A 132,722-nucleotide genomic window follows, 5' to 3' on the forward strand; every position below is an offset into this window, starting at 1 on the left:
TAAAGCTACTTGGTAAGTTCATAATTTTCCCATGGTGATGAGATAACAAAAAGGGTGCATTTTTCAAAAATGAGGAATTATCTTGTATTGGGTTTTACGTATGTTTTTAAATTGAAATGCATTTATGAACTTTCATATGTATTGTGAACAAAACCAAAATTTAAGTAGAAATATCTTTCATTGGCAACGCATTTTATAATTTAAGCTTTTCAGTGGTCAGTAATTAAGTAAGAAACAGTTTTTATATTTTCTGCATTGGACAAAGTATGCTAAATGATAAGAGTAAATCTACTGTGTCTGGTCAAGCAATATATTCCAGGAGAAAAAAAGATACTTTTTAAAACCATTTTGACCAATGAAATTAGATGTAGTAGTCAGGCTCTTTTCTCCTAAGCAATGTTCACCGAGTTCCAGTCAAACCTGCCTACATTCAGCTCCTCAAGTACACACCCCAGGTCTTTTATTTTCTTGCAGACTGTGCACATACTGTTCTGTCTCTTCTGGAACATTCTTTTTCTTGCTTTTGTAGCAAACTCCCCTGAATTTTTTATGTCCTAGCTTATATGCATCCCCTCAGAGACGCCTTCCTTGACCACACTATCTAAATAATTCATTTGTAACTATTGAACCTAATTGTTTATTGGGATTTCTTTGTATTATTTTCTTTCCTCTCCTCTCTCTCCCCATCCAACTGAAAGGAAGAACAGATGTTATTTCCCATGAAAAGGAGCATATTTCAAGCTTTATGGTAATTTAGAGGGGAAAGATAATACTTCTTTTGGGATGGCCAGGTAGGTTTTGCAGGACACATGCTGTTTCCTTCCACCACAATGGAATAAATAACATTCCTTCTCATGGACGCTAGCTCATACAACTAGTGGGACCACTGAGGGAAAAGGGAATAGTTACCCATTGATTCCAGCTTCCTTTCCTCTATCAGCTGTGTGCAATTGCTGCCCATTTGTCAAAATTTCCTGCTTTCACTATGTTCATGTTTTCCTCTCCTTTGCTCATAAACTTGTGAACTCCCTAAAAGTTGTGATTAATCACATTTACCTTAGCTACTCTGAGTATTTGTAGAATACTCCCTTTGAGTATTTGTAGAATGGTGGAGAGTCTCATGGTAGGAGGCAGTCCAAGCACAGTGATGTGGTAGCATTTCACTGGCTACATAAACAAAATCAGAAGAAAGACAGAAATTTGAGCTTTGGAGACCCCACAGCAACCCACCTCCCTGCGGGCCCAGGCCCATGATGGCCATTCACTCTCATTACTTTCACTTGCAACCTGTGTGTTTATTTCTAGTTCTATAAATGTTGCTCTATAATTGTCTTTAATAAATGCTCTGTCACACTTGAGCAGGTGAGGGCATTAAACTAGCCAAAGGCCAGAGTTGTCTCCAAATTCAGGGGAGAAGGGGCTAGTGTCAAAACACAGCCTGTGTTTGGAATAAATTGTCATAGGTAAATCAGTGGGTTTGCTATGAAGACGTAAAAGGAAAATGTGAGGCTGTTTCATGCTTCTTAGCTCAAAATCACAGGGATATACTTCTTATCTTTTCCAAGAAGAATCACATGACCAGCCTCACATTGGCATGCAAACTCATTTCCAGCCACATGAATCAAGTGAGATGGGAACACCAACGCATTTGAGTCAACAAACGTTAACTTTGTTCTGGAGGGAAAAAGTGTTATAAATTCCCAGAAAATGTGTACATGATTATTTACCATTTCCTAAACCTGAATACATTTATAAATAGTGCCATTTAGCTATTTTCAATTAAGTCTTTTGTTTCCAGAATTCTTATAGGGGAAATCCTGCATGGACCTTACCAGCTACCAAAGTCATTATAGCAGAACTTACAGCCTGCTACAAAATTGGTGTCCCAACAATGACAAAATGGATGTCCCCTCAAAAATGCAGCTGGCAGCCTTTTTTGCTGGGTTGATATTTGTTAATGTAAAGATTGGCACCACTATCCACTGGAAGGAAGCAAGGGATAGACATAGAGACAGAGACAAACAAGGAAACAAAGTTTCTATCAATTGTTTTCTATCTAAACTATTTTTAAAAGCTGCATTTGCACTTCTCGTGGAAAAGATGATGTAGCATAATTAGGACATGTGCTTATTTCCCTAAACAGCTCAAAATTTTCCATCTGCAGAAAAATGTCATTTGACTTCAGTAAGCTGAAAACACTCAGGAAACAAAGGGAACATAAGCTGAATGTTGACCACAGTTTTAGGTTTGATATATCCCAATATATTGCCCATCTAAATGCAGTAACTTTATTTTGTTGCAGATTCCCAAGTCCCAGTTACTCTGCATTCTCTGCTATTATAACACACAGTAGCGTTTCTCATCATGTATGTGCAGATTGTGCCCAATTAAAAGAGTTTTATTTTTAAATGTTTTTCTATTGCTGCCAATTTGTCAAATTTCCTAGCTATAACTGGTTTTCTATTCTTTGCTTGTAAGATGGAACACCTGATAAACTAACATGATTTCCTACATTTAATGTCATATATAACTTTATGCATTTATCTAAAATGTATTTCCTATGCTTTGAATTTAGCACAAACTCTAGAATCTCAGGTATTGTTTCTGAGAGATAACATTCAACTTTCAGTGAGGCCTTCCTAAGTTCCAGGCACTTGGAACTAAGTAATCTTTGTATGTGTGAGCTCATTTAATCTTTACAACAACATTCTAGAGGAGGTGCTATTTCTGCCGTTATGTACAGAAAGGCCCAGAGAGGTTACAGAGGCCCAGAAAAAGTAAATAGCTTGCTCGAGGTGCCTCAGTTAGGAAGTGACCAATGCAACATTCGAACTAAATTTTTTTTTTTTTTTAGACGGAGTCTTGCTCTGTTGCCCAGGCTGGAGTGCAGTGGTGTGATCTCGGCTCGCTGCAAGCTCCGCCTCCCGGGTTCACGCCATTCTCCTGCCTCAGCCTCCCCAGCAGCTGGGACTACAGGCAAACGCCGCCAAAGCTGGCTAATTTTTTATATTTTTAGTAGAGACGGGGTTTCACCATGTTAGCCAGGATGGTCTCGATCTCCTGACCTTGTGATCCGCCTGCCTCGGCCTCCCAAAGTGCTGGGATTACAGGCGTGAACCACCGCACCTGGCCAAAAAAAATTTTTTTGGGGACAGAGTCTCGCTCACTCACCACGGCTAGAGTGCAGTAGTACAATCATAGCTCGCTGCGGCCTTAAATTCCTGGGCTTAGGCAATCCTCCCGCCTGGAACTACAGATGCACACCACTGTGCTTGGCTAATTTTTTGTAGAGATGGGGTCTTACTATGTTACTAGGGCTGGTCTTGAGCTCCTCAGCCTCCATAACTGTAAGAAATAAATTCCTTTTCTTTATAAATTTCCCAGTTTCAGGTATTTTGTTATAAGCAACAGAAATGGACTAAGACATCAATACACTCCCATTTTCTCTTCCACTTTTCTGTGGCTACACATAGTCATCCTTTCCCATCAGAGAGCTATTACTCAATCAAAAAAGTAGAAATTTTAGAACTCATGTAGTAGCTGGTCAGTCATCCAATGATATTACATCATGGGAATAAGCTTCAAGGAATAGTGTGTTTAAAATTGCAAAAGAAAATATATTAATGTGCAAAGGACCTTGACACAAATGCTCCATGCTTTGGGACACTTATTGAAATTTAGTTGCAGACTATTTCCTTATTGAGTTTTGCTTTTCTGCTTTCCTGGAATATAGTCATAAAGCCAAATTTGACAAACTTATACTGGTAAATCACATTCTGCCAAATTACATTATTTCTTTGTACTCCCACAGAGATGTTTAATAACCATTTAGAAGAATAGAAAAGATGATAAAGACTCAAAAAAAGTAATGTTTAACTTTTATAAAGTATTTTAAAATAATTTCTCAGTTCCAAAAATATTCTTACCTTAAGCACTCATTATATCTTATTTAAAAAAAAATTCTAGGATGTGTTAAAAACCACCCCCGAAACAGTAAAGTTTATAAGCTAATAGACATTCACAGCAACTTGCTCTGTTCTTATCCAATTGATACTTTCTTATCTTTAGTCACAACAATGAACATTTATAACAACTTGGTCTGTTTTTACTAAATTTGGCACTTTCTTACCTTTAGTCATTCCCTCAAAAACTCCTACAACAGGCTTCTCTGTCTATGGAGTAGCCATTCTTTTATTCCTTTACTTCCTTAATAAACTCGCTTTCACTCTAAGGACTTGCTCTGAATTATTTCTTGCATGACATACAAGAACCCTCTCTTGGGGTCTGGATCCAGATCTCTTTCTGGTAACATCTTTCTGGTGACCACGGAAGGTACTATAGTGAGGAAACCCCCAACTCAAAGGCTACCTTTGGGTAAGTGATGGGGTCCGGTAACATCTTCCTGGCAAACCCTGAAGGGACAATATTGAAGATACCCCTGACCCAAGGGAAAATCATCTGTGTGCACCAGTTGGCTGACTTTGGGTAAGTAGGGTGCATATACCTGGGTAAAGGATGGAATTGGGTTAGAGGCCCAATTTAGGGGAGTTACAGTCTCTCCTAAAACAGGGTGGGTAAAAGGCCCTTCTTAAGAAAATGCAAGGATGCTTGACCAAACTCGGGTCTGAGGCCCAACTTAGGAAGGTTGGAGTCCTTCCTAAGATTTAGGGAGTTAGAATCCCCTCTCAGTAAAGTCCCTTTGGCTAAGAATGGGTTTGGCACTATGGGATGTTAACTATTATCCTCTTTGGATTAATCTGCCTTGCACTCTTTGCTGATCGCTATGGATAACAGAATTAGGCATGTACAGGACCATGGGACACCAGGAGCTTTTTCCTCCCCAAAAGGGGAAACTTGAGAGCTGATGGGTCTGCTGGAAAAGATCCCTTCGCTACCGACAAGTGGAAAATGCCATATTTTCCTTTTCTAAATCTGGCATCCCTATTGTCTAAGTCCATTTGTGCTGCTATAACAAAATTCCTAAAATTGGATAATTTATAAAGAACAGACATTTATTTATCACAGTTCTGGAGGCTGGGAAGTCCAAGATGAAGGCACTGGCAGGTTTGGTTTTCTGGTGAGGGCTTCTCTCTGTTTCCAAGATGGTGCCTTGTTGCTGTATCTTCCAGAGGACAGAAATGCTGTGTTCTCACTTGGTATAAGGGAGAAGGGCACAAGAGGGGCAAACTTCTTCTGTCAAACCCTTTGATAAGGACACTTAATCCCACTTATATGAGGGTGGACTCCTCATGACTCAATCACCAAAGGCCACAGCTCCCAATACTGTTGAATTGGGGATAAATTTCAGCATGAGTATTGTAGGAGACAAGCACATTCAAACCATAGTACTTACCACAGGGTTAAATATAAATTTCTGTTTTATCATGGGTTAAAAAATGTCTTGATAATCAGACATATTGAATGGTGATGGCCACCCAATAAGATGTGCTAGGTATCAGGGGAGAAACGAATATTGATCATTCTCATAAATAATCTTTTAAACTTTTTAATAAATTATTTGAATAAAATAATTTAGTTTAAAAATAAATAACTTGGATAGAAAAATCTTGGCTGTTCAGGCAAACCATCTTCTGAGACCTGTTCCTACAATTAAGTAAGTATATGCCATTGAAAAACCATTTATCCTCTACAACTTTCTACTAATAAAATGACCATAATTCCTTTCTTACCGTGTTGAGAAGAAAAGAGGTAGATTCAATTGTGAAAGTTTCTTTATACCCATTCATCTCTCCCTCTGCTCCATAGACATAATCATTGCTAACCATTGGATGGGTAGCATTCTCACCATTTTGTCTACATTTTTATATGTGTGTGTATGTGCACGTTCTTTTTTATTTACAAAAGTTGAGCCATATTTTACATATTGTACTGAGACTTGCATTTTCATTTAAAAGTCTTGGATATCTAAAAGCACTTTTATTTATTTAATTTTACTAAATAGGTAATACATATTCTTTGTGCTGGGCTGAGTCTAAAATAGCCCACCATGATCCCCAATTTGTGGTATTCATGCCCCTGTGTAATTCCCTCCCCTTGAGTGTGGGATGGCCTAACAACTTGACCTAAGGAATCAAATATGGCAAAAATAATGGGATGACATTTTCATGATTAGGTAACACAAAATTTTGACTTCTGTTTTGCAAGCAGACTCCCCAATTGCCTTCTTGGCTTGCGTGCTTTGATAAAGCAAGCTGTCATGTCGGAGAACTAGGGATGCCTCCAGAAAACAGATAAGTGGGAACTGAGGCCCTCAGTCCAATAGTCCTCAAGGAACTGAATCCTGCCAACAACTGTGTAAGCTTGGAAGCAGATCCTTCCACAACCAAGCCTTTGAATGAGACTCAACCCTGACCAACACTTTAAAACCAGCTTCGTGAGACACTCTGATACAGAGAACCTAGTTGAGCTGTGCCTGCATTCCTGACCCACAGAAACTCTGAGATAATATATGTGTTGCTTTAATCTGTTAAACTGATGGTAATTTGCTGCTCAGCAATAGGTAGCTAATGCACACATTATACACAATTTAAAAGCTATAAAAATTATTTCTCTGAAAATTTGTTTCCCTCCCATTCTTTCCTCTAGCCAATCAGATCCCTTTCCCAGAAGCGAACAAACACTGTTACAAGCATCAATTTAGATAGTCAATCTGAAAGCACTTCAAATTTTTAAAGGACCATGCATATTAAAGGTACTGATATTATTCTTATTACAATTCAAAGATTTACAAATGATTCTAAGATCTTTGATTAGTGAAAGTGAGAACATGAGACCAGCTTGGGCAACGTAGTCAGACCTCATCTCTACCAAAAAAAAAAAATTAGCTGAGCAAGGTGGCACATGGCCTGTAGTCCCAGCTACTCAGGAAGCTGAGGTGGGAGAATCTCTTGAGCCTAGGAGGTCAAGGCAGCAGTGAGTCATGATTGGGCCACTGCACTCCAGCCTGGATGACTGAGCAAGACCCTGTCTCAAAAAAAAAATTTTTTTTTAAAGAAAGTGAGGACAACAGGGATAACTACAGAGCTATCTCACAAGGGACTGTAAAGAAAAGGCAAAAAAAATTAACAGGTAAGTAACAAACAAGTGTCAGATAAGTTACATGTCAAATGCAAGTAGGATTATTTACACCTGGTATAAATTCAAAGTACAAGATTTTGTAAGATTTTACAAGATTTTGTAAAAGGAACTGTTACTTATTACCAGAAAGGGATCAAAAGATCATTAAATACTTATCCCTAATATCATTGATTCAGTGACCCATGCTGACCATAATGCAAGGCATTATCAGGATGCATGAAAACAAAAGAGAAAGCATTGTATTGAATGGTTCAGAGCTATGCTCATGCATCTGACACACTATATGGAATACAGTCCATTGCACCTCAAAACTGACTTGATGTAACTAGAAATGACAGGGTGGGGATGAGGGTGAAGGATTGACTCATATACTTGAGCTAAATAATAGACTAAAATTAAAAAGATATTTCATCTGGAATAGAGGTGAGCAAACTTTTTCTGTCAGAGAGCAAATATTTTAGGCTTTGCAGGCCATATGGTCTCTATCACAACTATGCAACTTTACTGTTATAGCACTAAAGCTACAACATAAACGATGAGTAAATGAATGGGTATGGCCATGTTCCAATAAAACTTCATTTACAAAAATAATCTATGAGTGGATTTGGGCAAAAGGCTTTTGAACTCCTGATCTAGAAAGATAAAGACAAATGATGCAAGCAGCTGAAGTCTTTTAGTTTCATCTGATTAAAAGCTTGAAGATGTCAGAAAAGACCCAGATGCCAAGAAGAAACCCACCTCCCCACCTCATAATGTCAATTCCAGTACTGCTTTCTGAGTACATGGAATTGACTATCATTGAGGGCATCTTTTTTTATTTGAACTAAATCTGCTCTAATCTTCATTCCTTGTGATTTTCTGCCCTTTTAGAATTTAAGTTGTCTTAGAGCTGAAATGAAGCCACAAGTCAAGAACCATCCCCTTTTTTCTCAATGCCCTGCCTTCCTACCGTCTCTCTTCCAGCTGGGAGAGTCTAGGACTGGAATCATAGTGCTAGATAGGAAATACTATTTTTAATAGAGGTCTCATTTTTATCTTTTAGGGTTCCTATCACGCTTTTTTTTCAAAAATGCATTTTGGTTAACTGCATGGATACATACAACGCATATTTTTAAATCATAACAACTGAAACTGATATTTTTATTTTGTTGTTTCAAAGCAACTAAAATTAATATTTACATGTCACTGTATAGAACTAAATGTTTTATATTTTGTGCAATATTTACTCTGACACTTTGCTTTCTTTTAGAATTCTTTCTGAATTCTTAGCTTTCTTTTAGTAAATTCCTCAACTGTTTGCTATATACTTTTATGTTTCACAAATTTTTGTTAAAAAAAAACACTCAAATCCTGTGTATGAAAGAAAGACCTACGCACAACCATGTATGCACTCGAATCTGGTACAGTAGGATAAAAGTTTAATTGGTCTTATTTCCTAGTCTTAATCTGTGTGTCCACCTGGTTAACACTCAGGCTAGAAGATAGGACCACAAAAAATAAGTCAGCTGCCAATTTTATAAAACTGCTGTGGAAGTAAAACATGTTTTAGAAAAATAGATTTACTGTATGTAGGATTTCCATCCTTCTTAAAAAGTAAAATCTCTATACTCATTTATATTCTAGTCAGGGATTACAAAATGTTTGTAATCTTTGTAATCATCATCTTTGTAATCTTTGTAACGAAACTCTGTCACCCTTTTCCTTCTAAATTCAGAATAACATCATCTCTACGATAAACCGGATTCCTAAGAGACCAAGCTTGATGAAACAACATGTATGTTTTAAATCTTACTAGAGGTTAAGACACCACAATTTCACTTGTGTCTGAACCAACTCCTCGTAAACCAAAATAAAGCTGAAACCCCAGTCTGAGATGCTTTGGCACTGTCTAAAAACAGAAAAAGGCCACTTTACTGATCCCAGCCTCCACTTCCTCCCCAACCCAGAGAAATGGGTGTACCCACTCTGCTGATATGCCACACATAACCTCTTTTGCTACTTCACTGAGAACTCTGGCTAACCCCTTAGCCCAGCTATGACCCACAGACCAAAAGACCACCAAAGGTTTAGGAATATCAGTGAAATAAATATACAGGAAAGGGTCAAAGCTTCAGCTCCCAACAATAAACAGTTTCTGACATAACCTACTGTTTCCTCTAATTATGGTCATCTCCATATGAGGATGGTAGAGTGCTTTAAAATTCTTCAAGTTTCCTAGAATTTACCTCCCACACAATATTTGATCTGGTGAAAGGCAACTAAGACTAAAATTAATCTGTGAACACATCCTTACTAGTAAACGGAAGTCATTCAAAACCTTCAGAGAACATGACTTTAAGTTCTCATATATAACTAGATGGGTTGATTTTAACTTGATCTCTTACTTATTTATTGATTGATTTATTTTTATAGAGACAGGGTTTTTGCCATGTTGACCAGGCTGGTCTTGAATTCCTAAGTACAAGCAATCAAAGTGCTGGGATTACAGACTTGAGGACCGAGCCTGGACAATTTAACTTGATCTCTAACTGCCACTGTCTACTTGTTAGCAGGTCAAAAAGCAAAAGGTATCCAAAAAAACAGGTAGCCTAACTAAGAAGTAAAAGCAAATGATGCTGTGCGAACAATTCAGAAGTTGCGAGATGAATTTATCATTTAGTGGAAGGCAGCTGTAGCCTCTTTCGTCTCAGAAACAAGCCAACTTAACAATATTTAATTATGTGGTATAGGCCAGATAAAATTCAGGTTCCCAGATTCTCAACATGGGACACTATCCACTAAAACTTATACCACAGCTGATTCTCTTCTTGCAAAAGTGGGAAAAACAAAAACAGAGGATCAAGAGAAACCCACTATCCTAATCACTTATCTACCGATATTGCATACCATCTCCTTGTGGAAAAAATTAGTTACATACTTATTGTATAAAATAATCAACTTCAATTTTAACCTATTAGTAACCTCGCATGAACTTATTCTGGCTTTTAGAAATGGGGGAGCAAAAATTAACGGAAAATAGATACATATAAACTTATAGCACCATAACTTAAATTCCGTTTCATGAGTCGAGTGACCTGGAACACAGATGATAAAATCCAAAAGCTATGAACTGAGCAATATTATGCATATGACATTGTGTTAATTAAGGTAACATCTGCTATTGTAACAGATGTCAGGCACTAAAGGCAATAGAAACTTATTTCTCATTCATACTGATGGCAACGGTGTGCCATCCGGAGCTGTTGCTGTCATCTTGCCAGCTGCAGCTGGGAGGCGCCAGCGGTGGTGGCAGGAGCGGCTGTGGGAGCAGTAGTGGCGGGTTGCGGGGGAGGAGGTACCCCTGTGCCATATGTCCAATGTCCGGGAGGCAGCCGACTGCGCCACCTGGACCCTAGCACTGCCGGGCAGGACCCACCCCCAGGCCCAGAGCCTCCGTAGCTCCGACCCTGGCCCTGCGTTGCTGCTCTCACCCTCTGCTGCTGCAGGAAGGACGTGTGGAAGAGGCAGACAGTCCTCGAAGCCCACAGCCCTGGGGGCCACCACGATAGGGCCAGGCCAAGTCGCCCACGGGCAGGGGAGCAGCTGTCAGGCAGAGAGGGTCCCCAAGGCAGAGCTGGGTCCCGTGCAGTGTGACGCTTGCACACATAGCGTGGTGGCCGGGCCAAGGCGCTGACCTGGGGCGCGCTTCAGAGCCCCATGGCTGGAAATGGGAGCAGTGCCCGCTTCAGGGCCCAGCCAATTTTTGCAGTGACAGCACCCACCCCACCAAGCCAAGTTCCTGCACCTTGGGAGAAGGCTCTGCACAGGGCTGACTGGGGCTGTGTCCAGGGGTTCCGTCCCGCATTGAGGTGATCACCGGGCCTGACACTCTCGACTGCCAGGCTGGGCCCCGATCCACTCCCAAAGGGTCCCCCTCAGACAAGGCTGCGAGCTGGGTGGGCAAGAGCCCTGCCCTCCCAGGAGCAGGACCTGGGAGTCTCTGCAGTCTGCACCCTAGGGGGCCTGTCTGCTCCTGCTGCCTGGTCTCTCCCTACTCCTGGCACCCACTCCAATCTTGGAGTGGGGTCGAGGCCAAGCCGGAGAGCTGTCATAGCCCAGCCGGGTGTGCACATGCTCCGGACAGCACTGACACACCAGCCCCCTGCCACCTCGGCCTCCTCCAGACTTTGGGCACTGATGAGTGTTGCGGGGAGGGAAGTGGAGGTGAGGATGAGGGCAGCTCAGTGCTGGCTTGCAAGTGCCCCTTTGTGCAAGCAGCCTGGGTGCCATGGACAGCCACAGGAGGCAGACCGGCTCCTGGGCAGAAGGGGGCAGGTCCAGGTGAGGCCCCACCTTCAGGCCAGGGAGAGCCTGAAGTCTGGGGGCCAGGCTGCCAGTCCCACAGACGAGCGGAGACTTGTGGTGGCTTTTCCAGGCCTGTCCGTGGTTGCCCATGGACCAACTGGTGTGCACTTCTTCACCTCTGAGGTCCGTAAATGCCCTGGGCTCAGCAACACCAGGGCAGAGGATGGAGAGATGAAGGGACAGCCAGCAGCAGAGAGGAGCTACCCACTCTGCTGAGAACTGAACACTTTTCGGGATGACCTGCCTATATCTCTGATAGGAGCTGAACACTCGTCAGGACACCCTAGCTATGGAGAGGAGCTGCCCACTGTGGGTCTTCTCTGAGGTGTTCTGTTGCTCAATAAAACTCCTCTTCGTCTTGCTCACCCTCCACCTGTCTGTGTACCTCATTCTTCCTGGTCCCAGGACAAGAACTCAGGACTTGTGGAATGGTGATGCTAAAAGAGCTGTAACTCAAACAGAGCTGAAATATGCCCCTTGCTCGCCACTTTGTGGGCAAAGAGGAGAGAAGAGCTGCAGCCCTTCAGGGAGCCCAGACGTGGGATCACCCTGAGCTAGGACTGTGACTCCCTTTTTGAGGCCCTGTGGTTCCCAGTGTCTCTAAGCCTCTGGGCACCACCACATTCCCTAGTATGAGCCAGGACAGTTGCTTGTGGTGTGCCTGGTCCAGCCGCAGCCTTGAAGAGAGCTGGCACCCATGTTGGCACCTGGAGCTTCCTGCCCTGCAGCAGCAGCTGGCATGTCTGACTGCACAGTGGCCAGACCCTATGCTCACTCACACCCCATTGCCACTCCATGCCTGACTCACGGCCTCCCTTGGAGGCATGGGATCCAGGCCAGTAGCATGAGCTGAACGCAGCCTGCCAGGCTGAATGGGCAGAATGAGTCCAGTGGGCCAGAGCAAAACTCAGGCAAAGGCACCCGCCGGCTGTATGTTTCTGGCCAAAAAAGCAACACTCCAAAGATCCTGTAACAATACGATATCTAATGCTAGGGTTCCAGATCAGCAGATAGCTCAAGTCATGTTCTCCCTGGGCTCTGCTATCCAAAATACTTCAGTCCTCTTCATCTGGTGAAAGGGTAAGGAAGAAGACTATGGGGGAGGCACGCTTTTTGAACTTTTTAGGCACTTCCGCCTGGAAGTGAAACACATCACTTTGGTTTACATTCCCTTAGCAAGAACTAGACATATGGCCACATCTAAATGCAAGGGAGGCTGAGAAATGTAGTTTCAGCCGGGCAGCTGCTTCCCAGCAACTACTCTGAAGGCAACACATCTTTGGTGTACAGCCAACAGTACCTGCACAATTATTATGGTAGGTGCTACAAAGAATTCAAATGTAGTAAGGCATAAGACTAACTATGAAACGTGTCTTTCTGTAGAAATATGATACTTGTTAAAATACAATAAGCAATTTGTTCAAAGTTTAGAGAGTCAAGAAAACTAATACTTAAGATCATTATATCTATTAAGTATGAAGCTAATGATATTAACCCACAATCAGTAGGTGTGTGTTTTGAACTGGTGATTCACAGCAATTTGAGATTAGCAGAGACATACTGACACTCTCCCACACTGTATGGCTCATGACCATAGCATGACATTAGCTGGGTGGCATATGTGAAAAAATTAAGCTTTTGTTCTTATTAGATTTGAACTTGTTAGAGGCAAGATTTTTGAAAATCCTTACAAAATTTCTCTCATCAGTATCATTGGAACTTACAGCTTTTGTGGTATGGTTATTTGGGTTTTGGTTTTTGTTTCTTTTCATTTTAACCATGTTTGGTCAAATTTGGATGCTTATAATTTTGATTCACATCTTAGAAGTTAGTCTCTGGGGCCAGGCATGGTGGCGCACGCTTTCAACCCCAAGACCACTTTGGGAGGCATTTTGGGAGCTGAGGCAGGAGGATCTTTGAGTCTAGGAGTTTGAGACCAGCCTGGCCAACATAGGGAGACCTCGTCTCTACAAAAATTTAAAAATTAGCCAGGTCTGGTGGTGCACACCTACAGTCTCAGCTACTGAGAAGGCTAAGGCAGGAAGAGCACCTGAGCCTGGGAGGTCGAGGCTACAGTGAGCTGTGATCACACCACTGCACTCCGGCATGGGTGACTGAGCAAGATCTTGTCTCAAATAAATAAATAAATAAGTTTGTCTCTAAATATTAGCTCCTCAATTGAGCTGCATCTTAGCATCCTCTTGAAAGCTTTTTTTAACACTGATGTGTAGAACTAAACACTTCCTTCCCTGGAACCCTACTGGCCCTGTAAATATACACCTAATATTTGTGCAAAGAGTAAATGCAATCAGGTAAACAGAAGTGACTGGCACATTAAATAGCTTCTATTATACTTATCTGAAAAAATTGAGGTCATAATACCAAACTTATGTCATCATTATGAATATTAGACAAAATGCATATTTTTAAATCTAGTACTTTACAGGTGTCCCATAAATATATATACAATTACCATTATTGTTGTTATTATTATTGTTATTATTTTGAATATCTCTCCTTTTAAAAGGCAAAGACAAGTTTTGGGTTCACTCTTTGTTACTGTAGAAAAAGTAAATGTTAAGGGCATAATAATTACTAGAAAATTTCCTTGTTTCTTAGGGAAAACACAAGCAGCAGAAATTGCATTTAGCATGAAATGGCTGAAAAGAGGACAAACTGATTCTGGATGACTTGTGAACAATATCATTAGATACAAAGTGAAATTAATAGGTTGTCTAGACTAGTAAAATCCACAGATGCTTGGAAATGAAGGAGGTGTGAATGCGGGAAAGAAAAATCTAAAAACGTCTCCAGATTATGGCAAAGCCCTATATGCCTGACCTGTTTAGCAATAAAATTACCCCCAAAAACCACAAGAGTCATTTTCCAGGAAAGAGGCAAGCCAATCCCTTCAGTCAGTTTCTCCTCAATCCCCTTCTCTGGGTAATGAAATCTGAAAGAAATTTATGTGACCCACACTGGGAAAATGCCTCTAGAAAACCCATATTGTGGGAAGTAAGAATAAAAAATTCTCAGAACATGAAAGATTGATTTATTAAAATTGTATGCTGGGATTGATTTACCTCCTTTTTAAAAAAAAAAGTTTTATTTTTACTAGTATTGTTATAACAATGCTCATTGATTTTTATCTGTAGTTTAAAATATAGCAAAACACATGATATTTTACTTAAAAACATCATAACTCTTCGACTTCACCTGTCCCCTGGTCTATTAAGACTCTTTGTGTTAAAATCTTTCTTCAATGTGAACTTCTCTCAAGAGCATCTCTACTTCTACCATCTGTTTACTCCTCTTGTTGTAACGTCAATATTTTATTCCTCATGAACTTGAAAAGGAAACATAAATCACAGAATTTTAGAGCTGAAATCGACCTCTAAAATAATCCAGATTAACTCTATCAAGGAACTTGAGACCCAGACAAGAGAAAGGATATGCCAGAACCCCATAGAAAAGAATTTGAGATGGGAGACAAGAAAACCTAGACTCTTCAAATTCTGCAATGGCATTTTAAAAATGTATATATAAATTATTTTAAGAACCCAGTAGGAGCTCCAGCCTCTTGGAGTTTATGCTAAACGCACATGCTACCTGTGGCTACCATAGGATTAAACATTATTAAAATAATGCTCCCTCATTCACTTGTTCCTCTAAACATTTACAGAGCGCCTAACAGGAAACTGTGGATGCAAATATGAATAAATCCCAGTCCCTGACTGCTGGGAGTTTACTTTTTAGCGTGAGGAGGACAAACATTTAAGGCAAGAAAGCTTCATCGGTGCTATGCTAGATCAAGTGCAGGCTGTCGAAGGAGTTAAAAAGTGGGAGTTGGTTGTTACTATTTAGACCAGAAAAGGTTTTATAGGGGATGCTTTGATGCATGATGTGCAAATATTTCGGAGACAGGTGCGGATGAGACTGGAGGGATATTCTAGATATAAGGACCATGCAATGTGAATAAAGGCATGGAGACCTGAAATAGAATGACACACTGGGGAACCCACGTGGCTCTGCATGATTGTTTTAGGGAGTACAAGGAGAGAAGTTGGGCAGAAATAAGGCTGGAGAGACAGAAGAATGCCAGACTCCAGAGGACCGCATGTTATGTAAGAAATAGCAATCACCTGGGCAGTCCTTTTTAGGCACAGGAAGCATGCCTGAAGTTCTCAGGTGTAATTCACTCAAGCTGAACACTATCTATATTGGAATCTAAAGACGTTTAATTTAGGAGGACGGGGGTGGTGGTTGATGCCTGTAATCCCAGCACTTTGGGAGGCTGAGGTGGGCCAATCACTTGAGGCCAGGAGTTTGAGACCACCCTGGCCAACATGATACAATTTCATCTCTACTAAAAAAAAAAAAAAAATTAGCTGGGCATGGTGGGGTGGTGCATGCCTGTAATCCCAGCTACTTGGGAGGCTGAGGCACAAGAATCACTTGAACCCAGAAGGCAGAGGTTGCAGTGAGCTGAGATTGTGCCACTGCACTCAAGCCTGGGTGACAGAGTGAGACACAGTCTCAAAAAATAAATAAATATGTTTAATTTGGGGCTTTATGAAAGCAACAGAAAATAATCAGCAAGAATAACTGAATTTATGTAAGAACTATATACATGTCATAATTGAGCTAAATTTCTTCACTGAATAAATATTTTTGGCACATAATCTGCAGAGGGATTAGCATATCATGGAACCTACACTCTATGAGGAATTCAAACATTAAAGAAGAAATCAAATTTTAATATAGAATATTTTAAATTACAGGTTTAAGAAACATAAATGTTATGCCATGGGATAGGGGCATTAATGTAAATTATGCCTTGACAAGAATTGTCGAAACAAAAAACCTTAGCCAAGTGTAAACAGAAAAATATCTGACTGAGCTGCTTTTGTTGTCTAGTTTTGTTCCCCTTTCTTCTGATTTTGTTTTCTCTTTTGCACTGAAATTGTCACCTTTTCATATCAACCTTATGATAGATTCTCTACCAAAAATTACTCAAACGTCAGATTTTAAGTAAGAATTCTCACAAACCAGTTTCGGAGAATGATTTTCTCCCCTCAAATATATTCTGCAAAATGACTGTCACTGACCGCTTATTGCCACAAAATGTCTTTTTCTGAACAAACAAGGTCCTCCTGCAGCTGCTAGACTTTCTATTTGTGCTTTTCCACCTTGTTCTATCTCCCTCTTTGGATCCTCTCTGATTACAGCCTCCTCTATTGTTCCCCAGGTTGTTATAGGTCTCGAGTTTATGCTGCTGTGGTTGATGTTGAGTGGGAAGGGGGACTTTCTGTTTGGATCCAATACCAGAATACCCATCCCTTCAACTCCAACGTGGACGCAGGGTCTCTACCATATACCTTCTCTACCCGGGGTGCTGCCAAGTTTACTGTTTAGCCACACCCCCTTAATCTCATTGGTTACTCAAGTTTCAAATTTCCTAGTTGATTTTCATGAATAAATGGGCTCCATGAGGGTAAGAATGGTGTCATTTAAGAAAAAAAAGGTTAGTAATTTAAGTCTACTTTAAAGAGTCTATCATTTAAAGAGCGTTAGAATGCCCTCAGAGTTACTAATACTACTTTAATGAAGAAATGCTAGATTCTTGAGTACTGGCAGATATTAGATATCAATATATGAGATATACTCTGAATTCAAGCATAGTGCCTATGCATTGTATTCATAAGCAAAAACTATAAAGTCAGAATTCGTTGTCATAGATGCAGGGCTGAGTGGGCAATCACCAACGATTTATTGAGCACTTACTCCGTAACAGTTCTATGTGTCTAAAGGAAAACTTTTTTCATTTGTTTTAAATTGAAACTAGTGTTTACCAAGAGTAAGACCACTTTGTCAGGAGCTGACTTTTGTTGTCTTAAGTTATTGAGCAATGGAATAAAAGGTTTTATGGTGGGTTTTTTTTTTGTATTTCTGAAATGCTCGAATTTCATGTCTGAACTTGAAAATAGCACCCTCTTATCATCCACATTTGCTTGCTACCCTGTGATAAATAATGCCGCTTTTCCCAGTCTATATATGATGAATGGTGCTAGGCTTCTGATTAGCTTTAATTCCCAACTTCTTCATGACAGATTAGTGGTGTTACCAAAATATCAGAGTCATATCTGAACCTTGACTCAAGGGAAAAAATAATTACATATAGAGCTGAAAACGCTGAAATAGTTGGTTACACTTTACTAAGTAAAATATAATTAGAAATGTTCAAATAAACTCGAAGTGAGTTTAATAAAGTTGTCCACCAAAGTAGTGACATTGAACACTTACTTTTTATTATATGGGAATTTTCATGTAATTCAGGAAAAAGACCATAAGGCTCTTTATTTGTTTCCGTGTGTCCTCTTAGTGTCTATAATTTAAGATCACAAATTACTCTTTGCATTCTAGTTTGACAACTAAACTTTTTTTACTTTCCACGTACAAGATTTATAGGGAATTTGTGCATTTTGACCTTTTGATTCTAACAACCAATCATTAGACAATCAAGAATGGAAACTTTGGAAATATTACAGATAGAGCCACTGTGATTTAAATTATTTAACATGTTAATTCTGACAGAAAATCCTACTCAGAAAAAACAACCAGAAGCAGCATGTTTGAGTGCAAACAGCAAGAAACATCAAGAAACACGACCTCCCCCATAGTCAGAATGGCGCAGCATCCATTTCCCACTTTACGGAATTGCCTCCCATTATAAATCACTTTACCTTCTCAACTCTGAAGCATCCCAGACACATTCTTTACCTGTGAATTCACAAGTCTTTTCTCTGAGAGGGGCCTTGGGACTAGGAACTTTTTGAATGAGTATAGAAGTCGGGAAGGAGACAATAGTGTCAACTTGGGATTGCCTAAGGCAACAACAGAGCGAAACAAGGCCGCTTTGGTTCTCTGGGTCTCTGTCCCTGACTGCATAGCGGGTCATTGTTGGGAAATATTTCCTCACCTGGCATTCCAAGAAATGGAGAGCTCCACAGCTGTATATAATCCTGTCATTAAATACACGAGTGTTCTATTCCGCTGCAATTAAGAAAATTGATAGAACCAGATTGTGGTCTGAAATCTTTTTTCAGAACTGCTGCCATCGTGTGGCACTGTGGAGCTATGACCAGAAGAGTCCTGTAAAGGGTCATATGGTTCATCTCAAGATGGCTGGGCTCCAGCATAATCTAGTCCTATAATTAATTCTAGCTTCATATTGAATCATTCCCGTGGGCACAGAGTAAACTACAGTAAATCCTGTGGACATTTTGTTGTTTTTAGAATTTTCGGACTTCCCTCCACTAAACTGACAACATGACAAGCTTATGTGGGTAATATGTTTAAAGGAAAAAAAAAAGTTTTTAAAAGCAGAAAAAAGAAGTCTATTTTGTAACTCTATAATCGGTGTGCTTTCTATTTTATAGAGATAGTCATCATCTTACTTATTAAAACAGGGGCTTATTACCTACAAACCAATCATATCAATTCATCTGGAATACATCCAATTTAAGGGAGATATATTTCCCCCTACCAAATGTTCATGAAACCTATGAATTAGCTATATACTAACACTTCAAGATATTATTTAATCTATATTTATATTAAAAGCAATATTTGGCAAAAAGAAGCTGACACTTTAAAACTAATAAAAACCACAATTACTTTTGCAGCAACCTAATAATGAATAGGACCATTTATTTTTCATCTCAATTACACACAAGTCTTACAATAAAGGTGTAAGGTAAATAAATAGTGCAATCTGCATTTCACAACTAAGAAAGCAGATGAAGATAAGTAATCTCAAGACAATATTAAATATTTTAAAAGGACCCAGAGCTCTGCTATCCCTGAATTCTGCTCTAATATTCAGACTTCCCCTGTAATTTTCTTTTATTCAAACACCTTTTAAATACCTAGTAAAACGTTTTTTAATACAGAATTTTTAAAAAATGTTTTTCTTTTTAAGTAGCCTACTTTACATACCCTAGGAGAAAAACTAGAAAAAAAGATGATTCCAAAATCGAATCTGTTCCTTTAGAAATGTGCAAAATTTCCTTATTGATGCATACCATTTAAAGATCTTACATCTACTCTCATTTTAATAATCTATTCTTTTTAAAGACATTACAATTTGTGACTACCTGCCCCTCTTAAAAATTTCCTAATAGTTAACACACATATAGTCTTTAAGATACACAGAGCATTTGCATCTAATATGTGCTAAGCATTGCTAGTTTAACATATTAATTCATTTAAACTTCTCAAAAACCCCATGACCTAGGTAATAGTATCTGCATTTTTATGGATGAGGAAACAAGGATAGGTAGGCTGGGCGATTTGCCCAAGGTTGCACAGGTCAGCAGTGACACAGCGGAATTCAGAGCCACAGTCTGGCTCCTGAAGCAGCCCTCTCAAGCAGTCATCCTGCTCTCATTCAGAAACTGCTTTACTTCTGCAACATCTAGAATAAATTACCATTCTTCTATTTTATATAGAATTTTATATTTTAATGTCACTAGTGCCATTTGTCTAAGTAACAAGCTACTGCATATTTGAAATCACAAAGCTAGGCTTGAGTAGTAAGGGACAGAGGCAAGTTTTCTGAACTCCTTGCAGGCTTGAACAATAGCCTTCTGGCTCTTCAGTAAGTATAATCATACAGGCAAGAGTGGTTGCAGATATTACCTTTATGTTACTTAAACCGAAAGAAACAAAAATCCATTCTATTTAATTTTACATTAATGTTTTTCCCTACTTTCTCCCTTTTTCATGGGATCTCTAAGTGCTCTTCCTGGATGCTGAGTGCCCATCCTGTAAATGAAAAAGCTAGTTAATGATATTGTACATAAGTAACGTTTTAACTGTAGATGTGTGTGTGTGCGTTTTTGTTTTTTTGTTTGTTTGTTTTAACCACAAAACCAGAGGGGGAAGTGTGGGAGCAGGTGGGCCGGGCAGTGGCAGAAAACCTCATGACACAATCTCTCCGCCTCCCTGTGTTGGTGGAGGATGTCTGCAGCAGCATTTAAATTCTGGGAGGGCTTGGTTGTCAGCAGCAGGAGGAGGAAGCAGAGAGCACAGCATCGTCTGGGACCAGACTCGTCTCAGGCCAGTTGCAGCTTTCTCAGCCAAACGCCGACCAAGGTATGGCTTCAGTTTGCTACTGGGTTGTGCATTCAGCTGAATTTCTTGGGAAGTCCAAATTCTAAGGAAAAATATTTTTAATTGTAATGCTGTTAAACAGATTTAAATTTTCTAGCCTTTTTAATAAGCAGATTAGATACATTGCAGGTCTCCTGGAACAAAGGCATCTAGATATTTTGAATGCCAATCAAATTTAAAACTTAAAAATACTTCCACTGGGTCCTCAAAAGAACAGAAACCACCGCTGCTAATCAGAAAATAGTAAAATTAAATTCCCCTTTGGAATAATTATACCTATATAATTTTCAATGGGTGACTGTGCAGGAATTTAAAAGAAAAGTGATCTTTTACGCTAATTAAACCAATTACAATGCTATTTTTTAAATGAAGTATCTCACTTTTAAGGGGAAGAAAACCCTTTCTGAATATGCCACTGCTAAATTTAGCTGTTAAAATATTCACCAAGATACCTGTATGACACTATGTAGGCTTATTATTACAAATAGAAAAGCTGTTGGCTATTGTTAATGTTTTCCTTTGAATTTCAAATTTTTAGAACATCTTACCTAAATAACAAATTTCAGAGATAGTTTGATTTCACCTAAGTAGCACCTACTTAATAATTAAGCTAAAAGTCACATTTAAAGTACATGTTGGAAAAATGGATAAAGCAAATTTTTTTCATTTTTTTCTGTGTTTTTTCTTCTCTAAAACGTATTCCCATACTAGCTTATTAATATAACTAAGTTACTGTTGATCTGTTTGTACGTTTAGAGAGCTAGATATATAAACTCTAGATATATAAACTGGAACTCTAAATTTAAAAGTTGAATAAATACAGACTTGCAAAATTTCCCTTTCCCTTGCCTAATAGTGAAAGATGGAGAATAGGTGGCAATATAAATATTAACTTGAAAGACCATAATACTAAAAAGGCATCTCTAAGAAGTAGAAAACATTCTATAGAAAATATATTTTATTTGTTATCATTTTGTAATGTGGTAGTATAAACAGTTATCACTGTTGTAACCTATGAAGATGTCAGCTATTCCTTATGAAATATTTTGCAGGAAAACTCACTACCATGAGAATTGCAGTGATTTGCTTTTGCCTCTTAGGCATCACCTATGCCCTACCAGTGAGTACAGCTGCATCTTAAAGAAAATTCCTGAAAATAACTCAATTGTGTGCTTCCATGTGCTAGGAGGACATTCTTGTAAACTTTCTTCATCTTTTCTGTTTCTAAGGTTAAACAGGCTGGTTCTGGAAGTTCTGAGGAAAAGCAGGTAAGCATCTTTTAGGATTTTATGTAGTTAAATCATTTACTCAATTATGGCAAGAGGCACAAGAAACATATTTGCTGCGATAATACTTATCTTCTCAGTCAAATCCATTGGTTTACAAGTATTTATTGACTGCCTGCTATGAATCTAGGCCAGTACCAAGCACAGTATAGTTTTTAATAAATATAAGTTTGTAAAACCAACCCAGATGTTTTAAATATAATAATGTCTAGGCATGTAAGATGAGTTATATGTAAGATGAGTTATCGCATGTAAGATGAGTTATATGAAGTTGGGTGACTTTTTTTCCCATTAGTCCACATACTGATCTAAAAGCAGAAAATTCCAGATTTGCTTTATTTAGTGGATTGCTAAGTTTAAAATTCACATTGGATATTAGTCAGAACTGTTTGTATGACCATAATATTCACAATATTGTCTGAGATATTAGCTGAGAAGCCCATTGTGAAAAGAAAGTCTATGCGTGCTGTTTGTATCTATTGTGATTGTCAGCTGATGTTAGATCACATTTTCTAACCAAACATAAGACCAACCAAACGCTTTATTATAATTATTTGACCAGCACTAAAGACGTACCTACCCCTCCACAACAGATGAAACTGTGCCAGCCAAACAACAAATGAGCATTGTCCCCAGAAGCTTGGACAAAAAGGCACACAGAGTTCAATTCCAGTTGAACAGAATAAAGGCCAAAATAGAGTTGCCTTGGGGGTCACTGCAATTAAATTGCTTAATGAAGACATTAAAAGAAGTATTTTGTGTTCGTTTGTGTGTGGAGGGGTGTGTGTGTCTGTTTTTCAACTGATTTGAAAACACAGGTGTTGAATCCTAATAATAAACCAGAAAAATTAACATCTCCAGAGAAGATAGAGGTCATACTATTTGAGGCAAGAATTAGTGCCTTTTTAATAAATGAAAATATGGCAAAGGTGCATTTTAGAAGACACGTGGAGCTATAACAATTTAAGAAATCAGTGAAGAGCTCAAGGCTCAGCCTTCTAGAATCCCAGAAACTTAAAGCTAGTAAAAAACTGGGGAAGTCTCTAAGGATATATGCCTGAAAATACACACTGGTTATCTGTGAGTGTTAGGATTACTGGGTGGTTTTTAGTCTATTCATTTTGCTTGCCTTTATTTTCTTCATATTAGTTTTTAAAAATTATAAATGTAACTTATACATCCATTCTCTCTGAGCCTGTATTACATGTGTCATGAGAACAGATAGATAGATATGAAAAAGTGAAGAGAAAAACTCTGAACTCACCTGGTCCCGTTGTTTTTGCATCTTCTTATTTTTATTTATTTATTTATTTATTTATTTTTTATTTTTATTTTATTTTATTTTTTTTGAGACGGAGTCTCGCTCTGTCGCCCAGGCTGGAGTGCAGTGGTGTGATCTCGGCTCACTGCAAGCTCCGCCTCCCGTGTTCACGCCATTCTCCTGAGTAGCTGGGACTACAGGCGCCCGCCACCACGCCCAGATAATTTTTTGTATTTTTAGTAGAGACGGGGTTTCACCATGTTAGCCAGGATGGTCTCCATCTCCTGACCTCGTGATCCGCCCTCCTTGGCCTCCCAAAGTGCTGGGATTACAGGCGTGAGCCACTGCGCCCGGCTGTTCTTTCATCTTCTTAAAGCAAGGAACCCCTTCTTTCAGCAAAACCTTTCAGAGAAACCCAATACGAAGCTCCTCTGGTTAGAGCCAGCCATGAGAGAAACTCCAAGTACTTCTGACTGGTTCTGTCTCTACTCATCCACCCCTTAGGTGGCTGCAGAAGAGACTCTGTGCAACCCCCAGAGTTCTCATTCTCAATGACAGGGAAATGTAATGATTGGCCCTGGATGATTCAGCAAATCAGATGACACTTACTCAGAGCAATTTCCACTCCTCTGCAGTAGCATATTATCAGTATCTTCCAGATAAATAACTTGGCTAAAGAAAAATCCATTTCATTTACATCTTTGGCACCTTACAGCAATAGAACTTTTGTGCAATGATTTTAATATTATATTTCTACGTTGTCTGTTAAGATACATATGGCTATTGAGCACTCAAAATGTGGGCTAGTGCAACTGAGGAACTGAATTTTTATCTTTTTTTCTTTTCTTTTTTGAGATGGAGTCTTGCTCTGTCACCCAGGCTGGAGTGCAGTGGCGTGATCTTGGCTCACTACAAGCTCCGCCTCCTGGGGTCACGCCATTCTCCTGCCTCAGCCTCCCGAGTAGCTGGGGGTACAGGTGCCTGCCACCACGCCCGGCTATTTTTTTATTTTTATTTTTTTTTAGTAGAAACGGGGTTTCACTGTGTTAGCCAGGATGTTCTCGATCTCCTGACCTCGTGATCCGCCTGCCTCGGCCTCCCAAAGTGCTGGGATTACAGGGGTGAGCCACTGTGCCTAGCCGTTTCATTTTAATTAACTTAAATTTAAATAGCCCCGTGTGGTTAGAGGACACTGTATTAGACATCACAGCCTTAAAGAGTTCCTTCTTGTTCCATGGACTGGACACAATGAAGATCAACAGTAATTAAGGTCACCTCTGGTTTAGATGTGCTTTATCTGAGAGGAAAATTCAGCCAGCAAACATACAAAAAGAAAGCACGGTGTGAAGTTCAGTGTTAAGAGCTAGTTTGCCTGCGTTTGAACCCTGCCTGGCTCTGTCATTTCCTACCACTTAACTGCACTGTGGCTGAGTTTTCTGATCTGTAAGGTGGGAATAATAATGAGACCTATCTTATAGGGGAATGAGAGGATCAAATGAGTTCATATTTGTAAAGCAATTTGAAAGAGTGCCTAGCCCACAGTAAGTGCTACATAAGAGTTTGTTAAATGAATCTGCAAGAAAAAAAAAAATTACAAAAAGGTACCTAAGGGTCCCAGTGACTATATGCTCACATCAAGACTGGTGAAGAATGGTTGTTTTTTCCATTCATCCCTACGTTTCTTTATTTAATAATGATAAACATGCAACTTTTTTGTAGCTTTACAACAAATACCCAGATGCTGTGGCCACATGGCTAAAGCCTGACCCATCTCAGAAGCAGAATCTCCTAGCCCCACAGGTATTTTTAAACTTCTCATAATTAAACTACAGTGATGAAAGATAGCCACAATCAGGCCATTTGGGCTGCTCAGATGAATCCTGCCTGCCTGCTGGCAAACATGTCCTTAGGACATTGACTGATCTGCCATGGTGGCTTCTCCCTGTGTTAAGCCATCCACAGATGAGGCTGAAAAATAAAAACTGCTTTGAATTAAAAAGGTTAACTTTTGAATAAAAAAGCTAACATGTGTGATGCACACTAACACGTGCCATTCCTTCTTCAGAATGCTGTGTCCTCTGAAGAAACCAATGACTTTAAACAAGAGGTAAGTTCTCATTTTCAATCAGGGGCCCATCATGCCTTGAAGAAATGAAAGAAGCCATTGCCTGGATTCTCTTCTGATGAAATTTCATCAGCAAGTTTCCCAGCTAATTGGCAGTCTAAAACTTGCTCATAAAGAAAACACGTATTTACTAAATATCAGAAATACTAGGTTTCCTCGGATAAGTTTAGCACTACAGAAGATGTTTATTAATGCCTTTCATTTGAAACATTAAGCTGCTTGCAATTTATTTAAGGTATTTTATAGATATCTAATATCTAATAAGCATCTAATTAATGCCTATCAAAGCTAAGATTTTGCCTTTAGGAAAGTTTTCTTTCCTAATAAAATAGTTTATTTGACAACTATTCTTTTTATTAGGATCATTCATATATTTGCTAAGCAAAGAGTAAATTTATTTTCCTTAAGATTCAATTTGAATATACTAAGAATATTAAAGCGAGTTAGATAAATTACCTAATATATTTGTCAATTTGAAATGTAATAGACTTTGTTTAATTCAATGGACAGTTTCGAGCTGCAGTTTATACACACATGCATAACAGAGTCACCTTTCAATTATCCATGCTAATAGGAAAGTGGTTATAAATTTTGGTACACACATTAAAATATGGATACTCTTCTCTTTTGATAAATCTCATTTCAAATAAAAAAACCAGTCTCATAATTATGTATCTGTGTCTACTACATTATCAAATTTAGTAAATAATGTTTAATATGTATAAGGAAAAACAATATTGATATGAAGATTATACTCACATATTTGGCTTGAAAATATCTATAAAAATAATTTTTGTTGGAAAGTAAGAAATGTTCCTCCGAATGTTATTAATCCCTGTGTTAAAAGAGAAATTAGAAGATGCTCACTTTAGCTCCTAAAAGCCATGGTGTGTACTGTGAATGCAAAGATTCTGAAACTAAATAAAAAGAAAGATAGTAAAAGACTAATGTGCTATAAAGGCTAAGGGAAAATAAAAACCCATACATTAATCTTCCTGGCCATCTTAATTTTCAGACCCTTCCAAGTAAGTCCAACGAAAGCCATGACCACATGGACGATGTGGATGATGAAGATGATGATGACCATGTGGACAGCCAGGACTCCATTGACTCGAACGACTCTGATGATGTAGATGACACTGATGATTCTCACCAGTCTGATGAGTCTCACCATTCTGATGAATCCGATGAACTGGTCACTGATTTTCCCACAGACCTGCCAGCAACTGAAGTTTTCACTCCAGTTGTCCCCACAGTAGACACATATGATGGCCGCGGTGATAGTGTGGTTTATGGACTGAGGTCAAAATCTAAGAAGTTTCGCAGACCTGACATCCAGGTAAATCCTTTAACAGACACACCTGATGGTTCTGACTAGAGCTCAAGTCTAGGAAACCACAGTTTGCCTATCCATTCATTCATTCATCCATTCATCCATTCATTCATCCATTCAGCAAGAATTCATTCATATTCTACTTTATGATCACTGAGTACAAATCTTTTTCTGCTTGGTGGTTTTTGTGAATCTTCATAATTTCTCTCTAGATTTGATACTCAAACACAATTCTACTTTTTGAAATCCTGGATCACTTATTTTCAGATTAAAATAAATGGAAAACACCAATTATTTTAAAAATATAATGGTCATGTTTTGAAGTTAAATACCTAAGAGGAATTGTAGTTGCAAGTTACACTGAATCCTTAGCCACAGAACCTGGATTTGACATAGCCTTGCCGTTTACTATTCTCTTTACTTTTTAACTAATAATTCACTTCCTCTTTATGTAGGTTTCAATATAATGAAAACTACCTCATAGGTTTCATTACATATGTAAGTGATGTACTTATTAAACTGAAGGAGATGACATATATGAAAGGGCTTGGTAAAGTACTATACAAAGTAACATGCTAGGATTATTTCAGCCAGATTTAGACAATTTTTAGTATAAGATGGCCTAAAAGCTAGAGAGCGGAAAAGGATTACCATATTCCCATCCCTAGCTGTTCATATAATTCTTCTTCATTTGTGCCGTGATTCAGTACCCTGATGCTACAGACGAGGACATCACCTCACACATGGAAAGCGAGGAGCTGAATGGTGCATACAAGGCCATCCCCGTTGCCCAGGACCTGAATGCGCCTTCTGATTGGGACAGCCGTGGGAAGGACAATCATGAAACGAGTCAGCTGGATGACCAAAGTGCTGAAACCCACAGCCACAAGCAGTCCAGATTATATAAGCGGAAAGCCAGTGATGAGAGCAATGAGCATTCCGATGTGATTGATAGTCAGGAACTTTCCAAAGTCAGCCATGAATTCCACAGCCATGAATTTCACAGCCATGAAGATACGCTGGTTGTAGACCCTAAAAGTAAGGAAGAAGATAAACACCTGAAATTTCGCATTTCTCATGAATTAGATAGTGCATCTTCTGAGGTCAATTAAAAAGAGAAAAAAATATAATTTTTTTTTTTTGACTTTGCTTTTAGTCAAAAGAAAAAATGCTTTATAGCAAAATGAAAGAGAACATGAAATGCTTCTTTCTCAGTTTATTTGTTGAATGTGTATCTATGTGAGTCTGGAAATAACTGATGTATTTGATAATTAGCTAAGTTTGTGGCTTCATGGAAACTCCCCGTAAACTAAAAGCTTCAAGGTTATGTCTATGTTCATTCTATAGAAGAAATGCAAACTATCACTGTATTTTAATATTTGTTATTCTCTCATGAATAGAAATTTATGTAGAAGCAAACAAAATACTTTTACCCTTTTAAAAGGAATATAACATTTTATGTCACTATAATCTTTTGTTTTTTAAGTTAGTGTATATTTTGTTGTGATTATCTTTCTTTTGTGGTGTGAATAAATCTTTTATCTTGAATGTAATAAGAATTTGGTGGTGTCAATTGCTTATTTGTTTTCCCACAGTTGTCCAGCAGTTAATAAAACATAACCTTTTTTACTGCCTATATAATGTTTTTAAAGGTTTATTTTGGTTTCAATTGACACAAAATAATAGTAAATATGTATAGGGTACTGTGTGATGTTTTGTTACATATATACACTGTATAATTTTCCAAGGGTAATTATCATATCCATCACCTCAAACACTTGTCATTTATTTGTGGTGAGAACATTCAATCTTCTTTTCTAGCTATTTTGAAGTATACGATACATTATTATTGACTATAGTCAAGCTACTTTGCAATAGAATACTAGAATTTATTCCTCCTAGCTAACTGTAACTTTGTACCCATTGACTAACCTCCCCTCATCCACCTTCCCACTCTCCCAGCTGCTGGTAATCACTATTCTACTCTCTATTTCTATGAGGCCAACTTTTCTAGATTCCACATATGAGTGAGATCATGCAGTACTCCTCCTTCTGTGCTTGGCTTATTTAACTTAACATCCTCTAGGGTTCACCTATGTTGTCAAAAATACCAAGAGAAAACATGCACAAACTATACATCTAAGAAGGAATTACAATCCAGAATACATAAGGAACTCAAACAACTTAGTATCAAAAAAAAGAAAAAAAAAAGACAACCCAAATAATCCAATTTAAAATGGGCACAAATCTGAATAGACATGCAAATGGCCAACAGGTATACAGAAAAATGCTCAGCATCACTAATCACCAGGCAAATGCAAATCACAACCACAATGAGATATCATCCCACCCAAGTTAAAATGGCTTTTATCAAAGAGACAAAAAATAACAGACACAGGCCAGGATTCGGGGAAAGAAGGACACTCGTACACTGGTGAGAACTGTAAATTAGCACAGCCACTATGAAAAACTGTATGGAGACTTCTCAAAAAAACAAAAATAGAACTACCGTATTATTTAGCAATCCCACTGCTGAGTATATAACCAAAAGAAAGCAAATCCATATGTGGAAGAGATATCTAAACTCTCACGTTTATTGCAGCACTATTCACAATAGCCAAGATGTGCAATAAATGTAAATGTCCCTCATGATAAATAGATAAAGAAAATGTGGTATATACACACAATGGAATACTATTTGGCCATAAAAAGAAATTAAATCCTGTCATTTGCAGCAACATGGATGGGACTGGAGGTCATTATACTAAGTGAAATAAGACAGGCACAAAAAGACAAATATCTCATGTTTTCACCCATATGTGGGAGCTAGAAAAGTGGATCACATAGAGATAGACTGTAAATGAGTGGTTCTACAAGAGGCTGGGGAGGGTGAGGGTAAGGGGCAGATGAAGAAAAGTTGATTGATGGGTACAAATATACAGTTAGAAGAAATAAGATCTAGCATTTGACAGTACAGTACGGTAACTATCAATAATTTACTGTATATACATTTGTTAAAAACTCTAAAAGACAAGAATTCAAGTGTTCCCGACATAAAGAAAAGATAAATGTTTGAGGAAATGGATATCTCAGTTATGCGCATTGAATCATTACACACTACATGCACGTACCAAAACATCACATGTGCCCCCAAAATACGGACAACTATTACGTGTCAATTTTTAAAACAATCAATAAATTTAAAAGGAAACTATAAAGATATTAGATAAATACATGAGTGAGTAACTTCACAGTCTGGATGTGGAGAAACCTTTTCTAATGGTGAGAAGACAATGCCATGCCATTGTCCTTGTAGATATCATTAGTCAGGTGTAGCAGCCCCTTAGGCTCCCAACATACTTGCTTCAGTGGGTACTTCCTCACACTCACCTGCAGGTGATGGCTGGATTGATGGTGTTGTTCCTGCATGCTTGGCAAGGGGCTTGGCACTGTGCTCAAATCCAAGGGCATGACTACGTTACTCCTGGAATCGCTTATTTGAATAGTGGTACTATTTAACAACTATTCCCTGCACCACTTCTCTATTAGTCAGGGTTCATTCAGAAGACAGAAAAGAAACCAGTCACTTGAACAGGGAAAATTTAATTTAAAGAATTATTAACTAGAAAGAGGAGATTAACCAGAGAGAATAAGAGAACATTAACAATACCATGGGGCTGAAAGTGCCCATATAAGGAACAACTTGCAAAAGGAGGGGCCTTCTCCCCAAGCTGAGATTCAGACTTCACTGGAAAGGGTACAGTCACAGCCCAAGGGATGGCAGAGAAGTCTGCTGTGTTATCCTGAGTCAGAGCTGGTCCACAGTGGTCCAACTGGTGGGCTCAAGTTGGAAAACAAGAGACTTCCCACAGGGGTTCCAGCAGACTGAGGCCAGCAAAGAAGGAAAACCATGGGGCAGGCCAGCTGAGCAGGAGGCTAGCTGGAGGGTGAGTGCCACAAGGTGCTCTGTGTGCACAGCAGTGTCCCTCTAGTGCCCTCTACTGACAAAGCTTGCCACTGTGCCAGCTGGCAAAGGAAGCATGTTCACAGGGGCCAACTCCGGCAGTATCACAGAGCAGGGCAGAGACAATGGATTTGGAGCAGGGAGGCACAAAACTGACAGCTGGCACAGGTCATTGGGGAAAAGGCCGATTCCTCCTAGACAACAAGGGTACAAAAATAAGCCTGGGACATTTTTTCATGATAGGATGAAAGCAAGCACGCAAGGACAAAATGGGGTTCTATCCAAGGGACCAAAGGGCAGACTTGCAAGGGGCTTCCATCGGCCAAAACTGGGGTAATTTGAGCAATAACAGAATAGCGACAGTAACGAATTATAACAAATTGAATTTTTAAAATTCCATTAGTATATAGTGATACTACAAGAGAGCATTAAAGAAGGAAAATTCTTCTTTACAGATGAATGTCAGCTAGTAATAAAAGTAGAAGGAATACTAACATTAAAAAATTATTTCATAACCCACAAGGAAATAATTCGGGAAGTGATCACTAACGAATGTTAAAATGATTGTGCAGAAGATGATTGAGAACATCTCACCTGGTCTCAGAATATTCACCTGGTCTCAGAATATTACCCCACAATTATTTAATAATTCCAAAAGAAAGAAAGTGCTTTTAACCAGAGAGACTTGTAGTTGCCATCTTTAGCCAGTAATCAAACTTAATTTCACAAATGACACTTGTAGATATGTACCACCCAGTGTGATGCAATAAGAAATATGCAACATCATCTGGAAATTTTTGTAAAAAATGTTTACAAAATCAAATCACTAGAAAACAAGCAAATCCAGAATTTGAGCTACTCTAGAATAGAACTGGTCTGAGCTTTTTTTTTTTTCTTTTGAGACGGATTTTCGCTCTTTCACCCAGGCTGGTGTGAAGTGGCGAGATCTCAGCTCATTGCAACCTCCCCACCGCCCCGGGTTCAAGTGATTCTCCTGCCTCAGCCTCCCCAGTAGCTGAGATTACAGGCATGAGCCACCGCGCCCGGCAGTCTGAACTTTTTAAAGAGCAGAGTTGTTAGATAAAATACAGGATACTGAGTTAAATTTGATTTTCAGATAAATAACAAATTAGCTTTTAGTATGAGCACAGGACATTTTATGCTAAAAGATGATTCATTGTTTATTTGACATTCAGGTTAACTGAGCATCCTTTTCTAAATTTTCTAAATCTGCCAATCCTACAAAAAAAGACAATTTGATAAGAGAAAAAGGGCAAGAGAGGAGATAGTATTCTAGATTAAAAATATACCAGGTATAAAAGGTAAAACATGGGCCGAGCGTGGTGGCTCATGCCTGTAATCCCAACCCTTTGGGAGGCTGAGCCGGACAGATCACCTGAGGTTGGGAGTACCCGATCAGCCTGACCAACGTGGAGAAACCCCTTCTCTACTAAAAATACAAAATAAGCCGGGTGTGGTGGCACATGCCTGTAATCCCAGCTACTCGGGAGGCTGAAGCAGGAGAATCGCTTGAACCCAGGAGGCGGAGGTTGCGGTGAGCCGAGATTGCACCATTGCACTCCAGCCTGGGCAACAAGAGTGAAACTCCGTCTCAAAGAAAAAAAAAAAAAAAAAAGGTAAAACATGAACCTTGATTGGCTCCTGGATTGAAAAAGACACACAGCCATAAAAAACCTTTTGGGGACAATTGTGGCAATCCGAATATACACAGTATATTAAATGATATTGTGGAATTATTAATAATTTTCTTAGATGTGATCATTGCATTGTACATGAAAGTTAATGTTCTTACTCTTGAGAGAAGTATTATGAAATATTTAGAGATGAAGTGCCATGGTTTTTGTAATTTACTTTCCAATGGTTCAGGAAATAATGGCTGGGAGAGTAAATGTGAAGGCGTAGGTTAGAGGTTACAAAGTAGCAGACATGGGGAATAAGCAAGTCTAGAGATCCAGTGTACAACATGAGGACTACTATTAATAAAATTGTACAGTATTTGGGATTTCTGCTAAATGAGTAGATTTTAGCTGCTCTTGCCACACACATAAAAAAGGCTACCTATATGAGATGATGGGGGTATGTTGATTTGCTTCACTACAGAAGCCATTTTACTGTCTATATGTATCCCATAACATCATGTTGTATACCTTAAATATACACAATAAAATTTCTTTTTAGCATTTTGGAAAGTGGTGACTGAATCTGTGGATGCTGCCCCAGGAGTGGGAGCTATCATATCCCTTTCTCTTCCAATCCATGTTGCCACCAATAAAGGCTGTTTCTACAGTGTTAAAAAAAAAATCAATGGTAGGCTGTCATCAGGGGAAAAAAATTAGTAAGAAGTCAGAAAAAAGGTATACAGAAAGAGAAGAAACTATGGGCAAAGCATATTATTCTTTTAACTTTTCTCAAGGTTTAAAAATGTTCCAAAAACTGGGAGTAGGAGGATAGAGCAGGGAGAACAGAAAAATGTACAATGAATAATGTCCATCAGATAGTGTCTCAGACATATATATAAAAGTCTCAGAACTATTCCCTCATTATTCACCTCACAAGATCATAAAAAAGGCATTCACAAATTTTTATAAATAAAAAAATGTCAAGACCAATTTCCCATCACCTATGCATTCTTCAATAACCCTGTAGACACTCCCTTTGATGCAGGTCTTCTTTAGTCAGAGAATCTTTTCATCCCTTGCCCATGGCAATGATATGGCCTAACTGTGAATCAAAGTATTTGTCCTGGTTCCTGGCATAGCCTTTTCTCCTCTGCCACCCCCAGTTTTTCAAGTTTCTGGTAACAATGGCTCCAAATCCTGTTTGATTGCAATTATAGCATAATGGCCAAGTTTCCACGGGATTCAGCTTTGTCAGTGGAGCAAGGCAGAGGCAAAGAACTATAATGAGCAATTCTGATATTGACCTGCACTGAGCATGCAAAAAGAACCTTAAAAACTTATTTGTAGAGATTAAAGAGAAGATTATTTTCTACTTCACAATTTTATAAGGTGGTTTTTTATACTTCTTCAGTTTAGTAGCTCACTTACTGAAGCATAATTATATTCTCCACTCAAAACATCCAGAAAGCATGCATTCTCTAAAACATTGCAAGTTGAACTTCAACATTATTTCAATGCAGTCTCTTTGAATTATCTATTTTATTCTAAATACCATAGTGACTCATGTTTGACTAATCCAATGTGATTATTTTAATCCAGAGTGTAGACAGATATTGCATATTAGATCCAAATTTCTGATAATATTCCCCCAAAGATGCAAACACGTAAGTCCCAAAGACCTATGTAGCTGAATCTGCTCTTCTAGTCACATGGAAAGAGCATAGATCAGCAACCAGAAAGAGAAAAGAACGGTGGCCTCTGAGGCTCCACCAAAAAAATGTGGCGCAGACCTAAGGGGAAATCTAAAAGTAGGGTGCCAAAGGTGTCCTTAGTATTACCGACATCATTTATAATGTATTGAGGTTTCATTTTGAAGTTATTATTGAGTAAAGGAACAAAATTCTTGTAAGGAAATGATACATCTAACTTTTTGAAGGTTGGGAGCAAGAGGGAGGGGAGGGCTTACTCTAGGTACAGCTCAAATACTTGAATTTCCCATACATCATCTTCTTTATCATTCCAGATACAGGCGGTGGAGAGGAAGCAAAGCAGGTGCTGACAACCATGCAGAATGCAGCCAGGCTGGACTTCGCAGTGCCTCCTGAGACCCCTCGGGTGGTGGTGGGGGTCCAATAAATGATCCAAGTTCCAATCTCAGGAAACTAGAAGAAAAGCCAAACAAACCATCATAGGCAGAAGAAGGGAAATAGTAAAGATATAAGTGAAAACCAATGAAATTGAAAACAGGAAAGCAACAGAGAAAATTAAACAAAACGCTGGTTTTTGTAAAAAAAATTAATAAAATTGAAAATCTTCTAGTGAGATGGACACAGATAAAAAGAGAGAAGACACAAATCTCCAATATCAGGAATTAAACAGGGGAGATCCCGCAGCCATTAAAGGGCTAACAGAGGAAGACTACTGTTATGAGGTGAATGTATTCCCCCCACCCAAAAAGAAATGTTAAAGTCCTAACCCCCAGTGTCTCAGAATGTGACCTTATTTGGAAACAGGGTCATTGCAGATGGAATTAGTTAGGATGAGGTCATCAAGGAGCAGGGTGGGCTCCTAATCCAGTATGATGATGTCCTTATAGAAAGAGGCCATGTGAGGACAGAGACACACAGGGAGAATGCCATGTGACAACAAAGGCAGAGGTTGGAGTTACGCAGCTACAAGCCAAGAAGTACTGCAGATTGCCAGCAGCCACCAGAGCTAGAAAGAGACAAGCAAGGATTCTCCCCAGGGGTCTCAAGGGAGCATGGCCCTGCTGACTCCTTGACTTCAGGCCCTGGCCTCTAGAACTGTGAGACAATATATTTCTGTTGTTTTAAACCACCCTGTTTGTGGTACTCATTACAGCAGCCCTGGAAATCCAATACACTATGAAAAACTTTATACTCATAAATTCAACGACTTAGAAGAAATCAACCAACCCCTTAAAAACCATAAACTATCACAACTCAGTCAAGAGGAAGCTGATAACCTGGATAGCCTTATAAGTAGTAAAGAAATTCAATTCGTAATTTAAAAGTTCCTAAAAAAGAAATCTCCAGGCCCAGATGGTTTCACTGGAGAATTTTACCAAACATTCACAGAAGAATTAACACTAATTTTACACACTGTCTGTCTTCCAGAAAATAGAAGAGAACACTCTCCAATACACTTTATGAGACCAGAATTACTCCGATATCGAAACCAGACAAAGATAGCATCAAAAGAAAAAGAAAGAATAGCATAGATCAATATCTCTCACAAGTGTAGACACAAAAATGTTAGCAAATCAAATTCAACAATAGAAAGAATAATGCACCTTGATCAAGGGGGATTTACTCAGGTACACAAGGGTTGTTCAGTATTTAAAAATCTAACAATATATTTTATTATATCAAGAAGCTAAAGAACAAAAACCATGATAATATCAATAATGTGGCTAACGTATTTCACAAAATTCAACATCCATTCAAAATTTACCAAAATACAAAAACGAAAACGCCCAGAAACTCTCAGGAACAGAGGGGAAGTTCTTCAGCCTTATAAAGAGCATTTGGGAAAATCTACAGCTAACATCATTCTTAAGGATGAATACTTAAGGCTGAATGCTTTTCCTCTAAGATTGGGAAAAAAGCAAGAATGTCACCTCTTGGCCAGGCGCAGTGACTCATGCCTGTAATCCCAGCACTTTGGGTGGCTGAGGCGGGTGGATCACGAGGTCAGGAGATCAAGACCATCCTGGCTAACACGGTGAAACCCCGTCTCTATTGAAAATACAAAAAATTAGCTGGGCGTGGTGGTGGGCACCTGTAGTCTCGGCCACTTGGGAGGCTGAGGCAGGAGAATGGTGTGAACCCTGGAGGCCGGGAGGCAGAACTTGCAGTGAGCCGAGATTGTGCCACTGCACTCCAGCCTGGGTGACAGAGCAGAGGGAGAGTCCATCTCAAAAAAAAAAAAAAAAAAAAAAAAAGAATGTCACCTCTCATCATTCTTATTCAACATAGCACTAGAAGTTGTATGAACTGTAATAAGGCAAGAAGAAGAATTAAAAGGCACACCGATTGGAGAAAAGAAAATGAAACTGTCTCTATTTTCAGATAACATGATTATCTATGTAGAAAACTCTAAGAAATCTACAAAAACACTCCTAGAACTAAGAGTTTGGTAAGATTGCAAAATACAGATCAGCTCACAAACATCAACTGAATTCCTATATTGTAACAATGAACAAATGGAAACCAAAACCAAAAACACAATACCATTTACAATTGCTTCAAAGAAAATGAAATATGTAAGTGTCAATCTAATAAAGCAGTGACCTTTTTTGGCACCAGGGACCAATTTCATAGAAGACAATTTTTCCATGGACTGGCAGCAGGTGGACTGGGGAGGATGGTTTGGGGATGAAACTGTTCCACCTCAGATCATCAGGCATTAGTTAGATTCTCATAAGGAACATGCAACCTAGACCCCTCACAGGAGCAGTTCACAATAGGGTTTGTGTTCCTATGAGAATCTAATGCCACTGATCTGACAGGAGGTGGAGCTCAGGTGGTAATGCCTGCTGGCCCACCACTCCCCTCTCGCTGTGTGGCCTGGTTCCCGGGAGTCCACAGACCAGTATTGGTTTGTGGCCTGGGGGTTGGAGACCCCTGTAATAAAGCATGTACAGAATCTGTGTAAAGAAAGCTACAAAATGCTGATTATAAAAAGAAAAACACCTAAATACTTGGGAAGACACAACATGTTCACAGATTGGAAGGCTCAACATAGTAAACAGGTCAGTTCTTCCTAAATTGATCTGCAGGTTTAACACAATTCTTATCCAAAAATCATCATCATTTTTTGTAGACATAGAGAAATTTATTCTAAAATTTATATGGGAAGGTAAAGTCTTTAAGAATAACCAAAACAACTTTGAAAAAGAACAATAAATCACTCTTTATGATTTTAAGGCCTATTATGTAGCTACAGTAATCAAGAAACGGTGGTACTGGCAGGAGAATGGAAACATTGATCAATAGAACAGACTGGAGAAGCCAGAAATATATCTACATAAACATATGTGCCCAATTGTTTTTGACAAAAGAAGGAAAACAATCTAATAAGGAAGAGGAGATGATCTTTGCAATAAATAGTGTTGGAGCAATTGAATATCCATAGGCAAAAACAAAAACAAAACCCTTAAGCTCACACTTTATACAAATATTAACTCAAACTGGATCAGAGACTTAAATGTAAAATATAAAACTATAAAGCTTCTAGAAAAAAAAATAGAAGAAAATCTTCAGACCTAGGACTAGGCAAATAGTTCTTAGACTTCACACCAAAGGAATAATCAATCCATAAAAAGAAATAATTATGAATTAGACTTCATAAAAATTTAAACCTTTGCTCTGTGAAACTTCCTGCTAAAAGGATGAATAGATAAATTAGAGACCGGAGAAAACACTTGCAAACCACACATCCTGCAAAGAACTTTTATCTAGAATATAAAGGTCTACACACTAGCTACTCATAGCGCAGAATCCACAAGTTAAATGGCTTAGTCTCACAAGACTGTCCTCACTTCAGACACCAGTCCTCACCAGTCCTGGGTCTCCAGGGTACCCATAAATGATGTCCAACTTGGCTACAAATTCAGGGGTTTCCATGACCTCCTTTCAGGTTTAATAGTCTGCTGAAAACAACTCAAAAAAACTCAGAAAAACATTTACTCATGTTTACCCGTGATATAGCTTGGCTGTGTCCCCACCCAAATCTCATCTTGAGTTGTAGTTCCCATAATCCCCATGTGTCGTGGGTGGGAGGAACCCAGTGGGAGGTAATTGAATCATGGGGGTAATTACCCCCATGCTGTTCTCATGATAATGAGTGGGGTCTCCAGAGATCCGATGGTGTTTTTTTTAGACCGAGTTTCACTCTTCACTCTTGTTGCCTAGGCTGGAGTGCAGTGGCATGATCCCGACTCACTGAAACCTCCGCCTCCCAGGTTCAAGTGATTCTCCCACCTCAGCCTCCCAAGTAGCTGGGACCACAGGTGCGCACCCCCACATCCGGCTAAGTTTTGTATTCTTTTAGTAGAGATGGGGTTTTGTCATGTTGGTCAGGCTGGTTTCAAAATCCTGACCTCAAGTGATCCACCCACCTTGGCCTCCCAAAATTCTGGGATTATAGGCATGAGCCACCGCTCCTGGCCTATGCACACATTTTATGTTGACAAATTCTTTATTTACTGGGACATTAGAAAATTACATGTCAAGGAATGCTTAAAGATATCCATTAATAGAATTTAACAGAGGCTATATAGCTTGCAAAATATGAAGGACAAAATAAAGAAAATGGTACATAAAGCGAAAACTAAATCATTGAATAACAAGAACATATTTTTAAAGAGAAAACACTGAAATAACAGAATGATGAAAGAAATCAATTGTAACAACAAATATAAATAGATGAAGCCTCTCTGTTACGACAAAGATTCACATGATGGAAAATAATAATAATAGATCCTACATCATTTTTTGTTTCACTTTTCTTTAGATGTTTTCCTTACAAATAAAGTAAAACATTTTTAAAGATTTGTAACATTACTGTTAAATAAGAAGTAAAATTTAAAAACAAATAACATGAAATGAAACAAAGAACTTATTCTATCTACATTGTTAAAGATCCAATAAAGATATGACTTCATAAACCACTATGCAGCAAATAACAGACCAACAAAATATTATAAACCAAAAACTATTACAACCACAATGAATAATTAATAAAAACATACAAATAGTGAAAATTTCAACTTATTACTTGGAATCACTTAGATTAGCTTAGAAAATTGGTGACATACTCAGCAGAATCGTCTCACAAGGAGTCATACAAGACAGACCAGCCTTTACTCCAGGCTAGTTTGGCCCTACTACGGAGGCATTGTCCTTCTGAGTATTCTCTTCAGCACCTCATACCGTATAAGATTTCTCCACTTCAGATGACAAAAACTTGAGAAATTTCCCCGTCTATGTGAACATCAGGAATTTTTCCACCTGCTTCTTCCTGGTAGTTCTTTCCCTTGCCTCAGATGGGTTCCCCAAACGCATGCTCTGAAAACTCAAGAGAAACTCTCTGGAGGTAGCTGGAGCTCTTTCTCTGCACAATACTCTTTTTTTTAGTTCTTTGTGAATTCTGTCCACTTTGACTTTCCCCAAATTCTCAGTGAACTCTGTCTTCTCAATTGAGTGAGACTGATAGCTTGGAATCTCTCTCTAGGGAATCGGTGGAGAAACCATAGGGTTTACTCCCTTTGTTTATCTTCTTTGAAAAATTACTGTTTATACTGCCTGTTGTCCTATGTTTGAGAACCATCCTTTATAAATTTTGTCTATATTTTTTTTTAAGTAAGAGGGTAAATCTGTCCCTGTTGCTCCATCAGAGCCAGGAATAGAAATCCATTAAAAATAATTTTAACTTTAAAAATGAATGAAAAATATAAAATAAAATACATGACTATGGAAAAATGAAAAGTGAGCTGGCAGAATTCACAGGAGGAATTAAAGATTTTAAACAAATAATTAGGAAAAGAAAAGCCACATTTAAAACCACAAAATCATGAATGGTACAATAATATGCAGGTCAAGATTTATAAAAATCCCATTAAAAATAGAAAATGACAGAGAAATCAGAAAGGAGATAATACAGAAACATGACACAGTAGCTCAACATATGCATAATAGGTATTGCTAAATTTACAGAATTAATGAAACAGCAGATTATTTGAAATTATAAAAGAAGAAAACCTTGTTAAAATAAGTGAAAATTTGAATTTGCTGATTAAACATGCACAGTATCTCCTAGGTAAATAATTATGCTGAATAATCAACAGAAAGATGTATCTGAGAGCAGGATAACAATAACAATAGTAATAATAATAATAATTTCACTAAACAGACATAACTTTTGGGCCAAATAATAATAATAATAAAATAAAGTCATCTACTCAGCCTGAGAGAAAAACAACGGGTTTAATTTGACCTCCTACTTTTCCCATAACAACATTTAATGGCAGAGGAAAGTGGAGGAATATTTAGAAAATCCTAAAGAGGAGGAGAGAAGAATAAGCCAAAAATATAATGCCCAATCCATTCATTTTATGTCTATGGTAACAGAAAGGCCTTCTTAATTTTAAACAGATTTGGGGAATAATGAAACATTAATGGGTTGTTCTTTGAAAACAAATAAAAAAAAAACACCTAATAAAAAATCTACTCCAGAAGGATTAAATCAAGAGAAAAAAATTCAAGGAAGAAAAATTCATGTTTGTAAAGTACTGGTAGTAACTAACTATTGGGTACTGTGCTCAGTACCTGGATGACAGGATCTTTCATACCCCAAATCTCAGCATCACACAATATACCCAGGTGACACACCTGCACATGTACCTCTGAGTCTAAAATAAAAGTTGAAAAAAAAAGAGAAAACTAGCTTTATTTTTAATGGTTTTCTTTAATGTAACAGCAGTGTGTAACTCAGTACAAACATTGAAGGTGATCAGAAAACTCATGAATTTTGATTATAGGAACTGTGGAATATTCTATATATATCTGAAACTTATAGTTACTTGTTTTAGGATATCCATAATAAAACTCTTTCATGTGGTTTTCTGGGTCATTGTTTTCAGGAATAAGCTTGGTGTATAATATGGAATGCTCTTAGAAGTTGGATCTGCATATTTTCTCTTTTATCTCTGTAAATTAAACAGTACTAGGAACTGTCTTCTATAAAATAGAAATTAAACAATATGTTAATGACTATAAAGATAATATGCTTTTAAAAAAGTGCTGGTAGTGAACAATGAAAAATTTAAATATATAAAATAAGTTATATTTACTGTTGTACAACAAAATGAAAGTTTATAGACTTTGGCAATGTAAAAGATATTTATTTTAAAAGGTGTTTGTTGGTAAAAAGTTTACAATTGCTAATATCCTTATCTTTAAGAAGAAAGGTCAAAGGCTACTCTATTAGTCCATTCTCACACTGCTATAAAGATACTATCCAAGACTGGGTAATTTATAAAGGAAAGAGGTTTAATTGACTCACAGTTCCACATGGCTGGGGAGGCCTCAGGAAACTTACAATCATGGCGGAAGGTGAAGGGGAAGCAAGGAACTTCACCTGGTGGCAGGAGAGAGAAGTGAGGATGCAGGAAAAACTGCCATTTATAAAACCATCAGATCTCATGAGAATTCACTCACTGTCACGAGAACAGCATGGGGGAAACTGCCTTTATAATTCAATCACCTCCCTCCCTTGACATGTCGGGATTACAACTGGAGATTAAGATTTGAGGGGAGACACAGAGCCAAACTATATCAGCTACTGAAAAAAGTTGATAAATTAAAAAAAAAATTGAAGATAAGCCACAGACTGAGAGGAAATATTTGCAAAAGACCTATCTGATAAAGGATTGTGATTCAAAATATACAAAGAACCCTTAAAGTTCAATAAGAAAATAAGCCACCGATTGAAAAATAGGCCCAAAAGATTACCAGGCAGGGTAGATACCATGACCACAAGGGTAGTTTTTCCTAGGGCAAGGCTTCTCTATTCCACTGAAGACTTGCTGATCCCTGTGATTTCTCCAAATGTGGGAGACTCAACTGCATAATTTGTGGCAGTAGCATACTGAATTCATGCTTTTCCCTGGTAAATAAAAGGAAAAAAATGAGCCAACAACCTGAACAGACACCTTACCAAAGAAGATGTACAGATGGCAACTGAGCATATGAAAAGATGCTCCACATATATGTCATTAAGGAATTGCAAATTAAAACAATGAGATCCAATTGCCCCCCCATTTGAATGGCCCAAATCCAAAACACTGATAATGCTACTGCTGTTGAGGATGTGGAAAAAGAACTCTTATTTATTGCTGATGGGAATGCCGTAAATAATATTACAAAGACGTGTACCTGTATGTTCATTGCAGCACTATTCATAATAGCAAAGACATAGAGTCAATCTAGGTGCCCACCAATGATGGATTGGATTTTTTAAAACATGGTACGTATACACTATGGAATACTATGCAGCTATGAAAAAGAACAAACTCATGTCCTTTGCAGCAACATGGATGCAGCTGGAGGCCATTATCCTAAACAAATTAACATAGTAACTGAAAGCCAAATACCACATGTTCTCACTTATAAGTGGGAGCTAACCATTGGGTGCCCATGGATAAATATGGCAACAATAAACAGTGGGGAATACAAGAGGAGGGAGGGAGGGAAAGGGGCAAGGGCAAAGTTGAAATTATTTTTTTAATTTTTTAAAAGGATATTTTTTGGCTCATGGAGTCCAGGGGTGGATCTAGCTTCAATTAGTTCTAACTCAGGGGTTCAAATGATGCCCTGAGAACCTGGTCTTTCTCTGTCTCTTTGCTCTGGTCTCTTAAAATACAGATTCCTAGGACCTAGCTGAGACATAATGAATCAGAATCCCTAGAAGTTAGACTCCAGAATCTTTATTTAAAATAAAACGAAATTTAAAAACCTTCCCAGAAGAATGTCTTAAAGCTCTTAGTGGTTAAATGTTTTATCCATGTATAGGAAGCTAGTTACAAGCTTCTTGCAGGCATAAACAACTTCTTTAGCATCCTAATCATATCTAAGATTGTACGAAGTGGACATAAAACAGGTACTCTGCAAAGTCTGGTAGATCAGGGAATGCTGGAAGCCTCATTCATGTTGGCATCAAAAGGTATTTGAAAAAAATTCTGATAAGCTTTGGAAAAATCTAGGCTATGAAAATTGGATTTAAAGTTTTTTTAAAAAACAACTATACCTAAAGAGTATTAATGAATAAACTAGAGTTGATGAACAGAAGAGCCTCACACAGTATTTCAGAGAACTCTTGTTCTTGGCCCCAATTTGTTCAAAATTCTTTTGAACTTGGATAAAAAATACAGATAATAAATATCATATCTGCTATCTGACAAAACCAGGAGATGGCACATAATAAAAATGTATTTCATAATGTTCTTGAATAGCATGGCCACCCAAACATTAGTTCAATTTTAGTATTCTTCCAGTATCCACATTATAAATATTTTTTGTATCTCTATTGTTGGCGCCATTTTTCCCCTAAGCATTAACATTTTGACTGCCAGCTTGTCTGGACTTACATCTTTAAAACTCTAAATCTGGTGGGAAGAAAAGCTTTTCTTTTCCAACAACTGGAAAAAAAATTTCTGGCCTAATTTTTTTTTTAACAGAACGGGATAACATACTCGTGAAATACCATTCACAGGGGCCAAGGGGACGTGATGCTGATTGGCCAAGCCTGAGCTCCACAATCACCACTTGGGAGCTAGCAGTGGTGTCAGCCACACCTGAGACACATATAGGAAGAATGGCAGCAGGGGTGGGTAGGTGGGGGTGTCCCCAAGAAAATTTGCACTAGAAAACGGACTGGCTGCTGAGCTGCTAATAAGCCAGGGTCCCTGCTCTCCAGAAGCTTATGTGCCACTCAGGAAGACATCTATGTGAACAGATATTTTCAGTATAAGGTGGAAAATGTTGGAATAAAGGTTTACAGGATAGAGAGGCATGTAAATTCAGGCTGGGGGCCAAGATTGTGTCTATGGAAGGTTCCAGGGAGAGATGAAGTCTGAGTCTAGAAAGATTGCTAAGTTTTTATAGGTAGAGAAGTTGAGAATGATCTATGGATGTTTCCAGGCAGTTTAACTATAAGATTTGATCTCATTGAAGGAAGGAATCATGTCTTATCTTTGTCACTCTGGAATGCAACACATTGCCTGGCATGTAGCGGACACTCAATACATATTTTATAAACGTATTAATATTCCTTCATTAGTCCTCAACAAAAATTCCATGGGGGATTTATAAGATGGGTATTTAACCACATTATCCAGAGAAGGAAATTGAGATAGAGAGATTAGGTCATCAAGATCACGGTGCCAGCCAATTATGGTGCCAAGATAACCCCACAGAGACAGGGATGTATGCAGGCCAATCCAAACCAAAATCTAGTCATGAAGAAGGCCACAAATCCTAGCTTTATGTTATTAAAGCAGCAAAATGAGAAACAAAGTAAAGTCAAAGTCTTACTGTGGTTAGTAGTTCTTCTCATAGAGCCCAAAACACCAGATTTTCTTCTAATGATTTCAGATGTCAAGTGGTAAAAATTGATTTTACAATGTTCTTGAGTAAATAAGTACTAGGGAAAAAAATGAGGAGGAAACATGTTTGTTTGGGTAAATTGCTAAGCAACACCACACACGCCAGAAACTCCTTTTGGATTTCCTCTTGAAGTGGAGACCGCGAAACCAACGGGTACTTCAGTTTGTGTCTGTGTCATCAGTTCACACTGGAAAATAAAAGCCAAACAGGCAATTCTAATAATACAAGAGTCAGAGGTGTGGAGGTCACTAATATTAAATTAGACTGAACTGTTTAAGGTTGCCTTTTAAAATGGCTCCTTCCAGCGTCCACAGTGGCACTAAGACTGAGGTGAGATTTGTGCAGCATGTCCAGGAGGATCCAGCACACCGATGAAAAAAAAAAAACAAACAGCAGCCAGGCCATGTTATCTATCCCACTCAATATTTCCAGACCCTACAGATGATGGAAATTTGTAATGTGACAACAGGATTGTGGAAATGAGATGAAAAAAACTTTGTGCATGTCACTTATTTAATAATGGAAAACGTCTTATTAGAAGTAAGGTCTTCAGACGGGTATTAAAGGAAGGAATTCTGTGGGTAGGGAGAGAAATTTACAGCCTCAGGGCCTGCTTGAGCAAAAGCTGGGCACTCTAAAGGGGAGAAACAAATTAACATAAAAGCACAAAAGGGAACCTTAGTAAGCCAGAAGGAATGAATAAGTATTTGAACAGGAAATATATTAAATGGCTGGTGTTGGGTTTATGAAAATTAAGATTGAAATTAATATTGAAACTCCAAAACGTAAGATTTAGGGTGCAATGGACCAAATGCTATTTAGGTGGTATTACACGAAAATTGCTGTGAATTTTTAATGATTACATTTCTTGCAATAATTTGTAAAGAAAATTTTGGGTAAGCACACATATAACTCTGAATTATGTATGTGCAGACACATTTCCAATCAATTTGAATTCTTTTAAGGGTGAGGATATAGTTTCAGGAAGAAGATTTCAGATTTTATTTTAAATAGGAACTGACACTCTAGAAAGAAAAAAAAGGCCTATTTACGTTATCATTAGCTGTAGAGAGTCTGTACTCCTTAACATGCATCTGAGGCTTCCCATGATCTGGCCCTACCTACCTTCCCTACCCATGCCAGCGTGGGCAATCTCTTTTCTGAATCCCCCAAACCCTGTAAAATATTAGCTCACCTCTATGAGAGCTGGGCTTTTCTCCTATTTAATGAATTGCCATCTCTCCTAGTATTGTGCCTGGCATATAGTAGGTGTTTACTATTTGTTATGGAAACCTCTAGGATTGGCATGGAGGCCTCCAGAAACTCACAGCCTAGCTGGAACAAAGACATCCACAAAAGCAATTATAATAGATGAAAATAATTATCATAATTAAGATATAAGAGATAAGACCACTTCTAACACTAACAAAGACATCCACAAAAGCAATTATAATAGATGAAAACAGTTATCATAATTAAGCTATAAGAGCTAAGACTACTTCTAACACTATTAGCACGTACATGTCAGACGGTGTTCCACTTGCTATGGTCTGGGTGTTTGTGTTCCCCCGCATAATTCATACACTGAAATCCTAACCTTCAAAGTGATGGTATAAGGAGGTGGGGCCTCTGAGAGGTGATTACATCATGGGGGTGGAGCCCTCACACATGGGATGAGTGCCCTTAGAGAAGCAGCTCAAGGGAGCTCTTTTGCCCCTTCTACCATAAGACACAGCTAGGAGGTGCAGTCTATGAACCAGAAAGTGGACCCTCACCAGACAACAAATCTGCTGGCAGCATGATCTTGGACCGTCCAGCTTCCAGAACTGTCAGAAATAAAGGTTCATTGTTTATAAGCCACCCAGTACGTTTTATATATATATATTTATATATATATATATGGCTTTTTTTTTTTTTTTTTGAGACGGAGTCTCACTCTGTCACCCAGGCTGGAGTGCAGTGGCACGATCTCGGCTCACTGCAAGCTCCACCTCCCGGGTTCACACCATTCTCCTGCCTCAGCCTCCCAAGTAGCTGGGACTGTAGGCGACTGCCATCACGCCCGGCTAATTTTTTGTATTTTTAGGAGAGACGGGGTTTCACCGTGTTAGCCAGGATGGTCTTGATCTCCTGACCTCATGATCCACCCACCTCGGCCTCCCAAAGTGCTGGGATTACAGGCGTGAGCCACCACACCCGGCCATGATATTTTTTATAGCAGCCCGAATAAACTAAAACACATGTATTAATTCACCTAATCCTCACAACAACCCTATGAGGTAGGCATTATCATTATCCTCATTTTTGGCAGTACAAGGAGATAAAGTGACTTTCCTAAGGTCACACAGCTAGGAAGTAGGGAGCAAAATCGGAATCCAGGCAGTCTGGCTCCAGGGTCCTTACAATGAATTAGTGACTGCAGGCACAAGCATAGAGTAACTTGACTCAAAGACCACTGAATTTTCTTCTAAGTCTGGGATTCCAGATGATTGCTTCACTAGTGCTAACAGTGAAGTATAGAAATGTGGGGGAAATATTTATGAAACCTCTTCCATTTGGAACACATTGGTGCTTCTCAAACTTTGGATGCCTGAGAATCCCCTGTGAAGATTCAGAATTTCAGGACTGGAATCCGGAAGATTTTGAGTCGATAAGGTTGGAATGGGGACCCAGTATCTATATTTTTAGCAAGTGCTCCAAGTGATGCTGGAGATCTTCAGATCACAATTTGAAAACATTGTACTAGGCCTATTCTCCAGAGGACCCTTTGGCTCAGATTCTGCATTCTCTTTCCAGGCCTGGCTCTCCTCTGTTGGAATGTGTCTGTAAAAATCCGTTGACTCTGCATTGCTGGTGGTGCTATTCAGGACATCTTCAGCTTCAGAAGGTCCTTGGATGACAGGCACCATAACCCTTAACCCACTTGCTAATCTCTGATTTTTGGTCTGTCTCCTCTTGAGGGCCAAGGCTGTATCATACTCCACTCTACATGCCCAGATCTTAATTCAGGGCACAGGAAATGTCTTCAGAATGAACTGATGAATAGCATGAGCTAGGGCTGTGCCCCAGACCCACTAGTCTTGCCTTTGAGAAGCTCACAGTTAAGAGAAGAACATGAATATCTAAATTAGTAAACGACGGGATCAGGTAATAGGTAGCCACAACTACCTAAATATTAGCAGCATGTTATATGTGCCTAGGGAACAAATGAATAATTCGTTAAGGTGGATGGATGGCATGGGAGGCCATGCTAGAGGAGTAGATTAAGAGCTGTTATAGCTAAATTGTGTCCTCCCCAAAATTTCTGTGTTGAAGTCCTAACCCCCATTACCTCAGAACATGACCATACTTGGAGACAGGGTCTTTACAGAAGTCATGAAGTGAAAACAAGGTCATGAGGGTAGGCCCTAATCCAATATGATGTATAAGAATAGACAATTAGGACACAGACGCATACAGAGGGAAGAGGGAAGACGGCGTGAGGACACAAAAGCGGGGCCATCTGCAAGCCAAGGAGATAGGCCTCAGAAGAAACCAACTCTGCCAATACCTCGTGAGAAAATACATTTTTTTCTTTTCTTTTTCCTTCCTTCCTTCTTTCTTTCTTCTCTCTCTTTCTTTATGAGACAGAGTCTCACTCTGTCACTTGGAGTGCAGTGGCCCGATCTCAGCTCACTACATCCTCTGCCTCCCGGGCTCAAGCGATCCTCCCACCTCAGCATCCCGAGTAGCTGCGACCAAAGGCACACGCCACAAAGCCTGGCTAATTTTTGTATTTTTTGTAGAGATGAGGTGAGCAAATAAATTTCTGTTAAGCCACCCAGTCTCTGGTACTTTGTTATGGCAGCCCTGACAAACAAATATAGGAGCAGATTATGAGAATTTGGTAAACCAAACCACAGAAATTAAATTTTATCCTTTCAGCTGCCAGAAGCCCACAGAGGTGTCTAAGCATCAACGTGACAAATAAGCAGCTTTGGTTCTGCAATATAACCTGGAAATAGTGAGGACACCGACGTGGAGAATAGAGATGGAGTTGACAGGGATCAATTGTTCTAATGCGGAACAATGTAAGACATAAGATCAAGCCAGCAGGAGTGAGAAACAGAGATCATATCAGGGAGATATTTGTGGGGCAAAAGTAACAAGAATATGTGCTGTAGGCGGTGGAGGGTAAACCGCGAGCCTTCCATGAAGAAGAGTGGCCTGGGAAGTGAGGAGGACAGCGAAGACCCAAACCTCACCTTGGGATACGGGAAGTGAAGCAGGTTCCAGAGAAGGGGACAAGATAATGGCTTAGGGTAGGATAAATTTCAGACAATTGCCGAGCATCACGTTAGATGTGTTCAGAAGAGTGGAAATAAAGTTCTATGCCTAGGCCCTCATGCAGGATTCTGTTGCTAGAAGTCAGTGCTGGGAGACCGGAGGGAGACCGGAGATCACGGTGGAGGCACCAGCGATCCGAGAGTCCTATGACGAATCCCTGGGATCCCCACAATGTGTGGAGACAGAAGCCAACCAAAGATCGAGAAAGCATCTCCAAACCAGGAAAATCAAGGGCAGGAGGCCCGCCAAATGCACAACAAGTCAGCCTTGGTAGTTTGCAAATGGAAAGATTTCTTTGCCCCGCTGGAGACTTCAGCTCAGGCTGGATGTCGCCAATTCACACCATCTCACCAAAAGGTTCTTTCCCTGCACTTTGGTGAATCGAGGCAGAAGTGGCTGGTGGTTAACGGGGACCCAAGAGTTATCTCAGCGTCGGGCAGGCATCGACAGCTCCAGGAGCCCTTTCCCTGCAGGCGGGCTGGCGGGTGAGCGATTCCCTCCCTTCCCAGGCCTTCCCGGGAATGGAACTTGGGCGCCCGCGCCCGGGCTCCGGTTCCACTTGGAACGCTGACCCGGGAGCCGCTGGGCAAGCGCGCAGACCGCGGGGGCGGCTCCCTCGCGCCTCCCCGCTCAACGCGCCGCGGCGGATGGGCGAGGCGAGGCGGGGCGAGGCCAGAGGGAGGCGGGCCAAGGGGGCGGGAGAGGGGACGCGGGACCGCCGGGAGGTCGGGGGCGGGGAGCAGGAGGCGGCGGGCGCTGGGAAGAAAGGAACATGGCTCCTGAGGCGCACAGCGCCGAGCGCGGCGCCGCGCAACCGCGCGCCGGACGCCAGTGACCGCGATGGTGAACTCCAGTCGCGTGCAGCCTCAGCAGCCCGGGGACGCCCAGCGGCCGCCCGCGCCCCGCGCGCCGGACCCGAGCCGGCTGATGGCGGGCGGCGCGGCCGTGGGCGCCAGCCTCGCCGCCCCGGGCGGCCTCCGCGAGCAGCGGGGCCTGGAGATCGAGATGCAGCGCATCCGGCAGGCGGCCGCGCGGGACCCCCTGGCCGGAACCTCGGCCTCCCCTTCTCCTCCGCTCTCGTCGTGCTCCCGGCAGGCGTGGAGCCGCGATAACCCCGGCTTCGAGGCCGAGGAGGAGGAGGAGGAGGTGGAAGGAGAAGAAGGCGGAATGGTGGTGGAGATGGACGTAGAGTGGCGCCCGGGCAGCCGGAGGTCGGCCGCCTCCTCGGCCGTGAGGTCCGCGGGCGCGCGGGGCCGGGGGCTTGGGGGCTACCACGGCGCGGGCCACCCGAGCGGGAGGCGGCGCCGGCGAGAGGACCAGGGCCCGCCGTGCCCCAGCCCGGCCGGCGGCGGGGACCCGCTGCATCGCCACCTCCCCCTGGACGGGCAGCAGCCCCGAGTGGCCTGGGCGGAGAGGCTGGTTCGCGGGCTGCGAGGTAAGAGCGCGCGACCCGCAGCGGCAGATGCACAAACCAGAACGGCCATCGCCCGCTGCGGCAGCTCCCCGGGCTCCACCTCGCATCCCCTCTGCGTTCCGCCTCCCTTGGAAGCGCATTCCCCACCTCCGCTAATCCTGCCCTATTTCCGGTACCCAGCGCGGAATTCCACTGCTCTTTTGTTGGGGCACATTTATTGGATACCTTCTTCTTCAGGATATGTCACCATCGTCTTTTTTACTGAAAATTAGTGAAAGGCTAGTTAGAGTGAAAGAGTACATCTGGGGTTTTTGTTTTTTTTTCTTGTAGAGGAAAAAATGAACATTACTTGTAGTGTAACTGATGGTAGTTGCAACTGCATATTTGCCAGTGTCACAAAATCTAAAGGAAAATGTTATAGTCACCCATGGTTTCCTTCTTGCCTGGATGCTCCATTGTCCCGGGCTGAAAAGGGTAGCAGTACAGTACATATAATATCAAGTTGTGGGAGGAGTGTGGCAGATTGTCATTGATGCATTTTTTTGGTGATGTATGTGGTTGTTTTGGGGAGTGGGAGCTGTTGAGAACACCACAAATAGAATAAAATAATATCCGTGAAGTTATTTGGCCGTTTCTAATTCTAGACATTTTTCTAAAAACAGTTGCAAAGGAAAGATTACATTGTTTTAAAAAATTTTGAAGTATGATTTTAAATAACTAAATTAATGTTCTTTGAAATTCCACCAAAATGATGAAGTCACCAGATAGCAGCTGATAAATGTGTCCGAGTCCAGTGCGCCCAGCTCTACAAAAGGCAGAAGAGGAATTTTCAAATTTGCCAGTGCCCAGTAAGAGGACGTGAATTTTCCAATACCAGAAGAAATTATCTTTTTACAAATTTTGTCAGAGATATCCTTGGAAAAGTATTTCATTTGCTTTTACCCTCCAAATTATTTTAATCTATATTTTTAAGAGTTTCCATTCTCAGTTGAGTTTTTCTTGTTCTTCCCCTTCTGTCAGTTTTGAAAGTCTTGCACAAAAACAATCCAGGTGTTGTTACAGCAGTGTGATTAAAACCAGGTCAGGCCTACACTCAAATCCCAGTTCCACCACTCATTAGCTGTATGACCTTGAGCAAGTTACTTAACCTCTCTGATCCCCAATTTTTGGATTTTTTTTTTTTTTTAAAGAGATGATCATAACGCTTAGGCCTTGACTCGTTGGGAGAATTAAATGAGTTAAGACATAAAATGTGCAGCATGTATTTGTCATGTTGTTAGCGCTTCAGAAATATAAATGTAAACATTTTGGTACTTCTTTTATGGAGGTACTTATACTAGTTAGTTTTATTCAAAGCATGGTGGGGAACAAAAGATCCTTTTCAGATAACCTGTGTGAGTAAATTAATAAAACACTAACACTTTTTAAGGTTCAAAACTGGATTAATTATATGTTATTTTACACCATTTAAAATGTGCATTTAAAAAATATTTACTGAAGTGAGAGAGATGTTCCTTTTAAGTTAATAAATAATGGTAAGTTGCATGATCCTTTTAACTCAGTTTAAGCATTTGATAACACACCTAACCTTGTTTGATAAACTCAATAACAGAATATAGAGAAATATATATTTCATATGACTATGTATGTAAATTTATTTCTTTTAAAGAAAAATTTCAGGAAACAAAATGAATAAGCTCATAGTCATAAAACCTCTAGCCAAAGTGTGTCAATGGTCTGATTTGTAGGAGAGCAGACTCAGGGCTCGGGAATATATTTATATATATTTTTTTTAAGAGGCAGGGTTTCACTCTGTCACTGAGGCTGGAGTGCGGGGAAGCGAACGTAGCTCACTGCAGCCTCAAACTCCTGGGCTCAAGCTGCCCTCCCACCTCAGCTTCCCAGGTAGTTGGGATTACAGGTGCAAGCTGCTGCTCCTAGCTGAAAAGTTTTAATTATATAAAATGTTTAAATAAATTGTTATTCCTTTCTTTTATGAAGAAATATAATTGATATTCTTGTCACTTATTAAATAAGCAACATTTGTTAAATATTTAGCACCTACTGTGAAGATAGCACTGTGCTAGCTGCTATGAATAAACTAGAATAGCATATCACTGTTTTCCTATGGACAAAAACCCAGAAATGTAAAATAAATAGCCATGAATGGGTTGAGATTCCCCCTGCCTCCTTTGGATACTAATGACAGAAATCTTATATGCACTATGTAAGCAGTGCCCTAGGATCAGAACAGAAAGTAATTTGCAGTTTTTAAAGGTAGGAGAAATGACTGAAGTTTGGAGTGGTCAGGAGTTTCCCTGGAAGTCTCTTGCCTTTGTGACTTTGTATAACTCCCTCAAACTACCTGAGCTTGAGCTCATTTATAAAATGGAGGAGTTGAACCTAGCTTCCAAGGTCCTTTCTAGCTTCACCATGCTCTGGTCTGTTGTTTAATGACATGAATCCAAGATGGACAACAAATGGTCGATTTTGCTCCTTCTACAGTAAACAGATCTATCTTCTTAGCAGAAGTAAAATAGTAAAGAAAGAAGACATGTTTGAGGCCTGTTGAGGCCTGTTTGCAGGATGCATTGTATCTAATTAAGGAATTGAGAATGTAGCCCTAAATATTAGGAAGGAGTTGAAAGTTTCTGAGCAGGAACAGTACATGCTGAAAGGAAATTGAGTCAGCAGCATGGTGTACAGGAGAGCTTGGCAGAGAGAAAGGAGGCAAGAAGACCTGTGGGAGGCAGCCAGTAAGGAGGTGAAGAGGACCTGGACCAAAGGAAGCCAAGGATGACTGAAAGATTTAAAGATGAAGCCCAGATTTAAAAGCATCCTCAAGTATTTGTTTATTCTTTTCTTAGCAAATTCTTTTTAGTACAAAGATAAAATATGGCACTCTGAGTCACAAAATTTTCTGAATTTCAGAAGTTGAATGTTTTTCTGAATGTATCAACCTGTTAAAGTCAGTTCCTGTTTGTTATTTTAGGCATATATTCTTGGGCTTTTTTTTTTTCCTAGAGAAACTATGAAGTACCAGCTGTACAAGTCAGGGTGGGCTAAGCTGCTAAAACAGATACCTCCCTCCCCTTCAATACCCTGAAGAACAAGAAGTTAATTTTTTGCTCATGTAACATTTCAGAGAAGGTATTCCAGCAGCTTTCCCCCATGCGGTTAGTAAGGGATCCAGGCTTCTTCCCTGCTGGCTCTCCCAGGGCCCTGTCATTGCCTCTGTGGTATAGGTTCTGGTGGAGAGTGTGAAGAAGGCTTGTCACTGCTGTTTCCTTAACGGCCTTATCCTAGAAATGGCCCACATCACTTTCACTCATGACCCATTGGCAAAGTTCTTAATCATTTAGCCAAGGATCCCTACAAGGGAGGCTGGAAAATGTAATGTAGCCATGTGCCCAGGAGGGAAAAAAATGAATTTCAGCAGATGGCTAGTGATGGCCTCGTTAGTGTTCAGGCTCGAATGAAATAGTAAGTCGACTCTTATTTCTCCTAAAATAATTGGATCTTGACATTGAAATTGGTGTGCTGATTGTATTTAGTAAGTGACCTCCCAATGCAATTATTTTATTTTGCCATACTTTATGTAATTTTTATTTTTTCTGCCTTCCCTTTTGATGTCTAAAGGGAAGCATAATTAGTTATTGGAAAGGTTATTGAGACTTAAAAAAAGATTTGAACTTGGCTTTGGTTGATGCTACCACACAGAAACTGCAAACATCCAACTCACCGCTCTTAGTTGCTGCTCATGATAGTCTATGCACAGTGAGTGATGAATTTAGCCTGTCTTGAGGCTTCAGAACTTAGTCTTATGTCATCACCAGCAGAGCATTATCCTTAATTACAGGTTTTCGATGGGGGAGAGGGGCAGTTTTGCCCCTCAGGGGACATTTGGCAATCTCTGGAGACATTTTTGATTGTCATACCCGGGGGGGATGCCCCTGGCATCTCCTGGGTTGAGGTTAAGGATGCTGCTTACTAATCTACACTGCACAGTACAGCCCCCCACACACACACTACAAAGCATTCTCCCACCCAAATTGCCAGGAGTGAGGACTTTGAGAAACCCTGCCCTAGACTGTTAAATTCAAAAAGAAATAATGGTTTATTGCTCACTGTGTGCCAGGCACTGTGTTAAACTCCTTATATTCATAGTTCCATTTTTATCCTCACAACAACCTGTGAAGAAAGAACTCTCATCCATCATCACTTTACTGTTGAGGGCACTAAGTCTTCTAAAGGTTAAATGACTAGCCCAGGGCCACAACTATTAGATGTTGCAGTCAGGATTTAATTCCAGGCACTTTGTGTTGAAAGTGTTTCTCATCCACTATGCTATATGCCGGTAGTGCCCAAACCTAACTTTAGCCAGCAATTGTCTGCATCTCTTTAGTTTATGAACATTTATTTATTAGGACATGCAGGATAAATCGTACCAACACAGTCCGTGTATCCAGAATTCTAATTGATCTAGGGAGTGGAAGAGCCTGCCTCTCTTATTTATTTTTTTTAATTGGTGTGAAATATACATAACATAAAATTAGCCATTTTAACCATTTTAAGTATATAATTGAGTGACATTAAGTAGATTTATTATATTATGTAAATGGACTTAACACGATTTATTTCCAGAACTTTTTTATCATCCCAAACAGAAACTCTGTACTCATTAAACAATAACTCCCTGTTTCCGCGTTCCCCCTTGCCCCAGACCCTAGTAACCTCCGTTGTACTTTTCCTCTCTGTGAGTCTCCCTGTTCTAGCTACCTGATGTAAGTGAAATCAGACCATGTTTGATCTTTTGTGTCTGGCTTATTCACTTAGCATAGTATTTTCAAGGTTTATCCATGCGTGCAAATTTCCTTCCTTTTTATGACTAAATAGTATTTCATTGTGTGTGTACATGTGCACACACAATGAAATACTATTTAGTCATAAAAAGGAAGTTTGTACACATATATACACACACACCAAATTTTGTTTATCCATTCATGAGTTCATGGGCATTTGCGGTTTTTTTCCACCTTTTGACTGTTGTGACTTTCCCTTTATTTTTAATCTGAACTTTACTCCATCACTTCCTCCCTTTCCTTTTTTATTCGCACCATAATTTTGAACAAGCAGACTTTGTATTTTCATTACTCTGGGGATTTTTTTGAGGGAGGCTTGCTACCCTTTGGGGTTGTGATAAGGTTGTGTCAGTAACAGAATTCATGCAGTCAAAAACATTCATGGGACTTTCTTTTGTGATAGGTACTGGGGATGCAGAGATGAATAATACAAGGTCTCGACCTTCAAGGAACTCAGGGTTTAGTAGGGAAAACAGAGGTATAAGTAAGTCATTGCAATGCCAGGTCCCAGGTATGGGAGGATTCCAACAAAGAGAGGATAAGGCCAGGCACAGCAGCTCATGCCTATAGTCCCAACACTTTGGGAAGCTGAAATGGGAGGATCACTTAAGCCCAGCAATTCAAGGCTACTCTGGGCAACATAGTGAGTGGCAAAAAATACAAAAATTAGCCAGGCAGGGTGGCACGTGCCTGTAGTCCCAGTTATTTGGGAGTTTGAGGTGGGAGAATCAACTGAGCCTGGGAGATTGAGGCCACAGTGAGCTGTGATCACGCCACTGCACTCCAGCCTGGGTGACAGAGTGAGAGTCTGTATCTAAAAAAAAAAAAAAAAAAAGAGAGGATCAGATTTACCTGGAGAGGTCAGAGAAGGTTTCCAGAGGGAGTAAAACTTGAGCTTCATTTTGAAGAATGATGGGGGAATACAAGGAGGAAAAAACAACAGGAACAAGACCTGTTCCTGTTACAGCAAACCTGTAACTCCCACCATGGAATGGGCACATTTTCCTGTAGACAGTTGGAGCCAGTGTGGGCTTCAAGCTTAGGGGGCTGATATGATTGCTTGTCAATCTGAAGATGACTCTTGCAACAATGTAGAGGATAGGGTGAGGTGGGTAGGCTGGTGGGTAACAGACTAGGTCAGGAGAGGGCAGAACAGAAAGAGTAGATTTCCAGAGAAAGAAAAACAAATTTTGGGGGAGGTGAGTGTGAGCTGTCTAGAGAATATGCAGGTAGAACTACATGTTAACTGTAACATATACTTGTCTGCCCCTCAGGAGATGGCTGATTAAGAATTCAGGATTCAGGCCAGGCACGGTGGCACACGCCTTTAATCCCAGCTGCTTAAGAGACTGAGGCGGGAGGATTGCTTCAGCCTGGGAATCCGAGACCAGCCTGGGCAACATAGCAAGACACTGTCTCAAAAAAAAAAAAAAAATCAAGATTCAGGAGTCAATATTACTTAAGGTAGCAACTGTCTATTCTATAGAAAATGGACAAAGAGATAAAAAGCCACTTCCCTTTCTGAAAGTGTCCCTGCAATTCAAATGAATACTAGGAAGGATTGTATTCGTTCTTCTAAACGAGACTCACATGTGTCTTAGCACAAAAAGAGGATTCTTTTATGATATAAATGCACTGAGAATTTGGTCAGGCTATCACAATGAACTGATAGTTCATATGGATTTGAATCTTTATACCACTCTGAAATCTGGACCAACTGGGCCTCCGAAAGGCCATTTTGCAGATCTGGGCTTGTTTCTGATGCTACATACAGGCCTCTTCCAAGCACTCTAAGTGTTCCACAAATAATATTTCTAATTCCTGGGACAACCCCACAGAAAGGTACTCTTACTCCATTTTTAGATGAAGAAGTGGAGGCTCATGATGTCAGGTAAGCTTTCTCAGCTCTGAAGCGGTTAAGCCCTCAGTTTAATATCATTTGACTCCAAAGCCCTATGTTGCACCATGCCTTGATAATAGGCCATATGGGTTTCTTGTATTTCAGATGGGGCAGGTTAGTGTGAGGTGGAAGATCCACAATTAACCTTTTAACCATGGAACTGAAATATTTATAGATGAAGTGATACAATAGCTGGAATTAATTCCAAAATAATTGGGGTGGTACTGGTCCATGGCCTGTTAGGAACCAGGCCGCAGAGCAGGAGGTGAGCAGCAGGCCAGTGAGCATTACTACCTCCTATCATGTCAGCAGTGGCATCAGATGGGTGACGATATAAATGAACTAGGATTGGCATTGAGTTGATATTGTTGGATCTAGGTGATAGATTTGTCATTATATCATTCTCTCTTTGTGATATTTCTGATATTTTCTAAAATAAAAAGTTGTAGTTATTTATTTATTTAGATGAAGTTTCACTCTTTTGCCGAGGCTGGAGTGCAGTGGTGTGATCTCGGCTCACTGCAGCCTCCACCTCCCAGGTTCACGTGATTCTCCTGCCTTAGCCTCCCGAGTAGCTGGGATTACAGCCTCCCAAATAGTTCACCACCACACCCAGCTAACTTTTGTATTTTTAGTAGAGACGAGGTTTCACCATGTTGGATGGGCTGGTCTCAAACTCCTGACCTCAGTTGATCCAACCACCTCAGCCTCCCAGAGTGCTGGGATTACAGGCGTGAGCCAGTGTGCCCAGCCAATAAAATGTTTTTGAAAGGATTTAGATAAAATAGTTGGGGAAATGGCACTTTTGTTCAAAGCCAACTTTTGTTTGTAATATCTTTTGTGCTTGGAGTTCTCCATTACAGAGTTCCCCAGTGTTCATATTAATAAGTAACATTGTGCAGAGGAATGCACTGTTTAGATCAGCAGTCTCCAACCTTTTTGGCACCAGGGACCAGTTTCATGGAAGACAATTTTTCCACAGACCTGGGGTGGGAAGTGTTTGGGGATGAAACTGTTCCACCTCAGATCATCAGGCATTAATGAGATTCTCATAAGGAGCGGGCAATCTAGATTCCTCACATGCCCAGTTCACAATAGGGTTCTCACTCCTATGAGAATCTAATGCCACCGCTGATCTGACAGGAGGCGGAGCTCGGGCGGTAATGCTCGCTTGCCTGTGGCTCACGTCCTGCTGTGGGGCCCGGTTCCTAACAGGCCATGGACCAGTACCCACCTGCAGCTTGGGGACTGGGGACCCTGCTTTAGATGATGTACTCTGGCTTTGCATTCTGGCATTAGCTAAGCCCCCTCTTAAGGGAAATTGGGTCTATACTCTCATTCCGTTGTTCTCCCTAACACCTGGAAACACTGAATACCTGCAATGCTGGGAAGTTACTCCCACCACAACTAGAACAGCTATGGGAAAGACAACAGTTGATTTTGAAGAGTGTCACCAATTTGCACATGATTCCATCCTTAACCATTCTTATCCTATCAGCTCTGCCAAACATGGAGAATAGTTGGCTGCAGGACAGCTATTTTTCCTACTTGTAGATACAACTGTTTCTCACCCATCAGGATGTAAAAGGTCCCTGTACCCTAAGACTGGTCCTACATACACACCCAGTGGGAAAATGGGATGAAAAATTTAAAGCAGTAAATATTTGAGGAAGTAGATAGAGTAATTTAGAAAAAGAAAATACACAGGGCCAAGCACAGTGGCTCACATCTGTAATCCCAGCAATTTGAGAGGCCAAGGCGAGAGGATTGCTTGAGCATAGGAGTTTGAGGCCACCCTAGGCAATGTAGTGAGACCCCACCTCTACAAAAAATTAAAAAGTTAGTTGGGCTTGGTAGTATGTACCTGTAGTTTAAGCTACTTGGGAGGCTAAGCTGAGGCGGGAGGACTGTTTGAGCCCGGGTGGTCAAGGCTGCAGTGGGTCATGATTGCGCCAGAGTACTCCAGCCTGGGTGGTAGAGTGAGACTCTGTCTCAAAAAAAAAAAAAAAAAAAAAGACAAAAAAAGAAAATATATGGACGTATATCATATAAAAATATAAATAAGGGAGGCCGAGTGCAGTGGCATGCCTGTAATCCCAGCACTTTGGGAGGCTGAAGCAGGAGGATCACTTGAGGCCGAAAATTCAAGACCAGCCTGGGCAACATATTGAGACCTCATCTCTGCAAAAAATCGAAAAATGAGGCGGAAGGATGGCTTGAGCCCAGGAGATCAAGGCTTCAGTGAGCTGTGATCACACCACTACACTCCAGGCTGGGTAACAGAGAGAGACCCTGCCTCAAGATAAATAAATTCATACATACATACATACATAAGAGGACTTGTTTCTTTCCATTTGTAATGTTTCATTCAAAGGCTAGAATTAAATTGCCGTAGGCCATCACAAGTTTAGCTTGAATAAAGTATTATTTTTTTGAGATGGAGTCTCACTCTGTCACCCAGGCTGGAGTGCAGTGGTGTGATTTTGGCTCACTGCAACCTCTGTCTCCCGGGTTCAAGCGATTCTTCTGCCTCAGCCTCCCATGTAGCTGGGATTACAGGCGCCTGCCACCACACCTGGCTAAGTTTTGTACTTTTAGTAGAGATGGGGTTTCACCATGTTGGCCAGACTGGTCTTGAACTCCTGACCTCAAGTGATCTATCCCCCTCAGCCTCCCAAAGTACTGGGATTATAGGCATGAGCCACTGCACCCAGCCTAGCTTGAAGAAAATTTGATAGGAGTTTGTTTTTTCTATTTATAGGCCAAGCAATACCATGTATAAATATTAAGAATCATGGCTGTTCCTTAGTGCCTAGTCGTTTATAAACCATGGGAAAGAATGAAATCATTGACCAAATGAGACAGGGTAACCATCTTCCCTGGGAGTAAAGAGACTAGCAGTCTCTATTGACATATATTTTAGGCCTGGCCTCCAAAAGAAATTTACACAAAGAAGTGATGTATTTGTGTCCAGGGCTACCGAGCCTAATCTTTGGCTGCCTCTGTGTTATTCTAAGTTGTAATTTTCCGTGTCATCTAAATTTGTAATAATTCTTTAATATGATAGTGTTTCAGTGAACAAACATTCTGCTTGCTGCATTTCTTCTGAGTGAGTAATTCCCTGACAACTACCAGATCTTGGCAGAAGCAAAGTTGGTCATAAGTTATGCTCCACTCTCAGTGTTGGTGAAATGTAAGATGCGTAACACAGTGTTTTTGAATTCAGTGCTGATTTTCCTAAAGGACATTTGGAAGGAAAAAAGAAAATGAAAGGAAATACCCAAATTCAGGAATAGAACTTACATATTATTATAAGACTTAAAAAATACATGAACACTAATGATGAACTCATTTCTTCGAAGTAAAAGGCCTTATGCTATTTTGTCCCATTTCCCTGTGTGGCTTGATTGTGGCGAAAGTGGCTGTGTGAGTTTCCATTATTGAAGGAGTTAAGGTCTGTGGAATCAAAGCATGAGACAACATGCAGGGACCAGGTTGGTTTCCATTTAACAGCCAACCTAATCTAACTGAAAGGATTGAGAGGTTTGTCTTTTTTGGAAAGTGTTAAGGTTCTTCCAAGTAACCAGCAATGTGACTTTACCACACTGTTCATTAATGGGGGTTTGGATGGCCACCATGTCTGCTGCTGGCTGAGTCCAAAACTGCGGTCACTCTCTCCAGCAAGCTCGTGGAGGGTTACGTCATCTTCACTCAGCCAGCCCAACGCTTTTTCCATCTGCTAAAATGTAGAACATGGTTGCTGATTCTACTCTTTCTACAAAGAAAGAGAGGGAACATGGATGAATTGCTGCTTTTAAAGATTATATGTTAATTGGCGTTTTAAAAATCTGCTAAGCTAAGCACGCTTAGTGTAATCAGTCACCATGGAGTTTTTTAATAGGACAGCTTCTGCTTTTATGGAGCAGAGTTATTATGCCAGTGGGTTAGAAGCATAACATGTTTCTATAATGAACTGATTCTCCAACGAGGACTTCTTTTCATCAGGGGTGACCTAAAAGGTTATTACTTGAAATATAATTACATCATATTCTTAACTGGGTTTAGTAGTAGGATAATTACAAAGTTGTATCCACCTCAAATAGGAAGAACTGATAAGTTTTGCAAATTATTTAACTCCTCTGTTAGGCCTTCCTTATTTCCTGTTCTCTTTTTAAAATTTGACTAAGATATTGCTAATGGGCTTGGGAGCCTATAAAATGATCAGGATTGTTGCCTTATGTTTTGCATGTTTGGGGTAACAGTGGAGTCAGATGTACTCTTAAATAAAAGGTAGGCCTACAAAACCAGTTTCTCGGTTGCATTCAAAATTTGATTAAAAAAAAAAAAGGGAGAATCTCCCTTACAGGTGATACTATTTAATTTGTGCTTTATTTTCCCTTTTGCCATTCATGAGATTTCTTAAATAAAATGATATCGTTTCTTTTTTTCATTATTATTTTAAAGGTCTCTGGGGAACAAGACTCATGGAGGAAAGCAGCACTAACCGAGAGAAATACCTTAAAAGTGTTTTACGGGAACTGGTCACATACCTCCTTTTTCTCATAGTCTTGTGCATCTGTAAGTAGAATATTTCCTTCCACTAATGGGAAAGTTTTGAAAAGATTTGACCTATCCAAATCATAATTAAAAGGAAGTGTATATGCACCAGAGGGGCAACTCGGAAGTTACCTTCTTACCTTTGTTTTTAATCCTAATATTTTTATTTGGGCATTTGTTTATTGACTGTCTTCCTATGGTAGAATGCAAGCTTTATAAGAGAAGGGCCATGATTTGTTCTCTGCTGTACCCCCGTTTCCCAAAACTGCGGATGGCAACAGAAGCTCTGAAAAATGTACAAGAAAGAAATTTTGTAATTGTGACTAAATTGTGACCAAGTGCTAAGTGACTATGGACTTGCGTTTAACGCCGGAAGGGAGAGGCAAAGAGTTCAATTCCAGTTTAGAATTTGGTCAAGTTCTCTTCTGCACTCTGGTAAACATTAATTAAAAATCAGCATTATCTGACCAGCCAGTTCATCGTCAGTGGTGACGATTTTCACTATGAGATACGCATGGCAACTTGCCAGACACCAAGAAACCAAGTTAGAGGATTTTTGTATTAGATTTCTTAACAATGAGTACAGTATCACTATTATTACACTATCATCATTATTGTCATACTATTATTACATCGGTTAACATAAAGTCTGCATAAGAATTGTTTCCAGAAAAATGACTTTCTAAATTTAACTTTCAGGAAATACAAATAATGCTACTAATATTGCTTTTATTGGCATATACATGTAAAAGTCCCCTTCTTTTGGATTTGGATATGTTGTGTCATTGCCTCATTTTAATTCATTATTTCTTCTCAATCTTTAAATAATTGCTGGGCTTTTACTCCGCAAGAAACTTGCTATAGGCCCGTCTCTTTCCTCTTCTTTCCTTCTTTCAGTTTGTCTTCCCATCCTCTGGTAGGGGGAGGGGAGGGACGCCTGAGCTAGACTAGCTGTAGGAACCATTTGTCTCAAAGTCCGGAAAGCCACAGGCGATGGATTTGTCCTCTGAATCAAAGGGCGTTTGATGATGGATTTCTGTCATGTCTCATCTAAAGTCTTCACGAGAACAGATGAGGAAGCAGATTTATGACCCCAGAGCCTCCTATCAAACTCCTGTGAGAAAAGCGTTCCTTTTTTTTTTTTTTTTTTTTTTTTGTTTTTAATTAGAGACAGAGTCTTGATCTGTTTCCCAGGCCGGAGTGCAGTGGCACAATCATAGCTCACTGCAGCGTCGAACTCCTAGGCTTCAGTGATCCTCCCACCTCAGTCACGCAAGTAGCTGGGACTACAGCTGCACACCACCATGCCCAGCTAACTTCTAAAACATTTTTGTAGAGGTGGGGCCTCACTTTGCTGCCTATACTGGTCTCCAGCTCCTAGCTTCAAGTGATCCCCCTGCCTCAGAAGTGCTGGGATTATAGACATGAGCCACTGCACCCAGCCTGGATGTGATATTTTTATGTTTTAAATTGTTAGAGTTTAGAAACTGAGATTGAGTTTGCTGCCTGCATTAAAATGGTGCTTAAACATTAAACTGCAGTGGCCTTAAATATTAACAAGTTGATTAGAATTACTAAGTTCTTTTCAAGCTTTACATATACAGACATTTCTTATGCAAAATAGAAGGTAACCCCTGTACATAAGTCTAGAATTTTAGCAGTCCCCAAAACTGACTGAGCATTAGAATCACTCAGTGATTTTAAAATACATATGTGGTTTGCCCAGATCTACTAACAGAGCCTCCATAATATAGCCCAGAGAAACGAGTTTTTAGATGCAGTGATAAATTTGGAAAGTAAGCCAGAGAAGTAAGCTAAAGACAGAGAGTTTTAGGAAACATGCCTAAAGTCACATAATGAATTGGTTTTCTTGTTTATTTGAGAATATTGTTGCTTTTTATTCTTTTTCACGCAAATCACATTTTATTTCTTATGTGAGTAGCTATATATTTAAAAATTTTGTTTTTGGAATATTGTAGAATCTCTGGTTAAGAAGGCATCTTAGCAGTCATATGGTCTGACCTCACTGAATGCTAAAATTCTCTTTAAAACATCCCTCTCAGATGGTTATTCATCCTGCCTCTGATTGAACAAGAGTCCCAGGTTAAGGGACTTACTTCTTTGAAATCGTTCGTTTCAGTTTTCTATAGCTATGTTAGAAAGTTCTTCCTTCAGTGAAGCCAGAGTCTATCTCTTGTAACTTCTACCCAGTTGCACCCTCCAAGCCTGCCTATACCAAGTATCTTTTTTCCATGTTGCTTTTCCAATTCAGCTCTTCGGAAGTTTGGAGACAAATACCTAATCTCCCCTAAGACTTCTCCAGGTTAAGCCTTTCCAGTTCATCCAGCTGTTGATTATGTGATTGGAGACACAAGTTTGAGTAACTCCCTTGATGGAAAGTCCCTCTGGTGCGTGTTCTGTTCATCAGAGTCCCTAAGAAAGCACATGAGCCTCACCATGGTGAATGGGGCCATGATATTCCTAAACCAGACATTACACTGTGGCTTGTGCAACCTACCATGGCCAGACTCATGAGGTTGTCTCATCATATAAATAATTCCTTAGTCTCTTCACCAAAAACTGTGAAGCACTGTGTCCCCCAGCTGTATGTGAGCTAGCCTGGGACCATAGCGGAGGACTCCTCTTTCAACCCTGTTAAATTTCATCTTGTTAGGATCTGCCCATTTTTCCATTCTGTTGAAATTATCTTGGAACTGGATTCATTCATCTCACATCAGCTATTCCCCGAAGCCTCACAGTATCAGCAGTTATTATCTATATCCATATCCTTGTAAATTATTAAACTAAAAAAGATTGGTCTAAGAACATCAGTCCATTAATCAAGGCTCTTTGGTTGGAGTTCACTTCATTATATTATCATCCAGCTAAGAGTGTTCATAAATAAGATGATAGGAAAGACTTTTCCAAATGCCTGTCTGAGTAATTCCACCATTCCTCTGATCTGTGAGCTGTTGACCAGATTAAAAAGGAAGTGAGAATAAGCAGGCAAGATTTACTCCTAGCAAAACCTTGCTGGCTTCTAGTGACTGAGTCCCTTCCTTATTGCTTACCAGCTATCTTTTTAATTACTAGTTTTAAAATCTCATTACTCTGTATGTAAATGAGATAGTGTACTTACCCCTGTGGCTTATGTATTAGGCTGTTCTTGCATTGCCCTAAATACCTGAGACTGGGTAATTTATAAGAAAAGAGGTTTGGCCAGGCACTGTGGCTCAGGCCTGTAATCCCACTACTTTGTCAGGCTGAAGCAGGTGTAATGGTGAGCCAAGAGTTCAAACTTAGACTGGACAACAAGGTGAAACCCCCTCTCTACAAAAAATACAAAAATTAGCTGGGCATGGTGGCACACACCTGTAGTCCCAGCTACCCAGGAGGCTGAGGTGGGAAAATTGTTTGAAGCTGGGAGTCAGTGATTGCAGTGAGCTGTGATTGCAACACTGCACTCCATCCAGCCTGGGCGGCAGAGCAAGACTCTGTCTCTAAAAATAAATAAATAAATAGAAAAGAAAGAAAAAAGATTTAATTGGCTCATGGTTCTCCAGGCTGTAAGGGAAGCAAAGCTCCAGCATCTGCTTCTGGGGAGGCCTCAGGAAGCTGTTACTCATGGCGGAAGGTGAAGCAGGAGCTTGCACATCATGTGGCAAAAGCAGGAGCAAGAGAGAGAGTGGGGCAGGGAAGAAGCCCCACACTTTTAAATGACCAGATTGCGTGAGAAATCACTCATTACCTCAAGGACAGTACCAAGAGGATGGTACTAAATTATTCCTGAGAAATCCACCCCCATGATCTGATCACCTTGTACCAGGCCCCACCTTCAGCATTGGGGATTACGTTTCAACATGAGATTTGGATGGGGACAACATCCAAACTATATCACCTTGTATTAAGTAGGTAGGGTTTTAGAAAGCAGTTTGACATAGAAAAGTACAGATTTTTTTTTTGCATCAGACAGACCTGAGTTAAAATCCCAGCTCCACTGCTAACATGCTAGGTAAATGTGGGCAAGTTAATTAACCTTTCTAAGCCTTTGTTTCCTCACTCGTAAAACAAGTATTTGGAAATATCATTGTGAAGATTAGAAATAATACATGAAAAGATCCTAGGATGCTGTCTGTCATACAGTAATAGTAGTAAGAAGTTATTCTTGCCAAAGATTGTTGAGAATGGCAGAATTATCTCAGTTCTAAGAGCTATAGTTTCTAATTCTTTGAGCCCAGACTCGGATTCATTTGGAGCAACTAACTGCTCACCAAGAGCTTATTTTCCATCTTACCAATGAGGTTATGTCCCCTGTGTTTTAAAAATCAGTCTACTTAACCAGGAGAACAGAAATGACATGAGAATTAAGTAATCTCACTTTCTCTGTAATTTAGGATTTATTCCTACTCGAAACCTGAGAGTTGCTATGAATTCACCATTAAAGCACTTATTAATATACATGGGTTGCTGTTATAAATAGCAATAGTATTGCTATTGTGTGGGTTAGGTGTTAAAGTTAAAGAAAGGAATAAAGAATATTTAGAAGTTCTTTGAAAACAGTGTCTGGGTACGGTGGCTCATGCCTGTAATCTCAGCACTTTGGGAGTCCGAGGCAGGCAGATCACTTGAGGTCAGGACTTCAAGGCCAGCCTGGGCAACTTGGCGAGACCTCGTCTCTACAAAATATACAAAAATTAGCTGGGCACGGTGACATGCACCTGTAATTCCAGCTACTTAGGAGGCTGAAGCACAAGAACCTGGGAGGCAGAGGTTGCAGTGAACCAAGATTGTACCAGTGCACTCCAGCCTGGGCAATAGAGTGAGACTCTGTCTCAAAAAAAAAAAAAGAGCAAGAAAGAAAGAAAGAAGAAAGGGAAAGGAAAGGAGGAAGGAAGGAAGGAGAGAAAAAGAAAACAAGAAAGGGAAAGGAGGAAGGAGAGAGAGAGAGAAAGAAAGAAAAAGAAAGAAAGGAAAAGAAAGAGAAAGAAAAGAAAGAAAGAAAAAGAAAAAAGAAAGGGGAAAAAATGCAAGGAAAGTATTTGATGAATCTATAATAAAAATATATTTGCAATTTCCTTTTTCTGTGCTCTCTACTCATTTTATAAAATTGAGTAAAAAATCTATAAGTTTAAACACAATAATAGAAATCACAAAAGTTAGCTGAGTCAACATTGTAGAAATGTAATATTTCTGTATGTCAAAGAAATAGGCAACATTAAAAAGCAGAAAGCATGGCCGGGCGCGGTGGCTCACACCTGTAATCCCAGCACTTTGGGAGGCCGAGGCAGGTGGATCACAAGGTCAGGAAATCGAGACCATCTTGGCTAACATGGTGAAACCCCGTCTCTACTAAAAATACAAAAAATTAGCCGGGCGCGGTGGCGGGCGCCTGTAGTCCCAGCTACTCGGGAGGCTGAGGCAGCAGAATGGCATGAAGCCGGGAGGTGGAGCTTGCAGTGAGCCAAGATAGCGCCACTGCAGTCTGGCCTGGGGGAAAGAGCGAGACTCTGTCTCAAAAAAAAAAAAAAAAAAAAAAGCAGAAAGCAATTACAAAGAATGATTATAAGAAACATCACAAAGGGTTAATATTTTAACACGTTTGAAGCTCAAAAATCACTGAGAAAAACAGTAGACGTCCATAAATATTTTCGAGAGTAGAAAAAATAGGCCAGGCACGGTGGCTTATGCCTGTAATTCCAGAACTTTGGGAGGCTGAGGAGGGTGGATCATGAGGTCAGGAGTTCAAGACCAGCCTGGCCAAGTTGGTGAAACCCCATCTCTACTAAAAAGACAAAAATTAGCCAGGTGTGGTGGCAGGTGCCTGTAATCCCAGCTACTCGGGAGGCTGAGCCAGAGAATTGCTTAAACTCTTAAACCTGGGAGGTGGAGGTTGCGGTGAGACAAGATCGCATGACTACATTCCAGCCTGGGCAACAGAACAAGACTCTGTCTCAAAAAAAAAAAAAAAAAAAAGAAGAAAAGAAAACAAAAGAAAAAGAATCCATGGGCAGACACAGTGGCTCATGCTTATAATCCCAGTACTCTAGGAAGCCAAGGTGAGAGGATCAATTGAGGCCAGGAGTTCAAGGCCAACCTGGGCAACATAGCGAGACTTTGTCTCTATTAAAAATTTTAAAATTAGCCAGGCATGGTAGCGCACACCTGTAGTCCCAGTTACTTGGGAGCCTGAGGCTGGAGAACTGCTTGAGCCCAGGTTTGAGGCTGCAGTGAGCTATGATTGGACCACTGCACTCTAGCCTGAGCTACAGAGTGAGACCTTGTGTCGAAAAAGTAAATAAAAATTAGCCAGGCATGGTGGCACATGCCTGTAGTCCCAGCTACTCAGGAAGCTGAGGCAAGAGGATCACTTGAGCCTGGAAGATGGAGACTGCAGTGAGCTGTGGTCATGCCACTGCACTCCAGCCTGGGTGACAGAGCAAGACCCTGTCTCAAAAAAAATAAAAGAAAATAAAAACAAATAAAATTTATTCAAATACAAAAGTGATATGGTTTGACTCTGTGTTGCCACCCAAATCTCATCTCCAATTGTAATCCCCACATATTGACGGAGGTTCCTGGTAGGAGATGATTGGATCATGGGGATGGTTTCCCCTATGCTGTTCTCATGATAGTGAGTGAGTTCTCATGAGATCTGGTTGTTTGATAGGTGTCTGTCGCTTACCGCTTGTTTTTCTCTCTCCTGCTGCCTTGTGAAGAAGGTGCTTCCTTCTCCTTTGCCTTCCACCATGATTGTAAGTTTCCTGAGGCCTTCCTAGGCATTTGGAACTGTAAGTCAATTAAACCTCTTTCCTTTATAAATTACCCAGTCTTAGGCAGTTTTTTATAGCAGTGTGAAAATGGTCTAATACAGAGACTTGGTACCAGGAGTGGGGTACTGCTACAAAAATAACGTGAAAATATGGAAGTGACTTTGGAACTGGGTAACAGGCAGCAGTTGGAACAGTTTGGATGGCTCAGAAGAAGACAGGAAGATGTGGGAAAGTTTGGAACTTCCGAGAGACTTGTTGAATGGCTTTGACCAATACACTGATAGTGATATGGACAATGAAGTCCAGGCTGAGATGATCTCAGATGGAGATTAGGAACTTATTGGGAACTGGAGTAAACGTCACCCTTGCATGTTTTAGCAAAGAGACTGGCGGCATTTTCCCCTGCCCTAGAGATCTGTGGAAATTTGAACTTGAGAGATGTGATTTAGAGTATCTGGCAAAAGAAATTTCTAAGCACCAAAGCATTCGAGAGGTGACCTGGCTTTTCCTGAAAGTGTACAGTTATATGTGCTCACAAAGAGATGGTTTGAAATTGGAACTTATGTTTAAAGGGGAAGCAGACTGCAACAAAAGTTTAGGGAGTTTGCAGCCTGACCATGTGGTAGAAAAGAAAAACCCATTTTCTGGGGAGAAATTCAAGCTGGCTGGAGAAATTTGCATAAGTAACAAGGAGCCGAATGTGAGTTGCCAAGACAATGGGGAAAATGTCTCCAGGGCATTTCAGAAAATCTTCAGGGCAGACCCTCGCAACACAGGCCTGGAGGCCTAGAAGGGAAAAATGGTTGTGAGCCAGGCCCAGGGCCCAACTGCTCTGTGCAGCTTTGGGACATGGCACCCTGTGTTCCAGCCACTCCAGGTCCAGCTGTGGTTAAAAGGAGCCAAGGTACAGCTGGACCATTACTTCAGAGGGTACAAGTCCCAAGCATTGGCAGCTTCCATGTGGTGTTGGGCCTTTGAGTGCACAGAAGACAAAAGTTGAGCTTTGGAAGCCACTGCCTAGATTTCAGAGGATGTATGTAAACACCTCGATGTGCAGGCAGAAGTCTACTGCAGGGGCGGAGCCTTGTGGAGAACCTCTAATAGGGCAATGCAGGGGGTTGGAGCTCCCACACAGAGTCCCCACTGGGGCACTGCCTCATGGAGCTGTGAGAAGAAGACCACCATCCTCCAGACTCCAGAATGGTAGATCCACCAACAGATTGCACTCCATGCTTAGAAAAGCTACAGACACTCAATGCCAGCCTGTGAAAGCAGCTGCAGGGGCTGTACCCTGCAGAGCCACAGAAGTGGAGCTGTCCAAGGCCATGGGAGCCCACCCCTTTCATTAGCATGCCCTGGATGTGAGACAGGGAATCAAAGGAGATTTTGGAGATTTAAGATTTAATGAATGCCCTGTCAAGTTTCAGGCTCGAATGGGGCCTGTGACCCCTTTGTTTTGGCCAATTTCTCCCATTTGGAATGGGAACATTTACCCAATGCCTGTACCCCCATTGTATCTTGGAAGTAACTAACTTGCTTTTGATTTTACAGACTCACAGGCAGAAGGGACTTGCCTTGTCTCAGATGAGACTTTGAACTTGAACTTTTGAGTTAATGTTGGAATGAATTAAGACATTTGGGGACTGTTGGGAAGGCATGTTTGGTTTTGAAATGTGAGAAGGACATGAGATCTTGGAGGGGCCGGGGTAGAATGATATGGTTTGACTCTGTGTCTCCACCCAAATCTCATCTCCAATTGTAATCCCCATATGTCAAGGGAGGGACCGGTTGGGAGGTGACTGGATCATGGGGGCAGTTTCCCCCATGCCGTTGGCATGATAGTGAGGGACTTCTCATGAGATCTGGTTGTTTGGTAAGTGTCTGGGGCTTCCCCCTTCTCCCTCTCTCTCCTACTGTCTTGTGAAGAAGGTACTTGCTTCTCCTTTGCCTTCTGCCATGATTGTAAGTTTCCTGAGGTCTCCCCAGCCATTCAGAACTGTGAGTCAATTAAACCTCTTCCTGCCTATTCTCAGACAGTTCTTTATAGCAGTATGAAAATGGACTACTACAGAAAGTATTTAACTTTAAACTCAGTAGTATCCAAAGAAGTAATGAAAATGGAGAAATGAACAACAAAATCATAGTACAATATGGTATGTACTAGGACAGGAAGAGCCCTTTTAAGAAGAGATCTATGTATTTCTATTTATTTATCTCTGAAAGAAGGAAACTTTGCCTTGTATTCTGAAAAAGAAAGGAATATTTTATTTTACTTCTAAAAATCTTACAAGGATGCTAGTCTAAATACAGTTTTCCTAATTTGCCAGAGAATCCATGAAGATTGACTTGATAACAAGATCAGTGAAGTAAAGGTCAGTGAGTTAATCTCACAGCAGCTGCAAGCTAATTCCATTTCCAGTGAAAAATGTCTTGATAGTTCCCCACATATCTTTTCACCACAAACAGTTTCAGTCTTAAGATCCCACGTTGCAATCCATGAGAAGTAACTATTAAGCCTTCGACTATGGCTGGAGGGCTCCTCGCCCTTTCTGATAAATTGACTGGACAAAAACTCAATTTTAAAATGACACGAAATAGAAGATGTATAGATATACTTTAAATGTGACCAAAATGGGTTGTGAAAACACAAGACACAATATCCAAAAATTCTGGCAACACAGTACACTGTAGAGTATTGGTGGTTTACCCTTGCTATTGTGTGGCTGAGCTTACTGCCACTGCCCAGCATAGCAAGGGCATCAAACTGCCTTTCACTAGCCTAGGAAAAGATCAAAATTCAAAATTCTAAGTACAGTTTCTACTGAATGCTTATCACTTTTGCACCATTTTAAAGTCAAAAAATCAGTAAGTTGAACCATCATATATCCAAGATTGTCTATATGTAAATATTATATATATTTCTCTCACTTTTAAAACAAAATAATACTAGCCAATACTACCATTCTCAAAAGCACTTGTGTCAACAGCCTTTACCCCTGAAAGATTTTCCTCACAATTTTACAATTGTTACTTACAATTTTCTTTGAAATGTTGGCCAAACCTGGATTAAAAGATTTGGGGGTTTTAGTGACTGTATTTCACAAACTCTCTTACTGATTCTGCAGTCTCACTTCTGCCTCCTCAAAAGCCCTCACCAAGGTCACAGGGGATGGCTCTTTTCAGCCTCTTCCTGGCATTTGCTTCAGTGGCATTTGGCATTCTAGGACTTCCCTCTTTGGCTTTGATAACTCCCTCTCTTCCTGTGTTCCTCCTTGCTGTGTTCACTTGCTTCGCTTTCTTCTTTCTGAAGCATGTTTACACAATGTCTTCTCTGATTGGGCCTGTGACATTCTTTAGGTCATCTTTTCCACAAATAATGCTTCAACTAGTACTCGTGTGCCAGTGACTCCCACATCCCACTCATGAACTCTGAACCTAGTACCAGCTTCTGCTGGACATCTACAATGGGATCTCTCACAGGCCTCTCTCATTGGTAACATGCCCCCGCCTGAACTCATCTCCCACCCATCTATCCAGCCATGCTCTCTAGTTCACCCGAACCCTGGATGTCATCCTAGATGCTTTCCCTTCCCAGTCTTCTGTGATCATTCTGCCTCATCAGAAGCTCTCTAATTTTCTTTCCTATGTCGCTCTTGTCCCTATTTTAATCCTAGTCATCTATTTCCTGACTTATTCATTCCTTAAGTTGGTCAGTAATTTAATTAAAAACAGATTTAGGCCCTATCCTTAAATGTGATAAGTGATATGAAAGGAGATAATTGGGGAAAAGGATTTCCCTCAAGGAAGGGCCTCTCTGAAGCCTGAAGCAAGAATGAGAACGAGTCAGACAAAGAGAGAATTGCATGAATGAAGGCTCTGAGGCAGGAAAACACTCAGATCATGCCAGAATCACTTAGAAGCAAAGTGAAGCCAGTTCCTGGAGAGCAGATCATCAGATGAAGATGGAAAGGTGACCGGGGGCCAGACCTGTAGTTTTGGTGGGCCTTGGTGAGGGATTTACAGTAGGACACCCCATGGTTTAAGTATGAAAGTGACAAGATTCCTTTAAGTTTTAAGAGGCCTTGAAATATGAACCACAGATTAGATGGAAGCTACTCTCCCTGTGTCTGGGCTTTTTAGAATTTCCAAGCACTGCTGTTTCTGGAACCAGATTAATACAAGTCACTCTTCCATTTATCTATGTATTTATTTGAGACAGGGTCTCTGTCACCCAGGCTGGAGTGCAGTGGCATGAACACAGCTCACTGCAGTTTGGGGGCTCAAGAGATCCTCCTGCCTCAGCCTCCCATGTAGTTGGGACCACAGGCACCTACCACCCAGCTAATTTTATTTGTTGTAGAAATGAGATCTCATTTTGCTGCCCAGGCTGTTCTTGAGCTCTTGGGCTCAAGCGATCCTCCTGCAACATCCTCCCAAAGTGCTGGGATCACTCTTCCATTTAACATGCTATCTCAACGTCAAGATAAACTTTAAAATCTTTAGATAATAGGCTGGCATTTTACTTAAACGATCTTTACTTACTTCTTCAGAACTGCCATTCCCTATAAATATCTGGTTCTTCAACCACATCAAACCACTTGTGATCTCAAAAAGCCTCAGTGTACACTGTCCTTTCTGTCATTCTGATTCCTCCTCATCCTTCAAAATCAGCTCAAGGGCCAGATCCAGGGAGAAGCTTAGTGGTGCCCACCCGAACCGGCCCCCTCCTTCAAGTTGTGCTGCCATTTGGGCCCACCTCTTCACACAGGATTGTCAGACCAGACCAGCGCATGTGTTCACCGCCCTCGCAGGGATGGGATGCAGCTGTGCACCTCTCAGTGCTGACACCTGGAGAGTCTCACGAAATGTGGACAACATGGCCTGTTTCCATTTCTTGTTCACTAGCACTTCTCATTTACTAACACACAGAATTTCCTGTGGTATGTCTACTTAATCAGTTCAAGCCTAAGAATTCCTTGATTTGGGTATAGTGCTTTGCATTTATATACTGATGGTCCCCAACTGATGATGGTTCGATTTATGATTTTTCAACTTCATGGTGATGTGAAAGTGATACACATTCTATAGAAACCATACTTTCAATTTTGAATTTTGGTCTTTTTCCAGGCTACCATACTCTAAAGATAGAGCCACAGCTCCCAGTCAGCCATGTGATTATGAGGGTAAGCGACCAATACTCCACGGTGTATTGTATTGCCAGATGATTTTGCCCAGCTGGCCTAATGTAAGTATTCTAAACATGTTTACGGTAGGCCAGGCTAAGCTGTGTTGTTCATTCAGTAGGTTAGGTATATTAAATGCATTTTCAACTTACGATATTTTCCATTTACAGTGGGTTTATCAGGATGTAACTCCACTATAAGTCAAGGATCATCTTGTATAGCACTTTTAATTTATAGAGTCCCTTCAAAAGTTTGTTTGTATTTTATTTCCACTGCATCCCTGTGAGGATACCGTAAGATATACAGCTAGCAAAACAGTTAGTTTTCCTGTGCAAAGTGATGGCTTCATCTTGTGGCAGATTACCTGGAATACTGTGGCCAAGGTATCTTGGTTCTACTGTCTTTATATCTAGTACAGTTATATTTTTATGGCAGCTCTGATTTCTTCTTTGGCCCAAGGGTATTAAGAGAGCGAAAAAATTTAATTTCTTAACAGATATATATATCTATGTCAAGTCATATATTTAATTCAAACCCTTAATATTCCTAGGTAATTTTTGTCTACTTTCTCTGTCAAAGATTGAAAGATACAGGGTTTCAAGTTTCCAACTGTAATTGTAGTTTTGGTAATTATTTTATTACTAACAGGTATTGCTCTGTATATTTTGACGTTCCGTTATTCAGTACATAAGAATTCATTACAGTTAAATCATCATGTATAGTATAATTTACCAATGTAAAATAACCTTTTTATCAAACTGAGTATTCACCTTATAATATCCTCTGTCAGAGGATTATAATACCACTTAAAACCTTTTAAAAATATTTTGTCCCTGACATATTTTCCCATTCATTTATTTTTAGCTTTGAGTGGGTTTCTTATAACAATTCTAAAGATGCATTTTTATTTTTTAACCAATATTTAAAGCTTTGTAATTTAGTAAGGGTCTAAACCATTCACATTTCATGCGTTTTTTTGTCAAATTTCTATTATTTAGTATTTTCCTCTCTTTTATATTTTCCTGTTATTTTCCATTTATATTCTTTTGTTAGACTGGAAATTTTTCCTTTGCTTTTTTTATCCTAGTGATTTGGAATTTATATAATATATACCATTCTACAATACCCTTTATTTGTTTTTAATATTTGAACCTATATTTTTTCAACATTATTAAGAATAAAATAGTATTTGTTGCTATTTTGAAATGATAGACCATGTTTTTAAGGCAGGTTGGTGGTTGGTAAGGCACCAGTATCAGCCAGGCACGATGGCTCACACCTGTAATCTCAGCACTTTGGGAGGCCGAGGTGGGCAGATCGTTTGAGCCCAGCACTGTGGCCGATACTGTGGTTTACTGTATTTTGTTCTAGTTTATTTTATGGAAAATGGAAATTCAGTGGTTAAGACAAGGATTAAATAGCAGAAGAAAGATGTGTACACATGTACAGATGTATGTGTCCTTTATATGTTTTTTAATACTCTTGTCTCCTTTCTGGTCGTCATTTAAGGTTATCTATTTCATGCAGTAAATTTTTCTTCACAATTCATTTCATTTAGAGAGTGAATGCTACCTTCCAAGTGGGCTTTCTCCAGTTTCCTTTCAGGGACTTAATGGAGAAGTGATGTTAACAGTTTTATATTTCCATTGCATTTTACAGTGTGAAGATGTCTTCACATATATTTCTCCATTTGAGCTTTACAAAAACCCTTGGTATTATTCTCATTATCTAGATTCCAAAATCAGGCTTAGAAGAGTTAAATAGTTGTCCAAGATCTCAAGATGCAAGACCCACAATCATGAACAGAGGCAGATGTTCAGGATGGAGGCAAGCTGAAACTCATAACCAAATCATTATGACTCCAAATTCAGGGGTCTTTTAGCTGCCACCTGCATGGGCTCATGGTGTAGCTGACCACCAGAGTTTGTAGAGCTGTCATTCAGGTGTGCCATGGACTTTCCTGGGACCTGGCACAGGAGAAGGACTGAGTTAACGTTTGCTGATTAAATATCTGTTACAGGCTGGGCTCGGTGGCTCACGACCATAATCCCAGCACTTTGGGAGGCCGAGCAGGGAGGATCACTTGAGCTCACAAGTTTGAGACCAGCCTGGGCAGCATGGCAAAACCCCGTCTCTACAAAAAATTTAAATATTAGCTGGCTATGGTGATGCATGCTTGTAGTCCCAGGTACTGGGGAAGCTGAGGTGGGAGGATCACTTGAGCCCATGAGATTGAGGCTGCAGTGAGCTGAAATGGTGCCACTGCACTCCAGCCTTGGCCATAGAGCCAGACCTTATCTCCAAAAAAAAAAAAAAAAAGTTACAATAATCATCCCTTCAAAGCTGGAAGGCATTATTTACCTGTCTGTCCAGCAGATGGTGCTACATAACCAAGGGAATCTGTTGCTTGCCCTTGGTGAAGCTATTAAAGCCAATACAGATCTTGAGAATTTCAAAAGCAAAAATCAATACTGGATTATGAGTGCTCTAGGAAAATAAAGAGATAAATTTTCAATTTACATACTTATATATAGTTGTACCATATTTATAAATAAAAATATATAAATAATTTATCAAAATTCCTTTTTAACAGCAACAACCACAGTAAACCCACAGGTTAAAAACTCCACAACAGTCTATATTAATCAGTCAATCCAAAGTACATTCCAATTCCAAGTTAATTGAAAATAATCAACTTAGTCATTTGGTTGGCTCTGAGCAGCCTTCACTGCTTGCTTTTGTGTCATGTTTCTTTCTGTCCTCCATTGGCTATAGACTTACAGACGGCCTTTGCAGAGGACAGTGTACTCATGTCCATCCTTTGCATCCTTTGTGGGAGTTGGCTAGGCAGCACTCTCCCTGGGGACACTGTGAACTCCTCTTCTTGAGTGCAGAGATCACGTCTTGTTCATCTTCATGCCCAATACCTTGTTCCATAAATATGAATGGATTAGAATCCTAAACTTTTAACTCTGCCCCAAGACAGTTCTGAGAGGTAGTAAGTCATATAACACCTGAAGAGGACTGTTCTTGTCTTAATTACATTAGGTTATAAGATGACAGGTGAGGGAGCCAAACCAGGGAGCCTGGAAATTATTCATACATCTCTAGATACAGTATACAAGTTGTGTGTATTATGTGTATTTACTATGTAATTGATTGCTTGAGATGAACTCCCAAACACACTCATGTTTGGATCATTATTACCTACCCTTCTCCTTAAATCTTAATTTCCTACGATGCTTGAAAGGGAAAGAGGGGCCAGGTGTGGTGGTTCACACCTGTAATCCCAGCACTTTGGGAGGCTGAGGTGGGTGTATCACCTGAGGTCTGGAGTTGAAGACCAGCCTGACCAACATGGTGAAACCCTGTCTCTACTAAAAATAAAAAATTAGCTGGGCATGGTAGCACATGCCTGTAATGCCAGCTACTTGGGAGGCTGAAGTGAGAGAATCGCTTGAACCTGGGAGGCGGAGGTTGCAGTGAGCCAAGATCACTCCGTTGCACTTCAGACTGGGCAACAACAGTGAAACTCCGTCTCAAAAAAAAAAAAAAAAAAAAAAGACAGAGTAGAGGGAAGAGGCCTGCATGAAGGAGAGATTTACTAAATAGTACTTAATCCCAAAATAATTTCTATAGGTTTGAATATGATCCCTGAAATTTATTATAGGTTCAGGTAAGTATTAATCACGGGTATTCAGAACTGTCGTTTAAAAAATGTATAGAACATGTTTCCTTCCCCTTGAAACTTTTTATCCGCTAATTATAGGAATTATACCTGCAACCATTAAAGTCCAGAATGAGACAGTACTTGGTAAAGTGCTGAAATTTATAATAAATGCATTATAGCAATCCAAGTAAGGAGGAAGAGCCACCATTATTGAACATTTGTTAAGTGGCAGCCACTGTACTAGGTAAATTTTAGTTATTATTTTTATTTAGGCACCAAAAAATCCATGGGATAGTTGGTTATCCCCATCTTACTGAAGAGGAAACTGAAGCTCAGAAAGTTTAAGCAACTTGTACAGGTCACATAGCAAGTAAGGAGCATGGCCAGGAATCAGACCCTGATCTCATTTGGTCTACTGAGCTTGTAAAGGATCTTCCCGCCTCCTTCCAAGACCATTCAATATAATCAGTAAATGTCCATGGCAAGGTTGTAGTTTGAGTTATAGAATTCCATCCAAGATTTGATTGGTAGGTGGAAAGCAGATATGTCTGCGTCAATCAGTATCCTAGAAGAAGGAAATGATGAACTCAAGTGGTGATCAAGGGAAGTTTAATGAAGGGACTATTTACAGAGATGTGGTGGGGCTAAGAGAACCAACAAGGGGAAGTGATGCACTCAAAAAGTTACTACCTCCAGGCTTTAGGGGATTGGGGAAGGGATTGGCACAGTGTGAACCTAGTGTGGTTGTGAGCAAAGGGATTCCCTCAGCAGCTATGGCCAAGATTAGAGTCTCCACTGCCAAATTGCATCCAGATGGTGAGGGAATGGAGAATAGGGGTGGGGGAACAAACTCTGACCTTGGTATCCCCAAAGGGCAAAGGATTCCAGGTGGTACAGTTCATAAAGTTTAGCCTCAGGGCACAGAACAGGGCAGAGAAGAATGGAGAATTGATCTGGAGGAAACAAACAATGGCTTGCCCATGCTATTGCAGGGAGAGTAGGTGGTGTGCACAGCAGGAGGGTGGGGAGCCCAGCATAGCTATGTTGGGGCCTGTGCAGATCAGCCTCACTGGCATGGAGGATCTGAGCCGAGAGGTGGTGGAAGGTGAAATCGAGTAGGCATGTTGGTAGTCCTAAATGTCAAGTAAACGTTCCTGATCTTACATTGATACTCAATAGTAAGCCAATTTTGTTTCACATAAGCCAATATTAATATTACATATTTCTTTTATAAGCCAGAGATATAGGGAGATATCCTAGAAGAATGACAAAGGAAAGGAAGGCAAGGGTGAGAGAAGACCTTGTGTGGATATTTGTCCAAAATGTTTATCCACAGGAACAATCCCTTCATGAAGGCTGCTGGTGTGTGAATGTGTGCTGGTTCCCTTGGGGTGTTCATCTGGATCTTTCTGTGTTCCAGTGACCTACGGCATGATGAGCTCCAATGTGTACTACTACACCCGGATGATGTCACAGCTCTTCCTAGACACCCCCGTGTCCAAAACGGAGAAAACTAACTTTAAAACTCTGTCTTCCATGGAAGACTTCTGGAAGGTATTTGCAAATAACTTTGAAAGTACCTCTTTATCACAGAAAATTGTTCATTTGGCTTCATCATTTCAATGCATGAGTATCGACAGGACCTGCTTTGCATTTAACACTGTGTGAGACATAAGTTATGGTGAGTTGTTCGAAGTTACTGTTCCTACTCTCAAAGAGGGGTAAACTAACATGGAGAACTTTGCCTGTGCCTTGCACTGTGCTGAGTGTTTCATACCTTACCTCGTTTAGTTTCTATAGTAACTCTATAAGGTAAGTACTAAGAGTATGCCCTAGTTTGTTAATGAGGAAAATGAGATTCAGGATGCTTAAATGCCTATGGTCACGTGGCTAGGGAACAAGAAAAATTGATTTTTTTCTAGCCGGACAGCTACTACTTCATCCTAGTTTGTAATTCATTCCATAAGTCAAGATTCAATAAATATTTATTGAGAATCTCCTAGAATGTAAGGCCAATGAAAGGCAGTGTGGTTCTTCTGTCTTGCTTCGCCTTTTGTGTTTTTTCTCTTTGTTGATGATGGCATGTATCCCCAGCTCTCAGAACAATGCTTGATACAAAGTAAGCACATTCTTTCAAAGGTCTGCCATTGGTGGGGCTTGGTGGCTCATGCCTGTAATCCCAGCACTTTGGGAGGCCAAGGCAGGAGGATTGCTTTAGCCCAGGATTTCAAAACCAGCCTGGGCACAGCGTAGTAAGACTTTGTCTCTCCAAAAAAATTAAAGAATTAGCAGGGTGTGTGTGGTGGCACACACTTGTAGTCCCAGCTACACAGGAGGCTGAGGTGGGAGAATCACTTGAGCGTTGCTTGAGGTCGAGGCTGCAGTGAGCCATGAACATGCTACTGCATTCCAGCCGGGGCAACAGAGTGAGACCCTTTCTCAACAAAATCCAAAAAAAAAAAACCCAAAAACAAACAAAAAAGGTCTGCTGTTGTGAAGTTCAACCCAATCCAAGCCCTTCCCAAATTGTCACAAATTCCAACATAGTAGTATAGCAATGAGTGATACCATAGGAAAAATATTAAACTGATCCGAGGGATATGGGGCTTGGAATCTAAGAAAATTGGAAGGGAAATTGAAAAGGAAATTATTATTTCTCCTTGGGGAGATAGTTTCTAAAATTCTTACTAAACCCTGGGGTCAGAGCTGTTGATTTTAAGGATAGAGACAACTGGGTCACAGGAACCTATTCATATATAAAAGTACTTGGCATCCAAAACCACACTTGTATAATATGAATCTTTTACCATCTGAGTAGGGCAAATCAGTCTATCTCTGTTGATCATCTGACAAGGATAGCACACTGAGAAATAGATCTGTCTTCCCTACAGGCATAGCTAGTTGTACAAACTAACAAGAGACTTTTGTATACACATTCCATGATGATAAATGCCAATCTCTAAAGGGATGAGGAGGAATTGGAGAGTTCACCATACAGCAAAATAATCCAGACAGGTGAAAGGTCTATCAGATGCCAGGCTGGTAATCAAAACTGTAGCCTTTTCTCTAAACAAAGTTTAGAACCATGATTATGTAGGACATTATCTTAATAAGGGAAAGTGGAGTCCATCATGACCTCACCTTTAGTCTAAGAACAAAAATCAGAGCTGCCACGTATTAAGTACCCACTCTGTGCCAGGTGCAGTAACTACGTAAAAGATGGGTTTTCCAGATGCAGGAACCTTGGTTCAGAGGACCCTGCTCAAGGCCTCATAGCTAACAAGTGATGGGGCAAGATGCTATCCCAAATCTCTCTGACAACAAAACTCATTCTTATCACTCTACTATTTTCATAGAGTTGCCAAATGCTTGGTTATGCAAATGTTCCAGGCAGGGACAAGACAGCGGCTGAGCTTGGAACTTTTTCAAAGATTTTTCCTTTGCTTTTAGTTCACAGAAGGCTCCTTATTGGATGGGCTGTACTGGAAGATGCAGCCCAGCAACCAGACTGAAGCTGACAACCGAAGTTTCATCTTCTATGAGAACCTGCTGTTAGGGGTTCCACGAATACGGCAACTCCGAGTCAGAAACGGATCCTGCTCTATCCCCCAGGACTTGAGAGATGAAATTAAAGAGTGCTATGATGTCTACTCTGTCAGTAGTGAAGATAGGGCTCCCTTTGGGCCCCGAAATGGAACTGCGTAAGTGTCTGTGACTCATTGCCACTTGGTGATATTCACTCATTTATTCTCTGACCTCCCACCATTCATTCATTCATTCCCTGACACCCTCACCAAGGCAAAAATAAGTTCAGTGACTCTTCAGTGCTTATATTTAAACCTTGGCCAACTTGACCTTTGACTTCTCAAGTTTTCACTACTTTTTAGCCTTCTTTTAGTTTCTACATGCGTATTTTTCAGAAGACTAAATCGTTGACCATATGACCCCCCAAAAAATTAATTATCTGAGCCTTTGAAAATTTCATTTAAGATGCCCTGGGCCCTGTTTTTATAGGTCCAGTAACGTCATCCACTAAGTTATTTAACAGCACGTTTTCTGGTGCAGGAACTCTTTTTTTATAGGTCTTGCAAACAGGTTTTTGTTCAGAATGGAGTTATTTAATGTGTAAGCTTGTGAGGCAATTTTTTATTAGGTTTAAAGCCCATTTTATTCAAATGTTTGAGATTTTAGGTATATATTTGTATACATGCATATTTACAGGGGCTTTTTGTACACTTTGGTACCCCTACTTCAAACATCTTGTGTATTAAGGGAGGGCACTTACTATTTTAGAAGTATTGTAGTTATTATAAAGAAATGAGAAGACCTCCAAGGCCATTTCAGGGTGGGCCTTTGCGGTTGCTGTCCCTGGGTACGTCACTGGTCAGAGTCATCCTCTAAGCTTTGCTCAGCTAATTCTGTTGGTTCATCTAGGTTCTTTTCTTGGAAACTGAGTTGCCCAGAATCCACATTTGTTACTATACAATGGGCAATCACCTTTTCAATTAGTATATTCTTCTTGTACCATCCAGTGTATACTCTATTTAATACCAGAACCCATAAGAAACAAATTTAGTAAAAATCCAGGTTGGGCACAGTTTCTCATTCCTGTAATCCCAGCACTTTGGAAGGCCAAGGTGGATGGATCACTTGAGGTCAGGAGTTCAAGACCAGCCTAGCCAACATGGTGAAACCCTGACTGTACTAAAAATACAAAAATTAGCTGGGTGTGGTGACATGTGCCTATAGTCACAGCTACTCGGGAGGCTGCGGCAGGAGAATTGCTTGAGCCTGAATGGTGGAGGTTGCAGTGAGCCGAGGTCTCATCACTGCACTCCAGCCTGGGCAACAGAGCAAGACTCCACCTCAAAAAAAAAAAAAAACAAATTTAGTAAAAATCCAGAGCTTTAGAACAAAGGGACTAAATAGTCTCAAAAGACATTATCATCCAAGTTATGATAGTGATTCCACTTTCTTTAAAAAAAAAATTATTACAGATGGAGTCTTTCGATGTTGCCCAGGCTGGCCTCAAACTCCTGGGCTCAAGCAGTCCTCCAGCCTCAGCCTCCCAAGTAGCTGGGACTATAAGAATATGCCACCATGCCTAGCTTTATTTTGCTTTCTAATGTCCCTTTTTATAGTTCCAGCAAAGCATAAGCATGCCTTCATCTGTGGTACCCTTTCTAATATTTTTTTATCTCACATCACTAATAAGATAAATTTACACAGCCACTGCTCTGTGCCAGACATTATTTAAGAAGTTATTTCACGCATTATCTCATCTGCCTTCACAAAACAACTCTAAAATAGGTATCATCTCCATATTATAGATGAAAAATCTGAGGCTCACTTGCCCAAAGTGTCACAGCTAACAAATGGGACTGAGCCAAGATTTAAGCAGCCTGACTCCAAAACCCATGTTTCGTCTACTAAACCTCTTCCATATTAATTCCTCCTCCATATTAATTACGTCGTTAGGGTGGCTTCTTGATGCTCTCAGCTCCTGAGGGCAGGGAGCAAGCTTCCTGAGGGCAGGGATTCTATTTTGTTAACTCAAGTACTCAAGCTTCAGTACTCAAGCTTCCTGAGGGCAGGGATTCTATTTTGTTAACTGCTATATTCTCAAAGCCTTGAACAGTGCCTCATATGTAAAGATACTAATAAATATGTGTTGGATGCATGTATGAATGAGTGATTTCTACTCCAGGGTGGATTGCCAAAGGGCACCTTCTCTGTCATATCTAAACCATCCCTTTATTCTCCTGCGTTCTCAAGTCACTCCCATTTCTTCTTCCCTTCAACTCCAAACTTCTTGGAAGAATAGTCTTCATTTGCCACTTCCATTTCCTTACCTTCAGTTCACTTCTTAAAGCTTAGGTTCTTGCTTTTCACATCTCACCAGGAAGCTACTAGGGACCTCTAGTTAGCAAATCCACTGAACAAATCTCAGTCTTTATCCCCTTCATCCTGTCTGCAGAAAGTGGCAGTGTTGACCGCTCATTCTTTTGGCTTCCATGAAGAACTCTACACTTGGATTCTTTTAACTCTGAAACCCCTTTCTCTCACTTCTCTTCTCTTATTCCCAGGTTCTATATTCGTATCTCCATCTTTTCTTTCTTTACTCTCTTTCCCATGACATTCAGATGGCTTCCACTGACATCTTTATTTGGTGACTCATCATTTCTTCAACAATGTGCCAGGCATGTTCCCGTTGCTAGAAGTCCCCCCTCTTCTAGCAATGCCCTTGATGCTGGAGAAACAAAGCAGTAGGAAACAGAAGAAATGCCCTTTCTTCACAGAGCTTGCATTCGAGTGATACAAGACACATCTCTATTCCACCTGGATGTCTCACACCTCTTATGATTTAATATGCCCCAAACTAAACTCATTTCTTATGGGATCTGCTCTTTGTTCTGTTAATGGCACTGCCATCTTCCTATTGCCCTGAAAGAGACTCCGGAGTCATTTTTGAGCCATGTTTCCTCCTTGCCCCAACTTCCAAATCAGTTACCAAGTTCTGCTGGCAGTCATTGTGGTGACACTCTCACTCCTTCCTTTCCCTTCCCATCTTCACTGAGTGAGTTCAGGCCTCATTACCTCTTGGTTATTACAGACTTTGCTAATGGAGCTGTGCCAGGGGTCCCTAAGACCACCCCCAGGTTCAGTGATTCACTAGAAGGACTCAGCATAGAGGCATCCTTATAGCTAAGGTTTATTATGGTGAAAGGATACAAAAGAAAAGGCACATGGCAATATCTGGGGAAAACCTGGTGTAGGCTTCCAGGAGCCCTCTCCCAGTGAGGTCACATAGGTTGTGCTGAATTTCTCCAGGAACAAGTTGTAACAACATGTGTGAAATGTCTATCAGAGAGGTTAATTAGAGACTCAGTGCCTGGGGTGTTCACTGGGTACTGGTACTGGTTTGTGACTAGCATGTGCCAAAATTCCCAATTCCCAGAAGGAAAGCAGGTGTTGAGTGTAAGCCGCATTGCTTATACAAATAGCACAGGCACAGCAAGCCTCTCTTACCGGTCAGGGAAAGTTGTATACTAGTGCAGGGAGCTGTTTATCAGTCAAGTTCCCAGATGCCAGCCAAAGTCCATCCTTGCAAACAGGCCTTCCTAAAGAAAGGCCATCTCAGGCCTGCTGTGTTAACTCTTTTCTGCACATGAGCCTTTTGTTCCTCCCCACTCCAGTCTTCCCTGCTGCCACCAGACCAGCCCTGTTCTGTGCCTCTTAGAACTTTCCCTTCACAGACTCCTTCATGTTTGCCCTTCACAAGCTGACCACAGACCACCTTTCAATCTACCATTCTTTGTCTTATGGGAGTCAAACTGAACTAGTTACTTCTTCTGTTGACCAATGGCTCACAGTTGAAAATGCCCTTCCCATTTGTATTAGTCTGTTCTCACAATGCTGATAAAGACATACTTGAGACTGGGCAATTTACCAAAGAAAGAGGTTTAATGGACTTAACAGTTCCACATGGCTGGGGAGGCCATGTGGTGGAAGGTGAGGAGCAAGTCATATCTTACATGGATGGCAGCAGGCAAAGAGAGAGAGCTTGTGCAGGGAAAATCCCCCTTATAAAACCATCAGATCTTGTGAGACTGACTCACTATCATGAGACCAGCATGGGAAAGACTTGCCCCCATGATTCCATTACCTCCTACCAGGTTTCTCCAACGAAACATGGGAATTGTGGAAGTTACAATTCAAGATGAGTTTGGTTGGGGATACAGCCAAACCATATCACCATTCACCTGTGCAAGTCCAGATCCTACTCACCTTTCATGGCTCAGGTCCAACACAGCTTCTTCCTAAAGCCTTTTCTAATCCATTCCTCCATTGCCAGATCCCCAAATAAGGACAGCTTTCCTCTGATCTGCCAGCCTAATTTCTTTACTCTTTTGCTTCTTATTATTATCCACCTTGTATTTTACTTGTTTAATTATAACTCATTTCCCTACTTGTTATAAATTTGGGAGGGAAAGGACCTTTATATCCCCATTAGTGCCAAAGAAGCATCTGTTTTCTAAGAGATCCTCTGAATATTTGTGGATGAAATTCCCAAATGCTGACAATGCCACTTGATGAACTTGTCCCTCTTTTGGCTGTAATTTTCTCTGGGGACCTCAAGTCATCTAGTCCCTGAGCACAGTTACCCAGAGAAGGCAGCCGTATAAACTGAGCAGAGGCTCTAGAGCAGAGCAGAGGCTCTAGGGACAGACAGCCCTCGCATTGGTTCCTGAGTCTGCCCTCAAAAGCTTTGGGACTACATTGACCTCACTAAGCCTCAGGGCCCTCATTCCTAAAGTGAGGCTAATAACAGTATGAGAATTAACCAAGAAAACACTTATGAACTACCAGGTCAGGCACATTACCCAGCTTGATAGGCCTTAATACATATTTTATTTTACAAGGAACCAGCTGTCCTTGTAATTGCCTCAAGTGTTCCACTGATTGTAACTGTTTGTTTTTTGGTTTTGTTTTTAATCAGTTGGATCTACACAAGTGAAAAAGACTTGAATGGTAGTAGCCACTGGGGAATCATTGCAACTTATAGTGGAGCTGGCTATTACCTGGATTTGTCAAGAACAAGAGAGGAAACAGCTGCACAAGTTGCTAGCCTCAAGAAAAATGGCTGGCTGGACCGAGGAACCAGGGCAACTTTTATTGACTTCTCAGTGTACAACGCCAACATTAACCTGTTCTGTGTGGTCAGGTGTGTACTGAGGACATGCATCCCTCCTATTTCTGTGTAGTTGTACATACATCCTATTCTGGGGTTAGCCAGAAAAACCTTTGCCTGCAGTTAGCTACATGAGGATGCCAAGGACCCAGACGGATAGCAAGGGAAGGGTAAAAACTGAAGGCTTACTGAAATAAAGGATATTTGAGGAAGGGAGTTGGGATCCTAGAATATCATGAGTTGGAAAGAACCTTAATTGTGGTCCAAGTTCATCTCAATGCTGGAACCTTTCCAGAAAAAAGTATTGTGTTTTTCTAACACCTGTCCTTACCTATTATAAGGATGGTCAGTGCCACATGTTCCATCACCAACTCCCCCAGCCATCAAATCTTGACTCATTTCCTGGAGTTTCTCACTCTCAGATGAGCCTCTGCTATTAGCACACAAGCACAGTAATTGGAGTGCTTGTAGGATGCTCAGTAGGATACCCAGGTTACCTGCTCATGCTCAGGGCTACCAAAGGCACATAAAGTTCCTTCCACATATCCTGAGATGTTGCCATGATGACCCCTCTGGGAGATAGTAATGAAAATGACAAAGATTCCACTGGCTTGTCTGGGATTCTTCTTCATTCATTTATTCAGCAAACATTTATTGGACACTTAATATGGGCTAGGCATTGTTCTTGGCTCTTGGGACATGTCAGCAAACAAAATAAAGATCCCCACCTTTGCAGAGCTTGCATCCAACCAGGAGGAGACTAGAGAATAAACATTAAACAATAAACAATACAAATAAATAATATAGTATATTAGAAGGTAATAGGTACTATTAAAAAGAAAGAAAAAGCAGAGCAAGAGGGAGTCAGAGTTCACCCACTTTAATCTTCCTGTTGAGCATGTCAGCAACACCCAAACATCACTAACATGGATTATTGCATGTATATTTACACACAAGATAAGAATGGTTTATTCTTATAATAGTCTTTGTCATCATTCTTGAGGTTAAATTCAGTTCTTCTTTACGTGGCTTGTTGGATTGTCCCAGTCCTTGTATTTAACAACATTTGCAGAAAATAATACCACATTAAATCAGTTATAGGTTATCCCTTATCCAAAATGCTTAAGACCAGAATGTTTGAGATTTAAGAAATTTTTCAGGTTTTGGAATGTCTGGATATATATAATGAGATATCTTGGGGATGGGACCCAAGTCTAAACACAAAATTCATTTATGTTTCATAAATGAAACCTAATGCACATAGCCTGAAGGAAATTTTATTTTTCCCTTCGGGATGTTGAATAAACTGTTGTGTGCCTGCATGTTGACAATGACCTGTCACATGAAGTCAGGTGTGGAATTTTCCACTTGTGCTGTCATGGCGGTGTTCAGAAAGTTTGGGATTTTGAAGCATTTTATATTTCAGATTTTCAGATTAGAAACACTCAAGCTGTCCTTGCTCACAGTGGCCAAAAAAAAAAAGAAAGAAAGAAAAGAAATACTCAACCAGTAGTCCAGTAGTAGTTATCACTAGAAATGAATGAAAATCTATTGCAGTTAATTATTGAGTTTTTCCTAATTATTCCAGTGCAGATAAAAAGAAAAGAATAAAAAGGAAGAGAATAAAAACAGAGAGACAACTCTGGTATTTTAGTAAATTCTATTTACAGAAGGTCTTGAGTATTTCTTTTGCTTCCTCCCTTACTTTAAGGATGAACATTGTTAAGACAACTGCTTCATTTCTCTATACTGTTTTTCTAAGTTTCTGGAGGTGGTTGACTACTGCAGGGCCGGAATGGGCCAGAGAAATGACTTGACACTTGGAGGCCACTTCCTTCCCTTTTGAGTTCCCAGTGAAGCTGTCACATACAAGGCTCTTGGCTTCAGAGTTGCTCTCCTGAGTTTTTGGTTCTCACCCCTACTCTCCAACACATCAAATAGGAAGGAAAGAACAGGAGAACTGACAATGAAAAGGAAGGAAAATTTTCACACTTCTCTGACCAGTTCTGATTTACCATAGTCCTGTTTTTACTTGATTATTGCTCATGCATGTGTCCTGGATGCTCAGGTTCCAGGTGCAGCTACCTGTCCTGTAATAGCAGAGATAATGATGGCTAGTAGCTGACTAAAGGGCTTTCAAATCTCTCAAAATGAAGCAGCTAGAGATTCTATTTCTAGCTGGGTAAGGAGTCTGTATCATTAACTGAATCACCCAACTTTCTCAGTGGGACACCTACAAAATGGGCATTTGACAAGAAAAAAGCCCTCAGTCCAGTTATGGTAAAGCACTAAAGATCAGAGCCGTCAGTATGGATGTAAAACAGTATATGTTTTAGACAATCAGATATCTATTGAGTACCCACCTATTAACTATAAGGCTCTGGGAAGAAGAGGGAAAACTACCCTGGAGGACAAACTATTTGATGCTATTTAGGTGTTACCTAATGAATGAATGAGAGACTCAGTTCCTATCTTTATATATGGACAAAATATATCCTGCTTCTCAACCAGATGACACGTTTTGAGTGGATGGCTTATATTTCTTTATATTCTTCATGTTGCCTAGTGGAAGGATTTGAATTAGTAGAAGTCCTAGGGCCAGGCACGGTGGCTCACTCCTGTAATTCCAGCACTTTGAAAGGCCCAGGCAGGAGGATGATTTGAGCCCAGGAGTTTGAGACCAACCTGGGCAAAAGGACAAGACTCAGTCTCTGCCAAAAAAAAAAAAAAAAAAAATTAATTGGGCATGGTGCTGCACACTTACAGTCCCAGCTACTCAGGAGGCTAAGGCAGGAGAATCCCTTGAGGCCTGGAATTTGAGGCAGCAGTGAGCTATGATTTCAACACTGCACTCCAGCCTGGGCAACAAAGCGAGTCCCTGTCTCTTAAAAAAATAATAACAGAAGTCCTAGAAAAGTTTGTGTGTTGATTTACTTTTACATTAAAAGTATATGGCATGTTGAGCAGCGTAAATATAGAAAAGTATAGGGAAGACTGAGCAGGAAGTACTCCTTTGGGACTGAAAGACCTCAGGAAGTCTTATTCCTTTGATGGCACAAAATTCTACAAGTATGGAATTATTAGCTATGATAAAAATGTTTTGCCATTAGTTTGGGGGGACTCGTGGTAGCAGTTTCATTACCTTGTAACACACGAACAGAATAGATGGACATCCGTTCCTGGCTATATTCATGTATTGTTGTTGTTGTTATTGTTTTAATTGTTCTTATTTACATGCAGGTTATTGGTTGAATTCCCAGCAACAGGCGGTGTGATTCCATCTTGGCAATTTCAGCCTTTAAAGCTGATCCGATATGTCACAACTTTTGATTTCTTCCTGGCAGCCTGTGAGATTATCTTTTGTTTCTTTATCCTTTACTATGTGGTGGAAGAGATATTGGAAATTCGCATTCACAAACTACACTATTTCAGGAGTTTCTGGAATTGTCTGGATGTTGTGATCGTTGTGGTAGGTTTGAGAACAACACCAAATGTCCTATTCTGTTCTACAAGCATGTTAACTAGAGTCTTTGATCTCCTCAGCATCGTGGATCTTGATATTCCCAAAAAAGAATCTAAAAGTCCCCTTCAATTATATCAACTTCTGTTACTAATTATTTTCTCATTTTGCGTGAGTAACTTTTCTGGGTATGAAGTGGAGAGGTATTTACAGTATGCTCTCAGCCACGCTAATAACAAGAATATCTCAGTAATTCATATTTGGCTTTAGTATGCCATATGAGATGTGGAGGAGAAAACAGGTTTTTTTTCTTCGTTTCTTTCACTAATGATATTTTTCTTCAACTGCTGGTAAAAATCAATTTATATTTTCCTGCACATATGTAAAGTTACAGCAAGAAAAACTTGTCGGCCAGGTGTGGTAGCTCATGCCTGTAATCCCAGCACTTTGGGAGGCCAAGGCGGGAGGATCACTTAAGCCCCAGAGTTCAAGACCAGCCAGGGTAACATAGTGAGACCCTGTCTTTACAAAAAAAAAAAAAAAATTAATTAGTCAGGCATGATGGCACACACCTGTAGTCTCAGCTATTCCAGAGGCCGAAGTGGGAGGATGATTTGAGCCCAGGAGGTTGAGGCTGCAGTGAGCTATAAATGTACCACTGCACTGCAGCCTGAGTAACAGAGTGAGATCTTGCCTCGAAAAGAAAAGAAAAAAGAAAAATCATCCTGAAAATATTTTGGGTGGCAGAGAAAACTTTCTGCAGTTTAAAATTTTCTACAAATAGTCTACAGAGTACAAAATGTAAGTTATATTCATCAAAGTTTTCTGTATGAGGTACAAGAAATCAAAGGCAGGCCATGCAGGGTGGCTCATACCTATAATCCCAGCACTTTAGGGAACTGAGGTGTGAGGATCACTTGAGGTCCAGAGTTTGATACCAGCCTGGGCAACTTAGTGAGACCCCCATCTCTGAAAAATAAAAATAAAAAATAAATCAAAGGCATAGTCATAATCGAGACCATGACACCATGTAAATTCTGTGTCTGCCCTTGACTCTATTATAACTTCTAAGATTGTTTTCAAGATGTTTTCCCTTCATCGTTATCACTTAATTAAGCATCAGTCACTTCCTTCCTGTGGCTTCAGTGTATAAAAGAATTTTTACAAGCTTTTCTCCCTTCAGCAATAACAGGTAACCTTTCGCTAAGTCCAATTGTACATTTAAGCATATAACAACATGCTTAATTATTAGATGCTTACAAGCTTTGCTTGGCATAGGTGTACCATGTATTATTTATGTCTTTCCTTCCCACTGTCCTATGATAGCCATTACCTTCTGAAATCTCAGTAAATGATGCACTACCCTATTAGCATTCTCTCTTCTGTTAGCCCTCCTCATGAGAATTATTCTTTCCCTCATCCCACTCCTAAAAATTCATTTGGCCTTTGCGAAGCATTTAGATCAAGTCATTATTAAACTATTCCCCACCAGAATTATTAATAGTTGATAAAATACGGAAAATATATTATTCATAGTGAGTGAAAGAACACTTAAAGCATAAAAAAGAACTACATGGCCCTATATTGCATGGCAATAACTATATTAGCAGCAATAATAATTGTAATAGTAATAATAATAATGGCTAACACTTTAGAAGCTACAGTGTTAGGCATTTCCGGGTGCTTTTCATGGTACAGAAGCTCATTTCTTCCTCATACTAACCCTCTTCACTACTCTGCCCCTGCCTCTCAAGCCATGGATATGTGCACTTTAGAAAGAGTTTTTACTTATAGTAAAAATTCCTGTAGAATAGATGGTGTTGACCCCATCAGACCATGATGCAGTTAGAAGTGCATCTGTCTTTTATGACGGCCATGTAACATCACACAAATCAAGGTAAACCCTTGATCCCCAAATTCTCAATGTATTAATAATGAACAGAGTTACACAAGAATTTTAGCATTTAAGGAAACAGGAGAGACAGTAATACTGGAAATAATTTTTCAGAATATTTCTGTTCGGATTGATGGCAGAGTGCAGGCCATATACGTTGACAATTATTCCAGAACACTATTATTGTTTGGAACTATAAGGATGCAAACCCTGCCTCTTGGCTTATATGGATTTATTTATGTTTAGGCCATTGAAATAATGGTAAAAAGGTAAGTGTGATATGCTAATTAAGAACAGACTTCCTTTTTATTTTTTAACCGAAGAACTCAATATCAACAAAAGACTAGTCAGTGGTATTCACCCTTTTTGGTCATACACAACCTATCAGTGAAAGCTTTGACTACACACCCTAATGTATTATCTTTATTTGTAAATTGTGTGCCTACTTTGGTGTAACAGGTACATCCGTAAAACATACACATACATAGAATTTTAAAGATTGGGATAAAAGTTAATACAAATAGAATTCCAACACTTTCTTACCACCTACCTAGAAGTTGTAACATTTTTTTCCCATAGCCCAGTGAATTGCCTTGCACCCATTTGGCGACCAATAGGAAAAAAGGCGATGATATCATGGAAATTGTCTCTTTGGCTCAACAGCCACAGCATTTTGCAAGTATTTCTTTGACAACTTGCTTCACTGTGCTTTTCAATTTTTTTTTTAAACAACGCTTAATACTGCCAGGCAACAATTCAGACGGTGTGCTTTTTGTTTATAAAGAACAAGGAAGGGCTACTGGAATCCCACTTGTCCTTTGAAACATTTGCTGACCAAGTGTAGAAGTGAGGACATGCTTTCTGCCCACCCACAAAACACACCCTGTGCTCCACTGGACCTTCAAACCAATGGAAAGAGCCAACACTTTTTGTTTTATCTAGCCAAAATTTGCTTATGCTTACCCAAAACCTGAAAAGAAGTTATATTCTAAATATAAATATAATCACATCTTGAAATCACTTTGAAATTTTCATTACTTTCCTTGTTTCCCCAACATATGTTCTGAAGTACACAGGCTGCATCAGTCAGCCATTTGTCCTGAGCAATAGTCTTTCAAAACTAGCAGAATTGCTTGAAAAAAAGAAGACTATTAAGGAATTTAAACTCAAATAATTTATTGACCACTTGATAGGTTTTACAGGGTAAAATTTTTTTTTTTTTTTGAGACGGAGTCTCACACTGTCACCCAGGCTGGAGTGCAGTGGCATGATCTCGGCTCACTGCAAGCTCTGCCTCCCGAGTTCATGCCATTCTCCCTCCTCAGCCTCCTGAGTAGCTGGGACTACAGGCGCTCGCCACCACACCCGGCTAATTTTTTGTATTTTTAGTAGAGAAAGGGTTTCACCGTGTTAGCCAGGATGATCTCGATCTCCTGACCTCGTAATCCGCCCACCTCGGCCTCCCAAAGTGCTGGGATTACAGGCGTGAACCACCACGCCTGGCCCAACTAATTCATTTATTCAACGAGTGTTTTCTGAGCACCTACTATGTACTTGGCACTGTTCTAGGCACTGGGGGTATAGGAATGAACAAAATCACCCAAATCTCTGCCCTCCCAATTTTCTGGTATGGAGAGAAAGTTCTTTTGTAGATAGGGATGAGAATCCCACAGAAAAGTCAGGAGTGATATAACAACGCAAGTGCTCGCAAAATCTCTTTCCTCATCTTTCATTCCCTATTTGGAAGGAAAGGTTTCAAAGACATTGATCTTGTATAAATGACCATCTTCATAATTTTATAAACATTTGTCCTGTGCAGAGTAAAAACAACTGGACTGCATAACAAATTGTACCTAGTGAGAGTTGGGTAAAGAGTTACCGTTGGATCCAGTCCACCAACCCAGATGTTTTTCTACATGTATTAGCTGAGATGAGCTCCTCATCTCAGGAGAAGCCTATTCCCACTGCAGGCCTTCTTGAGCCTGCTGTGTTCATCATTCCCACCACCAACACAAAAATATAAGATTGGCTCTGGAAATCCTTCACAGATAAGGAAGGAAAGGAAGATGGTGAGGTTGGCTTTTTAGCTGTGATCAGCAACCAGGCTGGTCTTTGCTGTGAGAATCAATGGGACCATGATCTCGATGGTCATCTAAGGAAGGGAGGGCTAATGAAGTGGTCTCTGGCCATGATTCCTAAGAAAAGAGAATGGACAGCAAAGATCACAGCACCTGCCACAGCCCACCTGCTGCAGATTCAGACCCCCTGGTGGGGCCAGGTTGTTATGACTAACACCTAGCACTGTCTACATTTAGTGGTGATGGATGCCAAGGAGGGGGCAGTGTCCCCTTGGATCTGATTGTAAAGCTTAGAACCAAAGCATATGTGGAAAGTTGTAGGTTCATGAGTTAAGGGACAGAAATGAGCAAGAGAGAAGCCCTTGGCTCATATATTCCCACTGCAGGCCTTCTTGAGCCCTCTGTGTTCATCATTCCCACTGTCTTTCAAGCCCAAGCTCATTCTTTGTTCTCACGGGCACTCCTTTTTAGGATATCTTTTGTCCCTCTTCACTGTGTTGTGTGATACCAACTCTTTAGTAGTTTTTTGTGTTATTTAACTTCATGTGTTTATCTGCCCTTGAGTCTCGAGGGCAGGATTTATGCAGTTTACTTCTGTTTATTCCTTTTAGCCCTTGCACAGTGCTGTATACATAGACATCTACTATATTTTTGTTAAGCAGAGCAAAGAATGGCTGGCAATTGGAGAATGAAGAGAAACCGAAAAATTTTAAATTTAAAAATCACAAATAAAAACAGAGAGCAGGATGAAGGCAAGAAAGCAAGAGGGTGGAAAGTGATTAAAATGAAGGTGGCAGAAAAAACAAAGCATTCCTCTTTGAGTTTGAGTCTGTTATAGTGTGATCTCTCCTGTGTATGCATGTACGTGTGTGTAATGCATATGTGCACACGCATGCATGCATGCCTTCGTTGAGTTTCTATTCCGAACTAAGGAAAAGCAAGCAATATATTGTTTTACTTGTTTTATGGCAGGGCTTAACACTTTCCATTTGAGTGTGTGACTTAAGAATGACATGACGTTGGGTAAGTATAATGGTGAGCCCTTATAATTAATACATTGGTGAAGAAAAATATACTAGTCATATTAAGGTAAGTTTCATATTTCTAAAACACTGTAATAAAATATAAATATTTTGCTTTCCAGCTATCAGTGGTAGCTATAGGAATTAACATATACAGAACATCAAATGTGGAGGTGCTACTACAGTTTCTGGAAGATCAAAATACTTTCCCCAACTTTGAGCATCTGGCATATTGGCAGATACAGTTCAACAATATAGCTGCTGTCACAGTGTTTTTTGTCTGGATTAAGGTAATTTATAAATTTCATGTTCTACATTTTAAATAATATTTTCTTTAAAAAAAAATGAGTTCCACAAAATCATGGAATACTTGAATTTGAAATTCAAGTGACCAGCCAAAGCTGCTTGATATTTACTTTGTTTTGAGACAGGGTCTCACTCTGTCACCCAGGCTGGAGTACAGTGGTATGATTACAGCTCATTGCAGCCTCGACTTCCCAGGCCCAAGCGATCCTCCCACCTCATCCTCCAAAGTCACTGGGACTACAGGCATGTGCCACTATACCTGGCTAATTTTTAAATTTTTTTGTAGAGACAAGGTCTCACTATGTTGCCCGGGCTGGTCTTGAACTCCTGGGTTCAAGTAATCCTCCCACCTCAGCCTCCCAAAGTGCTGGGATTACAGGCATGAGCCACTGTGCCAGGCCTCATATTTTACATATAAAGTAAACTATTGAGACTCATGTGATCATTCCTCTATCACTGTCAGTGACATATTCTGCTATCTGAATTAGTGCAAGATCAGTTCCTATAGGTTTTGTTTAACAAATGCAGTAAGAGGCCTTTCGGTGTGTTAGCTGGGCCTGGGGCCCCAGGCTGCTAACAGATGAGATGAACAGGTGAAGGAAAAGGAACTCAGAGAAAGAGAAGGAAGGAGCAGGTGGAGGGAAGGGGAGAGTTGCTGCACTTGGAAATGCTTGCTGGAAGGGATTGCCTCTTTTCCAGGTAGAGGCTGTAAGGGAAGCTTTACCTAGAATTAAGGTTGGAACCGCTTCCAAGTAGTTCCTTGCTCACTCATTTCCTTATTGTGCCAAGATATAATGTGCATTTCCATGTGTGTGAAAGGTCATGACATTTCATATACAATGAGCATCAATTCTGGAGATGGAGGAAATTTCAATAATTCTCAGGCAGCAGCTGCCATCCCATCCCAGCACAGGCTCTGATTGTGCTGTCCAGACAGTAAGTACTAGCCACATGTGCCTATTTAAATTCAAATTTAAATTAATTAAGCTTAAATACAATTAAAAACGCGGTTCCTTGGTTCTACTGGCCACACGTTAAGTGTTCAATGGCTGTATGTGGCTACTGTCTAGGACAGTGGAAATGTAGAACATTTCCATCATCACAGAACGTTCTCTTGAACAGCACTGTTCTAGAAGGTACTTGCCCGTTATGTACTTTTCTGAGTTGGTATTCGTACCTAGAAGGCCTAGACTTGGACCAGGCACAGTGGCTCATGCCTGTAATCCCAGCATTTGAGGTAGGCAGGTCCCCTGAGCCCAGGAGTTCGAGACCAGCCTGGGCAACATGGCAAAACCTCATCTCTACTAAAAATACAAAAATTAGCTGGGGGTGGTGGCACGTGCCTGTAGTCCTAGCTACTTAGGAGGCTTAGGCGGGAGGATTGCTTGAATCCAGAAGGCAGAGGTTGCAGTGAGCCAAGATCGCACCCCTGCACTCCAGCCTCAGCAACAGAGTGAGACCCTGTCTCAAAAAAAAAAAAAGCATAGACTTTATCCTGTATTTCTCATGCTATTTATTTATTGACATGCTTGTTTAAGAGAAACCATCACTAAAGCACAAAACCTTGATCACAGCATAGTAATAATAATAGTAATAATAATCAAATAGCAAAAATAATAATGGTAATAAGAATGTTCTGTGGTGATGGAAATGTTCTATATTTCCATTGTCTAGACAGTAGCCACTAGCCACGTATAGGCATGGAACACTTAACATGTGGCTAGTAGGACCAAGGGACTGAATTTTTAATTTATTTAATCTTACTTAATTTAAATTTGAATTTAGATAGCCACACGTGTTTGGATAGCACAGTCAGAGCCTGTGCTGGTGAACAGGATGGCAGGTGCTGCCTGAGAATTACTGAAGTTTCCTTGATTATTATTAGTTTAATAATAATAATCAAGATAGTAATAATAATCAAGATCTCAGCTGGGCGCAGTGGCTCACGCACTTTGGGAGGCCGAGGCGGGCGGATCACCTGAGGTCGGGTTCGAGACCAGCCTGGCCAACATGGTGAAACCCTGTCCCTACTAAAAATACAAAAAAAAAAAAAATTAACTGGTGTGGTGGTGGGTGGCTGTGATCCCAGCTACTTGGGAGTCTGAGGCAGGAGAATCGCTTGAACGAAGGAAGCGGAGGTTGCGGTGAACTGAATCGTGCCACTGCATTCCAGCCTGGGCAACAGAACAACACTTCGTCTCAAAAAAAAAAAAAAAAAAAGATCTCAAATGAATTGGGATTGTATTAAGTAATAATACAGCAGTCCTCAAAAAATATTTCACTGTGGCCAGAAACAATGTATAACAGACCTTTAAGTAAACTTCTAGAGATTTTCCTACATGTGTCTCAGGCTATTGTGTTTTATTTAGTGCTTCTCTTGGAAATGTCTTGCCCCTCAATACTTTATCATTAAGGTCTTTAAGGCAGGGATCATGACTCTGCTTCTAATATCTCATCATGTGCTCTTCCACTGAGGCTTCTACCTAGAGCTACACAATCTGGGCAGCCATCCTCAGTGCCTTACCTACCAACATGTTCAATATGGCTTTGCAGGGTTCACTGTCTACCAACATGCTCAATATTTCTTTGCGGTCAGGCAGAGCAGGCTTTGCAGTTCAGGCAGAGCAGCTGGCTGCAGGCCCCAGCTGACTCCTGGGGATAGAATGCCAACATTTAAGGCATTGCAGAGATTTGAGGCAATGTACATAAAGCCCTCCACACATAACTGATGCACAATAAATGACAGTTAATATTATGCAACAAGAATTTCCCGGGGGGGTTTATAATTTTTATTTGTGTGGAGTTTTTTTCCCTCTCTTTTACTTTAATCCTTTTTGGGGGGAAAGCATCACTAGTCACAGTTCACGGCAGCCTCGACCTCCCAGGCTCAAGCAACCCTCCCACCTCAGCCTCCTAAGGAGCTGAAACCACAGGTGTGTGCCCCCACACCTGACTAATTTATTTTTACTTTTTAGTGAAACAGAATCTTGCCATATTGCCCAAGCTGATCTTAAACTCATGGGCTCAAGCGATCCTCCTGCCTCAGTCTCCCAAAGTGCCGGGATTATAGATGTGAGCCACTGCACTCAGCCTTTCTTTTTTTAATTGTAGATAGCATAAAACCTACCATTTTAACCATGCTTAAGTGTACAATTCAGTGGCATTAAGTACATTCACAATGTTGTGCAACCATTGCCATTATGCATTTTCAGAACTTTTTCATTATTCTAAATTGAAATTTTGTATGTATTGAACACTAACTCCCAGTTCCCCCCAGTCCCTGGTAACCTCCATTCTACTTTCTGTTACTATGAGGTTGACTATTCTAAATACCTCATTTAAAGAGGAATCATACAGTATTTGTCCTTTTGTGTCAGGCTTATTTCACTTTGCATAATGTTTTCAAGGTTCATCCATGTTGTAACGTGTCAGAATTTAATTTCTTTTCAGGATGAAAATAATGCTTTATTATATACAGTCACACCATTTTGTTTATCCATTCATCTATTGATGTCTTCTCTCTCTTACAGCTCTTCAAATTCATCAATTTTAACAGGACCATGAGCCAGCTCTCGACAACCATGTCTCGATGTGCCAAAGACCTGTTTGGCTTTGCTATTATGTTCTTCATTATTTTCCTAGCATATGCTCAGTTGGCATACCTTGTCTTCGGCACTCAGGTCGATGACTTCAGTACTTTCCAAGAGTGTATGTAAGTATATATGAAATTAAGAAGAAAAATTTAATCAGAGTTGTCACTGCTTCTCAAGAATAAATCTTCATATGAGGTTGCTATATGACCATCAATTATTTAAAGCTAGTTATTTTAAATAAGAATTAATTACCTTTTCCCAAAACATTGATCTACCAATGCAAAGAAGACGATGCATCCTGAAATGCTGATGCTTAAGATAGCAGCCCAAAGTAGTAAAATATAGTTAACAGCCATAGGAAACCAACACTGTTCTGAAGACTGAGGTTTTCTTTGCACCGAATACAGATGGTAGCTTCTAGAAGGCTGTTTGCCTATATTCTCACTCCTGTTGAATATTATTGCCATATATTTAGAACTTCAAGTTATTTTCTAAGGAAAAAAGCAAGATATTTCTAATATTCTAGGATAAACTCAGACCAGTACAAGAATTTTCAGTTTTTTTTCCAAAGATCCCAAATGTGAAATAAAACAACAAAAAGCAGCCAGTGTCAGATTTCTATGCCATTTAGAAAGGAGTTAGTTTAAAAAGCAATGGAGGTAATAGAGTTTTGTGCATAGATATCTCTAATTAATATTGCTGTTGATAAAAGTGATTTTGCTAAGACCCAGCACTGACAACACTTGGCCACTTTGATCCCATTTTAAGTACTTGTCAGAATATTGGATCTTTGAACACAAACCATTTTGGGTTTTTTGTTTTTTTGTTTTGTTTTGTTTTTGAGGCAGGTTCTTGCTCCATTGCCCAGGCTGGAGTGCAGTGGTGCAATCATAGCTCACTGCAGCCTTGAACTCTTAGGCTCAAGCAATCCTGCTGCCTCAGCCTGCTGAGTAGCTGGGACTACAGGTGTATGCCACCATGCCTGGTCAATTGTTTACTTTTTTTATGAGAAGGGATGTCGCTGTGTAGCCCAGGGTGGTATTGAACTCCAGGGCCTCACACTATCCTCTCACCTCAGCTTCCAAAAGTACAGGGATTACAGGCATGAGCCACCACACCAGGCCCTTTTTTTTTTTTTTTAAAGAAATTTTTAACTTTAGACCCAGGGTGACTGTTGTCAAGGTTTAGAGTTAACATGTTTTACCTAGATTATGTGTTGAAATGTTATAGCCAATTGCTTTATAAGTTATTGAATAATAATTGTATTTTCATTTTTCTTTTCTTTTTTTTTTTTTTTTTTTTTTTTGAGATGGAGTCTTGTTTCATCGCCCAGGCTGGAGTGCAGCAGTGTAATCTCATTTCACTGCAACCTCTGCCTCCCAGGTTCAAGCAATTCTCCTGCCTCAGCCTCCCAAATAGCTGAGATTACGGGCGCACGCCACCATGCCCAGCTAATTTTTGTATTTTTAGTAGAGATGGGGTTTCACTATATTGGCCAGGTTGGTCTCGAGCTCCTGACCTCGTGATCCGCCCGCCTCGGCCTCCCAAAGTGCTGGGATTACACAAACATGATCCACCGTGCCCAGCCTGCATTTTCTTTTTAACCAAATGGAAATAACCTCTGTAGCATGAAAGCATTTTATTATTGCAGAAGGCTTTAATTGCTGATATAAGTAGCAAGACTTTTTAAATGGGATTGACAATTTTCTATTATTTGGCAGCTACCTATACAGCTAAAAAGTTCCAAAAATATGAAATCATCTTTAAGAAATGTTGCATCAACTACTAGACATTCTTTGTTTTTGTATTGTGGTATTTTGTTTTATTTTTATAGCTTCACTCAATTCCGTATCATTTTGGGCGATATCAACTTTGCAGAGATTGAGGAAGCTAATCGAGTTTTGGGACCAATTTATTTCACTACATTTGTGTTCTTTATGTTCTTCATTCTTTTGGTATGTACATTTTTATTTATAGTGAGGTTCAATTTAAACTTCATAAATCCTTGTCTTCTCTTTTCTCTCACACTTTATGTCCTATCGTTTTTAAATAAAGACCCAGGAAGTAGAAAAAAGTGTGGATGTTGGAAAACTTATTTTCCTTTTATTAATTCACAGTTTTGAGACTCATATCAAATGTCTTTTCTGTGGTCTTTCATTGATCCATATATATGTGTCTATTCAATGCAAAAAAATTAGATCTCTTCCATGGTCTTTCATTTCTCTCTCTATGTATGTATCTATTCAATGCAGAAAAGAAATTAGATCAAGTACAAATTTATAAAGATACCTAAAATAGTGCTTTGCCTAAAAAGCAGAATATGCTTACATGCTTTTTAAACACATACGTCAGCACTTTCGTAGTCACTTGCTAGCGTGACTTTTCTCTCTTTCTTCTTTTCTTTTTAAAAAATAAGAACGGAAAAGCAAGCTAGATCTAAGATGTCGAGTAATAGTTGAGTGAATCATTGCATGTCAAAATTAGGATATTCTGTTTTAAATTATTTATATCCCATTCGTCTAGACTGCCTACAGAGAATATTCAAATAATTAAGTTTAAAACTAAATGTAACAATGAATGGAAATTGCATTAAAATTATTTTCAAAAATAATTTTTTTATTCTCTTGATCTGGTACAAATGAACATTTTGAATGTTTTCGCCCTAAGTTAATTAAGATTTTTTTAAGGTGTTTTGTTCTTTTTCTTAACATTTATATATTTACTTGTCTACTGAGAAGGTGTTAAGCCAGCTTAATTTAGGCAGTATTTTTCATCTAAACACTAACAGTCAACTTAAGAACAATTTTCTTAAGAAAATAGCATTTTTTCCATTTCAGTACATTGTGTAAAGATCCCTTGAGGAAGGTTAAGTGATCACATTTTCAGTAATTCAGTGTAATAACTCTAAAGTCAGTCCAGGTATTACTGGTTAAGTGTATGGTATTTATCGATGGGGTATTAGATGTACTGTATTAATTTCCTATTTTTTTAATTATTTTTTCCGGGGAGACACAGCCTCCGGTGTAAAACAAAGGTGTGTTCCCTATAGCTGTACCTTAACAGGACTGAAAAGGTCAGGAATATCATTCGAGTTCATATGTATCTTGCTGTTTGCATGGATTATGGCTCATTTTTAAACTTACACCTCTTAAGCTTCTTCTTCCTATCATATATTAAAGAAAACAATGGAGAGAGAATAAGCCTCTGTTACTCTACCATTGATAGTACTTTGGATTCTAGAGTACCTGAATCTCTAAGAAGGCAAAAACCAGGAATTGAGAGGCCTGCACCTGACCCTTCAGTTGATCTCAGGCCACCTAGTTTTCTCCTTTTATCAATCTGCCAAACAAAGGATGGATAGAGTCGTGGCAACTGGAAAGGCTCAAATATGGAATTGTTTGAATGTGGTCCTTTAGTAGGCAGCCATCTTACCAGATCTAGAGTATTCAGTCATCTTACCAGATCAGTCACCAGAACATGAAAAGAAGCTCTTAGTTTCTATCTTTATACTAAAATTGTTTTTTGTACGACTGCACAAAAAAGAATTGCTCTTCTTGCACCTCCCAGAGACAGAGATGGATAGATACATACATACATACATACATACATACATACATACATAGACACATACATAGATAGAAGTCTACTTTCAATACAAACCTGTCTTTTAAAGAAATGACAAGCTGAGCATAGGGTTGGCCACCTTTCTGAGCTGATTGCCTGGTATTAGTTTATTGCCCCTGTTTAACAAGAAGGCATAGTGTTATGAAGTGGCTCAGCTGAACCAGGATAACCCCACTCTTCCCCCACATCAACAGGAAAGACATCCTGGTGCAAATGTCCATCTGATAATTCAGGGAACCTCGGGAGACAGGATGGAGAGGAGGGTGAGCTAGCTTCCTCTTCCCACACCTTCAAGAGCCTTTCTCAAGCACTTTCCATTTTTTGAAATCTCTTTAGAGGTCCCAGACTTTGATCCGTTTCAATTAAGGTATTGGCAGGCATTAGTTAACAGCCACTTGGAAGCAAAAATAGAACATTAGATCCCTGAGTTGGAAGAGAGAAGGCAGAAGATGTTACTTGGACTGCAATTATCTGCACTTGGAATTGAGCATTTAGTCAAAAACTTATATGTATTCTATATTCTATTCTCGTTTCTGCTACAGAATTGTAAACAATATTCTTCCTTAATACAGAGATTCATAGCCCACTAAAATAAGAGTGTTCTCATTTGTTCATTTTTCAATCATTTAATAAATATTTACTAAGCCACTATATCTGTATATATATATTATATATACTGTATAATACACACTGTAGTGTTTTTTGTGGATTGTGTACTATGAGGTAGTATGTTAGATACTGCCAGTACCGGGGTAAGGAAAACAGCCTGATTCGGTCCTTACAAAGATTCCGCAGACTTTTGGGGAAAACAGACATTATCAAATAGAAATACTTGCAAACCACAGTTATGTGTTAAAAAGGAAAAACGAAGAGCATGTAAAAAAAAAAAGTGGGGGTGGGGGACCTGTCTCCTGGATACAGTGCTTCAAGAAAGTCTGTTGTTGGAAATGCAAACCATTACTACTGTGGAAGGGAAAGGTCAGAAAAATGAACTCACCATTACTGAATAATAATAGTAGTTATCAATTAGGTAGCACTTACCTGCATCAGGACCTGTCCCGAGCACTTTACATAGATTGTCGCACTAACCAGCCCAACAAATATGTAAGGGAGATACTATTATTTTTCCCCTTTTATTAATGTAAAACAAATAATTATTTAAAATTAGACTTAGAAAAGTAGAGCAACCATCTTAGCAGTGCTAGGACTGAAATCCAAGTTTGCTTGACTCCAAAGTCTATCTCTCTTCCAGAAACTTTTTCTTTACTATCTCCCTACTAGGCCTGCTGTATCCCTATTTGCAACAGCCTTTTAAACTCTTTAAAAATGTGTCCTGTAAATTTCATATATTATTATACAAAAAAACTTGGAATAAGCATACAATTCTACTTATCTGTGTTAATCGTTGAAATTTGAAGAGCTTTTTAGAATTCTATACCCTCCAGTAGTGTATGTAAAAGTTTCTAAATATAGAGAACATAGATAAGCAAAAATAATATTAAATAAAATAATCTCACCATTCATAGGTAAATATACTAATATTTTGTTGTATTTTATTCTTGTATCTTTTCACAAAGTATATCACAACATTTTTCCTGTGTCATGACTTAACGGAGAAAATAATCTTCCCAAAACATGGCAGCAAAACTATTAATTTATGACATCAGGCCGGGCACAGTAGCTCATGCCTGCAATCCCAGCACTTTGGGAAGCCGAGGCGGGCAGATCACTTGAGGCCAGGAGTTCGAGACCAGCCTGGCCAACATGGTGAAACTCCGTCTCTACTAAAAATACAACAGTTAGCCAGGCGTAGTGGCACATGCCTGTAATCCCAGCTACTCAGGAGGCTGAGACTCAAGAATTGCTTGAACTCAGGAGGCAGAGGTTGCAGTAAGCTGAGATTGCACCCCTGCACTCCAGCCTGGGCAACACAGTGAGACTCTGTCTCAAAAAAAATTTTTTTTTAATAAATAAATAATAAATTTATGTCTCCATAAAGCACTCAGATTAGGAAAAAAAGGATAAACAAAAAGGCATGTGTCAATTTTTTGATTGATGTTTCCAAATTATATTTATGTTTCCTCCTTTAATTTTTGCTCTCCTTTCATTTACAAACAGAATATGTTTTTGGCCATCATCAATGATACTTACTCTGAAGTGAAATCTGACTTGGCACAGCAGAAAGCTGAAATGGAACTCTCAGATCTTATCAGAAAGGTAGGAAAAGACTTAATTCTCAGAATTCTTCTGTTTCTGACATAAAATGAACATTGTTTCACCCAGATTTTCAAATCAACATTGATCCATTGAAATTGTTTGAAATAAAGAATACATCTTTTCTTTACTATACATCTTTACTATACATCTTTACTATACATCTCTACATTTCAGAAATAATTTAAATGTTCCCTATCTTGGAGTCTTGATGGATATACTGCTATCTCGAATTTTAATTCTGGGAATCCTTTTATGCCTTGGAATTAAATTCTCAACAATCTTTTGACACTTTAAGAGCTGAGCTGAAGGTTCATCACCTTTATTATTTTGACGTCTCCTCTGGCTGGCTGTCACTTCAGGATCCTGAGTTGAGAATAAACTAGAAGGGAAGATTATATAAAGGGATTTCCACCTCTTCTATCTCAATTACCATTTTAAAAAAATAAAAAGTTTTAGAGGAAAATACTTAGTAGTTCACCCTTTACCCTTGACCTTCCACGGCAGTTTTAAAATAAGCAAAGGAAAAGATTCATGAATTCAGGCCATAGCCTGGGGCCTGAGAACTTTTACTTATGCACCTTCTCAGGAAGGGTTTCATTGTTAAATAGAAGGGCAGGACAGGAAAGTTGGGCCCTTTGTTCTTCTCAATGTAACTGCTTTATTTGGTTTAAAGTATAAAATGTTTACAACAACAAATAGCCACATTTAAAATACACAGTTTGTTTCCCAATATCATTTTGCTAAGTCATAGTGGCTCCTTAACTGTAATTGTTTTTATCAGTCCAAGCCTTAGGATTACGTTATCTATGATACATGTTATAATAGAAAACTTAAGTCTCTTAAAACCAAGTCCTTGGGATGGGACCTAAGATTCACATTATCTTGATTCTGCATAACAGTTGCTTACATTTTAGCAAATCTCCAGTGTGTATGCAAGCACTCCTCACTTGGCACAATTCTGATACACACAAACTTCGGTTACCCCAGTTTTGTTATTTAACACCACCTTCAACAACACAGTTCAAACTTCAGTTATCATAGTATATTAACTCTGAGTAACAGCACAAAGTACAAACTCCACTGCTAGCTCTTCAGTATATAGATCGGTTACCTGAGTAACAGATGTGCGGGCTGAGCAGGCTCACTGGCCAGTCATGACCCTATTTTCAGTCTGTTACTAATTGGTCACTGAATATCTGCTATCCAATTCACAAACAAAGAAAGCATCTAGTGTTGCTTCCTTGTGTTCCAGTAATAAGCCCATGTGACATTTTACAAAAATGGTTAATTGAAAAAGAGAATGGGTGCAGTGACTCACGCATGTTGGGAGGCCAAGGCGGATGGATCACCTGAGGTCAGGAGTTCAAGACCAGCCTGGCTAACATGGTGAAATCCCATCTCTACTAAAAATACAAAATTAGCTGGGTGTGGTGGCAGATGCCTGTAATCCCAGCTACTGGGGAGGCTGAGGCAGGAGAATAGCTTGCACCTAGGAGGCGGAGGTTGCAGTGAGCCGAGATCATGCCATTGCACTCCAGCCTGGGTAACAAGAGCGAAACTCCATCTCAAAAAAAAAGAAAAGAAAAGAAAAAGAGAATGGGCTAGCAAAGAAATGAAAAATGGTAACACTGGAAGTGAAATTCAAAACAGAGCAATGGATTTATAGAAGAAATAGCTCAGCGAAGAAGAAACGGGAGTGTTGACACTGCGATCATTCAAGAGATCCAGATACAGAGCCAGAAGAACTTAGGGCAGGTCTATCAACTTAAATGAGGAAAATAGCTGTGATAAAATGGATGAAGATGTCTTGAGGAAATGATGCCTGCCAAAAACTTCACATTAAGGGAACCCTTATTAGACATATTTCACAATAATGAAAGTACAAAAGAAAAAATGTTGGGGCTGGACATGGTGACTCACTCCTGTAATCCCAGCACTTTGAGAGGCCAAGGTGGGTGGATCACTTGAGGCCAGGAAGTCGAGACAAGCCTGATCAACATGGTGAAACCCCGTCTCTATTAAAAATACAAAAATTAGCCAGACATGATGGTGCACACCTGTAATTCCAGCTACTCGAGTGGCTGAGGCACGAGAATTGCTTGAACCAGGGAGGCGGAGGTTGCAGTAAGCTGAGATGGCACCACTGCAATCCAGCCAGTTGACAGAGTAAGACTGTGTCTCAAAAATAAAAAAAAGAAAAGAAAAATATGTTGGAAGCTGATCCACATTTAAGAAGGAATATGACCATTCACTAATGCATAGAAAAGAAGTTCACTCCACGCTGTAAAGTGTACAGTGTAATATTACACAATGAAAACAAGGCAAGTGCTGTTTAAACTACTGTGGATTCATTTTTTACAAAGAAATAAAACACTTTAGTTTTTAATGTTTCTAATGTTTTACATTTTAGTGTATTAAATCAGTATTAGTTTTCTTCTTTTTTAAGCTCCCTATACATTTATAACTGACACTAAGGGAGTGTTTAATGTTTTGATTAAAAGTTGTAAAGATCACAGAACAATTGTCATTCTTCCCACTGATTATTCAGATCATTTTGCACAATTTCAGCTTGCATGGTCACTTACAGTGCTGCACTATGTGCAAAGCAAGGTCAGGTCTAAAGTTTGCTAGTGAAAAATCCTCGGCCAGGGGCAGTGGCTCACGCCTGTAATCCTAGCACTTTGGGAGGCGAGGCAGGCAGATCGCTTGAGCTCAGGAGTTCAACACCAGCCTGGGCAACATGGTGAGACCCTGTCTCTACAAAAAAAAAAAAAAAAAATAGCAAGGCGTGGTGACTCGCACCTATAGTCCCAGCTACTTGTTGGGGGCTGAGTTGGGAAAATCACTTGAGCTCAGGAGATCGAGGCTGCAGTGAGCCAGAATCATGCCACTGCACTTCTGCTTGGGTGACAAAGTAAGACCCTGTCTCAAAAAAAGGGAAAATCCTTATCTACATTTCACTGGGTTTTTTGTTTGTTTGTTTGTTTGTTTGTTTATACACACTTAGGGAAATTACTGTCTAGGAGATAGATAATATAAAAAATTAAGATGCAGTTCATGATTCGGGTTTCTTGGTATTCCTATGAACTGTTGCACAGTCCTTTATGCTCTGAGGCAGACAGCTATAGCATATATAGTAATTTTTGTTTGTATCACATAAACTTGAATACACATATGAGTAAAAGACCCTTAGTTCTTCATGACTTACTGAAAGACCCTGACTTTTTCCATGTAACTCTTCCACAAGTGTTTTGTGGAAAACTGGATACATTAATTATCCATTGATCCAGCACATACTTGTTGAATGGCCAATGTACACCAGGTTTATAGTAGTTACTACTGTGAATGGAAAGTAAAACAAATGCAAAAGGAGAATACACTAAACCAAGTCTTTTATTTTTTCTGTCTCTGATAGGGCTACCATAAAGCTTTGGTCAAACTAAAACTGAAAAAAAATACTGTGGATGACATTTCAGAGAGTCTGCGGCAAGGAGGAGGCAAGTTAAACTTTGATGAACTTCGACAAGATCTCAAAGGGTGAGAATCATGCTTCCTGAGGTTCTGAAAAATCCCTGCTTCTAAAGATAAATTCCTGGTGATAAGAGTATTTCTAGCCTAAGGGCTCATACAGATACATATATTTTTTTTTGTATCAGAGGCAGGTATCTTTCTGGAACATGTTATAAGAGGAAAACTTGCCCCCATTTGGCGATTTCTCCTTTCCTCCTGCATTTTGATGTCTGTGTTTAGGGTGAACTGGGTACAAGGAATGATTTTTATCTGTATCCTCTCTCTAATTTCAGGAAGGGCCATACTGATGCAGAGATTGAGGCAATATTCACAAAGTACGACCAAGATGGAGACCAAGAACTGACCGAACATGAACATCAGCAGATGAGAGACGACTTGGAGAAAGAGAGGGTGGGTCTGGTTTAGGAGAACCGGATTTGATTTGGTACCTACAACACCACAGATGTATCAAACACTATAGAAGTAGTGGGTTATTGAGTCTCTTGCCCATCCCCCACCTCTCTCTCTCTCTCTCTCCCTCTCTCTCTCCCAGTCGGTTTATGTGTTAGTACCTTGTTTATTCCAGAAAGAATATATAACACAATTATGTATAAAAATGGATGGTTAGCATGATATTAAAAAGTCAAAATGAAAAGCAAGCAAAACAAAAGTAAAAATAATAGATTATTAATGAAGCTTAAAAATGCATTCATAAAAACACATATGCTTATTAAGATTGGGCTACAAATTGGGCCCTAAGCTTGCTGGTAATCAGCTTGAGAAGAGAAGCCTGATTAGCTGCAGAGTCCACAATGTCTGTGAGAGTGAAGAAAACAAAAAAGGACTTACCAAGAGATGTGAAATTATTCTGGTTAGTTAGTGGCTATTTAAATTGTTAACTTTTTTTTCTTTTTCTTTTTTTTTTTTTTTTTTTTTTGAGATAGAGTCTCGCTCTCCCTCCCAGGCTGGAGTGCAGTGGCACAATCGCTAATCACTGCAACCTCCGCCTCCCGGGTTCAAGCGATTCTCTTGCCTCAGCCTCCCAAGTAGCTAGGACTACAGGCGCACACCATCATGCCCGGCTAATTTTTCTATTTGTAGTAGACACGGGGTTTCACCACGTTGGTCTCAAACTCCGGACTGCAAGCAATCTGCCCACCTTGGCCTCCCAAAGTGGTGGTATTACAGGCGGTAGCCACTGTGCCTTTTCCAAATTATTAACATTTATAATAAAATTAAAAGCCTCCTTCCATTTGAATACTTTTTACAAAATAGTTAAAAGTAAACATAAGTGGGCTTTTATAGTCAGAAAAAAAAATTCAAAGCTTTACCATTAACTTTCAAAAATAAATGGTTAAACAGCAACAACAAAAATCTGTGGTTACTGAGGTACAGAGAACACAGATGAATGTTATTACAAAAGCCACTTTCCTATGAGAAGTCTAGGACAGTGGTTTCTAAATGCCACTCCATAGAACAGTGCTAGTAGGTGACAGACTTCTCCAGTCACAGTGAAATTTAAGCATAAAGGAAATGAGGAAAATTTTTACAAGGCTTTATTTAGAAAAAGTTCTTATTCTGACATTACATCCTTCCTACTTTGGAGCTGTTGAATGTATTATCTTTTATGAAAAGAAGGTGATACAGGTTGAGCATCCCTAACCCAAATATGTGAGTCTGAAATGCTCCAAAACCTAAACCTTCCTGAGCACAGACGTGATACTCAAAGGTCGTGCTTAAAGGAAATACTCTCACTGGAGCAGTTTGGATTTGGGGTTTTCAGATTAGGGATGCTGAACCAGTAAGTATAATGCAAACATTCCAAAATATTCTTGAAAATCCCAAATCCAAAACACTTCTGGTCCCAAGCATTTCAAATAAGGGATACTCAACCTCTAATATATTTCTTCATTTCTTTATTTATTTTATTATTATTTTAAGATGGCTCATGGCCCACTGCAGCCTCAAACTCCTAGGCTCAAGTGATCTTCCGACCTCAACCTCCCAGGTAGCTCAGATAGCTGGGACTGCAGGCGTGCATCACCATGCCTGGCGAATTTTTTAAAAATTTTTTTGTGGAGGCAGAGCCTCACCTTGCTGCCCAGGCCAGTCTCGAACTCCTGGCTTCAAGCAGTCCTCCTGCCTCAGCCTCCCAAAGTATTAGGATTACAGGTGTGACCACTATGCCTGGCCCGTATTTCTTCATTTAGTTTTTTTCTTTGCCTGCTGTGTTTTTAATGTTCTTTCTTGTTCAAACAAAAAGTTGGCTATTCCTTGCTGTTAGTTAAATTTGCCAATCTATGAAACTGAAAAATGCAGGAACCCCAGCCTGGTGTTAAATACAAAGAAATCCCAGGTAAATGCACGCACCCAGTTCCTGCTTGCCCAAGTCCTTGGTGAGGCTTCTGTGGGGTCTCAGTGTTCTGCTCCTCACTCAGTGACCCCTTGTTCTTCAGGAGGACCTGGATTTGGATCACCGTTCTTTACCACGTCCCATGAGCAGCCGAAGTTTCCCTCGAAGCCTGGATGACTCTGAGGAGGATGACGACGAAGATAGTGGACATAGCTCCAGAAGGAGGGGAAGCATTTCTAGTGGCGTTTCTTACGAAGAGTTTCAAGTGTAAGTATAAATGAATTGGCAGAATTTGTGTTGACAAGAGTCCACATGAGACCAGGCAGTTTTCCCTCATCTCTCTGAATTCACTCCTTTCCATTACTAATCATCCAGCTTTTAAAAATAACTTGTACTGGCCGGACGCAGTGGCTCATGCCTGTAATCTCAACACTTTGGGAGGCCAAGGTGGGCAGGTCATGAGGTCAGAAGTTCGAGACGAGCCTGGCCAACATAGTGAAACCCCATCTCTACTAAAAATACAAAAAATTAGCTGGGTGTGGTAGTGGGTCCCTGTAATCCTAACTACTTGGGAGGCTGAGGCAAGAGAATTGCTTGAACCCAGGAGGCGGAGGTTACAGCGAGCTGAGATCGTGCCACTGCACGCCAGCCTGGGCGACAGTGCCAGACTCTGTCTCAAAAAAAAAAGCACTTGTCGATTGGTGTTTTGTCTCTTACATAGTATGTTTACTATAGGAATTAGCAAATAAGAGCAAAAGAAAACATTAACATTTCCCATATTTCTACAAATGAAAAATGTTTATTGGGTGTTTGTGTCTCTATTTGCATGTGTTTATCAATGTTTCCATATATATTTATGGCCTAACATACGGTTCATCCTGAAGAATGTTCCTTGTGCATTTGAGAAGAATGAATATTCTGCTGTTGTTGAATGGAGTGTTCTGTAGATGTTTGTTAGGTCTAGTTTGTTTATAGTTTTATGCAGGTCTCCCATTTCCTGGTTGATCTTCTGCCTAGATGTGGTATTCATGTTTGAAAGTGGGGTATTAAAGTCTCCAAATATTATTAGTTGGAGTTCATCCCTTCAATTCTGTAAGGTTTTGCTTTGTGTATTTTGGAACTCTGTTGTTGGGTGCATACATATTTATAACTAGTATATTTTCCTAATATATTGACCCTATTTTCTCTCTCAACTTGATGAGGCTAAAGAAAAAAAAGAATTGATCCTGTTTTCATTACAAAATGTTATCCACTTTATCTCTAGTAAAATTCTTTGTTTTAAGTATTTTTTGTTTGATATTACTGTAACCACTCCAGCTTTCTTTTGGTTGCTGTTTGCATGATAAATCTTTTTCCATCCTTTTACTTTAAACTTATTTATATCTTTGAGTCTAAAGTATGTCTCTCCTGTAGACAGCATATAATTGGATCTTATCTTTTTATCCAGTTTGACAATTTCTGTTTTTGATTAGATTGCTTAATCCATTCATTTCATGTTATCATTGATATAGTCGATTTCTGTCTGCTATTTTATTTTTTGTTTTCTAGCTTACTTTTTTTTGTTCCTCTTTCACTGCTTTCTTGTACATTAAGTGAATATTTTCAAGTATAACATTTAAATTTTTTTAATGATTTTTCTTTTTTTTAGTCATTTTCTTAGGAGTTGCTCTAAGACTTAGTTTATACAATTAACTTATGAAAAATTACTTCAGATATATATTAACTGAATCTATTGAGATATAGAAATATCATTTCTATTTAGCTTTTTTCGTCTTCCCTCTTTTTGTGCTATATATTCATCTATCTATATGTATATATAGTCATCTACATATGTTTCAAATCACATTGTTAGAACAATACTACATTTTTATAACACATTGTGTAATATATAGTATATAATTTTATATCTCTTAATGAAGCTGAGAGAAGAGAAAGTATGTATTTATAAATTTGTATATTAACCTACTTTTTTACCATTTCTAATTCTCTTCTTTTGCTCCTCTGGATTCAAGTTATCATCTGTCGTCATTCTCTTTCTCCAATACAGCTTTGCTACTGCCTACCTCCTATTATTGTCAAATATATTACATTTCTATTATAGACCTTCAGATCCAACTTTGTACATATTTTTACACAACTGCTTTTTAAATCAGTTAAGGAACAAAAGGAGAAATACACATATATACTATATTTTATACCAACGCAGTTATCTTTACCAGTGTTCTTTGTCTTTTCATGTGGATTCTGATTACTATCTGGAGTCACTTGCTTTCAGCATAAGGAATTTCCTTTAGTATTTTTTGTAAAGCAGGTTTGCTAGCAATGAGTTCTTTCAGTTTTTGTTTATCTGAGAATGTTTTTCTTTCTCCTTCATTTCCTCTGGCTTGTATTGTTTCTGATGAGAAGACAGCTGCTAATTTTACTGTGGTCCCCTTGTACATGATGACTCAATTTTCTCTCACCGCTTTCAAGATTTTTTTGGTTTTGTCTTTCAGTATTTTTACTATGATACGTCTGGGTATAAATCTCTGAGTTCATCCTACTTGGAAAGTGTTTTTTCTGCTTCTTTCACTTTCTCTTCTTTGGGACCCGCATTATGCATATGCTTAAGGGTATCACATATTTCTCTTAGGCTCTGTTCATTTGTCGTCGTTTTTTTTCCCTCACTGTTCTTCAGAGTGCGTAGTCTGTATTGATATATCTTCAAGTTCACTGACTTGTTCTTCTGTCAGCTTGCTCAAATCTCTGTTGAGCTCCTCTAGTTATTTATTTATTTTTATATATATATAGAGAGAGAGGCAGGGTCTCACTCCATCACCCAGGCTGGAGTACAGTGGTGTAATCATGGCTCTCTACAGCCTGAACACCTGGGCTCAAATGATCCTCCTGCCTCAACCTCCCAAGTAGCTAGGACTACAGGCACATGCTGCCATGCCTGGCTAATTTTTTTAAAAAAATTTGTAGAGATGGCATCTTGTTATGTTGCCCAGGTTGGTCTCAAACTCCTGGCCTCAAGTGATCCTCCCGCCTCGGCCTCCCAAAGTGCTGAGATCACAGGTATGAGCCACCACACTTAGCCTGAATTTTTTATTTATTATACTTTTCAACTCCAGAATTTCTATTTGGTTCTTTTTAGCAATCTCTGTCTCTTTATTCTGTATTTGATGATATCCTGTATTTGATGAGACAATGTCATCATAACTTCCTTTTTTTTTTTTTTTTTAAGAAATAGGGTCTCTCTCTGTCACCCAGGCTAGAGTGCAGTGGCATGATCCTAGCTCACTGCAGCCTCAAACTCCTGAACTCAAGCAATCCTCCCACCTCAGCCTCCCAAGTACCTGACACTACAGGCATGAGCCACTGTACCCAGCTAATTTTTATTTTTTGTAGAGATGGGGTCTAAGTTGCCCAGGCTGGTCTCAAACTCCTGAGTTCAAGTAGTCCACCCACCTCAGCCTCACAAAGGGCTGGGATTACAGATATGCACCACCACGCCTGGCCTCTGAGGCCAGTCTTTAACTGTCTTCTTAGCTGTCTCTTTCCCTGGTTCTCTCTGGTGAACTAGCTGGTAATTTGCTTATCTCATGAGGCTACCAGATTCCTCTTAAATGCTTATCCCCACAATCTCCATTGTTTTCAAGAGCATCCTTAGTCTTTAATTTCCTCACGCTTTATTCCAAATAAAGTCTATTCACTTGAGAGGAGTTCTGTATTCCTATGACCTGTGTCTCCCCATGAGCAAAACTGTGCTACTGCTTTACAGAGCCAGGGACAGTGGCCCACCTCTCTGTGACATCCTGCTTTATGAACAAGTCACTGGGCTCAGATGGCAGTCTCTGATTTTCTCACCTTGCTTCTTCTGGCATGGAAACTCCACCCTACAAGTGGGAACTGAGTGGAAGAAGAGAGCCCCATTCCCCTTAGCCACTCTTAACAGGATTAGAACCTCTGCAACATGCATTTAAGAATGGGAACAGGCTGGGCACAGTGGCTCACGCCTGTAATCCTAGCACTTTGGGAGGTCAAGGCAGGAGGATTGCTTGAGCCAGGAGTTCAGGACCAGCCTGTGCAACATGGTAAGACGCTCATCTCTACAAGAAATAGAAAAATTAACTGGGTTGGTTGTGCATACCTGTAATCCCAGCTACTCGGGAGCCTGAAGTGGGAGGATTGCTTGAACCTGGAGGCAGAGGTTGCAGTGAGTCAAGATTACACCACTGCACTCCAGCCTGGGCAACAGAGTGAGACTCTGTCTCAAAAAAAAAGAAAAAAAAAGAGTAGGAACATTGAGGCTGGGCATGGTGGCTCATGCCTGTAATCCTAGCACTATGGGAGGCCAAGGCAGGAGTATCATTTGACGCTAGGAGTTCAAGACCAACCTGGGCAACATAGCAAGACTTTGTCTCTATTAAAAAAAAAAAAAGCTTTAAAAAACTTTTTTAACAAGAGTGGGAAAGCCGGGCACAGTGGCTCACACCTGTAATCCCAGCACTTTGGAAGACCAAGGCAGGCGTATCACCTGAGGTCAGGAGTTTGAGACCAGCCTGGCCAACCTGAGGAAACCCCATCTCTACTAAAAAAATACAGAAATTAGCTGGGCATGGTGGTGCACACCGGTAGTCCCAGCTACTCAGGAGGCTGAGGCAGGAGAATCACTTGAACCTACGAGGCAGAAGTTGCAAAGTTGCAGTAAGCCAAGATCACGCCACTGCACTCCAGCCTGGGTGACAAAGCAAGACTCTGTCTCAAAAAAAAAAAAAGAGTGGAAATGTTAGGATGAGAAATGCTGGCAGCCTGCCCCTCCCTGGGAGATACTGTAGCCCTAGACTAGAAGTTGGGGGAGGAGGGAGCCCTGTGCTCTTAGCTGCACCCATGTGAAGTTGTGCTTCTATCACATGAGCTGGGGACAGGAGAGAAGGCTCAGATTATGGCTTCAGTGCCACAGAATCTCTTCATACTAAAATTTAGTAGATTTTCTTAAATAAATGCTTTTTCATTTGCTGTACACCCTTAAAAGTTTTTAGAAATTTTAAATATTTGAGTTTTAAAAAATAATTTTCAACAGTTACAGTTGTTTCACTAAAGAGAGAGTCTACAGAACCCTCTTGCCACCATTGCAGAGGTTGTCTTTGGCTTACAAGTTTTTAAAATATTTGTATACATTTTTTAAGTTCAAAATAATAGAATTGTAAGTGAACATGCTGTTTTCATACTGTTTTTCAAGCTTTATTTAATATATTGTAAATCTAATTCTATTTTATTAAATTGTCTGCCACAGTATAATGTCTGATGTCTCCTTAGAATTTTATTGTATGGATGAACAATGATTGTTTAATTTCCTACCAATTGTTGGGTGTTGTTTGTTTGTTTGTTTGTTTGGAGACTGGGTCTCACTCTGTCACCCAGGCTGGAGTGCAGGAGTGCGGTGGAATGATCACGGCTCATTGCAGCCTCAACATCCCAAGGCTCAGGTGATCCTTCCACCTCAGCCTCCCAAGTAGCTGGGAGTACAGGCACCTGCCACCACGCCCACCTATTTTTTAGAGATGAAGTTTTGCCATCCTGCCCAGGCTGGCTCAAACTCCTGGCCTCAAGCGATCTGCACACTTCCACCTCCCAAAATGCCAGGATTACAGGTGTGAGCCATCATGTCCTACCCCCCCATCAATTGTTTGATGTAGCCATTTTTCAATGATCTGCGATTAAGAAGCAGCACTCTTTTACAGCCAAAAATTACACATATACTTCTATAAAATTTTCCTTTAGAAAATGTTCTAAAAATGGAATATCTAAATAAAGGGTTAGGCATACATTCTGAAGACTTCTGATACGTGCGGACTTGCAGGAAAGCTGTTTCAGTTAACACTGCCACCAGCGGCATCCGACAGTTTATCTGTAAAGCTTGAGACAACTTAGAAAGTGTTTCAAATGATTGTGTTGCTTAAGAAAAAAATCTTAGCACTTCCATTTGAAAAGCCAGTGGGGCTGAAAAGACAATGACAAGCACTTTGTCCCTCTGTACTGTGTTTTCCTTGCAGCCTAGTGAGACGAGTGGACCGGATGGAGCATTCCATCGGCAGCATAGTGTCCAAGATCGACGCCGTGATCGTGAAGCTAGAGATTATGGAGCGAGCCAAACTGAAGAGGAGGGAGGTGCTGGGAAGGCTGTTGGATGGGGTGGCCGAGGTCAGTAGTCATGAGCTGAAACACCACTGCTGAGATAGTGTTATTAATGAAACGTATGTTGGTGGCAGTTGTATTTGAAGTACTGAAGAAAAGTAAAAAAATTCACATTTATAGAAATTCACAATGATGTTTCCATTTACTCTCATTTTCAGATTTTTTTCTCTGAAACAGAAACACTCTTTCTGTAAAATATCTTTCTATAACAGATCAAGGTAGTCATATTGTCTAACCCTTATGCTGACATGTTTCTCTTTCTCCGTAACTACAGATAAAATTATAATCTGGAGGTGTTACTTTCTTAATACTCCATATGCTAATGGTCCTGCCTTCACTGCAGGGTAGAATGAAGTGAAAAATTACTCCAGCAACTCTGTGATTTGCTATTATATGCTGTAAATCTCCAGCCTTACCAAACTACAGATTATTTGGTCCCTGGACTTCCTAAGGCATTTCCTTCTACTGCCCCCAACACCGGTTTCTTTTTCCCTTTTTAGGATGAAAGGCTGGGTCGTGACAGTGAAATCCATAGGGAACAGATGGAACGGCTAGTGCGTGAAGAGTTGGAACGCTGGGAATCCGATGATGCAGCTTCCCAGATCAGTCATGGTTTAGGCACGCCAGTGGGACTCAATGGTCAACCTCGCCCCAGAAGCTCCCGCCCATCTTCCTCCCAGTCTACAGAAGGCATGGAAGGTGCAGGTGGAAATGGGAGTTCTAATGTCCACGTATGATATGTGTGTTTTAGTATGTGTGTTTCTAATAAGTGAGGAAGCGGCTGTTCTGAATTGCTGTAACAAGCACACTATTTATATGCCCTGACCACCACAGGATGCTAGTCTTTGTGACCGATTGCTAATCTTCTGCACTTTAATTTATTTTATATAAACGTTACCCATGGTTCAGATTTTTTTTTCTTTTTCTCATATAAGAAATCTAGGTATAAATATTGAGTACAGAAAAAAAAATCTTCATGATATATATTGAGTGGTGCGCCCAGTTGCCACCATGACTGGGTCTTCTCAGTTGACAATGAAGTAGCCTTTTAAAGCTAGAAAGCTGTCAAAGGGCTTCTGAGTTTCATTTCCAGTCACAAAAATCAGTATTGTTATTTTTTTCCAAGTGCGTGAAGGAAAATGGGGCATTCCTTTCCACTCTGGCATAGTTCATGAGCTTAATACATAGCTTTCTTTTAAGAAAGGGGCCTTTTATTTCAACTACCTTCCTGGGGTAAACTTTTCTAAAAGATAAAATGGAAAAGAACTCCAAATCATAGAATGGGTATGTAGTCATTATGATAGAATCTGTGTGAATGGTTAAGATGAATGTTAAATACTATGCTTTTTTGTAAGTTGATCATATCTAATGTCTATGGGACTAACTGTATCACTTAATTTTTACATTATTTTGGCTCTAATTTGAATAAGCTGAGTAAAACCACCAACGATCAGTTATAGGATAAAATGGCATCTCTAACCATAACACAGGAGGGAGCCCTAAGTTGTCACTCAGTTTAATTTCTTTTAATGGTTAGTTTAGCATAAAGATTTATCTACATATTCTTTTTCCCATGTGGCTCTACTCATTTGCAACTGAATTTAATGTTATAACTAATCTAGTAAGACCAACTTACTGAATTTTTAGTATGCACTGAAAGTTTTTATCCAACAATTATGTTCATTTTAAGCACAATTTTAAGAAAGTTTTGAAATTCATAAAGCATTTGGTTTTAAACTATTTTAAGAATATAGTACTCAGTCAGGTATGACGGCTCACGCCTGTAATCCAGCATTTTGGGAGGCCGAGACAGGCGAATCACTTGAGCCCAGGAGTTCAAGACCAACTTGGGCAATGTGGCGAAACTCCATCTCTACAAAAAATGCAAAAATAAAAAATATAGTACTCAAGTATTCTTGATCCTGTGTTTTGAAACTAGAATTTGTAATCCAAATGGAGCTCAATCTAATAAAAAAGAGGTTTTGGTATTAAAAGTTCATACATTAGACAGTATCAGCCAAAATTTGAGTTAGCAACACTGTTTTCTTTATGAGAGGGTCTCACCCAAATTTATGGGGAGAAATCTATTTCTCAAAAAAAAAATCTTCTTTTACAGAAATGTTGAGTAAGATGACATTTTGAGAGCTAATAAGCAAAAGAGCATGCAGTGCTGTTGAATAACCCTCACTTGGAGAACCAAGAGAATCCTGTCGTTTAATGCTATATTTTAAATTCACAAGTTGTTCATTTAACTGGTAGAATGTCAGTCCAATCTCCAATGAGAACACGAGCAAATAGACCTTTCCAGGTTGAAAGTGAAACATACTGGGTTTCTGTAAGTTTTTCCTCATGGCTTCATCTCTATCTTTACTTTCTCTTGAATATGCTACACAAAGTTCTTTATTACTGCATACTAAAGTTTGCATTCCGGGGATATTGACTGTACGTATTTATGTATATGTACCATGTTGTTACATGTAAACAAACTTCAATTTGAAGTGCAGCTATTATGTGGTATCCATGTGTATCGACCATGTGCCATATATCAATTATGGTCACTAGAAAGTCTTTTTATGATACTTTTTATTGTACCATTTTTCATTTCACTTGCAAAATTTTGCAGAATTCCTCCTTTCTACCCATAAATTACATATATTTTTCTTCTTTAGTCATGGAGAATTCCCCCCTCATCTCTTCCCTATTATCTTTCCCTGTGTACTGGTGTTATTAAAAAGATGTTACATATGCAAGTCTTTCTTGACAATCAAGAATGTTATTAATGTGTAATACTGAGCACTTTACTTCTTAATAAAAACTTGATATAGTAGCAGATGTGAGAGTTGTCTGTTTTCTAAGTAGTAACAGGTAATGTGCCTTTTATCATGAGACTTTGACTTTGAAAAAGGCACCTTCTCTATGTCCGAAAACATTAATTGGCATGTTTCTCTGTTTATTACACCAGCTACACAATTCAGGTACCCAGTTAGCCTTTAAGCACAGGGCTATCATTTATGGCATTTTTGCTTTTATTTTCCTGAAACGAAGATTCCAGGGCAGGTGGTTTGAGAGGTGTAGGCAATAGGGATAGTGGAGTGGGAAAGACGGGGAGAAGAAGAGAAGATGCCAGTAAAGGGCGTGTTGTCTAGCTGCATAACAGATAGGCTGCTGAAGCCTAATTCCTGTGGTAAAATGCTGAGAAACAGTGTAGGACAAACTAGAACAAACAATTCAGGCTTATCCCAGCTGAGGGGCCAGGACTTTGGTTGAAAGACCACTCTGGGAGAATGGTAGTCATTCCCCAGCACATCCAGTAGACAAAGCAGCCTTTGCTGGCTTCTGAGCAAGCCTGCAGGCAAAGAAATGCAGACACTGGTAGATGAAAACCAGCAGGCATACACTGAAGTGCCACACGGTCAAGGTGCCCACATTATACACTATGTATGATCACGCATTGTTCATTCCTAAGGGATTCCATCCCCTTAGAATACTACAAATGGGGCTCCGTGGAGTTGTGCCACATGGCGACTCTCTATGTAGACCACCCACAAAACGGAGAAGTTTAAAAGCGTAAAGAAAATAGTACTAGGCTAAGACTCCGGTCCCCACTCTATACTTCCTAGTCGTGTGATTATGCCAAGACAACTGGTCCAGTTTCTCTAAGACGCTATTTCCTCATTTGTCAAATGGGAAAATCAATACTTGTCTCCCTCATAGGATTTTGCTTGTGCAGTAAGAATATATATGTATGAAAGCTCTTCAAAGCTGAAATTTCCATTACAAATGGAAGGAGGTACTATGGTATCCAGCCCAGTGACTTGCTCAGCAAGTTACAATCTGTTGAATCAGCAAAAAGGAAAGGAATTCTTGACAATTGCAAATTTGAAAGATAAATAAAGGAGACTGACGTTGCGAAATGATAATACTTACTTAAGTCTTCTGTGTTTGTATTTCAAAATTGGGCTATTATTTGTACAGTTTTGTGTACTGCTTTTTCACTTCATATTGTATCATAAACATTCCATGAAACCCTGATTTCTTTTTTTTTTTTTTTTTTTTTGAGACGGAGTCTCGCTCTGTCGCCCAGGCTGGAGTGCAGTGGTGCAATCTCGGCTCACTGCAAGCTCCGCCTCCCGGGTTCACGCCATTCTCCTGCCTCAGCCTCTCCGAGTAGCTGGGACTACAGGCGCCCGCCACCATGCCCGGCTAATTTTTTGTATTTTTAGTAGAGACGGGGTTTCACCATGGTCTTGATCTCCTGACCTCGTGATCCACCCGCCTCGGCCTCCCAAAGTGCTGGGATTACAAGCGTGAGCCACCGCGCCCGGCCGAAACCCTGATTTCTATTAATAACTACAGAGTGAATCAATATAAATTAATATTTATGAAGGCTGGACACAGTGGTTCACATCTGTAATCCCAGACCTTTGGGAGACTGAGGCAGGAAAACTGCTTGAGGCCAGGAGTTCAAGACCAGCCTGGGCAACATAGCGAGACCCTGTCTCTATAAAAATAAATTATCTGGGCATAGTGGTACATGCCAGCATTCCCAGCTATGCAGCTGAAGCAGAAGGATTGCTTGAGCCCAGGAATTTAAGGTTACAGTGAGCTATGATCACACTACCACTGCATTTCAGCCTGAACTGAGTGACACCCTGTCACTAAAATTAAAAAAATATAGAATATACGAATATGTGATACATGTCAATTAATTCATAAGTTATACATTTTTAATTCATATGAATTACCCAAAATACATCTGCCCTGTTGGGCATTTAGATTGTTCCCGTTTTTTATTATTACCACTAATGCCATGACTAACATATGTCGACATAAATTTTTTTTCACATATCTAGTTATTTCTTCATGGAGTTCTGTATGGAGAAATATCTGGAAATGTAATAATTAGGTTAATCTATGTGAACACATGGTCTTGACACATATTACCAAACGATTTTTCAGAACATGTAGACCAAGTCGTATTATAACCAAATTTATGAGTACCCATTTGTCCACCTGCAAACACAGAGAACTTTTTTGTAAAAAGTGTTTATTTTTATTTAAATTTAAACAGAAGAAAATTGTGCATAAAAATGAAGAAATTGCTGAATCTCAGATACTGCTTCACAAAAAACAAGATTTCTTAGAGTTTCTTCTAGACTTCAAAAAGCAGTAAACACCAGCCTGGGCAACATGGCAAAAACCCCATCTCTACAAAAAATGGAAAAATCAGCCGGGCATGGTGGTACTCGCCACTGCACTCCAGCCTCGGTGACAGAGTGAGACCCTGTCTCAAAACAAAAAACACACAAAAAACACATACACACGCACACACACACACAAACCAATAAACGAAAACTTTAAGAGGTAGAGATGTTTTAGTGGATGTAAATTTAAGTTTTAAGATAGTAAAACATGGCCAACATTTTTAGAAAAATCACAGACCACCACTCCTCTCTTAAAGGAAAAAGCAACCTTTGATGGAGAAGATTAATATTTGTCAGTAAGTGAAAGTGGCATCAATCTTACAGTTCTGTAAAGGTTTGATTTTTTCATATGGATCATCTGTGTTTTTTCTCTTACCAACTGTGCTGGTTCTTTTACTGATTAAAAGAAATATTTATCTGGTTCAAGTTGGTGTTTGCATTTTAAAAAGAAAGAAATATCTAATACTATTGGGGAAAGGGTCAACTCAAAGATGTACTTAAAACAACCAGTGGTCCCTTATCACACCATGTAAATAGTAAGAAGGTAAGGGCATGCCATTGAAATGGCAGTATTATTATAAGCCACTTGAGCTCTGCTGCATCCAGAGGGATGAAAAATTGAATATGCTGCACCTGTCATCATGACCCTGCCAAATGGAGGAAGCATTGGGAATATTTGGTCACCCAAGAAAATGGAAGGATCATGGTAAGAGCTATCTTGAAAATATAAGCTATTTTCTATTTATAAGTAATAGTTAAAAGATGTCAGTAGCTTGGAAAACAAAACGGCTTTGAGAAATGCAATATTCATTAAGCAATGGAGGCAGCCAGTGCTCCCAGAAAATCCAAACACCTATGAACTTCAACTCTAAAGAGATGCATTGAATGGTCATAGAGCTAATGCTGTCAACACAAATTGTTTTATTTATCCTGATCAGTCTATTAGCTTATCAAACAAATCTGAACATACCATTAAGTTGAATGTGCAGTTGCAGGTTCAAAAGTTATTCACTGTTGTCTGTTTAATCTGAGTCCAGTCTTTGAACTTAAGAAAAAACAAACTAGAAACACATGATGAAATTTTCTAATGCCTTATTTATTTTATCCTAGTCTGTTCTTTAAATGAAGAATACACATTTTTTTTCATTTGATCAAAGCTTGGAAAACATCATTCTCAGTAAACTATCGCAAGGACAAAAAACCAAACACCGCATGTTCTCACTCATAGGTGGGAATTGAACAATGAGAACTCATGGACACAGGAAGGGGAACATCACACTCCGGGGACTGTTGTGGGGTTGGGGGAGGGGGGAGGGACAGCATTAGGAGATACACCTAATGCTAAATGACGAGTTAATGGGTGCAGGAAATCAACATGGCACATGGATACATATGTAACAAACCTGCACATTGTGCACATGTACCCTAAAACCTAAAGTATAATAATAAGAACAAAAAAACAAAAAACAAAACAAAAAAAAAGATTTTAAAGGTTTGAAAAGCAATCCTCCAAGTTTCATGCTGAGTTCAAAATAAAACTGTTTTCATGTTCAGGCCATTATATGTTGCCTGCTTTATCTTGAAATCCCTTCCTTTGAATAAGACCAAGCAAAATCTGTTCTGTCTTTATATAAACCAAAGCAGTTTCTTGGTCAATAATTCTTTTTTACCATTAAGATTGCCAATACGATACATTCTGAGTACATACATACAATTTATATATATATATATATATTTGGTTTTTTTGTTTTTTGAGACATAGTCTCGTGCTGTCACCCAGGCTGGAGTGCAGTGGCGAGATCTCCGCCTCCCAGGTTCATGCCATTCTCCCGCCTCAGCCTCCTGAGTAGCTGGGACTACAGGCACCCGACACCACATCCGGCTAATTTTGTTTTTGTATTTTTAGTAGAGACAGGGTTTCACCGTGTTAGCCAGAATGGTCTTGATCTCCTGACCTTGTGATCCGCCCACCTCGGCCTTCCAACACAATTTATATTTTTGAAGGTCCCTTTATGTGTATTGTGCCATATGCGTCTCACAGCCCCAATAAATACTTTAGACGTTTTATCTTATCCACCACTATTACATGCTCTCCTTCATCTCCAGACTACCCATTTCGGCCATTGCCCTTATAGGGGCCCATTCTGATAATTTTGGATATGCAGAAAAATAAATCCTATTTATGTGTTTAAATAAATAGATTTATACTATAGACCTTTCTTTTTCTTACAATGCTTTTATTAAGGTGTATTTCTTCTGCAGTGTATAGCTCTAGTAAGTCATCCTGTTGATTGTGTAGTAGTTCCTAGCATGCAGCCACATTTTACATAGTATCCATTACTATAGCAAATGGTTGGCCCTAATTCTATTTCAAAATCTTTGGGCTGGGCATGGTGGCTTAAGCCTGTAATTCTAGCACTTTGGGAGGTGGGTGGATCATTTGAGGCCAGGAATTCATGACCAGCCTGGCCAACATGGCGAAAACCCATCTCTACTAAAAATACAAAAAATTAGCCAGGCGTGGTGGTGCATGCCTGTAGTCCCAGCTGCTCGGGAGACTGAGGCAGGAGAATTGCTTGAACCCAGGAGGCAGAGGTTGGAGTGAGCCAAGATTGCACCACTGCACCACACTCCAGCCTGGGTGTCAGAGTGAGACTGTCTCAAAAAAAAAAAAAGAATCTTTGTAAATTCTCTTATTGACTTCATAAGTTTCTCAGTGGGTATATAACAGAAGTTGGAGTGCTGAATCCCAGGCATGTACTCTACCCAGAACCATCAGGTTGCCCTCCAGAATGACTGCACCAGCCTACAATTCCACTACGTACATGAGAAAACTGGATTTAGCCATACTCTCACCAGCACTGGTACCATCTAGCTTCTTCATCTGTGCTAAATGGAATGTTTTAAAAGTGAGACCTCATTTTATTTTGCATCTCTTAGATTCCTAATAAAGTTGAATATCCATCCCCTCAACTAGTCATTAGTCACTGGGGTTTCTCTTTGTAAATTACCTATCAAACCTTTAAAATCTTGCAATTTGATCTAATGGGAAACAAGTATGTTTCTATTTATTGCCTATTTCTCTGCTGGTCAAGGTCTTTTTATTGTTTGTTACAAGTTTCTTGTATTGTTTAAATATTAATCCCTTATCAGTTTGGACCCTGTTAATATCTCTCATCCACCTGATAACTTGCCAATGTTTCCCTCATTTTTACATAGAAAAATTCAATGTTTTTGTCTCATTGTTTTGGGGGTATTCAAGAGACCATGAGGTCATAAAATTTTTATTTATCAAATTTATGGTTTTACTTTTCACATTTAATGTTTTAAATTTGTATGAAAGGTCTGTAGGTATTTTTGTCCACATAATGAGCCAGTTTTATCAACACTCTATTAAATAAGTCGTTTTACCTTAGTAGCTCATGACGTCAATATATTTCAGATTCATGCATATATGTACTGTTTTTGAACACTTTTATCCCATTCTACTGATCTAGGATTGTTCCTGCACAATGACTTCTATGACTATATCTTTATAGTACATCTTCAGATGTGGTGAGGTGATGCCTCTCTGGGTTTATTTTTTGTTTTGCAAAATCAGACTAAGCTATTTTTGTGAATCATTTTTTTCCATATAAATGTTAAAATAAGTTTGATGGGTTCCTGAGAGGAAAAAGAGGGAAAAGTCTCATTGAAATTTAATTTGCATTGTGTTGTGAATATATTGGTTTGAGGAGAATTGACATCTTTACAATATCAGAAACATGATAATGCGCCCTTTATTCAGGTATTCTGTCATGTCCTGTGTCTTAAAACTCCTTAAAGATCTTATGCATGAATGGTCTTATTGCTACTATATGACCATACTTAATATGAATGGTCTTATTGCTACTATAGCTTTACTGTTTTATGGTTTTATTGCTATGATGAACAGAATCTTCTCTTTCATTATCATTTCTAGTTGGTTATTGCTATTATAAAGGAAATTAATTTACTAATTTTTAAATAAATTAATCTTACATTCAGCACACTTGTTGAAGTTTTTTACTAGCTCTGGTTCTGTGTTTCTTTAGGTTTTCTTTTCTTTTTCTTTCTTTTTTTGTAGAGACGGTCTCACTCTGTTGCCCAAGCTGGCGTGCAGTGGTGATCACAGCTCACTGCAGCCTCAAACTCCGGGCCTCAAGTGATCCTCCTGCCTCAGCATCTCACAGTGCTGGATTAGCAGGCGTGAGCCACTGCGCCTGGCCTTCTTTAGGTTTTCTGTGTAGAAGACCATCTCATCTGTAAATAAGGATAGTACCATGCTAGAGAGAGGCAGCCAAAGTAGACATGTTTATTTCTCGTCTTAATGAGAATGTGTTTTTGTTTGTGTTTCTCTGAAAGAAGAGATAAGACAAGCACTTTGGGTTCAAGTATTTAAGTTTATTTGGGAGGTGATATTCAAAAACTGGAGTAGGGAACAAAGTAACACAAAAAAGGAGGAAATGCCAGTACGCGGGTGTGTTGCCTAAGCAGCACAGCCTCAGCTCCTCCTCTGGGAACATGACAGAATGCCCCCCTGTCTGAAGAACTAAGTCTGGGGCATTCGCCCACTGGCCCCAATCCCTACTGGTTGAGGGGTGCTCCTGGGATGTTACCAGGCTACACTTGCACAGAAGGTGAGCTTCTTTCAGCTTTGGAGAAGGCCCAGGAGCAGAAAGTGAAGAGATGTGTGGTGCAGGGGTGGGATGCTAAGATCTGAGCTCACATGAACTGTCCACCAGAGCTGCAACCAAAATCAGATAGGAGACAGCAATGAGAGTGTCTACTTCAGTCCACCCCTTGCACCATTCAGATCCAGTCATGCACACCCTGGACTTTTTAAGGGAGAGGCCAGCTGTAATCTCTAGGTAACACAATACAGGACTAGAACTACCTAGTCCCCCCACTGCTGCCACTGGTCACACAGCTGTAGTAATAACTTCACCCTCTACTGTCCTTCCGGGAGCTCCCTCGCTCTTGGCTGGTACTTCAACTGTACTAAGCTGCTTGCCTGGTGCGCTGATCCGAACCTTCAACCTCGAGGGCTCAGAGCCCTTGGTTACCTTGCCCTTACAGAGCCATGGAGCATGGAAACACTGAGTTATCTCTGTGAAGTCTCTGCCCAATTATGTAGCAGTAACCCCAGCCTCTCAGGATGACAAACACATCTCCTTTCTCTGCCTGCTCTTCCACAGGTGTGGAAGTCCCAGAGACCACGTGGCAGGCAGTATCAGACTCAGCGGAACCCTCACTGTACTTCCAGGTTGGACACGTCCCCCAACTTTTTAAGTCCAGGGCATCTAAATGGGCAGAGTCGAAAGCTGCAGAAACAGGAGTGTAAATTCTAAAGAGGGGTTAATGGGAATGATATTGAGAGAAGCCAATATTGCTTGATTCATGGACCTGTGTATTCTAACTGTTGGAAGCAGGCAGGAACTACTCGTTTAATGTAGGGATCTGCAAACTTTACACACAGGACCGATAATAACTATTTTAGGCTTTGTAGGTCATAATGATCTTTGGTGCAACCACTTTGCCATCATAGGGCAAAAACAGCCAGAAACACTACAAAAGTGAATGAGCATGGCTGTGTTCCAATAAAGTTGCATTTTCAAAAGCAGACAGTGGGCTAGATTTGGCTGGCAAGCCAGTTTGTTGAACTCTGGCTCAATCCATACAACACATGCTGGAGGATGGTGCCCCAGTTTCCACTGAGGGCATCACCCATGAACTGCCACTAGCATGATGCTTACGACCAGTCATGTCCTGTGGAATGTAACAGTAATAGCTAAAAATGTATTGAGCAGGTCCTGTGACCAGGTACTTCTAGGCACTTTACATGTAGCATCTTATGTAATTTCCATACCCCAATCGTGGTAGATACTATTAGAATCCCTATTTTATGGGTAAGAACATTATAGATCTGGCTGGGCGTGGTGGCTCATGCCTCTAATCCAAGCACTTTGGGAGGCCAAGGCAGGTGGATCACGAGGTCAGGCGATCAAGACCATCCTGGCTAACATGGTGAAACCCCGTCTCTACTAAAAATACAAAAAAATTAGCCGGGCTTGGTGGCGGGCGCCTTTAGTCCCAGCTACTTGGGAGGCTGAGGCAGGAGAATGGTGTGAACCCGGGAGGCGGAGCTTGCAGTGAGCCAAGATCACGCCACCGCACTCCAGCCTGGGTGACTGAGCAAGACTCCGTCTCAAAAAATAAATAAATAAAAATTTAAAAAGAACATTATAGATTACCCTATGCTAGTCCATCAGGGTTACAGACCTGGTAAGTAAAGGATGACAAGAGGAGGAGAACCGGGGAATCTTGCCTTGGCTTGACTTAGGACTTTTCAACTTTGCAATGGTATGAAAGCCATACGCATTCAGTAGTACCATACTTTGAGTACCATACCACCATTCTCTTTTTCACATTCAGTATTCAATGAATTACAGAGATTAGCTGTAGAGATAAAAAGGCCCCATATTTGCCTCATAGCTCTTACAACTCCTTAGCTTCCACTGACACCCACTACACCCATTCTGGCTTATGCATAGGGCATTTTCCAAAGTAACCCACCTCAGGATTGGTCAAGATGCCCTGATAATACTGCAGTATTTTCCAAATCTTAGCAAGGAAATAATCTGCGTGACCTCTGGCCGGTTGCAGTCTCTGAAACACAAGTTTCCCCATTTGGAAAATGAAAAAGATGGAACAGCTTGAGGTTTTCCAAACAGCACACTGCCAAGCCTCTCATCATTGAGCTGATGCTTCAGACTTTGGTGCCTGACAAAAGGAGCCAAGTGAGAGCCCGCATCCTCACTTCGATCGAAGCAGCACCACTTCCAAGTGTCATTTAGCAGAGGCCCATATACAAATGGTCTCCGAATTGCGAGGGCTTGACTTAGGGCTTGTTAACTTTTCAATGGTACAAAAGCCATGCACATTCAGTAGAACTAGACTTTGAGTATCATACCAACATTCTGTTTTTCACTTTTAGTATTCAATAAATTACAGAGATATTCAACACTTTAATATAAAATCGGCTTTGTGTTAGGGGATTTTGAACTGCAGGGTATGTCAGTGTCCTGAGCGCATTCTTAGGTTAGGCTATCGTATTCTGTAGGTTCAATGTATTAAGTGTATTTTTGACTTACAATATGGGTTTACTGGAAGGTTAATGCCATCGTAAGTCGAGGACCATCTGTACGCTGCTCTATGGGGCTCAGGGGTGGAAGGATGACTCTGCAGCTAAAAAATGATCTGAAGATCAGGTGATTTTAATGGGCTCACTTAGTTCTACTTGTGCTTCTGACATTTAGGTGGATGCAAAATACAATGCATGGCTTTGAATGCAACAGTTACCCAGTGATTGAATGAAGATCAAATTATAACAATGGAAGTTAGTGAGCCTTAACTTCTTATTGCAATCCTAAACAGGTGCTATATTTCCTAAAGAATTACCTAGCATTTCCAGCTTACATCTGACACAAGGGAGAAAAAAGGTAATACTTTCCTTCCTATTATAGGCATTCTAGATGACCACTGATTCTTATCAGGCAAGCTTTGGAAATTCCACCCTATGTAATCACAAAGAAATGTGCCAGCCTGGGCAACCAAGTGAGACCTTGTCTCTACAAAAAAATCAGCCAGGTGTGGTGGCGTGCACCTATAGTCTCAGCTACTCAGGAGGCTGAGGTGGGAGGATCACTGGAGCCTGGGAGATCGAAGCTGCAGTGAGCTGTGATTGAGCCACTGCACTCTAGCCTAAAGAACAGAGTGAGACGCTGAAAAAAGAAAGAAAGAAAGAAAAAAAGAAAGAAAGAAAGAAAGAAAGAGAAAGAAAGAAAAAGGGAAGGAAGGAAAGAAGGAAGCAAGGAAGGAAGGAAGGAAGGAAGGCAGGCAGGCAGGAAGGAAGGAAGGAAGGAAGGAAGGAAGGAAGGAAGGAAGGAAGGGAAAGAAATTTGAAGGTTTATAGTTTAGAAAATAAGAGTTACTTTGATTTAGAGTATCATTATGTTCATATTGCTAAGTGGAGAGAAAAAAGTAGTCTACAAGTCAACATGCAAGTCAACCATTTATTTAAAGTATGTATACAAACAGGCTGCAAGCCAGATGGTAGCTATGTCTGGTGGGGTTCAAGGCCGGGATCTTTAGTCCACAGAAGATAAACACAAGCCCATGAGGGTGGGACACTGCTATCTCCTGCATTGTCTTGGCGAAGGTGAGCTGGAGCAACTATTCAGGTTAGCTTGACACACAAATCCCTATGGATGTAGTAGACATTGTTGCATTGGTCTTAAATCCCACTTCTGTGTTTACCAAGGAACCCTCTGATCTCAGTTTCACACGGGAGAGAATAATGTGACAAGACAATGTCCACATAACACTTTACTATTTAAATAAGTGATTTGGTGCTCTGGGTTACAGATCCTTGGTGGGATCACTGGCGTGAATTCATTACTCAGAGAATAGCCACCCTTTTGGATGCACTAAAAAGAAAAATTCCAGGACGAGTGTGGTCTTAACACCTGTAATCCCAGCACTTTGGGAGGCTGAGGCAGGTGGATCACTGGAGGCCAGGAGTTTGAGACCAGCCTGGCCAACACGGTGTAACTTCGTCTTTACTAAAAATACAAAAATTAGCTAGGCATGGTGGCACACACCTGTAGTCCTAGCTACTCAGGAGGCTGAGGCAGGGGAATCACCTGAACCCGGGAGGCTGAGGTTGTGGTAAGCCAAGATCGCACCACTGCACTCCAGCCTGAGACAGAGTGAGACTCCGTCTCAAAAACAAACAATTCCTGAACATGAAAAAAAAAAAAAAGACAGGCTCTCCCACAAGCCCCGAGGCCAGAAGGTTCCATCTCAACTGATATCAGCCTCTCTTACCCTCTTACCACACTAACTGCCACCACACAGGACTGAGTGTACTCAGGACAACCTTGAAACTAATGCCAGATGCAGAAACCCACTTTTCACCTTTTGTCAAAGCAGGGCAGAGAGATAGGGAAGAGAATGAAGTATCAGGAAGCACTGTGTTTGCTCTATTAAGAAGAAACAGGATTTCAATATAATATCTTGAAAATTAAAATTACAACAAATTTCTTAGAACTTCGGCTTATCAGCATATTAGCATATTAACACGGTCTCACATGAAGCAGGAACAACTGTCTACAGCAGGCTTCTCTGCAAACGATGGCCTCTGGGCCAGATCTGGTGTTCACTGGCTGTGATGTACAGCCCTCCAGCTAAGTAGAGTTTTTACATTGCTGAAAAATGGTTTTTAACTTTTTTTATGAAGTTGTTTTTTTAAAAGAGGCAAATAGCGAAAAAAAGACCCTGAGAGGGAAAGTACCAGGCCCTTCTCAGAAAGTTTTGTCAACCCCTGGTTTACAGGAATAATGAACTCCCCTCCGTCCTGCCTCCACCAACCAAAACAAAGTCTTAAAAAAAAAATACACAAGACCAACCAGAAGCACAGGTGGAAAGATGACTTTTTGAACAAAAGACCACCCTCCCCTCCTTGATCTTAGCAACTTTAGTCTGAATCTGCATGACAGAAGATTCAAATTTTTGTAATAAATCAAAATAAAGAAATTATAGGGTTGCACTGAGAAATTTAGTGGACATTGAAAAAGTCAAATTGGCTGGCTGCTCTTCTTGGAGGTAGTTGAAAAAAAAAACAATTTAATGTAAATATCCATGCATGCACAGAACTTTAAAGGTAGAAGAAACTCTCATTTTACAGATGCATAAAGGAATTTGGGGAATGTAAGATTCTATGAAAACAAAGAACATGAAATGAAAAAAAGAATTAAGAATTACTTAGTCCTTTTGATATCCTCGTGAGGTAGGGAGAGCAATATTCCCAGCATAAGCAAAAAAATTATCAAACCAGAACACTAAAAATAATTAAAGAGATGGATATAATTATATAACTTTGAAAACACGTATTTCTTGATTGCATATTTGCTTTATTATATTGATAGACCTAGGAGATATATTTACTCAAACCTTATTTTTAAAATATCTTTTAGAATGCACCATAAGAAACTTGTTTGGATTATATTTTTGTGCATGCACAAAAAAAGGGCTATAATATGAAGTATTTTTTTTTTTACTATGAATACCAGACGAAAGTTTTTAAAATACTGTAATGACTTGCAGGTGTTGTCAAGCCAATGACCTTTTATAATCCTACTGCTACATCCAAAAGAAAAGTTCTTTAGACACAGTACAGTGAGGTATCATAAAACACTATATATTGCCACTAAAGAATGCAAAGCAATATAGATAGCATACATTTATAGTATAAACAGTATAAATAGCAACTTATATTCACTTAACTGAGATTTCTTTTATGTTAAACCACATTAATTCGTCTCCATTATAGATTAGTTCTGACATCCAAGAAAATAAAATCAAAAGAATATATATATATATATCTATATAAAACATAAAATGAGCACATAAAATTTACCATCTTAACCATTTTAAAATTAAGGAACATTTTTTAAAGTGTGGTTTATTTTCTTATAAAGTAGAAATTTACTTAAGGATATAGATACCCATATATAAGATATAAATTATATATAGGATATAAAAATACAGAGAATATATATATAATATATAGGGTATATATAATATATATGGATATCTATATCCTTAAGTAAATTTCTACTTTATAAGAAAATAAACCATACTTTAAAAAAAGTTCCTGGCCGGGCGCGCTGGCTCACGCCTTAATCCCAGCACTTTGGGAGGCCGAAGCAGTTGGATCACGAGGTCAGGAGATGGAGATCATCCTGACTAACACAGTGAAACGCTGTCTCTACTAAAAATACAAAAAAAAAAGTAGCCGGGCGTGGTAGCAGGTGACTGTAATCCCAGCTACTACAGGCTGAGGCAGGAGAATGGCGTGAACCCGGGAGGTGGAGCTTGCAGTGAGCCGAGATCGCGCCACTGCAGTCCAGCCTGGGTAACAAAGCGAGACTCTATCTCAAAAAGAAAAAAAAAAAAAAAAAAAAAAAATTTCCTTAATTTTAAAATGGTTAAGATGGTAAATTTTATGTTATCTGGTTCCTACCACAACAAAAGTATATAAAGGCAATTTTAATATAAAAAGAGAATACAAAAAAATAGGATATAATTAAATTTTCATTTATTTAAAAAGTTGTTAATAATTTTGGCTGTTTTGTTTCTTTTGAAATATATTTTGTGTAAAAAGTATAAATAGATATTTCTCTCTGTATAATAAGCAAAGGGTATATATAGAGAACTGTAAGGCACAGGTATGTGAAAAGCAGGAATTATACCAAGAACAGGAAAAACTGATTAATCTTCATGATCACATAACCAAGAAAAAAGATAATGTGTTACAAGATGACGCATTAATCAAATGTCATCCAAAAAGAAAAAAGTTCAAAGATAAAAATATAATGCCATGTTCCCAAATTGATGTTGTGACAGAATGTCA

At 39.9% G+C, this 132,722-nt stretch overlaps 2 protein-coding genes and 1 non-coding gene across 4 annotated transcripts; all 3 read left to right on the plus strand.

Annotated features, from left to right (window-relative positions):
- The first annotated feature begins 20,449 nt into the window (after positions 1 to 20,449).
- SPP1 (secreted phosphoprotein 1) lies at positions 20,450 to 28,257 on the plus strand. Of its 2 annotated transcripts, XM_030819111.1 has the most exons (7): positions 20,450 to 20,598; positions 21,669 to 21,736; positions 21,846 to 21,884; positions 24,883 to 24,963; positions 25,229 to 25,270; positions 26,304 to 26,627; positions 27,329 to 28,257. In XM_030819111.1, exons 2-7 carry the CDS (start codon positions 21,683 to 21,685, stop codon positions 27,731 to 27,733), a joined length of 945 nt encoding a protein of 314 aa, XP_030674971.1. In that variant the 5' UTR covers positions 20,450 to 20,598; positions 21,669 to 21,682; the 3' UTR covers positions 27,734 to 28,257. The 2 variants fall into 2 exon arrangements, with proteins under 2 accessions (XP_030674971.1, XP_030674972.1); XM_030819112.1 differs by lacking the exons at positions 20,450 to 20,598; positions 21,669 to 21,736; positions 21,846 to 21,884 and adding an exon at positions 21,931 to 22,653.
- Positions 28,258 to 41,753: 13,496 nt separating this feature from the next.
- On the plus strand, positions 41,754 to 41,918 carry LOC115836823. Its single transcript, XR_004031831.1, has one exon. It is a non-coding gene; the product is annotated as a U1 spliceosomal RNA (small nuclear RNA).
- A 7,562-nt stretch (positions 41,919 to 49,480) lies between these two features.
- On the plus strand, positions 49,481 to 118,856 carry PKD2 (polycystin 2, transient receptor potential cation channel). Its single transcript, XM_030819110.1, has 15 exons — positions 49,481 to 50,174; positions 61,380 to 61,493; positions 78,516 to 78,649; positions 80,546 to 80,796; positions 85,596 to 85,820; positions 89,028 to 89,256; positions 94,364 to 94,531; positions 98,078 to 98,259; positions 99,975 to 100,095; positions 103,883 to 103,981; positions 107,397 to 107,518; positions 107,785 to 107,902; positions 109,948 to 110,111; positions 115,883 to 116,030; positions 116,525 to 118,856. Exons 1-15 carry the CDS (start codon positions 49,580 to 49,582, stop codon positions 116,759 to 116,761), a joined length of 2,907 nt encoding a protein of 968 aa, XP_030674970.1. The 5' UTR covers positions 49,481 to 49,579; the 3' UTR covers positions 116,762 to 118,856.
- The last annotated feature ends 13,866 nt before the right edge of the window (positions 118,857 to 132,722 follow it).

This window comes from Nomascus leucogenys, chromosome 9 (genome assembly GCF_006542625.1).
Source record: "Nomascus leucogenys isolate Asia chromosome 9, Asia_NLE_v1, whole genome shotgun sequence".
Lineage (NCBI taxonomy): Eukaryota > Metazoa > Chordata > Mammalia > Primates > Hylobatidae > Nomascus > Nomascus leucogenys.

Bases quoted from the DNA above. Each gene is read 5' to 3' on its own strand.
- SPP1 (XM_030819112.1), top strand. From the start codon at position 22,522: ATGAGCATTGTCCCCAGAAGCTTGGACAAAAAGGCACACAGAGTTCAA. The intron at 24,964-25,228 runs GTATTTTTAAAC...TTCCTTCTTCAG, and splicing joins AGAATCTCCTAGCCCCACAG to AATGCTGTGTCCTCTGAAGA. The intron at 26,628-27,328 runs GTAAATCCTTTA...GCCGTGATTCAG, and splicing joins TTCGCAGACCTGACATCCAG to TACCCTGATGCTACAGACGA.
- PKD2 (XM_030819110.1), top strand. From the start codon at position 49,580: ATGGTGAACTCCAGTCGCGTGCAGCCTCAGCAGCCCGGGGACGCCCAG. The intron at 50,175-61,379 runs GTAAGAGCGCGC...ATTATTTTAAAG, and splicing joins GCTGGTTCGCGGGCTGCGAG to GTCTCTGGGGAACAAGACTC. The intron at 85,821-89,027 runs GTGTGTACTGAG...ATTTACATGCAG, and splicing joins AACCTGTTCTGTGTGGTCAG to GTTATTGGTTGAATTCCCAG.